Here is a 127,069-nt window from a genome sequence, read left to right as displayed (position 1 = left end):
ACTTCTTACATGCCCATCCGACGCGTGGATTACTTGTCAGACAATCAGGTGATCAGCCTGCATTGTCCTAACCAAACTTGGAAATAACATGTTTGAAACGCGGGAATCGAACCCATGACCTCCGAGCCAAGAGCCGCACTCTATACCATTAGACCACGGAGGCGTTAAATCTTTATTTACTACTCATGATACACATTGAATTGACTAGTCGCTTGCGATATCCGGCTATTTATTCTAAATTTAAAATTTTGAAATGGCTCATTTAAAAATGCATCGCAACGCCTCGCGACGTTTGTGGACCGATCCTAAATAATGAAATATTCGGAAGTTTGCAGACAAATTCGCCAGCTTAGTTCATGGAAAGACCGGGAAATATGCCCTTTGTATAGACGAGTCCACTTTGTCAGACGAATCCAATGACATGCGGCTGTAAAGCGTTTGATGTAAACATCCCTTTCAATACGCGTCCAGTTGTTGAAATGTGTAATAGTTCAGTTTGGAATGTCATTGTTACAGTTAAAACTAGTTTATAGATAGAACGCGTTTTTCCTAGTTAGAACTAGTTTTTACTTAATGCCTTTGTTTTTTTTTTTTTTTTTTTTTATGAAATAAGGGGGCAAACGAGCAAACGGGTCACCTGATGGAAAGCAACTTCCGTCGCCCATGGACACTCGCAGCATCAGAAGAGCTGCAGGTGCGTTGCCGACCTTTTAAGAGGGAATAGGGTAATACTGAAGGGTAGGGATGGGAAGGGAAGGGAATAGGGGTGGGTAGTAAAGGGAATAGGGTAGGGGATTGGGCCTCCGGTAAACTCACTCACTCGGCGAAACACAACGCAAGCGCTGTTTCACGTCGGTTTTCTGTGAGAACGTGGTATTTCTCCGGTCGAGCCGGCCCATTCGTGCCGAAGCATGGCTCTCCCACGTATTTGTTAATACTAGAATTGACTAATGTCTGAATTGAATATCAGTTAAAACTAGTTTGTGCTAGACAAAACGCGTTTTCCCGAAGCGATTCAGTTAAAACTGTTCCGACCGAGGTCAGAGTTCGTTATACTTAAGTAAATAAATAGTTTTTTTTTATGAAATAAGGGGGCAAACGAGCAAACGGGTCACCTGACCTGAGCATCAGAAGAGCTGCAGGTGCGTTGCCGGCCTTTTAACAGGGAATAGGGTAATAGGGGAGAATAGGGATGGGAAGGGAATAGGGGAGGGTAGGGAAGGGAATAGGGTAGGAGATTGGACCTCCGGTAAACTCACTCACTCGGCGAAACACAGCGCTAGCGCTGTTTCACGCCGGTTTTCTGTGAGAACGTGGTATTTCTCCGGTGGAGCCGGCCCATTCGTGCCGAAGCATGGCTCTCCCACGTATGATATCCCAATAGTAAATTTACTACAAAATATTTAAACACTAAAAAATATTTTTTAGTGTTTAAATATTTTGTAGTAAATTTTTGTGCAGGAACCTAGGTAATTACTATTTTAAGCTGAAAAATAACTCAAACATGTTAAATATTTTCGTATTAGAAAATGATTTTGGTATTACGTAAGTATGTATGAGAATTTCGATGGCACCCGGCCCCTTAAAAAGTTAATTTTTCACAGCGGATTTAACAATGTTTTGCATTTTTACTGTTTTTTAGTAAAATTATTATATTTGAAAAGTGAGTACGGTATAATGTTATTGTAATCTTACAACAAAGTGCTGGAAACATAATATTGTGCCGTTTGTCTGTAAGAAGCCTTAGATTAAGTATTATTATTATTTGGTTCCCAGTATTAAGAAGACCTAAGACTGAAAATACCTATCAATACATATTTTTAAAACTTATATCTTTTTTTTAATCCCATATTAGTTTTTCTAGTGCTAGTTTTAACTATAGCTCGATGTGACAACTAGTTTTATCTGAAAATCAAATATGTCAGTGGTAAATTCTAGTTTTAACTGATTATTTCTAGTTTTGACAAAGGCATTAAGTTATAACTAGTTTTAACTAGGGAAAACGAGTTCTAACGAAAAATGGGTTTTAACTGTAACATCATCATGTTTCAATCGTCATCATCCCTACTATTTTTTTTTATATCTATTGACGCTTCACACCACACAAATCTATTTATTAATTTATCACATGCTAACTTAAACTCAAATTAAGAAAGTTAACTTAACTAGGAGACCTAGATCCTAATTCGGAGTATAGACGACTGCGTCCTTTTTGGGTGCTTGGGAACTATTTATTAACTCCCGACAAAAAAGAGGGGTGTTATAAGTTTGACGTGTCTGTCTGTCTGTCTGTCTGTGGCATCGTAGCATCCAAACGGGTGAACCGATTTTGATCTAGTTTTTTTTGTTTGAAAGCTGATTTAATTGAGAGTGTTTTTAGCTATAGTTCATCATCATCAGCCTGCTCCGTATTAAAAAATTGCGGTTAATCTGGTTCGTGAAGGGCCGATTAGCAACTTGTCGTCGTTTGGTGGGCTTTATTGCATTATAGTTCGTGACATTTATGAATATTTACACATTAATGGAAGGTTGACCTGGTTCTGCAGCATCACCTGGTAATTTAAATGTACAGAACTTTGTGTACTGTCCAGATTACTGAATAAACGTTTATTTATTTATTTAATCAATAGGATACCCAACTCCTCACCAACTTAGAGCAATGGTTTCGTGTTTGGGCTCATTTTAATTGCGACAGCTAGTAAGGCGTAGTAACCAATAAGTTTTTGCATGCTGCTGCTGCTGCATCACCTGGATTCTATAGGAGCCGAGCTCCATAATATGAACCCAAAGTGGAGGTTTTATGTTTGGACTCTTTTTTTTTAATGAAATATAGGGGCCAACGAGCAAACGGGTCACCGGATGGAAAGCAACTTCCGTCGCCCATTGACACTCGCAGCAACAGAGGAGCTGCAAGTGCGTTGCCGGCCTTTTATGGCCCTGTATTCCCAAAAAACGGTCGATTTTCAAGATTTAAAAGTGACAGTAGACACAAAAATATAGTAATTTAAATTCTGAAAAAAATATATGTGTTAGTTAAGGATCTAACACAGTGGAATTTATATTCCATTACACAATATCATGAACTTCACTCGATCTCGGTCTCGGTCCCAGAGACAAAAATTGAAAAAAATTATGATGAAGTCAATATTTTTTACAAAATATAGGTAGTAGTCCTAATGTCGTTGCAAGTAAGGTCGAATTTCGACCATTGGGCGATCTCTAGTTTATCTAATGGTGCATTAAAAATATAGAGGGAAGTTTAGATATTTTACACAGGTAGCCACCTGAAATGTTTACAAAATACTCAGTTTTATTTATACTTTAATAATTAATAATAAAATTTAAGTAAAATTAATAATTAACCCATATGAAAAGCACATTTTTCCCTATTTTTGCTCCATAGTGGTATGGAACTCGCACTTGGCCGATTTTTTTGTTTCTGTTGTTGTTAGCCGCAATACTTACTTACTCTTATTAAACTTCTCCATAGGACAGGCCTTGCCTAGTTTGGGGGAACGTTATTTTTTTAAATGTTTGTAAAAATTATTATGGTCAATAAAGATTGTTGTATTTTTTTAAGTAATTAAAACTGTTGCCAATCATGAAATTAATACCTATTAGGGTTAGGGCCTGTTTTACCACTTGGTGATAGGTGCCGAATAGACTATCCACAACTTATTTGCCAGAATATGCTCCATACTCTGTCTGTCAAGTTAAGTTGTGGATAGCCTATCCGGCACGTATCAGGAAGCGATGAAATAGGCCTTTAGAGTAATAATTTTGTCTAAATGGCACAAGTAAGGTCAATGCAATAAGAAAGTGGAAAAAAATCTGTTACATCATTTAAAACTGTGTATGTACCGAATAAACGCTTCTTAATATAAAACTCAGCTATGGCCCGCACTGATATATTTAAGGAAATAACTATTTAAAAAATCAGTAATGTACTTCCATACTAATATTATTAATGCAAACGTATATCTGTCTGTCTGCTTGTCTATCTTTTTTATGACTGATGTACGGTTCCCGCACGACATTTTGGCGCATCGGAGTTGCGGGCGTCATCTAGTGTGAACTAATTTAAGTGTCTAAACACACACTAGACCGAAGTTACGCGGCGTAAATTCCGCATGATTACGCCCGCAATGTATTTTAAATTACCGATGACACACTATTCCGTCGTGTTCCGTCCGTATTTTGTATACTTTTGACATTGCGGGCGTAATCATGCGGAATTTACGCTGCGTAACTTCGGTCTAGTGTGTTTAGACACTTAAGCGTACGTTAAATCGATTTAACGTCGTTTTCCGTTAGTGTAGTCCCCATACTGCAAATCCGGTGACACACAAGATTCTGGCACCGCACCAAATGTTGATGGGATTGTCGTTAACGGTCAACAGTCAGTGATCACTTTAAATGGCAGTTGATACAGTTAACTAATCTAGATTAAACCTATATAGTTAAGAAAATGGATAATAATTACATTACTATAATAGCAAAATTGGTATAGTGCTTGGTAAGATTGACACTTTAACGATGTGCGTGGTGGCCGCAAAGGAAATCTTTGGACCGGGCGAGATAGCACACTCGGGCATGCCGAAGCTCACTGACGTCATTTCAGACGCTGTTCTCAGAAACTTCGATGGCGCGATGCAGGATTGTGAGGTTAACTATGGCTACCGCAATAATATAAGACTACGAGACTAAATAATATGGTTTTTATAATAACAATTCCTTATCATAATAATTACATGAATCACAAACGAAGTCAAATAACATGCTAAATAGTTAGCATGAATATTTGTTAAAACACATAGTGTACTAGGTTTCTGTATAGCTTATGTTGACAAGCAGAAAATAGAAATGGCCTAACGATTGGCCCAAAATATATATTTTTTGAGTTAAACAATGGAAATAAAACGTGTAAACAATTTTAAATGTAAGCAGGAGATTTTAGAATCGACCCAAACATTCAAATGAAGAGAAAGAAAATGAGAAACAAAGCCAAATTATGAATATTGATGATCCAAATTCACCGTGGTTAGGGAGATTGCTCACTGGATTAGAGCGACACAAAAATGTTTTGTATAGGGTGATGCCAAATTTCCATTCACAGAATTCGGTTGTCAGATCGGGAGATCTATTGACAAATTATTATTAAGGTGTTCCCTCACTGGGAGTTTCGTTTGTAATATAACGTTACAGAGTCGAGCATTACAATGCGCACCTTGTAATGATACAAAACCGAGCATTACAATGCTCACCTTGTAATGATACAGTGTGTTATATCTTGATACAACTTGTAACATCAATCAAGCTATGGAATGCTCAAATTAGAATGTAGAATGTTTCATTACATGCGAATGCTCGTCAGTCAGATAGGAGTATTGTAATGTAATGCTTAAAGACAAATCTTTAGTGTTACATTACACGTGTAATGTAAGGCTCAAAAACGAATCTTTAATAAGGGAGCACCAAATTACTGTCCAAATTACACGTGCAAAAAAATAAAATACCAATAAGTATTTTCGTATGAATTATTGTTTTTGAATGACCGATTATCTCATATCCATCGAAAAAATGTACAAAAAGATCATATTCTACTTCTTCCTTTGTCGTATGTCTCCTTTTTTAGAAAAACAAAGTAAAATATATGCGGGATTTCACGTAACTCAATTCATATAATACCATTACGGGGTTAGTTAGAATTAAAACACCTATTCTAGCAGCTTCCATATCATTAGTTCACCGATTTCAAATTAATAACGGCATCATGCTGCATGCATGCACCATGCGTCTGTAAAGCGACTTCTATAGTGGCAACCAAATAGTCACCTCGTGTGAGCAAAAGCCTTTAGGGATATGCAGACTTGCTAATACAGACAATGAAATCTCAATAAAACCCGAGCAAAGTTCGCGTTTAAAATAGAAATCGTTTTGATTTATGCGAATGTGATCCTGGCGTTTCGTATTTGGTTCAAATCGTTTTGTTAAAAATAATGGGGTTATACAGTGTACACTGTATACCTCAAAATATTTTCATCTTTCTGGATAGTGTAGTAATACTATAAATATTTTTATTTATTACAAACGTCTAGTGCAGCGGATAATGCCACTTAAAATCCAGTATTAATAAAATGACTAGTTTATTTTGACTTTTCGACAAGCCCAACCAACGATGGGTCATCTTTCTTGTCAGATAACAAACAGATGTGACAACCCTGCAGTGCTCTAACAAAACTTGAAAACAACATTTTGTAGTGAGGGAATCAAACCCATGACTTCCGAGTTAAGAGCGCCGCTCAAAGCCACGAGGCCACAAAGGCGTTAATTTTTACTATAATATTAGACAATCTATATAAATAAAAATGAATTTGAAGTTCTGTTAATTTTACTAAAACTCAAGAATCGTTGGACCGATTTGGTTAATTTTACTCTTGAAATGTGGAAGTCCAAGGAAGGTTTATATTAGGAGGAAAAATTGTAAATATCAGCAATAGTTTGAAGCTTCAGTGTCGAAATCAGCGGGCAGCGAGGCGGGAGCGGCGGCGGCGCGTTCCAATGTATAGATTTATATGGACAGGCCTCGAAAACCGAGTGATGCGCGACTATACGGCTTATCCATATAAATCTATACATTAGAATGCACCGCTGTTTTCGGAACTGAACTCTAAGGACCTGTTTCACCACTTCCTGATAAGGTGCCGGATAAGCTATCCAAGAATTATTTGACAGATGCTCCATAATCTATCTGTCATAGTCATAGTGTCATACCTTCGTGGTACTCACTATCAGATAGGTCTCATTATGTGACGTCACGTATAATTACGGGGTAAGTGGGTCAATGTCGCGATTATCTCGCGCCGTAACTTAGCCGTAATCTGCCGTGAAATATAGTTTACGTTTAACCACGTAACTAGGAAGGCAAAGACAATGGGAAATAGTTTACTACCTCTATATTTATGTGTATACTATTGTGGCGGTACCCACAATTCGCCTAACATTCCTGCATCGCGCTATCGAAGTTTCGGAGAACGGCAAGATATATACAGCGTCTGAAATGACGTCAGTGGGCTTCGGCCTGACCGAGCATGCTATCTCGCTCGGTCGGAAGATCTTCCTTTTCGGCCGCCACTAACAACGTTAAATTGGTGACCACCGACAAGAACACGCATCCTTCTGGATATCAATCATCATCAACACTCCCCGCCCCTCCGCACCACGTCAGCAGACATCAAGCATAACCGGGTCGCCTCGACCATAAGCCGCGTTGGAGGTCCGCGCCGGTCGAACCCGCGTCTGGCTTGAACGGGGCAGCCATAGGCTACAACGACCGATCAGCAAGCAGAGCACGGGTCCCTCTCCTGGTCATTGCACGCGTAGCTTCGGCCCACACCTGACAACACAAGCGCATCGAAGAATACCACAGGTCTTCGGGGGGGAGTGATGTGGCGGTACCCACAATTCGCCTAACATTCCTGCATCGCGCTATCGAAGTTTCGGAGAACGGCAAGATATATACAGCGTCTGAAATGACGTCAATGGGCTTCGGCCTGACCGAGCATGCTATCTCGCTCGGTCGGAAGATCTTCCTTTTCGGCCGCCACTAACAACGTTAAACTATGTACAGGACAATCTATGTAAGGAAAATTGTAGTTTCATGTCCGCCACTGTTATTACCAAGTTCACATTACAAAATATTTACTTTCGCCAAATATTGAACAAAAAAGAATAGTTTTATTTCTAAACAAATTTGAAACAAATATTCTTAGATTATTCCGTCCACGCGCTTACCGAGAAAAACAAAAAGAAGAAAAAATTACCTTGAATATCAATTTTCAACGAAGAAAATTGATATTTAAAAAATTGAATTGGAGGCGTTAGGCTAAGTAAGGCTAAGTAAGAAACACTGACATTTCCGGTCAAGTATCTTTCAGTCATCATACATACATAAATGAGCTAACAGACGTATATAAATATATAGATAGTTTCATAAATCGTACGAAATCAAAATCAGTCGACCTTGAAAATGTCGCAGAGGCTGATAGGAACTGAAACTTCACCAAATTAAGTTTGACGCGGACTTGCGCGTGGAGCCCCTAGCACTCCGTAGCAGTGTTACGAGATCCGTAGAGCGCTACGCACGCTTCACTTGAGTGCGGGAACTTCGAGTGAGTGAAGTGAAGTGTAAGTGTGATGCAGTGACAGTGATAATATAATAAAGTATAAACTAGTACACGCTATGTACGAGAAAAGTTTTAATTTACGCAGGTCAGTTTAATATTAAGTTTGTACGGATGAATTAAAAGTGCTTTAACTTTTAGAGGTTTTTAAAAGTTTGTCCGTTCGAAGTAAAAAGGTTGAATAAGTGAATTACTGGCCTTATAAATATTTTAGGGCCATTTCATATAACCATTTAAGCTCCTACACTTTTTAATAAAAAATGTACTGAAATGTGCTCGTAATTTTATATTAAGTAGGTTCCCACTCGTATATCTATGAATAATAAATTAAGTTACCTTACACCGTTCGCATCGTCTAGGAATATTATTTTAAGCAGACTCATTTTTAGAGCATGCTGTCCCTCACATGAAATAGGAAGACCAAAAAAGTCATTGATAAAATCAAAACTATAATGAACTAGATGATGTCCGGAACTCCGTTGCGCCAAGAAACGTTTATCTCGCGGGGACCGTACATTTTTCCGGAATAAAAAGTATCCTATGTCCTTTCTCGGGATTCAAAGTATCTCCATGCCAAATTTCAGCGAAATAGGTTCAGTGGTTTAGGCGTGAAGAGGTAACAGATAGACAAACAGACACACTTATAATATTAGTATAGATTAGATGGGTAATTGAGATCGTGAAACTGCTTTTCTCGGGTGGGTTTCGTCAATATTAATCATGATCTGGCTTGGCTTGACAGCCAAATTATGTAAGTCAATCTATGAAGACTATTTTGATCCACGTTTTGGTTGGGTTATATCAATTCAATATTAATCCTGATCAGTCGGCTTCGCTTGACATTATCCAGCAAAATATGTGAGTCTACCATATGTCTATGAAGACTATTTTGATCTACGTTTTGGTTGGGTTATATCAAGTCAATATTAGTCGTGATCTGTCGGCTTCGCTTGATATTATCCAGCCAAATTATGTAGGTCCAACTCTCTAGGAATCAATTTCTCTGATAGAATAAAGGGTGATGAGGGTTAATTTGTGGAACATTATTAATTGCCACTAAACGAAATCCGTCTTCAATGGATGTCCGTAGTGCTGGGGTTCCTAATTAGTGCTTGTATTAGTAACAGTTTTTTTTACCTAATAAAAAAAAATATTAAGCAAAGGAACGGAAATTACAAAGGTATTTTTTAGATATCAATGAAAAAAGTAACCATTTTTTGTAGCTAATTATCTCTCTGAAGTTTGGAGTGAAATATTGTTGCAAGCTATAGATATTGACATTAAATCCTTGAAATGTTGAAGTCCTTAGACGAACGAAGATCATCTTCGATCATGCTCGGTCCGCACACAATGGGTCGGCGGTCCGGATGCGGACCGCCGTCCGCCATTTGGTGACCCCTGATCTAGACCATTTATATTTCATGAAGTTACGTAAGCAATTTTGTGGAGTCCAATTAACAGAGTGATAATAGTTTTTCGATACATCTACAAAAATAAGACCTTTGCATCCGTTGTGCATTTAAGTTCATTAAATCTTCGAACGAAGTATCCACTATTTAATACATGGTATTAATTAAAAATATACAAGCACATACGGTATTTAAACAATAATTATAGTCAACCTATCCCAGTGAAATGAACAACACAACTGGGACCATTTTTTTCATTAAATTTTAACACGAATTGGTTTATGAATAAAGATTGAAGAGGCAAACAGACAAATGAAACAAACACACTTTAGTATTTATAACATTAGTTTATAACTTATGTTTCGGCACTATAGGTAGGTTACTATAGGTAGTTTATTCCACAACCTGAGCACTTTTGTGGTACACTTTACGGAAAAACTATCATGCCTATTGATTTGTGCTTTAACATAGTAATTTTTATTTATATGTAGATGTGTTATCATTGGACGGTCAAGATAGGTACTTGGTTACTTTTAAAATATTAAAAAAAACTGCCTTAATGATTATTACCACGCAGAAAAACGACGCGAGTATATTGTTTTATATTTATACGACTCGATGCCAAAATAACGAAAAAAATAGTATGGAAGTGTTTAAACTGATGACGATGCTATATATGATAGCTGTGATGAAATTGGGTGCGTTATAGTTTTTATATTTGGCGAACGTTTACAGACATTGAAGGTAGCCCGGACGAAATGATATTATAAGTGAAATAAATTGTATTGACCCCGCCTAAAGGGTAAGGAAATTCAATAACAAACTTATTTCTATGATATTTCGTAATAGACAAATACGCATCTTGTTTCTGGGGATCCGTGAACTACCTGTAGTTTTGTTCCATATATACAGGATGTAACAAAAATAGGTGATAATACTTTAGGATGTGTACGTGTTCCTTGTAGAGAGTTCACTGTGAAAGTAGCAGCACTGAAAGACCAAACTTTTTTTTGAATTTTGTACGGGGAAACTCGTGACGCTCGGGCCCTTGCCCATTCAAAAGTGAAAAATTTTTTTCGTCTTTCAGCGCTGCTACTTTCACAGTGGACCCTCTACAAGGAACACGTACACACCCTAAAGTATTATCACTTATGTTTGTTACTCACTGTATATATGAATAGGTACATATAATAATATTATCTCTGAAATATCATCATACTAGTAATATTAATATTAAAAAACTAACGTGTGTCCACCTATTTGTCAGTCTCCTCTTCACGAACAAACCGCTGAATCGAGTTTGTTGAAATTCGGTATGGAGATAATTTGAACCAAGGGAAATAACACAATATGATACTTTTTATCCCGGAAAAATGCGTGGTTTTTGCGCAATAAAATAATTTTGCTGCAACGGAGCAAATTAAGAGGATACACCAGGGGCGAGAGAATTTGAAAATAGGTATTTAAAAATGTATTGCTGTCTCACCAATCTATAAAAATAAAGGCCGGCAACGCACCTGCAGCTCTTCTGATGTTGCGAGTGTCCATGGGCGACGGTAGTTGCTTACCATCAGGTGACCCGTTTGCTCGTTTGCCCCCTTATTTAATAAAAAAAAAAATCTCAAGTCTCCCACCGCAGAGCGCGATAGAGATAACACGACAAAAGTTCTAATAAAAGAATAGAAAATCTTCGATTCGTTGTCCGCTGATTCCTTCTCCAAAACTTAACCGATTTCAGTACTATTTTCATTAAGAATTAAAGCAAGGATTGTGCTGTGTTCCTATGTTTTAGTTTTTTTTATATTCTAGCCAGTATGGTTTTCTGGGTGTTTGAACACAGAGAAAAATCTGGCCATTTTTTTGGGTTTTTGAACGTTCATATCTTTTTTATTAACTAAATTATGAAAAAAAAGAAAACATAGGGACATTGAATTAGTGACCATAGATATTCAGGAAAAAAATTATAACTCTACCGGCATTATCCAGGGAGGAAACAGGGGACAACGTTTGTATGGAAAAACGGCGGCGTGGACTCCTCTTAAACAACTTATTATATTATTACTAGCTATTTGACCGAGCTTTGCTCGGTATTCGATAAAACACGAATAAAATGACATTTTCTAAAAATGATTCCTAGCTAGATCGATTTATCATCCCCGAAAACCCCTATTATACTAAATTTCATGAAAATCGTTGAAGCCGATTCCGAGATTCCAATCTATATATTATTATATAAAACTCAAAGGTAACTGACTGACTGATGGACATAGTGATCTATCATCGCACAGCCAAAACCACAGGACGGATCGGGCTGAAATTTGGCATGCAGATGTTATAACGTAGGCATCCGCTAAGAAAGGATTTTGATTAAATTCCAACCCCAAAGGATTCAAATAGGGGATGAAATTTTGTATATAATAATACTTGTTAACGCGAGCGAAGCCGCGGGCAAAAGCTCGTTCGCTCGAATCGCTCGTTTAAAAGTATAAGATTATTATTAGATAGAATAATAAATATTACAAACAATAAGGTACTCACACTTTAATTGAACGAATCTAAGGCGAGGTAATTGTGAGACAGAGATTGTATAAAATGTTCAAATTGATTCAAAAAGTAACTTTTTATTGCTTAAATAAAACTCATCAATATTCAATTTTTTATTGAAATGAAATGTTTTCTTAAAATATCTCTGCTTTATTACTTTCGTATCTCCGTAATAATCATAAACGTAAAATAATTTTACGATTCATAAAATTTTTCGAAATTTTTATATTGATAAAGTTTAATGTGTTTTTAATGTTCTTAATCGTTACTTTTTATTAAATGAAGATTTACCTAAATAACAAAAATACTTACCTAAAATTTAACGGTTTTAGTACAGAAGTTTTTTATTAATTATTTCAAGAAAAAGCTGAAGCTTTTCTAACACTTTCACTATCTATCCGCTAAGATATATTTTTAAGATAAGCATAAAGATAGAAAAATAGAGATATAGAGTTATAAGTGATAGACAAGATAAGTACAGCTTCATATTTTATACGTTCTCTGAGAATAACGATTTCGAATTCATTTATTTATAGGAAATATTCTTTTGTTATATTTCTTGTATAAAAGAATATTTTTAGAAACTAAATCCCCGAAAGGGTAAAAAGGTGTTTAAGCTAACAAAGAGATTTGAATCAGAAATCTAAAAATAAGACGTTCCTTTTTTGGAGGTCAAAACTTAGACGTAACCTTATTAACTTTAAACAACTGCCTGCTTAGTCAAAATCCATTCGAATATGTTTCAATAGCAAAGTTAGATGTCAAGATTGTATGAGAATTGGCATAGCTCATCTATTCATTATAGCACGATAAACCTCATCATTACTAGATGAGGTTTATCGTGCGGGAACCGTACATTTTCCAGGATAAAATATAGTTTTCAAGGATTCATAGAATATTCATACCAAATATCAGCAAAATCGGTTTCGGTTTAGCGCTTTAGGAGTGAAGAGGTAACAGGCAGACAGACACACTTTTGCATGGCTTTATATCAATTCCCTAATGGACTCTGCATGTATTTTTCCCCGCTAAAGTAGCCAAAGCCTTATCAATAATGGTGAGAGCACAAGTTCGTTAATTAAGGTCGATAGCTCAGCCTTATTTGTGTTGCCCGTTCGTGTATTGTACAGATATCTTGACCTTATTTCTTAGTAAAGTTCCTTTAAAGATATTATTAATAACTAGATGACCTACTACTAGACTTTCTTCCTAATATAAACCTTCCTTGGAGTCTGGACTTCAACGAATATTATCAAGACTAAATTCAGCCGAATCGGTTCAGCCTTTCGAAATTTAGCGGGACTGACCAAAGACAAAAATTATTTTATTGATACAGATTTTTTACGATCCGATTGAATAAATAATCGAATATTAACGTCTAGTTCGTAAATTATTCTGGATCTACAATAATAATTGTTCTTATAAGAACAATTATTATTGTAGATCTAGAATATATAGATCTATTAGGCTGGTAAATTATAGCCTTTAAATAGAACCATTTATATTCTTATCTTGTAGCCAAATTGACATAATTTATTAGTACATTTTTATTCTAAGGTACCTTTTTAGTAACGAAATACTTTTTATTATTTATTCTTATTATTATGTATTATACTAAATTTAAAAAAAGTCACGAAATATTGTCATCAGATAGTTTTTAAATATATTAATACTTTATTAACTGCATACACAATTATTCTGTATTAATTTTCCGGAGGCACAATAATTACAATATAAAGACTGAGGTTTATTAAAATCAAGTGTTTTCTCTCTTAATGAAGGTTCATTACAATTTTATTTATTCAGAATCTCCAACAGGCATGTAATTAAGAGAAAATCATACTTATTCAGTCTTTTCAGGACATCTACTTATTTTTAACTTAAAGTTAACAACAACACGGCTAAATATTAATACAGACTCGTTATAAATAAAATTTTATTTGGAAAGTTAAAGTGAATGTTAAATAATAATTTCAAACTTTCTATAAGAGGATTGAAATGATTATTTCTAAACATAATTACTAAGTGTGTGAGTTTGGAATTCAGTTTAATAAAGTTCGTAATAAATAAGACTACAAGCATTCAGTCATTTTAATTATGGTGACATTATTTTTTAACCATTACTTGTTTGTTTGTATGTTGATTTATAAAAGCTTTATAAATTGTTCTTCTAGCTGTATCAATATTATGGGTAGATGGTAGACTCCGTGGTCTAGTGGTATAGAGCGCGGCTCTTGACTCGGGGGTCGTGGGTTCGATTCCCGCGTTGGAAACATGTTATTTCCAAGTTTGGTTAGGACAATGTAGGCTGATCACCTGATTGTCTGACAAGTAAGATGAGCCATTTGTCGGATGGGCATGTAAAAAGTCGGTCCTGCGCCTGATCTCTCGCCAGTCGTGTCGGTCGTCCGTCCCACTGGGTTATGAGAGTAAAGGAATAGAGAGTGCTCTTGTGTACTGCGCACATACTTGGGCACTATAAAATTACTCCTGCATAGCTGGCTCGATTTCAATGAAACCGGCCACCGTCACACATTATTATGGGTAGATCAGAAAATTATATGAATGGCGTTACTTATGTTAAATATCAATGACAACATACAGTAGAAACCAACTTATTAGCCCTTTAACTTCAATAAAAATATAAAAGTAAAACGTTTTTCACAGGGTAATAAAACACAAATAAATGTTAAATACGTGGGAGAGCCATGCTTCGGCACGAATGGGCCGGCTCGACCGGATAAATACCACGTTCTCACAGAAAACCGGCGTGAAACAGCGCTTGCGCTGTGTTTCGCTGAGTGAGTGAGTTTACCGGAGGCCCAATCCCCTAACCCCTACCCTATTCCCTTCCCTACCCTCCCCTATTACCCTATTCCCTCTTAAAAGGCCGGCAACGCACTTGCAGCTCTTCTGATGCTGCGAGGTCCATGGGCGACGGAAGTTGCTTTCCATCAGGTGACCCGTTTGCTCGTATGCCCCCTTATTTCATAAAAAAAAAACAACAACAATGACACTTTATTTTAAGAATCACACAAAATGTTTACGGTACGTATAATATTTAAACACAACATCCTAAGGATTCCACAGCGCTCACATATATCAGAGGTAAGCCGGATCGGGGAGTGCAGTAAAGTGCATTTTGAGGCTCTATATTTTTTATTTTTCACTCAGAAAGAATGGCTGTGAACGTTATTTTATGCGGTAGTCAAATAAGTTTCAAGTATATTTAAATTGTTGTTTAGGTAGTAACTGTTTAGCCATCTGTGGCCCTGACTCGTCATGATGCTTCTGTAAATTAAAAATAATTAAAATATTTATACAATAAAAACATAATAATATAAGAGATTAGAACTGATAACGTCCGCAACTGCGTTGCGTCAAAAATCATTTATCGCGCGGGAACCGTACTTTTTTCCGGGATAAAAGGTATCCTATGTCCTTTTCAGGAACTCAAAGTATCTCCATACCAAATTTAAGCAAAATAAATTCAGCGGTTTAGGCGTGAAGAGGTAACAGACAGACAGACACACTTTAATCTTGAAAGTAGAGTAACTAGGTCTTAACTATATTTTTCTACAGTAATTTATTTTTAGGGGAAATGCTTTACGCTTCTCTGATGGATTGGCAAAATTGTCTGGGGTATATGGGTCTCTCCTGGAATGGGAACTCACTAAAACCTTATGACGCACCACCAAAACCCGCTTAAAGTAAAGTAAACGGAAAATTTTGTACCTACGGATTTCTCGATCTTTCCCTATAATATTATAGGAACATAAAATTAGCCTGCAAGACGTAAGTCTTATAATTTCTTTAGTATAAAAGAACTGTTTATACTAAGGAGTTAAAGCTTCCTTATTCTAAGAATAGTCTCCAGACATCGCTAGAAGCGCTCTCGCCCCGCTCTTTGTGATTATGACATTTATGGCTGAAGTTTCGAGTGTGTTCAATTAATTTTGTTGTTGTTTTTATGATACTATAATACTTTTAACGTACTTTTTAAAAGTTAAGAGTTTCGGATGAGTTTTTTGGTATTAAGAGCTAGGAAATCTTTTAATTTTTGTTGGGTATTTTGTTTTTAGACCATTACTTACCTGGTTTGACGGGTTAGGACTTTCTAAGGGTCTGTTTCATCACTTTCTGATAAAGTGCCTAATAGGCTATTCACAACTTTTTTGACAGATTCTCCATACTTGATTCAAGTTAATTGGTGGATAGTCTTGTCAGGAAGTGGTGAAACAGGCCCTAAGTCTTTTTAAGTTAAGCTGATTTTCTAATTTATCAATTAATATCGCTTAGGTACAAAAATTGGAATTTTGTTGCCTTTTCTTGCTTTTTTAAGCTTATCACTTTCCTATGGTTTGATGATAGGATAGAATAGAATAGGAATAACATTATTTAACTTTTCGTACAATAATACAGTTTATTGCATACTTTTTTATACAATAAATATAGACGGCCCGTCAACTTGGTATCACTTTTCTCCTAATATAAAACTTCCTTGAACTTCCACAAATATTTGAAGACTAAGGGCCTATTTCACCACTTCCTGATAAGGATATCCATCAATTAACTTGACAGATCAAGTATGGAGAATCTGTCAAAAAAGTTGTGAATAGCCTATTAGACACTTTATCAGAAAGTGGTGAAGCAGGCCCTTAATTAGCTAAATCGGTTCAGCCGTTCTCGAGGCACAGCGAGACTAAACAAAATTGAAAAGTCAATTTTATTCATAAAGTTTTTTTAACTCATTTACTTTAACGTTTTCATTCATTGTACGAGCAAGTTATTGTTGTTGATGAATCTTACAAAATGTAGCGAAAATTTCGGTTAACGTAAATGAGGAACGTTGAACATGATTATAATTACAATAGCGGTTACAGATTTACGTAACGACAGCTTGTGTCATTACTGCAATGCCACGAATACAAATATTCAAGTATGCCTCAGCAGAAATGGGCCAGCTGTATAGGACAAAATATATTATCTCGTAATATATGACGACCTCCGTGGCTCAGTGGTTGGGCGTGTTGGCACTTGGCAACGCTCATGCCGGGGGTCACGGGTTCGAATCCCGCCGACGGAACAAAAAGTTTTTAATGTTCCTGGGTCATGAATGTGTTATAAATATGTATATCATAATATAATAAAAATCTTAAAAATATACAATGTAGTATAAAGTATTAAATATATTTCCGTTTGCTGGTACCTGTAACACAAGTCCTTCAGGTACTTAGCACGTGGCCAGACTGACGTGGTGTGAAGCGCCCATAGATAATATTATATTATTATTGTTATATTATATATAATAAAATAGAGTGAAAATATTATTATTTCTTGTGTCATAATATTTTTCTTTTTTATTTGTGCTATTATAGTTCTAAACTGGTTTTTAACTGGTTGTGTTTGCAGATCTCAGGATATCTCAGGAAAATAATATAGAAAATAATCATTAAATAATTATAATTAAACATCCCTTAGCAATATTCTCTCTTTAAAACTCTACACTCAATCTGTGCGATAACTTAAAAGAATAAAACAGGGTCGTCAGTATGAATAAAAATTCCAGTAATAAAAATTTAAATTTAAAAACTTGTAACTTCTTTTTAATACCTATTTTTACGTCTCCTACAGAACTAGAATTAATTCATTCTGATAAAGTGCCTCGCCCGCCGCAACTTTTTTAATTTCGCTGACTTTACACAGTCGATTCTAGCGACATCTGCAGTGGGCTTCATTTGAATAATATGAATGTAAATAGATGTGGTTGGTGAAAATTTGTGTTGAGTTGTATTGTTCTAAATAATTTAAAGAATATCCTTTCATAATTTAATACGTAATTTCATAAGTTGAGTGCATTCAAATAAAATACGTTATTTTTTGTGGGTTGATACACTAAAGTATATTATGCTAAACAGCGTCCATCTGTTCCTTATTGCGTTTGTTATCGTGAATTTTTTTTTAAATGAAATAAGGGGGCAAACGAGCAAACGGGTCACCTGATGGAAAGCAACTTCCATCGCCCATGGACACTCGCAGCACCAGAAGAGCTGCAAGTGCGTTGCCGACCTTTTAAGAGGGAATAGGGTAATAGGGAAGGGTAGGGAAGGGAAGGGAAGGGAATAGTTGAGGGTAGGGAAGGGAATAGGGTAGGGGTTAGGGGATTGGGCCTCCGGTAAACTCACTCACTCGGCGAAACACAGCGCAAGCGCTGTTTCACGCCGGTTTTCTGTGAGAACGTGGTATTTATCCGGTCGAGCCGGCCCATTCGTGCCGAAGCATGGCTCTCCCACGAAAATCATTAAACAATCGGCAACGCTATTGAAAAAGATAAGCTTCTGTCAATAATTAGGGTTTGCTGTAATATTGGATATCTTTTGGATTTGTTAATGGAATCAGGCGTCACTTGACGGACGTTGTTCGTAGAGTCCACATCCTGAGTATGCTCCGGTGTTGGGGCGAACCCGCGTCGAGGTTTTCAACCTGCATGGTGGTGAGGGGCCTTGCACGGACTTGCCAACATTATTGCTTGTGTGGTGGTGATGTTTGCAGGTTCTTGCATGCGAGTGTACGCATAGGCAGTGTGGGAGGAGGGAGGTGCTGTACGCATGCCATTTACTTAAAGGTGGAAGTTTATTTCGCGGAATGTTGCTAAAAAAAAAACTAAGTATTATTTTTTGTTTTTATGATTAGAAGTAAATTGATAACATACATAATATTTGGGTTTGAAGATTTAGACAATGTTCCTTCGCTAACGTAATATTCTCCGCCTTGTTTTGTAAAGTAAACGTGTCGAAAGCGAAAAGTTTTGATTAATTTATTCAAACTTTACGCACGATCAAATTTTACCACGATTTTGAGTGTGTTTTAAATATTTTATAACCCGAAAAGCGCAGTTTCATATTAGTTGGCGAACTTTGAGCACTAAAGTTCTGTCGAAAGCTCCTGAGGGCTTTTAAATTTGAATACCTTAATCGACGTAATTTCAACAGCTTTGCTGATGTTTCGGTGGGTGCAAGAAACCAGAATATGATTGTCAGCTTTTGTACTTTGTTATTAAGTTTTTTTCTTTATTACGTATGTTTACCCAACTGCACTAGGCGGGTGGTGTTTTGTAAGTTAATGCAAAAATGTCGTTATTAAATATGTAGTAAATATAATTATTATTGTGTGTTATATTAGCTGTATAAGCGGTAGTGGGAACAAAATGAATTAAAGAATATTTTTAGAGATGAACAGTATGTAGAATTTTCCTGAACCTATAATTATATGAACCTATAATATTAAATCTTTCAATCACTACAAAAATTCCTTGCCGAAGAATGTTGATTTATTATTTCAGATCAATTTCATATTAGCTCAAAATAACTTATTAAATAATCTTCTTACTCATGATTGTAATATAATGGTATGTTATTAAAACATAACAGAGATAAGCCGTAGCTACTAGGAGCCGGCTATTTGGTAAAACAATGTGACGGCTGGAATACTAATATCTTCACGTCATTATCTATTATTAAATTCTGGCCTCGTACTGTGGACAAATATGGAGAGAATTAACTTGCGATATACAAAATCCAGTGTACAGTAAACATGCTATAATATAATAATAATATTAATAATATCTATGGACCCTTCACACCACGTCAGTCTGGCCCCGTGCTGAGTACCTGAAGGACTTGTGTTACGGGTACCAGACAACGGAAATATATTTAATACTTTTATACTATACATATATTTAAGATTTTTATTATATTATACACATATTTAATACACATCCACGACCCAGGAACTTTGAAAAATTTTTGTCCCGTCGGCGGGATTCGAACCCGCGACCCCCGGCTTGAGCTACCGATAGCCCACTAACTGAGCCACAGAGGTCGTCAAAATATGAAGAAGACATATCAATTTTGGCAACGTAATAACATAAGAGGGTTGCACCAGAGGCGTAGTTATAGTTAAGGTTATAGTCAAATATGGCATCCATTATTGACTTTTTACTAGGGATTTGACAGTTCATTTGACATTTTGTTATGGTTAAAGTTAAAGTTATAGTTAAAGTAAGTTGGTGCAACCCACCCTAAATAACCTCAAAGTAGAAAAATATCGTCATATTTAACTGCAATGACTTCACGCTAGATGGCAGCATGAGCACAGACAGTAAACAAAAGGTTTTGTTCGAATTTGATTGTATTGTGCTAGTAGTGCACCCTGCGGGGCTAAAATGGTCACATTTAGCAATTCCACTCAATCAATTCAGCAAATGAATTGTCAAAACTGTCAAACTGACAAATGTCAAATCACTAATCAGTACAAAAATACAGAAATGAATTGCAAGCAGAGTTGCATTTTGCGATTTTAGAAAAGTGAATCATATTATGATTCATATCATGATTCTTCAAAGCGATCATTTTAGCCCCGCTGCTCCGCCCTTTGCGTAATATGTACTTTTTTTTATTTATGAAATAAGGGGGCAAACGAGCAAACGGGTCACGTGATGGAAAGCAACTTCCGTCGCCCATGGACACTCGCAGCATCAAAAGAGCTGCAAGTGCGTCGCCGGCCTTTTAAGGGGGAATAGGGGAGGGTAGGGAAGGGAATAGGGTAGGGGATTGGGCCTCCGGTAAACTCACTCACTCGGCGAAATACAGCGCAAGCGCTGTTTCACGCCGGTTTTCTGTGAGAGCGTGGTATTTCTCCGGTCGAGCCGGCCCATTCGTGCCGAAGCATGGCTCTCTCACGTATACTATACACGTATATAATATTATAACAAAATAAACTTTCTTTACATTTAAAGCTATTGCTTTCTATCATTCATCTATTGATGATGTGCATAAAATTGTCGATCTTGATTTTACTAAACCTATTTTATGACATGGGTGGAAATTCATTAAGGTGCTGTGGTTGTTGCAACAACGTAAAATGGGTTTTTTAAAACACATTTTTAGTAAAGGAAATATCACTATTTTAGTATAAAATAAGTATTTTTATTTTTATGAATATAGGCCACTTTAATTTTGCCGCCTCTATGTACGAACGCTGCCGCCATTACATCCCAGGACGCTGCCGCAACTAGACGCCATTGGACGCTGCCACCTGCCACCCATAGGCCATGGCCTATACTCAATACTGCCTATACAAAAATCCAGAGCTGCGTGGCTAAAATAGTCGCTTTGGAGAATCATATTATAAATCATAATATGATTATTTTTTAAAAAATCGCAAAATGGTCACTCTGCTTGCAATTCATGTCTAGTAATTCGTACTAATTTGACATTTGTCAGTTTTGACAACTCATTTGCTGAATTGATTGATAGGAATTGCTAAATGTGACCATAGCCCCGCCGCGCTGGTGTCAAGACACCGTCACGATTTTGGACAGAAGTTTTACGTCTGACTGCTTCTGACACGAGTCCATACAAACTTTTTTTAAATTGACAACTCCAATAAATGCAACAACTCAGGCGATTTTTACAGATAAAAGATTTTGTAATATTACGAATGATCAAACACTTTTTGCTTGACCTGAAATACAAAAAGGACGGGTTCGCTCCACCGCTCCCGTATAAACGTTAAATCTTTCAGGAAGTGGACGAAAATACATCTGAATATTAAGGGGCAGTTCACATTGTGAGAAGACATGACGAGGCATTTGACATTTACTATTTAATTGCCGTTTGAAATGTGTTTATGAAATTTTGAGCATATTATGTGTATCTTGCAAGTCTCAATATAATATAAGCCAATTTGACACGTTATGTTGAATAGTTTTTGAATTATGAGGTGGTCAAAAGTGGCTCCAAATGGTTCGTGTTCGTTCCAAATAATACACGGTGCTGCTCGCCAGTTCTGTTATACTTTAACTTGACTGGACACTACCCCGTGTCTTTACATGTATTTACGTTAAATCTTTCACGAAGTGGACGAAAATACTTTTGAATATTCAGGGTCAGTTCACATTGAGACATGGTGCGACGAGGCATTTGACATTAACTATTTATTTCGCTAAAATTTTAACATGTAATAACGTGTTAAAACCATAAACTTTAAAGTTCACACAGCCTCAATAGTGCGATTTAGGATTGTGCGATGTTAAGTTTTGGATAAATCCCAGACTCGATAAACATACAAAACTTCATCAAAATAGGTACAGCCGTTTCGGCCGAGATCTATACTAATATTATAAATGCGAATTTCTGTCTGTGAGATACTTTAATACGGGATACGGAGATACTTTAAGGCGGGGACTTGTCTCAATCCAAAACGATAACCTTGCACACAACCAAAGACCAAGCGTATACGCATCGCGATAAGATTCATTTTAGCTTAGCAAAAAATTGTAGTTACTAAGGGCGGATCTTCTCTATTTTTCAGGTTTTTTCAAAATATCTTTGGAAATAAATATTAAGAAACAAAATTGTTCGTTTCAGACGTTTTTAATATAGATTCACTTACAATTTATTCAAATAAAATGTATAATATTATCCTAGTTAATACTTATATTTCGATGATAAAGATTTTTGTCGGAGGTGAGTTTGTAAATTAATTACAGCCAAAGTTTTACGTTTTAATAAAATGTTTATGGTTTAAGCCCTTTTAAATATTGTGCAATTTATCTCATATTTTTTACATTTCGTTATTAAATTGGAACTAAAAAAAACAAAATGGGGATATTTTTTATCCCAGAAAAATGTACGGTTTCCGCGCGATAAATGAATTGCGGCGCAACGGAGTTGCCGGCGTCAACTGGTTTACTATAAACACGAGAATTTTATATTTGTTCTCAGGCCATCGAACCTTTAGTTGTGAACAAAAATATTCGATACTTGTCAAAGGAAGTTTGGTATCCGACGTCATATCAAAGTATTTTTCATGTATCCCGGGAATAGTTTTAGTTGGGGATAAAAGGTATTGAATATTCTCATAACAATAGAGGTAGGTTTCAATTTTATCAGTAAAGGTCAATGGAATGTTATACACGAGCGACTGAAAGGATGTTGAAAATTAATTCATACGTGGGAGAGCTATGCTTCGGCACGAATGGGCCGGCTCGGCCGGATAAATACCACGTTCTCACAGAAAACCGGCGTGAAACAGCGCTTGCGCTGTGTTTCGCCGAGTGAGTGAGTTTACCGGAGGCCCAATCCCCTAACCCCTACCCTATTCCCTTCCCTACCCTCAACTATTCCCTTCCCTTCCCTACCCTTCCCTATTACCCTATTCCCTCTTAAAAGGCCGGCAACGCACTTGCAGCTCTTCTGATGCTGCGAGTGTCCATGGGCGACGGAAGTTGCTTTCCATCAGGTGACCCGTTTGCTCGTTTGCCCCCTTATTTCATTAAAAAAAAAATGTAGTAATTTGAATGTAGCATAACAATTTTATCGGAAATAGTAGATTAATATCCACAAATAAAGATTTTAAAACTTAAGATGTTCTACAACCTATTATCAAATTGGATTTTATTAAAAAAAAACGCTTTTCATCAACATCAATGTCATAACTACAATAAGTAAAAACGTAGAAGTGGTCCCATTTTTCCATAATATGTAATTATAATAAACTATTATTACTTAACTATTTCAATAAGTTTATTACTCGTGCGCAGTCGCTGTCAAACGTTACTATTATTTCTTTATAATATAATACTAGATATTTACTATTATATAGATTTAATTGGTTGCTATTTAGCATTGTGTATTAACCCAAAAACGCCTCCGTGGTCTAGTGGTATAGAGTGGGTTCGATTCCCGCGTTGGAAACATAATATTGTTATTTCCAAGTTTGGTTAGGACAATGCATCTGATTGTCTGATGGCTGATCACCAGATTGTCTGACAAGTAAGATTATCCATGCGTCTTATGGGCATGTAAAAAGTCGGTCCTGTGCCTGATCTCTCGCCAGTCGTGTCGGTCTTCCGTCCCACTGGGTTATGAGAGTAAAGGAATAGAGAGTGCTCTTGTGTACAGCGCACACACTTGGGCACTATAAAATTACTCATGCGTAGCTGGCCTGGTTTCAATTAAATCGGCCACCGTCACCGAAACCGGTGCGGGAGCTATTATTATATATTATTAATAATAATAATATTATTATTATTACTAATCCAAACTTTTTTTTAAGTTATGAATGCAGTCTTGTTCTAAATGAGGTAAAGAGCATGACTGCATTCAAACTCAATAGGTATTTTTTATGGGATAATACGCAAATGCTTTACAGCGTCTAATTATATTCGAATTAAATATTTATGTCTATAGATATACATACAATTTAAAGAGGAATAATTAAATAAATAAATGAAATTGATGTATGCATTGAATATTAATGATTTAGATTATGATTATTATTAATAACTGTAAATTTGTAAAAAAACACAAATTGACATATTGTATAAAATTTTATTAAAAAAGGGATCATGATAAGAAAATTCAAAAATAAGTTTGACAGATTATACCTATAAAATTTGCACGCCAAAGGTAAAATAAGAGAACTTGAACAATGAACACCTCTATAACACCTATTAATATTGTACCTTATTTCAGCAAATAAATGTTTTTGAATTTGAATTTGGAATAATACTCGTATCGTGTACAAAATATCTATATATATAAAACTGACTGACATAGTGATCTATCAACGCGCAGCGCCAAACCACTGGACGGAACGGCCTGAAATTTTGCATGAAGGTAGATGTTATGACGAAGGCATCCGCTAAGAAAGGATTTTGATAAATTCCAACCCCAAGGGGTTAAAATAGGAGATGAAAGTTTGTATATAATTATACTTCTTAACGCGAGCGAAACCACGGGCAAAATCTCGTTCATAATATGACTTTTGCTATATTATAATTTAATTTTTATCCTAAACAATTTTTTTATAAGGATACCCCTTTTATTAGTGTTATTCCAAAATTTTGTTAATATTTTATCTAAATGGAGTCAGAAATATATTTGTCGCGTGGGACTCGATAAAATTACTTTTTACATACTAAAAGAGTTGTGTTGTGAATGTTCATAAATAATGTAAATGATCATATCCAAACATAATTCAAGTTTCCAAACCAACCAATCCAAACAAAATTCTTCACAACAAAACAGACATATTTTATTTAACCCATTTGTAGCCAAACCACAACGGCAAGAAAAAATGTATAAACTTCTTAATTTTATAATAGTAAGGAATATAAATAATTAAAAAATGATTTAAAAAAATTAAAAATATTTATTTTATTTAAATTGTAGGGGTGTACCCAAATTGGCACAATGGCCACTTATGGGGTCGGCGTAGATGGGTTTATGTGAAGCATTCCTACTCAATGCAAATTATTTTTTCGTTTTTTTTATAAGCTCTTGGACTTTTATTATGACGGACAACCTAATATTCACGATTTGAAAGTACTTTTGACACAAAGTTTTTCTATTTTGGATGCTAGTGGGCGAGTAGGGCGTTGACGAGATCATTATAGGAGGTAAAATCTAGCTCTGCCTTGATGAAATAATAACTTCTCAATTGCACCTTCTTAATGCTGAACATGTAAAAGACACGCATTAGATAAGCTCATGTTAATCATGTGTGGGATTATATATTATGTGCTAACACTTCAACAATGAATGCCAATTCTATACAACAATATTGATTGGTCCATTTTGACCACATCATCCCTGTGGTTTCTTGTAGTAGTTGTTACAAAAGTTTGCTATTTTTTAGTTTAGTGATAGGCTATGCGATGCTGAATAAGTCTGAGTATAAGGAGTACACTTCGTCAAGAAGTAACACTTAGCACTAATCAATTAGGCCAATCGTATGTACTGCTATTATATTAGCGGTAGTTTGAATCTTATTAGATCTAAGACAAGCTCCACTCGGTCCCTGCTGCAGGTTCATCATGCATGACCGCTATCCTCAGAATCCGAAAAAGTACCAACGTTATGAACTTCAGTTTCTCCTGAAAATTTAGCAAGGTTGATGAAATTTATCTATCATCAAAACCACTTTGTCAATAAATACACAGGATTCCAGTGAAATGATAGTAAATTTCTACTCCAAGGCATCACCACTACCTTAGATTATATGTATTCAACGCTTCTTCAATCCCACGGTAGCTGTTAGTGACACTATAAAGTCGTTAGCGATTTATCATAATAATGTAAAAAAATATTTTTTCTTAGTATACGTCATGTAGCCAGTGTACCAAAATTGGTACAGCAATGTTTCATTTGCTATAAAATGGTAAAAAACGATTTGAAAAAAACTTGTTATGTACTTATAGGATACATTATTTATTGTATTTGAAGAATAATGTCTATTTACGATGATATACTTAACGTGTAAAATAAAATAATTACAAACAGGTAACTACCTCGACGTGTCATTCGAAAGCATATTTTAGCCAAATATTGCTTTAAATGTATAATATTTAACGAAACTATTTAATTTTATACGTAAGGGAGCATACCCATACTACGTGACCTATTTAGGGGGGGGGGGTCTTCAAAATACTACGCTCGGTCACGAGAGGGGGGGAGGGGTTCTAGAGTTTTGTCACGTAGTCAATTTCGCCGAGAGAAACGTCATACGAATTTTTTTTTCTCGTCATTTAATACTTAACACTGGCAATTATTATGGTTATTTATAGCCAACAGCCATTAAAAAAACAGGCACTGTTGTCACTTATCAGGCATTTTGAAGTTTGGTGAAGCTGTCAAGCTTGGTGATCATATTTACTATATATTTTAGTATTCGATTACAATTTGAACTACAGTCGTGACTAAAATAGTAGGTACCATCGAGGAAATTGATTCCTAAGTAGTTGACAGACCAACGTCATGTAGTCGGATCATGTCAATTCAATGTTAATTGTGATCTGTCGGTTGGGTTTAACTTTAAACGCGACCAAATTACTTAGGTCCGCCATCTGCCTAGAAATTAATTTCTCTGATTGTTCTATTGTAATTTTAGACTATCACTAAGTAAATAAATAAAAAACTCTTTATTCAAACAAACAAAACAGATCAATTTACACAAGTTACAAAAACAGAAATAGTTTGAATTGGCGGCCTTACTGCTGGAAGCAGTCTCTACCAGGCAACCATAAAATATAACTAAAAATATTTAAAATAAAAATAAGATAAGATACTATTAGTATATAAATAAATAAATATAATACACAAATAAATATAATAGATACTTTATACCGAATAAAATAAATACATATGGCTAGCCTGGAACTAAAGTGGTCTATGATACAAATAATTATTTTCTGTAATCAAACGAAACGCGTTTGAAGGCACAATGTGCTTATGAATGTATGTTCTGTTGATGTTAAACATTTATACTGTAGTTAAATACATAACTTAGCTATCCATATGTAATTTTCGTGATAATTAGGATATTAAACGAAAAAAAATAAATTAAAATAAGGAAAGTTGTCTTTTAGACCACTTTAGAACTATGGCAAATATAGAAAACCCCAAATTGCATAAGGGGAAATAACGATTAAAATAAAAAAAATGGTCATATTAATCAAAAAACCTTTATTAATAAAATCGTAGAGGTGAAACTGAAAATGAATCATGCACTTCGTGATGACAGGCAGGATATTGTTAATTATTATCATTCTGCCTGTCATCACGAAGTGCTGGCAAAGCATCTTGTGATTCATTTTCATTTTCACCTCTACGATTTTTATAGGGAAGGTTGAGGTAAAAAGGGTGATGAACCGGTGGTACAAATTTTAACATTTTCTTAATATCCTGCATTTTTTTAAACGACAAGGCACGAATATCACTGTCATTAGTTATAAGTAATATAATAATATGAATCGAAGAAGAGGAGAAAACTACGCAACGGATTTTGATGCGATTTTCTTTAATAGATAGAGTGATTCAAGAGGAAGGTTCATAAGTATACATTCCTTAAATAGTGGAGAAATTCTGTTATTGTTGGGGTTTCTAATGTGATGTCGTAAATAATTGCATTTTTTTCCGCTTACATTACAAACGCAGGCTGAACCCTATGAGATTTATCATAACTAGAGATCGCCCAATGGTCGAAATTCGACCTTAGTTTCAACGACATTAGGACTACTACCTATATTTTGTAAAAAAATATTGACTTTATCATATTTTTTTCAACTCTTGTCTCTGGGACTCAGCTGATCTCAGACGGGCCGTGTAAGCATTGTCTAATAGTAGCTAAGATTCAATAAAAAAAAACTATAATCCATTTTCAATTTGTCACCTTGTTGTCAACAGACTTCAACCATAAATAAAAGAGAATAATTCGTATGTATAGGCTTGTCACTTAAAAATTTCTGTCATTTTTCCTAGTGTGTGTGTTGTAGTGTGTGTAATGTTTTATTTGTTAAAAAAAATGTATGATAAAAGCATAATTTCAAAATATTAGCTCGATGCACTCCTTCACCATGTAAACTATAAATGTGCAAAATTTTATTCACCTACGTTTCCCCGTTTTTCGTCAAAAGGGTTACAAAGTTTTTGGCTCACGTATTAATATATAGATAATGTACCAAGTCTGAAGTACTGTACACATTGAAAAGGTGTACAGAAAACTCCGCAATGGTATATGTCTACCTCCTATGGATAGCCCACAATAAAAGTTTTTTATCTTTTTCTTTTACCGACAAAATATTATAATGGCTAATTTTCGAAGCGATTTTAACCGATACTGCATTAATCCTTATTCAATAAAACCTTTGAATACATTGTAAATTGAATATCTATACTAATATTATAAATGCGAAAGTACCTCTATCTGTCTGTCTGTCTGTCTCGCTTTCACGCCAAAACTACTGAACCGATTGTAGTGAAACTTTGTACATAGATAGTCTAAAGCCTGAGAAAGGACATAGGCTACTTTTTAACTGGAAAAAGGAGTAAAGGAGTGTTTATACGTAAATTTGTTCAAATTAAGCTAGTTCCAAAAATTCATAATAGATGATGCTGTGCGTTGTCCTACATCGCACACGCGCTTACTCAAACGTGTTTCTATAAGAGGTGGTAAGGATAACGAAAGTTTTTCGCGAGTTTATTTGAAGTTGTAAGAAGATTTTTGAAGTTTGAAATAATCGTACCGCGGAACCATTTCTGTAGCCTACATGGAAACGGGAACTACCGCACGCTACAAGCTGAAGTCCACGCGGACGGAGTCGCGGGCAACAGCTAGTAGATCTATATGGCCCTTTACAGCATATTATGATTTTAATAAATATATTTTTTAAGATATTACAAATTAAAAAATTGCGCTTTTGCGGCGGTACCGACCAATACGGGCCACCGGCCACGGGCATTTATAGATAGAGTATAAGTAAAGAATACAAATCAAAACTGCTGAATCGATTTTAATCATTTTTTCAGTGGCTATATATTTTATTATACCCGGGCCGTGCGAAGCCGGGGCGGGTCGCTAGTTATTATACAATATTATACATAAATCTAAGTGATAATACTTAAGGATGTGTATGTGTTCCTAACATAGAGTTCACTGTGAAAGTAGCAGCGCTGAAAGACCATTTTTTTCACTTCTGTATGGAGAAAAAAAATTTGCTCATTCAACGCTGCTACTTTCACAGTAAAGTTTTTTTTTATTGGTGTCAAGTATTTCTTTTTGGCAATCTATTGGGTATCAATGTATTTTTTGGAGATCGTTATTTTTATTCCCTTATATAATTAAGTAGTAATAAATATTATAAACATGCAAAGAGTCTTTTGCAATAAACAACTTAATAAGCACAAAATATATGAGTCAAATTATTTTCATTTGCTATCTAGTATCTACTCTTTCAACTTGCAAAATGATTAACAATTATTCTTGTCAATACCACGTGAACAATTGAGGGGGGGGGGGGTTTGGGCATATACCACGCGTGGTCACCAGGGGGAGGGGGGGGTCAAAAATCTTAAAAAGTAGGTCACGTAGTATGGGTATCCTAACGACAACACTTTCAAGTTTATTTTTTATGTAAGATTTTTTTCACCTAATGTCAATATTTTTTTCATAAACAATTAAAAACAAAGAGTTCCCAAATTGGCACGGTGGCCATGAATGGTTTAATTTTGTTTTTATTATAACTTATAAGCCTACTTTACTGTGCCATGATATTGTGGCTATCTATAATAGCGTAGTTACTTTTGAGATATCGCACGATAATAAATCGGCAGATTAAAGTAAGCTTATAATAATTATAATCAAATCAAATAAATATCTGTATTGTTATGATAAAACATAATACTTTGTATAAAGTCAATGTGACTCTTTCGTTTCCTTTGATTTACGATTCCGTCCGTCCGTCCGTCCGTCCGATTACGTAATGTAGTTCCGCTTATCAATTTTTTTGCACATTAAAGAAAGATGTTCGGTCCGTCGAACCTCCAAAGATATTACAATGATCGGAAAATAACACCCCACGTACCTGTCATGGCTGGCCCTCATTTAAATTCCAGCGGATAAGAGGAAAGTTCGAAATGAATTTATATTCAAGACGCGGACTCGTTTTAAAAAATCCGCTCTATTAAAGTGGCCAAGTTTCAGAGGACGTTCTGATTATCGTAGGTCAGATTTGCTTCCGGATGGAGCTGGAAGTTGAAGTTAATCGATAGCTTAACTTACTGTCATGTTTTTACTGTTGATCTATTGATCAGAGGCGCGGCGCGAGCGGCTTGTGATATTATATGAGTAGGAACAAGTCCCACTTCGTCTTGAGGGTCGAGCGCTTGGAGTGTCGCCAAAAAGTGAATTTAAGCTCCTTTGTGGTAAAAGTCCCGATGCACCATCTACCGACCTTCAAGAAGGAGGAGTTCTGGCCGATTGGAGTCGTCTACAGGAGGTTCCGAGGACGACTTCCGAACACGTCGCGCCCCACGTCGCAGACAATACGTGTTTAGTGTTTTAGTGTTAGTGTTGGTTTTTAGTATAATTGTATGTATGTTAGTCTATAAGGTATTTATAATATGTGCCAAGATGCCTGAGTTAAATAATAAAATAAATAAAATAATTTACGCACCGTGAGAATGGGTAGGTAGCGCGGACTCGCCCGTTGCGCGTTGGCAAAATTAGCAGGTTGATGTCTGTCAGTAGGAATATCGACGTTAAAGACATTAAAATAACATTCATATCAGCGCGCCTTGTACAGCGGCTGATACGCGCTCGCCGCGTGCCTTGATAATAGAAAATAGGAGTAAAAACCTTTTGTTTTTAGTATTACACAAATCAAATATATCAAATCGCTTACGTTAGGTTACGACACATATACTACATTTTTTGTTTTTTCTATAAAGTGTGTAATTTAGCCATAAAATGATTTAATTATGAAAAACAGCGTTATAACAGTCATCTTTGAGATTTTTTTCTATCGAGCAGAATTTTTCAAATTGTGTACTGATATACTTTTGCGTATAGAAAATTTTCTCAATTTTAAAATGGTACTTATTTTATACTTAAAAAATGACATTTTCTTTACTAAAAACGTGTTTTAAAAAACCCATTTTACGTAGTTGCAACAACCACAGCGCCTTAAATCGGCTCGGCGCGACGTGGCTCATGATATTACGCGCCGTGAGAAGCCAGCATAATGTGTCCATCATACCGATCTTAAAAAATCAATCGGTGCAATTCTGGGGTATTCGCTTTTGGTATACTGTACAACGTTATTTTTCACCCATAGAACAATCACACAACATTTTAACACAATCGGTCCGTTTTAAACTCTTTTTAAGTTTTCCTCTTCTTCTACAGACTGTTCATCTCCGTTTTAAGCCAAAAATCGTCCAAAGGACAAATCGTCCGACGGAGTTTTGCAAATAACACAAGATTTTTTAAGCTTAAGTAAAAGCCACAAATCTTTATCCCCCTGGTCTCTGGACGGAGGATGAATATTTGTGGCTTGTAAGTAAGTCTTTCTTATATATAAAAATGGATTTTCAAATGTGTTAGTCGCGCCAAAACTCGAAAACGGCTGAACGGATTGGGCTGATTTTAGTCTTAAAATATTCGTAGAAGTCCAGGGAAGGTTTTAAAGTGACACGAAGTTCACCGAGACAGTTAGTAGTGTATAAATGTGGTTTATCATCAAGGGTGTTGGAAACATACCTTACATGATAAACTCACTAGACAGAACTTAGTTAAGTACGTGTCAAGAAACTGCGACGCCACTCAATGTAACGCATACGTAATTACTCGCTTTGAGTTGTACTCAGCTAATGTGAGTGGTGGTATAGCAGTTGTGCATACTGGTATCAAGAACGTGATATTTTTGAAGTAAAAAAATATTTTCTTGGGTGCTTTTATGAGATGGGAAAAATTGTTTGAATCACACACGTGATCTGATCGAAATTTTATAAGACGGTAGTAGCACGAGAGGAATATATTATCTATCTCTTTCTATTGCCGGGCAAAAATATATCCATGCCTTGCTGTTTCGTTTTTACTTCTCCTGGAATGTAAAGATAAAAGTTTTAATAAAATAAATGCATTAAACTGTTTTTATATACCTTGAGACTGAACTTTAAAAATATTTTACCCCAAGTTTTTAAATTAAAATTTTAAAACTACGGATATATTATTGAATGTAAAATATGTATGTTATTCCATCTTTATGTAATTAAATGTAGAAACAATTTAGTTACGAACTTGTGTCCATTCTACGCTTGGTATCTATGACAAAGTAAATTAATTTAACAGCTGAGAACTACTAGTGTTATTGAGGATGGCATAATATATAAAGTAAATATGACAAAGGCTGAAAATATCCTATGTCTTTACCGGGACTCGTAACGAACCAAATTTCAGCAAAATCGGTTCAGCGTTTTGGGCGTGAAGAGGTAACAGATAGACAGAAAGTCAAACAAACATACTTTCTTTTTTTTAACATTACTAAGGATGAGTATAAGGGGTTAGCCGATTCATATTTAAATATTAAACAACAAGCCAAACTTGTAGAAGGCTATTTGTAGTGGGCTTCTGCCTAAAGCTTTTAAGATTGTGGAGACAGGCGTGCTTAAGTGGCTACGGCAGTGCTTGTTGCAGGATACGACTAACTTTTAAAATTTCGTAAGTGTATGAGATTTATAAACATAAAAATATCAAAACGAAATTAAATACATTTTCGTTGTCTGGTACCCTTCAACACAAGCCCTTCAGGTCCCTAGCATGGGGCCAGACTGACGTGGTGTGAAGCGTCCATAGATGTATTACATTACATTATTATAAGCAACGAAAAATATGTTTTATCACTTTACTTTAACAACATTTTTTACAATTTTTGTCCTGTATGTCTGTCTGTCTGTCTGTTTGTTCCGGCTAATCTCTAAAATGGCTGGAGCGATTTTGACGGGACTTTTTTAGGCACATAGCTGATGTAGTAAGGAATAACTTAGGCTACTTTTTAACCGACTTCTGAAAAGGAGGAGGATATAATATTTTACTTTTTTTACAAAGGAACCTTAAAAAGGGGATTTTTTCTCTCTTTTTATTATCTTTGTTATCACATTTTGCTGACGCGGACGAAGTCACGGGCAACAGCTGGTATAAATAATAAATATCAAATACAGAACCATGTGGCTTCGTTCTGAGAAAGCGACCGCGACCGACAAAAATTAAAATAAAATGCCACTTTATGACATAGGCATAGGGTTTTATTTTCACACTAATAACATACACCTTTTCATGCACTTTTTCCACTTTTATTAATTTATTTTATTACAATTATGTTTCACACGACCGGTTTCGACAAAATCATCATCAGGTGGTTTTATTTTGCTTAACGCCACTACAAAGCAGCGGCAACATGGATCGCTAGACCAATGTCAGTAGAAAATGAAAGTATAGCCCGATCGTAAAGTGCCATTTTCTTTGATTTTTTGTCGGTCGTGGTCGCTTGCGCCAAAGATCGGAAAGCCACCGTAGCACCAGAGGCGTGGTTATAGTTACAGTTGTGATCAAAGTTATGGTTATAGTTAAGGCTTAATTTGACAGATGTCTGTTGCTGGTTCGACAAGGCTTTAAATGAACGTGGGCGGGGGCGCTGCTGGTAAAGGAGAACTGTCAAAAATGGCGTTTTTGTATGATGATAGCGTTAGTTCCTTTTTTCGCCACGTTCATTTAAAGCCTTGTCGAGCTCTATGGTTATGGTTAAATATGGCGTCCATAATATACATATTAAATAAAGTGGAATAAGTGCAAGGAAAGTGTATAATTATTTAATTGAAGATGAATTTCCACCAAGAAGTGACAGTACATTCAATATCATTTATTAAATATGGTTAAATTTGACTTTAACCAAGGATTTGACATTTTGCATTGTAGTTATAGTTAAAGTTACAGTTATAGTTAAAGTAAGTTAGTGCAACCTACTCTTAAAGTGCTTTAATAATTTCTTCATTGTAATGAAGAAATTATTAAAGTTTAATAATTTCTTCATTACTTCATTCATTAATTATGTAAAAAAATTATGTATAATGTCAGCAGAATAATATAAACAATTTTTTTATCTATGCAACAAAGATTTACTTTACAGGTTATCAAACAAGCAAAATATTCCTATATTTTGTTTGTCTTTGTACATTATGCTCCTCGTAATCTATGTCTTTGTTTTTGCTCCAGAGTTCCAAGACTGCTCAGTAGTTTGTTAACATAAAGCGTTGTTATCTACTTTAATGAGCAAATATACAGAGAAACGTTTGTATTCTAGGCATATGAATGTAAGTAGTTTAATTTAAAAATCTTTAAAAATGTGTTAGTAACGCTAAAACTCGAAAACGACTGAATGGATTGGGCTAATTTTAGTCTTAAAATATTCGTAGAAGTTCAGGGAAGGTTTTAAAGTGACACGAAGTTCACCGGGACAGCTAGTTTAATATATAACATCAAGGTGATTTGGTTGTTCTTACAACTGAGATTAAACATTGAGAAGATCTTATAATAACATATAAAATGAAAAAAATAATAAAAAAAGGAGTAAAAAATACTATCATTGAGACATATTCTGTGCATAGCAAACTTTAAACAAAATCAAAACTAAATTAAATTTAAATTATCTATGGTATAAGAATAAAATATGATAATATTTTACTAAAAAATAATTATTCCAGACACTGTTAAATGTAAATAGATTATGTTTTTGAAATGAAACTTCTTTAGACGCGTCGAATGTTAAATTTTAATATTGAAACAATAATAATATTGCGCCACGAAGCCGCGGCGTCACAATTAAAGCCCTAGCCACAACAATGTGTTGCGGCGCCGCATCGTAAAAATCTAGGGCGTCGCAGAACGCATCGTGGAAATTTGCGATACATCAGTGACATTTCCGATGACATTTTTGCGTTGTAACAACGCATCCCATTTCTGTGCGACGTTGTTTTTGCGCTTCGCGGATCGCAAAATTTCATTTGAAATAGTCATTGTTGCATCGGAAATTTCCACGATGCGTTCTGAGGCGCCCTAGATTTTTACGATGCGACGCCGCAACGCAGTGTTGTGGCCTGGCCCTAAGGTCACAAGATTCACTTCTGAAGTACACTTCTCAGATAAGTGTGAACGTACCCTAATACGGAACGCTTAACCCTATAGATCAAATTACAAGAACGTGTGTGGCAGGCATAAGAACATGTGTCAGACCGACATAACACAATTACAAGTAACTTCGTTGGAAGTCGAAGGGTTGCCGTGCGGGCTATAATTATCAACTTTTAATTAATTTACCTCGTAATCTCGTGTTGCGATTGGAGTGGCATATATCGCATTATGGAGTGAAAAAGTAAAGAGAGGTATCTGTAGGAATAAATCCGCTAAAATCAGCAAATAAATGTGGCGCCACTGGGGCAGGAGTGAACATTTTTAATCGCCAAAACCATAGTCAGTAAAAACCTTTAATCAACTCAGTTCACTCTGTCTTGTGCTGTTATGTTCATTTTGTCATACTTTCTTTTTTTAATCTATCGCCACTACACTGTCCCTTATCCCCATATACATAAAAAATGATAATTCTTCTTTTATGATGTATAAAATACCCGTCGCTGGAACTCGACCTGCGCACTGTCGTGCGCTTTGATCCATCTTATAACTCGAAACAAATATTAATATTTTAATCATGCAAACATAATTATAATTAAGCTCCAAGTCAAACATAAGTCCACAATTAAGTTCTTAAGTAGAACAATAATTGTTTCGCAAAATACTAATTGTCCTAACATTTCAAACAATCTCTCATAATAAAGCCGTCTAATGAGTTCAGTCATTGACATTAGGGTTACAAGGATGTTTCTTTGCATTTGTTCACATTGTCAGGGAGGCACAGATTGGGAAACAGCTATAGGGAATATGCAGGAACAACAGTAATAACAATTATAGAAAAAAACATGTCAAGTAAATAAAATAGCACTAAATTATGATTTAAGAGTCCGTATACGAAATTTTGCCGAAATTTTGAAGAAAACGACAGAAATAATCTATATACATAAAATTCTATCCAATTCGAGAAAAAAGAAAAGAAAAACAAATTGTGCCAAAAACACGATTCAAAACAACCTAAATCTCACATTATATTACTCGCCGCAAGGCTAATGTGAGATTTAGGTTGTTTTGAATCGTGTTTTTTGGCACAATTTGCTTTTCTTTTTTTTTCTTTTTTCTCCAATTGGATAGAATTTTATCTATAGATTATTTTTGTCGTTTTCTTTTTATGAATTACAGCTCCAAGTTGCCGAAATTAGCAGCAATTCTTTGCCCATTTTCTCTAAAATTTTGCCGAGTTACATATTTTTTTACTCAACTATTTCATATTAAAGTGGTAAAAAGTAATTCCAACATTATATAGATGACTTTCTCAACAGTACGTGGTATTTTTTTGATACCGTTAAGACTTCAATACAATCCATAAACAGGTGATATTCTAAACCTTTTACAGCAAAAATCACAAAACTGTCGCGGGTTTGAGTTGGATTATTTAAAAATACTTAAAAAAAAAACAAAAATCTAGCTCCAACATTAGATTATAATTGAAATGATCTTACATGTTGTGCATTAAAACTTATAGAAATACTGTATTTTAACTATTAAATCACGTCTGTTAATCAGCGAAATCGGCAAAATTTCGTATACGGACTCTTAAGACCACAATTGGTAATTAACTGCACTTTAGATAAGAGAGCAGTGCAGAAACTATAGGCATATATCCTTGTAAGATTTCACCACATAATATTATGACGGCCAGTTTCTGTTTATAGTAGGATCTACTTAACAAAGCTGTTAATTCATTAATATTTTTGGCAGTAATTAAAATCAGGAGTTAATAAATAATCGCCAGTCGAAAAACCCGTAGATACCGGGCATAAGTCTACTTTCATTTATTTAATTACTTGACGCCCTCAAAGTTGCACAAAAACTCATTTATCGCGCGAAAACCGTACATTTTTCCGGGTAAAAAATATCTTAAGTCCTTTCCCGGGACTCGAAATATCTCCATACCAAACAGCAAAATCGGTTCAGCGGTTTGGGCGTGAAGAGGTAACAGACAGACAGACACACTTTCGCATTTATAATAATAGTATGGAAATATAGATAGTGCGATGTCTTTTGATCCTTTTATATAGTAGGTCAATGAGCTCAGCAAATATCGCGATAACGAAAAGCCCTCGTGGGCGAACTTTAGTGCTCAAACTTGTTAATAGAGCTCATATTGTGAGGTTTGTTGAATCTGAAGTATAGTTCGTGAAATAATAATATAAAGAGTGTATGTAATTAAACCTTCCGGTCAATTTGCATATATTGGTCCTTGTTAAAAATAATACACGTATTTTTCTTTTATTATCACTCAGTACTAAAATGTCCAGAAATTTCTTCCGAATGTTTTTCTAAAAACACTACAATTATTGGACACTACGCGTGGCTCTCCTGCACCCCTGGCACCACTACCACCCCCCCACGTGACCCCCGCTCTACCCACCGCCACGAAGTGACCGTTCTGCAACGATTTTAAGTGGGATAAAAAATGTTATTGTAAAATATCAACACTCTATTTTTTTGTTTAAATGGGCTCTCTTAGAAGAGTGACATGATACCTAAGCCCTTTTAGGGCTTAGGTATCATGCCCGTTAAAATTTGACCGGTAGGTTTAATTACACCCTGTATAATATTATGTACAATGAGAGAAATTTAAGGTAGACCTACATAATTTAGTCGAGTTATGTCACGATAACTGCTTGATGACCATGGCCTTAATATTGCCGCCGACGCTGACCACTACGCGTTATTAAAAATGCTTCTGTCATACATTTCGGGGCATCAGCGACCGACGGTGCGCGTGCAAACATCATAGGTCGTAAACTAGCTCAAGACATGAATTAACATATTAAATCTTACGAAATTGAGAATTCATTTATTTGAAAACAACTCTCGAATAAACGAACTTGAAGACAACATATTCAAAACATGCAAATTGCTTCAATTAGAACATTAATTGGATCAACGATTGAAGGATTCAACGTGAGTTTACAGAAGCGTTAATGGCGCTAATTACATAAATTGTCTGACGGTGATTAAGCGTTTAAAATTTAATAAATTAAACATTCCTTTACGGTACACTTGCAAGAAAATAGTTACAATATAATGGGAACTAACCACTTGACCCGTCAGGATCAATTCAAACCGCAACGTGACGCATAGATGCATTTCTAAATTTGTACTGAATTGTGAGACTTAAATCGTGTGAGACGTCTTGGAAATCCGTCAAATCCATACAAATTTAGTAAAATCCAAACAAAGTTGCGGTCTGAATTGACCCTTATGCGGTCCGTCCCACAGTAAATAGTGGTTGCAAAAGTTATTATATGTATTAATACTAAATATCCATATTATGTATTTTGTTACACTGGAAATAAGTAGTACTTAAAAGACAGGCTAGGCCTAGTTTAAGTACTAGAACATCAAATTGTATTTTATTTTTAAGTGTCTTTTTTCTGAATAAATCTAAATCAGAGAATTGGGTGTCAAAGCTTTTGGGTAGCTAAAAAAATGTAGGGTTGGCCCTGAAAATCACCTTAACCGCAGTAAATAAAGTTAACTACCAAAATTTAGACACTTTCTCATTCACAAACTCGTAAAATATTATCTTCCAATATTTTACGAGCATATGCAAAAAGCACACTTACGGTCAACAGCTGGTGAAAAGAATTACACTACAGTAGATTGCTCTTCAGGCAAATAACAAATAGGGATAAACGAGCTGAAGGGTCAAGTAATGGTAAGTGGATTTCCCCGACCATGAATATAATAGGGGAAGCGAATGAGACCCAAAAATATGGGCTTTCGTTAGGGGCGATTTAGTAATACTTCTATGTGGCAGTAAAAGAAAAAGTATTTTACTGTTGACGCATAAAAATCGATTACATTCCGTACCATCTCGCCATAAGTTACCTAATATCAAAAATAAATAATATTTATTTTGCTTTTTTTTATGAAATAAGGGGGCAAACGAGCAAACGGGTCACCTGATGGAAAGCAACTTCCGTCGCCCATGGACACTCGCAGCCTTTTAAGAGGGAATAGGGTAATAGGGGAGGATAGGAATGGGAAGGGAAGGGAATAGGGGAGGGTAGGAATGGGAAGGGAAGGGAATAGGGGAGGGTAAGGAAGGGATTAGGGTAGGGGATTGGGCCTCCGGTAAACACAGCGCAAGCGCTGTTTTCTCGCCGGTTTTCTGTGAGAACGTGGTATTTCATTCGTGCCGAAGCATGGCTCTCCCACGCTTCAAGAATTGCTAGCAAAATAATTACTTATTATTACTCTGTTTCGCTTATTATTAATCTAATGCCTTGAGCTTTGCTCGAATTATCTCGTGCAAAATACAAAGATAAGTAATAAAAATAATATGAATTATATTAGATAGTTACTGAAACAGAGATTATGCTATGATTACTGGTCTATATGCGACTTATTACAAGTATAATTGTTACATTTAGTCACCTAGATGACGCCCGCAACTCCGTTGCGCTAAAATTCGTTTATCGCGCGGGAACCGTACATTTTTCCGGGATAAAAAGTATCCTATGTCCTTGCCCGGGACTCAAGGAATCTCAATACCAAATTTCAGCAAACTCGGTTCAGCGGTTTGGGCGTGAAGAGGTTACAGACAGACATACAGACAGACAAAGAGACAGACAGACAGACACATTTTCGCATTTATAATATTAGTATGGTTGCTTTAGTGTCTTCTGTGATCGGTAGCTGCAAACGTTTTTTAGAAGTCTCTTTACATAAAAATCTCCTAGACGCCAAAATTTTATCTGAGGGTTTCTTGAAACCCCCATTTACCACAATCCTGGCATATTTTCTTTCATCCAAATTCATAACCCTATTCACACACGTCCTTTGACCTTATATAACCTTCAAATAACCGTTTCCTACTATTTTTCCCAGTGCAAAGCATTCCGTGACAAAATCTTATTAGAAGCGGAATGGTCCAGCGATTTAGAGCTAGTAAGTGATACAGAGCGTATCAGCTTGGCACGCCAAACTAACATTACTATTATTCTTTAACTGAATGCGTATTTTTGTCCGACTACAATGAACCTAAAAGGATGGGTTATGATTTTTGCAGCGTATGTTCGGTACTTTAATTGTAAACACAGCGTTCGATTATATTAGCATCATGGCTATTTATTATGGTTCAATGTAATCTACGTACATAACACATAACTTATTTCCCATTTCGTACGATTGAATCTCTTAATTCTGTTAATGGTTAAAGGGTCCCACACATTAACAGTCCGCCTGCAGGCTCTGGTCGGCAGGCTTCCTGACAGTCATTGACTGTCGATACAAAATCTACAAAATCGTCAGGGGAACTGTGAGTCTGTGATCTTTTCCGATTAACTGCCAGGCGGCGGCCTGTCGGCGAAATGTTAATGGCTAGTTTTAGACTTATGGTCAATTAAGACCGCAACGCGACGCGTAGATACATTTCTAAATTTGTATGGATTTGACAGATTTGCAAGACGTCTCACGCAATTTAAATCTGTCAATTCAGTACAAAAGAAATGCATCTTTTTTTTTTTTTTTATGAAATAAGGGGGCAAACGAGCAAACGGGTCACCTGATGGAAAGCAACTTCCGTCGCCCATGGATACTCGCAGCATCAGAAGAGCTGCATGTGCGTTGCCGGCCTTTTAAGAGGGAATAGGGTAATAGGGGAGAGTAGGGAAGGGAAGGGAATAGGGGAGGGTAGGCAAGGGAATAGGGTAGGGGATTGGCCTCCGGTAAACTCACTCACTCGGCGAAACACAGCGCAAGCGCTGTTTCACGCCGGTTTTCTGTGAGAACGTGGTATTTATCCGGTCGAGCCGGCCCATTCGTGCCGAAGCATGGCTCTCCCACGTATAAAACCAACGTAGGGGTCAATTCAGACCGCGTCGCGTCGCGGTCTGAATTGACCCCTACGTTGATAGCACGGCTGATGGCGTAATGGGAAGTGGTCTGCGCTGATATCTCATATTTCTCATACGATTATTCTTCAGTAGAGAAGAACACATGACTGACTGAATTATTGTTTTACATGACTGAGTTTTACATGACTGATTACCAAAACGTTCATTCATCGTATAATAAAATATGATCGATGCATATTTCAAAAGCTTTCACTTTTAACCTTTACGTCAAATATTATCCTTTATGAAACATTTTCTTTGAAGCCTCTGCTATTTCGTAACGGATGAAAATGGTTAAAAAAACCATTAAAAAGCTTATATACCCATCAGCGCCTTACCGTTATTTACTTTATAGCTTATTTATTTTCACAGAATCTTCGTTTTCTTAGAATTTCTTTGATGTATGCTTTTAAAGAGACCAAAACAGATTAAGGTAATGAAAATATTAAAAGATTATTGAGAGCAACCAGTCGAAGCAGAAAATGCAATCGAACTGTCTACATTACTACATCTTTTGTTGAGATCAAAAGATAGAGAATTGGATATAAAAGAAAAAACATGAACAACAGGATATTTACAAGAAACAATTTATGATCTTTTGGAGTGCGACAACAAAGAAGATACCAAAAAATGTGTTCATTTGAAATGATGACGACCTCTGTGGCTCAGTGGTGAGCGGGTTGGTAGCTCAAGCCGGGGGTTGCGGGTTCAAATCCCGCCGACGGAACAAAAAGTTTTCAAAGTTCCTGGGTCATCGATGTGTATGTGTATCATATATTAAAAATCCTAGTATAAAAGTATTAAATATATTTCCGTTGTTTGGTACCTGTAACACCTTCAGGTACTTACCACAGGGCCAGACTAACGTGGTGTGAAGCGTCCATAGATAAAAAAAAATATATTTTTCAATATTACTTTGTTGTTATAAGCTGACTAAAAGGGCCCATTCACGGCAGGACTGCACGGCAGTCCTGCCGTGAATCCTTTTAGTCACATGCCACTACTAACAAATATATTACACACAACTAGATAATGTCAGCAACTGCGTTGCGCCAAAACACGTTGACCGCGCGAGAATCGTACATTTTCCGGGATAAAAAGTATCCTATGTCCTTTCCCGGACTCAAAGTATCTCCATGCCAAATTTCAGCAAAATCGGTTTGGCGGTTTGAGCGTGAAGAGGTAACAGACAGACAGACAGACAGACACACTTTCGCATTTATAATATTAGTATGGATGGATACGCTGTATACCTACTGTATTAACCTGTTACATAAGTAGTTAAGAAATTACAATCCAAAATATTTGTTAAATACTATTTAATAAGCAACTGCCTGTACAAGGGGCTGAGTTTGTATATTGTATACTATATTTGGATTCTATTAGTTATTATTTACTTTTTATTATAATAAGAAATAAAAAAACGACTACGATAGTCGTTCTTTTTTTTTCACGTCAAAAATAAGTAAAAAAGATACATTTTGGATCACAATTTTTTTTATAACTGTTACGAATGATAACATTTCGTGACAAACACTTCTGGAACACTCTAGAAGTGCCTGTCACTTAACAATCAATCGAAGTCGGCCAGTGAAGAAGTTAAATTGTTAAGATAAGTTATCTACGGAAATGGCCGCAACTTTGACACTTGCCGACGTCCGGTGAGATAAGGAAATGGATTGACTAGCTTTGATCGTTGGCGGTGGAAAGGGTAGTCTTGATCGTTAACGGTGAGAAAGGTTAAATAAGTAACTCAAATTCGATATTTTAGTGCCTTGAAAATATTACAAGTAGTACAATGCAACGGTGCGGTTTTTTTTCTGCTTAAGAGGAGTCCACACCGCCATTTTTCCATACAAACGTTGTCCCCTGTTTCCTCCCTGGATAATGCCGGTAGAGTTATGATTTTTGTCCTGAATATCTATGGCCACTATTAGCATGTCCCTATGTTTTCTTTTTTGTCATAATTTTATTATTAAAAAAGATAAGAACGTCCAAAAACCCAAAAAAATGGCCAGATTTTCCTCTGTGTTCAAACACTCAGAAAACAAAACTGGCTAGAATATACAAAAAAAAAAAAAAAAAAACATAGGAACACAGTTCAAACCTTGCTTTAATTCTTAATGAAAAAAGTACTTAAATCGGTTAAGTTTTGGAGAAGGAATCAGCGGACAACGAATCGAAGATTTTCTGTTCTTTTATTAGAACTTTTGTCGTATTGTCTCTATCGCGCTCTGCGGTGGGAGACTTGAGATTGGTGAGACAGCAATACATTTTCAAAGACCTATTTTCAATTTCTCTCGCCCCTGGTGTATCCTCTTAAGGAGCACGTTGGTTTTTTAGTTAAAAAATCTACAACTCAATCTATTAATATAATCTAGGAAGCTTACCTTTTACAATTATTTCGTGATAAGTTTATTACAAAGTTTTTACATAGTTTTTCACGTTTTTATTACGAAGAAACATGAATCCCCTTTGTAATGAATTATGAAACTTCTTGCACAGCAAATAACCACGCAAAGTCTGTTCTGCCTTTAATATAAAGTCAGTCCTTAATATAAAGTCTGTTGGTCTTTAAAAGGCAATTGAACTTAAATTATGCACTACGTAGTAATCTTTACTAGAGATCGCCCAATGGTCGAAATTCGACCTTAGTTTCAACGACATTAGGACTACTACGTTTATTTTGTAAAAAAAATATTGATTAACTGATAGTTTTGTTGATTACAGAATCCTAAAACGGAAACCTATAAAAACAAAATTGTTCTAGGGCTCCCTGACTATAAGTATGTAGCTAGCTAGAAACGTGAATCACATGCCAAGTCGGTGAATATATCTTCTCCCACACAATATGTTATTATATTTTATCAATGTATGAGGGACGTTACACATCATTAATTCAGATCACTAAAATGAACTTTCAACCTTTAAAGATCATGTCAATAAGTTCTTATTTATATTTTGATCCCACGCATATATTTTAAATACGATTTATTCTTATATAACATGGAATCATAAATATTAATATCAAGTATTTGTGATTCTGACTTGTGATTTTGACGTGTACTAAAATAATAAATTATTCAATACCTTCTTGATTAAGAAGTTGGTTACCATAAATTCATGGTTACATATACATTTAAAATAATAGCATGTGTTACTTATACTAAAGTTTATAATAATCTTTATATATTATAAATAACAAATCTTCACTAATATTTACGTGGGTGGTGCTTCGGCACGAATGGGCCGGCTCGACCGGAGAAATACCACGTTCTCACAGAAAACCGGCGTGAAACAGCGCTAGCGCTGTGTTTTGCCGAGTGAGTGAGTTTACCGGAGGCCCAATCACCTACCCTATTCCCTTCCCTACCCTCCCCTATTCCCTACCCATCCCTACCCTCCCCTATTACCCTATTCCCTCTTAAAAGGTCGGCAACGCACCTGCAGCTCTTCTGATGCTGCGAGTGTCCATGGGCGACGGAAGTTGCTTTCCATCAGGTGACCCGTTTGCTCGTTTGCCCCCTTATTTCATAAAAAAAAAAACTTTCGATCATCTATACATTGTTTTTATCTTAAATATAAAATTTTCCTGTCACAATGTTAGTTACCGTACTCCTCCGAAACGGTTTTACTGATTTTTACTAAATTTTATAAGCATATTCAGTAGGTCTGAGAATCGGCTACTGGCTACTTTTTATATTAATAAGTGCATTTGTTGAATAAATAATAGTAAATTATTACAACTCGAGACCATTGTTTGTGTGACCGGATAACGTTGCCATGGTGTCATACTTATTTAGTCACTTCTTTGAAATAAAGTGGCAAAAAATCAGCTACAATTTTTTTTAATAAATTGATGACTTTGAATACCAATACAGACATCAAAGTCAAAGTCAAAAGTTGTGTCATTCGCATTCCCTTTTTTAAATAAAAGTCAACTGAGCAACTATTGGTTTTGGCGCCAATTTTATTTCGAAGTAACATCGAATATTATTGGATACCGAAGTTCACTGAAATATTCGTGGCCTAGTTTTTTTGGGTCGAGTAGGCTAAAGTGTTGCAAGTTAATTGACTTTCATATTGTGCTCTTTTTAAGTCTGGCAACAATTGCTGTAAAAATTGTAGGTATATCTGTGTGTCTTTTAAGGGTGATTCTAGATTTTTAGCTCATGAAAATAATGGACGTTGAAACGGCCATAAAGTACGATTTAATTTAGTTTTAAGAGGCGAGACCGCACTAAGGCAGCACGACACGACGCAACACGTTCAATAGAACTAGTCGCATAGCCTCACCTTGAAGATCGTAGTTGTTGTTGAACTTGTATCTTAGCTATTAAGCTATTTTAATCAAATCAAAAGAATTCATACAAACAAATGCGCTTCTGCCTCTGAAAGGAATCATCCTTTATATCCATAACCACAAAATTCGTGTGTTTTTCAAATTACAAAACTGCCAAACTATTATTATTTATCTTTATCCTGGACTTAAGTAGTCTAACTCCATATAACCGGTTTATCAAACCGTAGTCTAACTCCATATAACCGGTTTATCAAAACCGGTTATATGGAGTTAGACCACTTAAAAACGACTTCCTTGAAAACGAGGAGATATATGACTATTGGTGACTTTTTAGTGGTGAACGCGTAAACTTGTATCTTGGCGGGGTTGAATTGGAATAAGTAACGTCGATCCTATTCAGAGACTTTCTCCTGTGAATTCTCTATTTTAGACACAAGTTCGTTTCGACTCTCAATGACATTTAGAAAAATAAGGGGGGAGCTGGTATATAGGGAATCCATTTGCATAGCAATAAATGGCGTTGGTTTGTAACATGTCATTGATCTGCTAAGAAAATTGTGACCCATTTGCATAAATTCTCGGGAAGCCTATATTATAGAAGCTTTGTTAGCGCGCCTTTGCAAAACCCGATCAAAGGCCTTTGCAATGTCCAAACTAACAGCCAATGTCTCTCCCTTCGACTCAATCACCTGAGCCCAACGATGAGTTAGGTATGCCAAGAGATCAGCAGCCGAGCGACCCTTTCGGAACCCGTACTGTTTGTCGCTTAGTAATCCCAAGAGAGAAGAAAGAGCTGGCTATTGATAATGGATTCCATAATCTGCGAGAAGAAGGAGGTTATAACGATTGATCTGTAGTTGGAAGGATATGAGCGGTCACCTATTTTGGGGATCGGGTACACCAAAGCTGTCTTGCAAGAAGCTGGGACAGTGCCAGAAGTGTAGGAGAAACGAAAAAGACGTGTTAAGACCAGAGCCAACTCTGGAGCACACTTTTTCAACACAATAGAAGCCGGCCCCCTCTGCTTCCTACGAGGACGGGTTGGGGTCCTTAGAGAGGAGGAAGGTCGAGTGCGGTGTCCCACAAGGTTCGTGTCTGGATGTTTCTTGATTTGACTGGGTCCTGCGGTGTGCTCTTCTCTCGGGCATGGTGCTCATCTGTTACTGCGACCACACCTATGTCTTATTCCGAGAGAAGACCATCGAGGAGGCTGCGCGGCTGGCTGAGGTGGGAGCATCCCTCATTGTCAACCGCATAGAGTGGCTTGGACTTCGGGTACGCCTAAGCAAGCCCGAAACCCTACTCTTCCGCGGATCCGGGAGGAGAGCTCCACCCACCCGGAGCACGACTCCTTATCGGAGAGATGGAGGTCAGGATGAGACCGACGCTTAAATGTCTTGGACTCATCCTGGACGGGAGGTGGACCTTCGGCCCACATTTCCAACAGTTGGGACCGAAGGTCGTGAGGGCGGCGTCAGCGTTGGGTCGGCCTCTGCCTAATATAGGAGGGCCCAGCAAAGCCTGCAAGCGGCTATACTCCGGAGTCTGTCGGAGTATAGCCCTGTACGGTGTCCCAATTTGGGCAGATTCCCTCACCGCTCGTAAGAATATATGAGAGGCCCAGCTGCGAAGAGCGCGGCGGGTCTACAGGTGAAGGTCCTGGGCGGAAGCCACTGCCCTGGTGGAAAATCCGGCGTGGGAGCTTGTTGCAACAGTCTCTGCCGAGTTGCACCTCCTCGTTTCAGAGAGTTCGCGGAGCGAAACCTACATTGGGAGGAGCTCCGGCGGGTCCGAAAGCTGGGATAGCAGTGGCTGTTGAGGAGGTGGGGTGAGGGCCTGGCGCAGGCCCAGTACGGTTAACGTACTGCTCAGGCTCTGCATCCAGTTCTTGCGGCGCCGCAAGAGAAACCCCTCACCTTCCACCTTGCACTCACACACACACACTCACTGGACACGGATGTTTCGGTGCGTACTTATGTAACGTTGCCAAGAGGGAGCCAACGCCAGCCTGCCATGAGTGCGGTGCTGCGGAGGATACGGACCAGTACACCCTCGAGGTGTGCGTTTGTTGGGCTGTGTAGGACCATGATTTTTGGCGGTGCTTGGGCGGGACCTCTCGCTCTCGAGCATGGTTCGCTGCATGCTCGAGAGCGATGAGGCCTGGCAGGCGGCGGTCCCTTTTTGCGAAACCGTCCTTGCGTGCGAGAGGATGATCCATACTCCGTTCCGCTCCGCTGGCGTAGGATGGGAGTACGGAGGCGTCTTTACGCGAACCTCCAAACTTTTGTCTAATCCGGGGCTCCGGGTCAGGATGGTCCCGGCACCGAGGGGAATGCTTAAGTTTGCCAAAGCGTTCCCTTATTTTGGAGGAAGTTTGGTCGTGGAGGGAGTCCTGTGTTAGATATATCCAGGACATCCCTCCGTATACGGCTGAAGACAAACCGCAGGTGGTTTTAGTGGGTAATAGTCCCACATACCCCCGGGGGGTGCTTTAGCTTAACTGAGGCACATCCTCAACCCAGGGCACCCATGATGGGTTACCCTGCCCATCAAAAAAAGGCCCACTCTGCTTTCACTACACTTGATTAAGCTTCATTTATGACACGAATAAACGTGTATTGATACAATACTCGTAGTGACAAGAATTTTGCAACAAACTCGTTTTCTCAAATCGACGCTCGCGCATCAACTAAAAGGCGTTAAGAACGGCGTATAGGGAGCGCCGGCGAAGGTATCATAGAGGGGTGGGAGGGAGATGAAATGGCCTTACTTATCTCTATACACATAACTCAACTATATTCGTTGGTTGTAAGTATAGGTTTAAGATTAAAGTTATGTGTTTAAAATGTAATAACTTTTTCATACCTATGAAATAAGTATGAAATAAATTGTCGTATCTATAAAAGTACACAACATTTCCCGCAGCGAAATTGTCGTATCCTTGGGAATGTTGTATTTTAATCGGCAGAAATGTCGTAACTCATTCAAATGAAACTCGAGCGTTAAAAAACCTGTGTCGTATCTTTTTCTAATTTCTCACGCATTGCCGTATCTATCTTTTATCCAAAAATTGCAGTCCAAAAATCCATGGTCGTATCTTTACTAGAATTTATCATAGAAAGACGAGATATAGACCATTCGACGCAGATTTTTTTTTATACAACAATCAATTAAAAAGTGATTTTGGCCAAAATTCAAGTTACGCCACTTCCGCTTTCACCCGTCGATATATACAGTGGGAAGGAGCTATGATGAAAAAGAAGAATTACAAGATATACGCCATTTTTTACCTCACAAAAGCCTCTGAAACCGCGACGATGCGAAACGCGAAACAGCGGTGAACCGATTTGCTGTCTCACTTGCCACACGGTAATGCGTTATATGACATCTCGCTCTATTCCTGTTTCGCGTTTTGCAGCGTTGGCGTACTAGAGGCATAAAATAGTGACATATTCGCCTACGCTTTGGCTCATACAGGTTATATTTACAAACTTTCCCGTGCAAACTATAGCCTTTTACGTAACGTACAGTTAATCACCTGACTGTAAGCCTGAACTACAAACACAGGCGCTAGTGAAATCGAATAAGCTATTGTTTCTGCACAATACGAGTCAGTAGACTAACTATTTGTTACGGAACATTTAATCAACTTTGTTCGGAGTTTTTTTTTAAGATTGAAATATTTAAAAAGAAAACTGTGCACGATTTAATTCTTAGTATCAAATAAAATGTGTACGTTCTAGGCTTAATTTATCTGAATCTCGAAACTGGCTGATTAAATTTGGATTAATTTAGTCTTGGAATATATTTAGAAATCCAGAAAATGTTCATATTAGGAGGGAATTATCACAAAGTTCGCCGGGTCATCTTGTATTTCATAAAAATACTAGAATAGTATTGCGACTTCACTTCCGATTCAATCAAGAATTGAATCAACTGGATGTGGTGTGGTGTATTGACATTGATGATTAACGCCTCCGTGGTCTAGTGGTATAGAGCGCGGCTCTTGACTCGGCGGTCGTGGGTTCGATTCCCGCGTTGACATGTTATTTCTAAGTTTGGTTGGAACAATGCAGGCTGATCACCTGATTGTCTGACAAGTACGATGATCCATGCGTCGGATGGGCATGTAAAAAGTCGGTCCTGCACCTGACCTCTCGCCAGTCGTGTCGGTCTTCCGTCCCACTGGGTTATGACAGTAAAGGAATAGAGAGTGCTTTTGTGTACAGCGCACACACCTGGGCACTATAAAATTACTCCTGCGTAGCTGATCTGGTTTCAATGAAACCGGCCACCGTCACCGAAATCGGTGTGGGAGCTATTATTGACCTTGATTCAAATATCATGCTTGAAGCCAAATCAAAATCAATATCGGATCAGAGACATCTTCAGATCATGATGTGTTGACAGGGCCTATACAAACTTGCAAATCTCTCAAATAGGATGAATCAGGAAAAGGACACTTAATGTTACAAAGTTATAATTTATATCAGCGTATCCGCTTCCCTAATGGAAGTATCGGGTGTCAAAACAAACTCGCCATTAGGGGGGGCCGTTAAGAAAAACACAGAATATTAAGAGGATACCACAGCGGCTAGAGAAATGAAAAAAAAGTACGTGTAATATCTATAGCTGTCTCGCTTACCTCAAGCCTATACCGCAGAACGCGATAGAGACAACTGCAGAAAATCCAGAAAATCAACGATTCGTTGTCCCCTGATTCCTTCTCCAAAACTTAACCGATTTAAGTACTTTTTTCATTAAAGATTAAAAAAAGGCTTGAGCTGTGTTCCTATGTTTTGCTTTTTTTGTATAATCTATCCAAATCTGTTTTCTGGACGTTTGAACACAGTGGAAAATCTGGCCATTTTTTTGGGTTTTTGAACGTTCATATCTTATTTAATAATTAAATTATGAAAAAAAAGAAAACATAGGGACATTGTATTAGTGGCCGTAGATATTCAGGAAAAAAATTATAACTCTACTAGCATTATCCAGGGAGGAAACAGGGGACAACGTTTGTATGGAAAAAATGGCGGTGTGGAATCCTCTTAAGACTAACCAATAGGCTAGGTGGCGCCAGGCTAAGATTAAGGGTGCTTACGTATTTGCGATAAAAAGTGGGACCGATTTGATAAGAATTTATACATTCGTTGTGCAAAAGTAAAAACTCTTATAATTCCCCTCAAAAGTGCACACTCGTAGTATTCTGTTACGAACACGGAGCGTTTACAAACTCGTACCACTCGTCTACGAACTCGTAGCAAAATGCTGCATACTCGTAGCACATTGCTACGAACTCGTAGCACATCTACAAATACGTAGCATAAATCTACGAACTCGCAGCATACGGCTACGAACTCGTAGCACATCTACAAACTCGTAGCACACTGCTACGAACTCGTAGCACTTCGCTACGTACTTGTAGCACAATGCTACGTACTCGCGTCTCGCAGCATTCTCCAGTAGGACAATGCTGCGAGACGCGAGCGTTTATGTCGTGTACATAGACGCTAGACAGTACACGACATAAACGCTAGTTTTTTGTAGATTTTTGGGCACAGATAATGGAATATTCTGTCGCGATAAAAGAGCATAACTTTCTTATTGCTTTGCTTTTTACCCGACTATTTTCAAACTTAATCAATGTAAGGTTGCATTAATTAAGTTTGAAAATAGTCGGGTACAAAGCAAAGCATAATATTATATAATATAAAATAATAGCACTATATTATGACGTATATTATACGATACGATTTTTAAAAATCCTTAGTAATAAATGCCATATTTTTCAGGATTAATTTCTCCATATCGAGTGCGTCTACACCTTTCAGATTTAAAGTCCAGAGGCGTAACGGCGCCAGGGCAGATAACTCAAGAGAGCTTATATAATTGTGCCCTGTATCTTTGTTTTGTTTTCGCTTGGCAAAAGAAAGAGTATTTGGCATGCCACAGTGGAGCCCGTGCCAAGGTTTTGAAATAGTGGGTCAGGTTTTACGGCGGTTAAAAATGATATTAAAAAAGTTTGATAGTTTTTTTAAATATCTAGTGATGGGCTTAAAGTTTTTCGATTAAGCTAACTTATGATGAAAAGAATCACATTTGTTGTTGATAATTGTCTTGTTATACGATATTTACTACATTTTAACTACGACGAACAAGAGAAATGAAGCGATCTTTAATCCTCGATTAATTTAACCCAAACTGACACAAGGCTGGCTGCAAGCACACGTTTTCCGTATTCGATTTCCGAATTCGTTTTCCGTATTCGGAATTCCGTAAATCTAGCGCACACGTTCATTTTTCTGCACTTGAAACGTACGTAAGTAATTCGTTCCATACGGAGTTATTTTATTTTCTACTGATTATAATATTATGCATTCGGATTTCCGACTACGATTCTATTAGTATAATTTATATGTAAATGATTTTTTTAGTTAGTTAGTTCTTTTTTCTTGTTTTTGTAACCTGACTGGCACCTATACAATTTTGTTCGTGTATCGCCCAAAGGTTGACTGGTATCAATGTCATAAGGCATTAAGTCCACCTTTGTACTTGTATGTGAATAAAGTTTTTAATAAATAAAAATAAAATAAATAAACGAAATCGGAAATCACATAAGGAAAACGTACGCATGCAGCTGGCCTTAGACAACGTTCTTATTTCTGTTGTTAATCAGGTTTACTTTTCAACGTGTCAGTGCGATGTGATGCCAACGGATTATTAATTAAAAATACGTCGCGACTCGCGACGTTGCAATCTGTTAAATCAGTGTAATATTTTCAATTTTAAATATATAATTTTTACACTTCAAAATATATCAGCTGCCAATAAATCATATTGTAAAGTTGTTTTCTGTTTCAGGTAACGAACACAAGTGTTAAGAGCTCGCGGCGAACTTTTAGTAGATTTCCCAAAAGATTCGCGAACAGAGCACGTTTCCGCAGGTAACGTATTAAAATTCATAGCCTCTTTACCCAACTACCGCATTTTGGGTAAAACCCTTATAAAATTAAAAAATTAGATAGATTTTCGTAATTAAATTGTGAAGGCTTGTTTACTTATGGATAATACGAAACGTCTTATTGGTGCTTAACTAAAGTAGAGATTAAGTGGTAGAGCCATGCTTCAGCACGTATGGGCCGGCTCGACCGGAGAAATACCACGGGCTCACAGAAAACCGGCGTGAAACAGCGCTTGCGCTTATTTCGCCGAGTGAGTGAGTTTACTGGAGGCCCAATCCCCTTCCCTACCCTTCCCTGTTCCCTTCCTTACCCTCCCCTTTTCCCTTTTGAAAGGCCGGCAACGCACCTACAGCTCTTTTGATGTTGCGAGTGTTGATGGGCGACTGAAGTTGCTTTCCATCAGATGACCCGTTTGCTCGTTTGCCCAATTATTTCATTAAAAAAAAAAAGAAATGATAATATAACGTTAACAAAGCACGAAGCGTTAGTAAACACTAATTTTATTTTTTAATTAAACACTCACACACACTGAATCACGTGACATAATTATGTCTTGTGTGCCTTTCTCGTACGTCTACGTTCGTCTTTATAGATAACTAGATGATGCCCGCACCTCTGTTGCGCAAAAAAGCAATTATCGCGCGTGAACCGTGCATTTTCCGGGATAAAAACTATCCTATGTCCTTTCCCGGGACTCAAAGTATCTCCATGCTAAATTAGCTAAATCGGTTCAGCGGTTTGAGCGTGAAGAGGTAATAGATAGACAGACAGACAGACGGACAGACACACTTTCGCATTTATAATATTATTAGTATTGAAGTATGGATGCATGTCTTTCATTAGTGGGGAATTCATACGTTTTTTATTATACTTTAAGATACGGAAATTATTATTTTGTAACAATAACTGATTTTTTTCGTTGTTTAATAATATACAGGGTGTAACAAAAATAAGTGATAATACTTTAGGGTGTGTACGTGTTCCTTGTAGAGAGTTCACTGTGAAAGTTGCAGCGCTCAAAGACCAAAAATTTTTTTCACTTTTGTATGGGGAAACTCGTGACGCTCGGGCCCTTGCTCATACAAAAGTGAAGAAAAAAAATTCGTCTTTCAAAGCTGCTACTTTCACAGTGAACTCTCTACAAGGAACACGTACACACCCTAAAGTATTATCACTTATTTTTGTTATACACTGTATAATATCATATTTACTTTCATTTAAACTACATCTCATTTATACACCCATATTTAACTTATGACATAGATCCGATGTCCCTAAATCGGGCATTATAAAATAGGGTCCCGCTATTACTTTGAAATCGCCAATTTGACGAGGATTTGCTAAGGTCGTACCCGTATCAGGATTTTGTGGGTCAGATGATCGGTAACTGACATTTAAAAAGTGTAATTTTCCGAGATAAATGTTTACATAAATTTAAAAGTACAAGAAGGTACAAAAAATATGCACCACAATTATCGCGATACTATACAGTTTTTCTATGTGTCAGTATGAAATATCTTTAGATTGAAAGCAATAAAATATAAAGGACCTTTTCGTCCTGTGCCTTCTACTCTTACGAGTATGGTAGCAACTTGCATAAAACCAATGTCATTAGCGAATTAACATGTAAAAAAATAAGATTGTATTGATTTCTGATGACAGATGTACGTACAATCTATATAAAAAATCGGCCAAGTGCGAGTTGGACTCACGCACGAAGGGTTCTGTACCGATACAGAGCAAAAATAGGCTAAAAATTGTGTTTTTTGTATGGGAGCCTAAAATTTTTATTTTATTTTAATATTATTATTATTAAATATTTAACAAATAAAGTACACATTTAACAAAAGAATGAGTGAAAAATTCAAGTCACCTACCTCTTGCCATTATTGATATAGAGTGAAAAAGGCCAAAAAAATCATGTTTATTGTATGGGAGCTCCCCTTAAATATTAATTTCATTTTGTTTTCGGTATTTCTGATATACACAATCTGTGAAAATTTCAGAAGTTTAGCTATATCGGTTCTTGCGAAACAGCCTGGAGACAGACAGACGGACAGACAACGAAGTCTTAGTAATAGGGTTCCGTTTTTACCCTTTGGATACGGAACCCTTAAAAAACAAAGTTTGTTTGAAAAGAAGAGGCTCCAAATTGACTGGGCCGATTTTGATGAATTTAGTCATAGACATAGAGTAAAACACGAGGAAGGAGTTAAAATAATATGTACGATTAACACGGGATAACTTTTTTACCACGCATAACGGTTAATCAAAATATAAATAAAAAATTAAACGAACACCGTGTCTTTATGCCTTTAAAGTTTTGTCACCCGTGTGCCTAATCCGTCGGATTTGAAGGTACACATAATACATGACTAAATGTGACCCACGTGCCAGTACCCTACTCATAGTGACAGGCTTGTCGGAAACTTACTTACACACGGCTAAACGTGTTAAAATATGTTAATAATCATACATTAAAGATAATCTGAATTAGGGACGGTACACACTAGCTAGCCCTGATGAAATTTGTAGGCCACCCACGCCAAAAGGTCTTATATTCCTATATTATGCTACATCGATCGAGTATACAATATCTGTGGCTCAGTGGTTTTGTGCATTACACCTAATGGTCCAGAAGGGATCGCGGTATCGTATCCAATTGGAACGAAAATCGTCGCTGTTCCTTCAGGAATAAACACAGCTGATATATGTGCATTGTAATTTGTGCATTATATGAAAGAGGTACCGGCATTACAAATCCTACAAGAGAAGTTATACGTGGGAGAGCCATGCTTTGGCACGAATGGGCCGGCTCGAAGAAAACCGGTGTGAAACAGCGCTTGCGCTGTGTTTCGCCGAGTGAGTGAGTTTACCGGCGGCCCAATCTCCTACTTTATTTCATTCCCTACCCTCCCCTATTCCCTTCCCATCCCTACCCTCTCCTATTATCCTATGCCCTCTTAAAACGCCGGCAACGCACCTGCAGCTCTTCTGATGCTGCGAGTGTCCATGGGTGACGGAAGTTGCTTTCCATCAGGTGACCCGTTTGCTCGTTTGCCCCCTTATTTCATAAAAAAAAACTAAGCGAAAGACCAGATGGACTAGTAAAGTAAGATACTCGTAGATAAAAACCTTTTTATCTACGAGTATCTTACTTTACTAGTCCATCTGTCGGTCAGTACCTACTGACCGACATATTTTGTTTTATTTCCTCTTGGTGCATGTTTTTCCTAAATCATTATAAAAACAAACATACAATAAAATGCGCAATATTAGTTATGAGGTACAAGCGATGTCACATTCATACTCAAACCGCTCATTGTTCAGGGTACGTTCACAATGCACGCAATTACATCTCGCAGTGTTGTGCCGCTATTACTCCGTAATGCGTGCCCGGTGCAAGTGATAAGCGGAAGAGGGTTTTTTCCACATACGGGAGAGTTCTGTGTTTTGAAAGTGAAAATCTCGGTTTTCTATTACCTCAAAGATTAGTTAAAATATCATCTTAGTTTGGTTCCTTTTGAACGATGAAAAGTTTTGGAAAAAATATAAGGAAATAATTGGACTGGAATCGGAATATTGAACAATAGTGTATTTACACTAATGTGTCAATATCCTATTGTCGGTGCAACAAAAAACGTATATCTCACATACAGTGCGTTGATTGTAGTTGTAACATAATTTTGATAAAGGTTCATTGAGGTACATTTTTTAAAATGAAATAAGGGGCAAACGAGCAAACGGGTCACCTGATGGAAAGCAACTTCCGTCGCCCATGGACACTCGCAGCATCAAAAGAGCTACAGGTGCGTGTCCGGCCTTTTAAGAGGGAATAGGGTAATAGGGGAGGGTAGGGAAGGGAAGGGAAGGGAATAGGGCAGGGTTGGGAAGGGGTAGGGGATTGGGCCTCCGGTATGCATAAATAAGCAAGTTTTTTTGGTACTTGAACACACATTGACAAAGAAGATAATGCATAATATCGTCCCTACTACTGATAGTTCTACTATGGGTCGTATACCAAAGGAAAGGATTTGAAAAGTTAAACATTTTATTGTAGGACAAAGAATCACTAAACCAAAAAAGAAGGGTAGAAATAAAATACGCTCTAAGCTCATGCCTTATACCAGCCGCGCTCGCCCCCGTTTGCCTATCTACTACATGTCTAAACTCGATGGCTGACTGTCATACTTCATAACGCGTGGGGAACTGGGTTGTGCCTCTCAACTTTTTTTCATCGTTGATTTCTGCGGTACAGGTGTTTCCTGATTACGGGTTTGATATTAACATGTTGATTCAACTAAGATAAAACGCCGAATTATTGTCACTTTAAGAGCATGTACACATTGGACGTTTTGAAGCGCACGTTAGGCGTGCGCTTTGCTAACGCGCGTTTTGAGAACCCCTAATTCTATTGAAGCGTACACAATATGCAAGCGTGCGGTAGACGCGCGTTAAACGGGCGCCTGCTGCATGTGTACGCTTCAGTAGAATCTAGGATTCTCAAAACGCGCGTTAACAAAGGGCGCGCCTGACGCGCGCTTCGAAACGCCCAATGTTTACCAGCTCTAAGAGTCTGTGCTAAAGATAGTTATTGGCATTCGTAGTATCTGTCTTCTAGGAATAAAAACGGATTTTAGATTTTGTTAGTCTTGCTTAAAAACTCGTGATCTGCAAAACCGATTGGCTAATTTTAGTCTTGAAATGTTCGTGGAAGTCCAAGAAAGGATCATATTATGAGGAAAGCAATAAGAAGTTCACAGGGTCATCTAGTTTTAAAATATAAATCGAAGTTGCCAATCAGGATGTGCTAGCGATGGGGTAGTTGATAGTTCGTCCTACATTGCGATCATGTTTCTTATTTCTTTGAACAGTTATAACATCTACTTACATACAGTGTTATAAATATATTATACAAGAAGATAAAATAAAACTGCCTTCAAGATATCCTAAGTATCCTGATAATATTAAACATTATTTGATATTTAGCCACTTACAAACAAAACAGACATTTAGTTAGTATGGTTAATCGAAATTCACGTGGCATCAGTATTATATCAGTGTGTATTGTGTAAACGTCTATCATGTAAATTAGTATTTGAGTATTTACTATAATACTATGGATATGCCACAGCAACACGATTGCATATTAAACAGCACAACAGTTGTTACGGCCGGTTTACAATATTCCAATCCAGCTATTTTCGTTGCAAAATTTCCTATTCCATTCATTCCTATTCCAGTAACAATCCAGCGATGGATTGGATCACTAGATTGGAATAATGTAAACCAGCCATTATTTAATTTTATTATGCCTAAAACGAAGTAAAGATTACTAAGTTATAAGCCAAATATTAAAATGGCTAATATGAATTCGCCAAAAAATAGCTAAAGGTACTCCCTCACCGGGAGCATTCGAGTGTAATGTGACATTATACATTACACTTTGAGCATTACATAAAAATATAATATTATACTACCTTTCTGACTGACGAGCATTCGCGTGTAACGTTACAATATAGATTCGACTTTGAGCATTACATAGCAAGTTGACTTCACTGTCACGTAGCATTGATGTTACAAGTTATATCAAGATATAACTCATTGTATCATTACAAGGTGCGCATTGTAATGCTCGGTTCTCCTCCCTCACTGATGTAATGCTCGACTCTGTAACGTTACATTAGAAGAATAGAAACTAAAGACAGAGATAAGTGCTAACAAATTCATTTTACTGACTTTGTCTAATATTTTAGGCATTTAACTGCTAATGATAGACAAATTGACTATGTGATTTTATCTAAGTAAATATTTTTTTTTTTATGAAATAAGGGGGCAAACGAGCAAACGGGTCACCTGATGGAAAGCAACTTCCGTCGCCCATGGACACTCGCAGCATCAGAAGAGCTGCAAGTGCGTTGCCGGCCTTTTAAGAGGGAATAGGGTAATAGGGGAGGGTAGGGAAGGGAAGGGAAGGGAATAGTTGAGAGTAGGGAAGGGAATAGGGTAGGAGTTAGGGGATTGGGCCTCCGGTAAACTCACTCACTCGGCGAAACACAGCGCAAGCGCTGTTTCACGCCGGTTTTCTGCGAGAACGTTGTATTTATCCGGTCGAGCCGGCCCATTCATGCCGAAGCATGGCTCTCCCACGTATAAGTAAAATACATTTCACTAGACCTTATCACTAGGAAACTGTGCTTTATTTGTGATTTTTTAAACTCCAAACAGGCCGTTTCTCAGATAATATTATAATCTGTTAACTAAAATATGTTGAGTAATCAAAAGATAACGATACAAAATTTTTCTACATTAATAAATCTTCATATTATTTACATTATCCTGCAGCCAGATTTTAATGAAGCCGTCAGAAATAACAAAATAAATAAAATCAGACGTTAATTTTTTTAATAATAAAATATTTCGTTCACTGGATGTATCATTGGATTGATAAGTAATAATAATAAAAGAGTCTTTGATATTCGGACAAAACATTCACAAAATAATTTTCGTCTTGCCCATTAAAAAATCATTCATTTTTTGAAGAGTATAATGTATCTTCGTTATCTTCTCATTATTTCTAAGCTCTTGTTAAGATCTCTAATAAGGACACAATTCTTTTGATGTTTCACAAACTTTTATCCCTGTGTGTTGAGAAGACTTTTTAATTATTATACTTTAATATTTTCTCTGTTGTGTTTTTTTAAACATCTTTTGTTTTTATAACATCAGTCTGTTGTTTTGTTGGTTTTCATCATGTTAATCTTCAACATCTTTTGTTTTAAATGTTTCTGTTTTCTGTTTCTGTTTAAAAAGAGGTTCAATAAAAAAATCATGTTTATCATGTTTAAAAAAAAACATTATGATTATTATTATTAAGTCGTTTTAAGTGCAGGAACCGTACCTTTTTCCGAACTAAATGCTTTGTCCCTGCGAGAAACAAATTACAAACAACCGATTTTGATGAAATTTGGTATGCAGATAGCATACCAAATTTCATCAAAATCGGTTAAGTGGCTTAAGTTTGAAGAGGTTACAGATAGACACGCTTTCGCATTTATAATATTAGCATAGATAGCCAAGTCCTAATAATCTTATTACATAAAATTGAATTACTAGTTTAATTACAAGATAAACGCAAAACGCTACATTTTAGCATAGCTGTAATTGAGTAAAATAGCTACCCGCATAACGCATTAAAACATCAAGAATTTTTCCCTGATTGAAAGCAAGTCGACGACTTCCATCGATCGACTATTATTAGAATAGTGAATAACGGACAGTCCAGTCATATTCAAATCAGATTATGTTCAATCTGCGAATTCATTTGAATAGAATTACTCAATGTATTATTTGCATCTCTCTATTTCCTTTTGATGGATTCTGCCTATTCAATATTCATATTGTAAATACGTATTCTACCCGGTAAACGCCTATTTGGATGATATTCTGATAAGGTTCCTTGTTCGTTTATTAGCCATATACACAGAGTATTATAACGTTTCCTAGAAATAATTTACGAAATGTTATCCTTAATAACTTCATTATAAATACGAAAGTGTGTTTGTTTGTCTGTCTCCTACCTCCTCGCTCTTCTAGCTAACCTATTAAGATGAAACAAGGTGGAGTCTGCAACTCTGTTGCGCCAGAATTCGTTAATCGCGCGGAAACCTTCAATTTTTCAAAAAAAAAACTATTCTTTTCATTTCCCGGGACTTAAAGTATCCTCATACTGAATTATATTGGTATCTCACCAACAAGAAAATCAATAGTTTATTAAATAAATAAATAAGATCAGTTTTTGTTTTATCTGGCATATTGAAAATCTTAGATCATAACATTTAAATACTTTTATTATAAATTAGTTTTATTGTTGAGTTGAGTTCATGTCATTTAGTTGTTTCTTTGTAGTATTTATCGTAACACAGAAAAACTTCGAACAAGTCTCCACCATGTCTAGCTCATAGCTATTGAAAGAATGGCTCAGTTTCCTTAGCCAAGCTCGCAAATAATTCATTGTGAATCTAGCAGTATTGACAAGAACTTTACAGGACCAATATGGAAACTTGATCCACATATCAAGCACACTTAAAACTATTTCGTTGAAATCTAGATTTATTTATATTTTATACTAGCTGTTGCCCGCAACTTCATCCGCATGAATGTATGATAAATAAATCGAGATTTAAAAAATTGAACACCCATCTACGACTATTATGGATGTATATTACACACGAAATTTTTAATTTACATCAAAGACCCAGGAAATTTGAACCTCAGATACTTATCGTTTTGAAAAATCATTTCTTCGAAGGGAAACAAATTGGAATTTGTTGTGTTAGACTGTTGCCAATAAAAATTGTGACAAAAACGCTTGAAGGCACGGATTAAGTTCCTATAGCGCTGTCCACGATATCACCGTTGTATGCGACATCAAATTTACACTGTAGATTGTCTACCATTGCAGTTCTTTCGTTTTGAAAAACTCTCCCAGGGAACATGATGAGAGGTTTATTCAAAAAAATTGCCATTCAAACAATGCCTTCGGCTGTACATATTCTACCATTTCTACCTATGTGCTCGACCGATGCTAGTAACTTAGATCCGTAAAGTTTGACTTTAAAATTTCCATGGCCGGTAACGAATTGAGATATACAGTGGTCAATATCCATCCAGGGTTTGGATAATCGTTTACGAATATTAGGAAAAGTTTTAAAGATCGACCTTTGCTAGAATAAATTTGGTAATCACTTTGGCTGTCGTTGTAAATTTCGAGGAGTTCCTTCAATTCCATTACTTATCAAGTCACCGTTTTTAGGGTTCCGTACCCAAAGGGTAAAAATGGGACCCTATTACTAAGACTTCATTGTCTGTCCGTCTGTCTTCTCCAGGCTGTATCTCAAGAATGTTTATAACTAGAGTTATGAAATTTTTACAGAATGTGTATATTTATTGCCGCTATAAAAACAAATACTGAAAACAAAATAATATCAATATTTAAGGAGGATTCCCATACAACAAACACTATTTTTTTGGCCTTTTTTGCTTGATATCAATAATGACAACAGGCAGGCAGTTGAAATTTTCACAAAATCCTTAATTATATGTGTTCTTTAATAATTAATAATACAATTAGAATATAATTAAAATTTAAGGGCTCCCATACAAAAACACAAGTTTTGGCCTATTCTTTTCTCTATAGGTACGGAACCCTTCGTGCGCGAGTCCGACTCGCACTTGGCCGATTTTATTGTCAGCATGGTATCAAATTCAGGCAATCTATACAACAAGAAAATAATTTTGAAAATCTGCAACCACAAACAGCGAAGTAAACATTAACTCCTCCTTTTTTCAAAGTCGGTTAAAAAAAAGTAAGATGTTCACAAGGGATGTAAGGTATCATCATGCCTAATTTCATTGAAATCGGTCCAGCGGATTCAGAGATTAGCCTGTACAAACAGACAAACAGACAGAGAAACAAAAATTTCAAAAACAGATAAAATGTGATCCATTACTCTTCTAGCATGCCCCTGACTCGTTTTTTCAAGTTTATTTTCAATGTACAAAAATTTTACCTCTACGATTTTATTATAAGTATAGATATAGATTTTAGAACCTAATCTTTTAAATCTTTGGTCACCTTGGATCGTTATTCTGTGATACAATGTTCGTGTCTTATCTTAAATCTATTCAGAATATACTATTTTATAGTATTTTAACTATAACAGTAAATACAATCGCAAGATTTCTTTTGCAAATTACAACTTTTAACAAAAAATTGTACTGTTAAATTTTGTATGTGGAGTGATAAAAGACAACCTAAATAACAATCATAATAAAAGCAAAAACCTTGAAGACTATTATTTTATTTAATACATCAATAGGATCAAAAGAATCAATAGGATCAAAAGAAGTAAAATCAAAGATATAAATTTGCGGATAAACACCAAAAAAACTTTTTAATACAAATAAATAAATAAATCTGGTATTTCAATTCGAGACATGTTAAATGATTGTGAAAGCCCCGCAGACTTCGAACAACAGCAAAAGTCTCGATTGAGGTAAAACGCTGTGGCGTGAGTTGGCGTTACATCGAGGATATGCAAAATATACATAGGTCCAGTACACACTGAGTTACAAGGCAGAAATGCAACAGAGCTAATAATGGTAAGGCACAAAATTTGACATATTTGATCAATGATATTCTATGTTACTAACGTAACTAGATTGGAAGTTTACGGTAGCAACGCGTTGCCACTTCGAAGATGCCTGCAGGCATATCTCACATACATAATGACATAACGAATATATGACTTGACATTGTCTTTTGAACAAAAAAGTGGTTACGCATTTATGAGAATCTTTTGTAAGACATTGCTACTCTAGTATTTTAGAAACTTATTGTATTTGATAATGAAAATCGATTAATGAGATAAGAGTTCATTTGAGTTTTTGCTTATTACAAAATATAATGTTATACTTATATTTTAACTTTTAACTGAGTCGGAAGAGACTCAGCTTTAGAAAAAGGCGATGAAGCAAACTTTTTTTTTTATTTTACAGTCATAAGGTTTTGTCTTTGATGTTTGTGAAACAACTAGATATAATAATTATTTGCAGTTTAGCTTTTTTCAGGAGTTCCATATTTCTCCTTTCCATGGTAAACTATCTAGTATTATTATTTTGTAGCGTTTTTAAACACAGTACGTATACAGCTTAACCGTTATTTCCCGGAGCAAAATACAGCAAAGTACAATACTTTGTATCGGAGTTCTTAACGTTTAATAAGATTCTTTTGACTTTTAAAGGGAAAGATTGCAAGTTTTGTAATTGTACCCTCCAAGCTCTTTGATTGCGCAATACGCACGAACAGTTTCAAACTCTTTTTTTATAAAATAAGGAGGCAAACGAGCAAACGTGTCACCTGGTGAATTTGATAAACGCTTCATGAAAAATTAAAATAAATAATTAGTAACTGTATTTGGCTAATAATCAACTTTAACAAGCTTGCGAGATTTTTAAAATATGAGCCATTCAAGGAACAGGTACCACCAGCAGGCAAAATTCAGCTAAAATGCACCTTAGCGCTTTGATGTTGGTTGACCTTTGCCCTAAACTATTCTTCGTGATATTTTCCCTTCTTTTTTATGAAATAAGGGGGCAAACAAGCAAACGGGTCACCTGATGAAAAGCAACTTCCGTCGCCCATGAACACTCGCAGCATCAGAAGAGCTACAAGTGTGTTGCCGGCCTTTTAAGAGGGAATAGGGTAATAGGGGAGGGTAGGGAAGGGAATAGGGTAGGGGATTGGGCCTCCGGTAAACTCACTCACTCGGCCAAATACAGCGCAAGCGCTGTTTCACGCCGGTTTTCGGTGAGAACGTGGTATTTCTCCGGTTGAGCCGGCCCATTCGTGCCGAAGCATGGCTCTCCCACGTAATATTTCTGGCAGATTTTTCATAACTAAAAATAGTTGTATCGAGCTCTTACTTGAGATGAGTAAAATGTACTTTAGTAGGTCACATCATAGATCGTTATCCCCAAAATTCAGAGATTATAATTAAGATAAATTATACAGTAAGCCGTTACCAAGTTCGCCACAATGTAAAAGCTGTAAGGCTTTATAGCGACGTAAACATTATCTCCATACATAAAAAGGCGGTTCCAAATTACGACAATACTATGTAACATCGTAAAGTGTTTGTATATTTAATCTGCAGGAGTTGAGGATGGTAAGAGGGAGATAAATAACATGATGTAACAGAGAAAACAGGAACCTCTCGATGTATGTTGTAGGCTCTTGAAAAAATGCACAGCCATACAACCTGAGCCCCTAAGAGCCAGTCCACATGGCGCGTTGCGTCGTCGCAACGCAAATATTTTGACGCATAGCCGGCCACACGGGCGCTGCGCCATCGTAGCGGTATTACGAAGCAGTCTTAACGTCAACACCCCCTCCCGCTTCGCCTCGGGGGCTGCTGTCCGTCATGTGTGCGTTGCGACGACGCGCGACGCAACGCGCCGTGTGAACACCTTGGTTATTTGTATGTAAAACAACGCAGCGCGCCGTGTGAACGTCGCTGTTAAGCATTAGTGTCCTAACCCACAATTTTTTTTGTTGCTAAATTTTGAATGCAGTCTTGTTCTAAATCATCTACAGAATATAACTGCATTCATAACTCAATACGTAATTTTTGTGTGGGTTAGGTTAGGTTAGGTTACACGAATGTTTAACAGCGTCCAAGTCACGTTTTCTTTGTCGCTTCCTTTTCTAAAGAATCGCCCATCAAAATTCACATGACATGAGTCGAACTCCAACTTCATTTTATCGAACGCTTATGTCAATTTCATACATTTTTGATTGCCGATTCTATAAAAAACCAATAAGAAAACCTCTTGGCTAGAGGCCCTGCTTCATTTTGGAAATTGGTTAATGAGTAATTCAACTAAGTTCCTGCACTGTATATTGATAATTATTACAGTTTTTGTATTCGTATCATATTTTATGGTTTACCTAAATATCTAATTTTCATAAGAATCTATCATAAGAATTTGAAAATTATTATTCAGTCGGGTTCAAGCCTATATCATAACTATCAGATGCGATAATTCACATAAATCATAACCGTTTTCATTAGACGCCACGGTAACCCTCAGACACTTTGTCCACCGCCGCCACCGGGACGTCACCGACAAAAATTCAAATAAAATGACACTTTATGACCTAGGTTTCATTTTCTACCGACATGGGTCAAGCGACCCATGTCACAATAGACATAACTACCAGTACTTCGACTGCTAAGAGACGGACGAGTATTAATACCTGTAATTTCTTTCGGGTTTCGCCAGGATAAGTTAAGGGCTGGCGCGCTGGCTGATATAATTTATTTTCAAAATGAAGATTTTGAAATGGAATTCTGACAGTTTTCTTTGCATGTAGACGTAGAGAAAAATTAGACATACGGCCCATTGGTACTCAAAATTCTTTTTACGGACCACAAAAACGCTTTGGTGTTGGCATCGCGGGCCTCAACCAAATTTTTTATGGTTTAAAATAAGAACGTTCTTTAAAACTAGCGACTAAAGTGACAAAAGTCTTTTACGATCATTTTCCACTATTTTGCTGGTGGGGGTGATATTCAAAATAGTTTGACCCATTACTCTTGGGCTGCAGGTAACCCAACGTTTTAATTTTTTTTATCTTACGTCAAAACTTTTTAGTTGGATAGTTGATTTGTCGACGTCGCGGTGACGGTGGCAGTGGAGAAACTTCTTCTAGGTAGGTAGTGTCGTAAACTAATGCTTCGGTTATCAGGACATATTAATTTGATTCCTACGTAACGGTCTCATGTTAGGAGATACTAGCGACAGCTAGTCTCATAAAATTAGACTGTAATAAATGGTTGCTTTCACTCACGTATGTGACACGGTTTTATCATAAAACATTTAATGTTATACCTGACAAATATCTGATATTTAAAAAAACATGCGGTTTTTCAGGCTTGGTCGATTTTTGCCCCCAAAATTCCACAAAATAATAAAAATATTCACAATTATTATAATTGTCAAATAAACAATGATTAATAAATGTACAAGATTTTCTCGTTCAAATGATACGAAAATACTCATAAAATTGAACTTTACGCACAAAAACACCAAACAGCAACTATTGTATTCCCTTTTGGTCTACAATATATCAATTTTCTCCGCAAATTTGGAATCGTCAGTTTGTCTAGTGCAGAGCCAGTGGCTGTATTTTCAATCTATGTCTAGATCGGCACTGAGTCTGAGTCAGTCTGGATTTCAGACGAACAGCCATTTGAAATAATTTTATCAAACATTTTCTTATCTTTCAAGTTTTCTAAAATTGAAAATCAGTGAAAATATTTTCTGGAGAAATTTATGAGTAAAAAGGAATATTCAAAATGGTGTCTGTCTGTCTGTTACCTCTATACGCTCAAACCACTGAACCGATTTTTTGGTATGGAGCTACGCTGAGTCGCGAGAAAGGCCATAGGATACTTTTTATGTTATAATGTACGGTCCCCGCGCAATTTTTTTTATGTAATAAGGGGGCAAACGAGCAAACGGGTCACCTGATGGAAAGCAACTTCCGTCGCCCATGGACACTCGCAGCATCAGAAGAGCTGCAGGTGCGTTGCCGGCCTTTTAAGAGGGAATAGGGTAATCTGTAGGGTAGGGATAGGAAGGGAAGGGAATAGGGGTGAGTAGGAAAGGGAATAGGGTAGGGGATTGGGCCTCCGGTAAACTCACTCACTCGGCGAAACACAACGCAAGCGCTGTTTCACGCCGGTTTTCTGTGAGAACGTGGTATTTCTCCGGTCGAGCCGGCCCATTCGTGCCGAAGCATGGCTCTCCCACGTATCAAATAAACAAATTTTGGCGCTACGGAGTTGCAGGCGTCATCAGCTAGACGTGTATTATATTTTCTACTATACTAGGCTGCTTCTCAGTCTAAGCATATATTAAGCTCACTTATTCTTAGTCTGTAGCAACTTGTTGAAGTGTCTATATTTTGCCACGAATCGATACTGTCTGTGGTGGCACTTGTGCCATTTGTTCACAATTAGCGGCGTGCCATCTTGACAGAATCGTAATTTGTCAGTTAGTATAATGTCAGTTAGTATTATAAACACACAAACAGATTACATGTGTCAGACTGTCAAATGTTAAAATAGATAAGGAAATGGGAAAGCAATTAGCAAAGTGTAGAGGGGCTTCATCCATATTTCGGTACCAATATTATTATAAGTGCGAAAGTGCGTCTGTCTGTCTGTTACCTCTTCACGCCCAAAGCTGAACGGATTTTGCTGAAATTCGTTATGGAGAAACTTTGAGTCCCGGGAAAGGACCATAGTATACCCGACATTATGTACGGTTCCCGCGCGATTAACGATTTTTGGCGCAATGTAATTGCGGGCGTCATTTAGTGTACTATAATAATATAATTGCCTATGATAAACGTTACAGCCTCGCAATCATAGTTAACTATTATCATCCAAGGGCGAGCTTCTATGCAAATACAATTCTGTAATTTTTGCATGCTGAGACTACATGAAAACTTTATTGAAGCTGTCTACTTTGGAAATAGCAGAACAGGATCGGACTCAGGCTGCGTTTACTCCAAACTGTATGTCAACCGCCGAAAGCAGTAGCAAACTAAAGTTTGTCAAAAAAACAAGAGGGCAAACGAGCAAACGGGTCACCTGACGGAAAGTAACTTCCGTCGCCCATGGACACTCGCAGCATCAGAAGAGCTGCAGGTGCGTTGCCGGCATTTTAAGAGGGAATAGGGTAATAGGGAAGGGTACGGAAGGAAATAGGGGAGGGTAGGGAAGGAAATAGGGGAGGGTAGGAAAGGAAATAGGGAAGGGAATAGGGGACGGTAGGGAAGGGAAAAGGGTAGGGGATTGGGCCTCCGGTAATAACTCACTCACTCGGCGAAACACAGCGCAAGCGCTGTTTCACGCCGGTTGTCTGTGAGCCCATGGTATTTCTCCGGTCGAACCGGCCCATTCATGCCGCAGCATGACTCTCCCACGTCAAAAAGTTTGTTTGGAGTATTTTCTTAGAATATATTATTTACTTTTCCGTTCACACCTTACCGATAATTCGTTACTACACTTTTCTATTGTACACTACGCTCACATTAGGTGGCTAACAATCACTTCGATGTGAAAGCCTCAAGAAGCTCAGCAAACAAATTAAATCTTCACTGATAACCTCCCCACGGACTATTACAATAAAAATTCGGGACGACCTCTGTTAATAGGATATGACATTAAATCAATTTTATTAAACAAAACGAAATAAAATTTCCCAGGGGACGATAGATAGAATTAATCACTCGTCGGGGGAAATCAGCGATCAATCGTGAATAAATAAAAAGTACGAAATTTCGGCCCTCTTAGCGGCTTATTAATGATCCTTCCAATATAAATTGCTTATTAAAGATAGAGTTGTAAGCCTCAAAAAGGTTCGAATACATCAATAAAATATTGAAATTTGACTACAAATAATAAGCAAAATGAAAACCTAATACGATACGATTATAAAATACGTTTTTGTTTTGTGTTATATTTGTGGTAAAATTTCAATAAAATAAAAAATAGGGTCGACCTCCAACTAGGTGGGACGACGATCTCCGCTTAGTTGCAGGCCCATGTTGGATGCGAGTAGCAGGAGATCGGCCATCTTGGCGTTCATTGAGAGAGGCCTATGTCCAGCATTTGATTGATTAACTAATTGATTTTTTTTTAAATTAAGAAGATAATAAAGCCATCGTGCATCTTTTATCATACTCATTCGTCACTAGTAAACCAGTAGAAACAGAAAGAATATTTTCCGCCGATTTTTTTCTAAGCTTCTATTTTTATTCTTAAAATTTTCTAATTACCAAAAATATTTTGTAGAAGATCCTTTAATATAGCAACATTAAACACGTTTGTAAGTGTTACATTTCTTAGGCGATAGTGCTATAATATTAGGTCAGGTTACCGAGGAGTTAAAAATTAAGCAGCTAGCTTAGATATAAAATTGAAATATCTCCTAGCTGGGATCCCGTCCCGTCCCGTACATCAAAAGCGCAAGACAGTAATAGATCTTTCAGTCTTAGGCAGTGGTTCCTAAGCAGTCAGAAGGAGCCATAATTTGGTAGATTTTTAAAATAATAAAATGGCAGCCATTTTAGTTTTATTCGGGCTTTTACACTAATCTGACCTACTTCTCATGTAAATATCCTATAAAGATAAAAAAGGTCTCATTTGATAGCTAAACTTGTGGACTATGCTTAAACAGGCAACATGTTAGAAATATCGTGGAATTAAACATAGAAAAACAAAGTTTAAGGGCAAAAATTGTGTAGTTTTTAATTAATGGTTTTTTATGAAAAGTCAAGCGCATTAAAGTGTTTTTTTTTTTTAAGATAGAGGAGGTTTTCATCTTAAATAAATTCCTTTACTTCTATGCACTAAGTTAGATAGCTTAGAAGTTATAACGATTTACTAATGAAGTAAGTATTGGTTCAGATTAGTACTAAGCCCGTGATTTTGTAATCCAATTTGTCACTAAAATATGCCATACATTATGAAATTAATGGATCGGACACTAGTGTCGGGACACATTGTGTATATATCAGCTGTCTATTACTTTGCTGAAAATTGGTATAATAGCTCCCACACCGGTTTCGGTGACGGTGGCCGGTTTCATTGAAACCAGGCCAGCTACGCAGGAGTAATTTTATAGTGCCCAAGTGTGTGCGCAGTACACAAGAGCACTCTCTATTCCTTTACTCTCATAACCCAGTGGGACGGAAGACCGACACGACCGGCGAGAGATCAGGCGCAGGACCGACTTTTTACATGCCCATCCGACGCATGGATCATCTTACTTGTCAGACAATGAGGTGATCAGCCTGCATTGTCCTATCCAAACTTGGTAATAACATGTTTCGAAACCACGACCCCCGAGTCAAGAGCCGCGCTCTATACCACTAGACCACGGAGGCGTTGAAAATTGGTACGGAGATGCTTTGAGTCCCGGAAACGGACAAAGACTATTTATCCTGTAAAATGTTCCGTTTGTTTCTTAGTCATGAATGGTTTATTTTTTTAATGGTTTATAATTAGAACTAGGTATTTGCTCGATATTCGGTAAAACACTAATAAAATGACATTTTCTAAAATTGTTTCCTCGCTAGATCGATTTATCGCCCCCGAAACCCCCTATATACTAAATTTCATGAAAATCGTTGGAGCCGATTCCGAGATTCCAATTATATATATATATATATATATATATATATATATATATATATATATATACCACCCCGGAGTTGATATTACGTCCTACATGGCGGTTTTTACCGATGATATTGCGTCCGACTGGCTTGTTGCATCCTGTATACGGACGCAAGATTGACCATCTCTCAAATTCAGCCAGAAGTAGTGTTAAGGTTAGTACAATGGCTGGGTGAAATATTGGCATGGACGTTGTTTTGTCACCGGAGTGCTTTTCGGCGTATTTCTTAGTTCCGCTATTTGGCGCGCGAATTTTGGAGGTCGCTACTGTGCGCCGTATATCAGTGGCGTATATTCGATACTTTGTTTACGTATAACACGCCGATAGTGTGGATTCCTGTATATAAAAGTTTTTATCAATTCTAATGTGTGATTTAATTACGTCCCACAAAACTACATCGTCCCAGAGGAGACGCGGGGGTGACAGAGGCGAGAGGGCGGAGTTCGCTCGCGACATGCAAGGGCAATGTTTTTGTTTATATTTTTTGCCGGCCAGCGCGGACGTAATGACGCTTGTGGTATAAATATTGTGTAGTGGGGCGAATATTTGAGAGAGACTAAATTCATGTCTTCGTAGTTGGGTTCAAAACGCCTTCGTAAATTTGATGTAACATTACACATTTCAATGTCTAATTAACTTACGAAAATGCTGCTAAGACTATTTGAAAGTAGAGTTAATATTTCAAAAGTTATTATAAAAAAAAGTACCAAATTATGAAATTTTTGCGTGTCGTTTTGTTACTGCCGCTTACAATTTATTATTTATAAAAAAAATGAGCTAGAAAGGATTAAAAATTTAATGTTAATTTGAAGATAAAGAACTAATAAACTATCCGATACCAACAAATAACACATCAACTTACATTAAATAACTAAAAATTATATTTTTAAAATGTTCATAAAATTCGCGTCATTGTCCTGCGCATTGTTTGTTTTGAATGCCTTGCCGATATACTCAACGTGACGGGTTGAAACCTATTTTGCGATAAAATCTGCTGGCTCACTTTATTTGATCGCAGTGCTTTGGTGTCGATAGAGGTCTTCGTTTTATGCAGATGAGTCTTTGAAATACGTTCTAAAAAAATTCCAAATAAGACGTCATTTACATTTCTCGATGTGTGCCAACATTTGTCTGTTTTTCACTACTTTTTTTTATACCAAGTTATAAAGGCCCGCAACATTTCTAAGTTCTTAATAATTTTCTTAGTTTTCTTTATATCACTACTTAATTATAAACGAATTTAGTGAATTCCTCATTTTCCTGAACGTCTTTTTCCTGAATAGCCCTAAAAACATAATGACGATCATTCAGAATAATGATCAAATCTGTAACTGTATTTCAGGAAAACAGGGACAAATATATCGAATCGATGCAATGTCGATATTACAATTAGGTAGTTATTTGACACATTTTCGAAAAATAGTAGTAGAATAGTAAGAAAAGTAGTAAAAATGTTATCTACACTTCAATATTATAAAGCAGGAGAGGTTGTTTGTTTGTTTGAACGCGTTAATCTCAGGAACTACTAGTCCGATTTGAAAAATTATTTCAGTGTTAGATAGCCCATTTATCGAGAAAGGCTATAAGCAATATTTTATCACGCTAAGAATAATAGGAGCGAAGAAATAGAGGAAAATGTGGAAAAAAACGGAGGGAAATTATTTGAAAGGGCTTATTTGAACGCGCTTATCTCAGGAACTACTGGTCCGATTTGAAAAATTCTTTCAGTGTTAGATAGCCCATTTATCGAGAAAGGCTATAAGGTATATTTTATCACGCCAAGAATAATAGGAGCGAAGAAATAGAGGAAAATGTGGAAAAAACCGGGGGAAATTATTTGAAAGAGGGCTTATTTGAACACACTAATCTCAGGAACTACTGGTCCGATTTGAAAGATTCTTTCAGTGTTAGATAGCCCATTTATCGAGGAAGTTTATATGCTATATTTTTTTACGCTAAGACTAATAGAAGCTAAGAAATAGAGGAAAAAACGGGGGAAATTATTTGAAGGGGCTTATCTCACGAGCTACTGGAGCAATTTTTCTGTTATTTGGTACAGATAACTGATAAGAATTAAGAAATTGACCACGTGAAGGATCATAGGCTATTTTTTGTGCCCTAATTTATCTGTGAAATATCTAATTTACGCGAGCGAAGCCGCGCGGAACGTTTGATAATAAAATATTATTTGAGAAATAATAAATAGGTATCAGAATTATTATTATTTAACAGGTGCACATTTTTTATTGCAGGTGACTCGAAAAGGTAGAATATATTTTTTTAAAGGCAGATTTTGGTATTAGCTATATTTTAGGAAATACATTTTTATAATAAATCAACACTTTTACTAACATACAAGTTTTATTGAAAATCCTATTTTTTACTTATAATAATAATAACCCCCACACCGGTTTCGGTGACGGTGGCTGGTTTCATTGAAACCAGGCCAGTTACGCAGGAGTAATTTTATAGTGCCCAAGTGTGTGCGCAGTACACATGAGCACTCTCTATTCCTTTTAACTCTCATAACCCAGTGGGACGGACGACTGACACGACTGGCGAGAGATGCGCAGGACCGACTTTTACATGCCCATCCGTGATCCGACGCATGGATCATCTTACTTGTCAGACCTTATTTTCCTGTTCTGAGTGTCAGACAATCAGGTGATCAGCTTGCAATATCCTAAGTCCTTACTAAACTTGGAAATAACAATTAAAAATATGTTTCCAACGCGGGAATCAAACCTCTGAGTCAAGAGTCACGCTCTGGACCACTGGACAACGGAGGCGTTTATAATAATAATATAATCAGCACGAATATGGATAAGATTTTTTAAATAATCATTATTCTCAACAAATTGTCATTATTCTAAGTAAACACGTCATTTTCCACAAATTTTGTCATTGTCATGAACAACAGTTTTTACTTAATATTAAATATCTCTTAAATTATTTAAATATTTTTCGTGACTCTCACAGAAAGGGAATTCTATTTCGGTGTCTTTTAACACCAGAAACATTCAGAGCAATATTTAAGGGTTTTTTTAAAAAACACAATTTTTGGCCTAAAATAACATTTTGAGTAGATTCACCCAGTGGAAGTAAAATAACAGGCACAATAAAAAGAAGTGCTAGGATACTCTCATTAGTAAGTAAGTATCCCATTAAGTATATTAAAAATAATGAGTAGGTAAGTACCTAGTAGGTTTTAATTTATACTTGGTTTGTAAATTTAAATTTTGGTTATTATCTATAATAGTACCTATTATTTCTGTTTATTTGTTTTGTACAAAAAGAGCCGTCCTCTTTTTATCTATATAAACAGTTCAACAACAAACAGGACACTCGACGTCAGGATAATGATCGTAAATTGCATATTTACAAATGCTGCACCAGAAAAATGAAGATTTGTAAAACGATTTTATGTTCTTTCGTTTCATAGGTAGAACAAAATGATTTATAATAATATTGATATTATTCTTGGTCGTTGCACCACAATTAAAACATTTTTTTTGTATTACAAAATGGGTCGACGGCCATTTTATTTTGTCTTTAAAATAGTTTTTAAAATCACTTCTTTTAAAAAAACGATCTACATCAATCACGACAACCATGATTGACTATGACTATCACAGCACAGAACGCAACGTCGCGTCGTGTTTGTTTACGCGCGCGCGTTAACCTACTACTTACGAAAAAAATTATTATTATTGTGAACTTGTATTATAATCAAATACCGTCCTCTTTTTGTACAAAACAAATAAACAGAAATAATAGGTACTATTATAGATAATAACCATAATTTAAATTTACAAACAAAGTATTGTTGTGTAATTTTTGTGTAGTTGTGTAATTTTTTGAGATTTTGGACTGATTTATCTTATTTTTGATAGGTACGTTAATAATTTTTTAAGCGTTTTTATTTTTCTTTTCGACGCCTAAAGGGCCTTTTTTGAGACTTTGTACTGATAGGTATGTCTGATATGTGATTCTTCAGGTTAATATTTTTCTAAGCATTTTTGTTTTATTTTTTTAACGCCTAAACGGCTAATAACGAATTTCAATTTGTTAAATTTTATCAACTTGTCACGTGGGCAGAGCCAAAATTGAAAACTAGTATTGCTTACATACACAAGTTAATTATAGTCAATGTCACAGTAAATTAGCCTAGCTCAACTGGTCGTTCTTAAAATTGTTAATTTCTTAAATTACTTTTATGTTCCTATTTCGGTGTATTTGATTTGTCCGACACTTTGATTATTATGACCATGGGTTTATTGTTGTACCTACTTGATTTTAAACAATAAAACTTAAAAATACCCACTACCGAAACAATTGTTTTATTTTGTGTTCATACTTAAGTTCAGAAGAAACACGCTCACATAAATAAAATGCTCCCACATCATATCTATCATAATTATCCTTAATATTTTTTAGTTAGCCTAGCGGACTTACCTAATTATAATTTAAAATTTAATTAATCTATGTAATATAGAGATAACTTGTTTTTAATGTCTGTTATGTACTCCAAGTTATAGAAATAAGTAATTCATTTTAATCGACTTCATAAAGAGGGATGATTCTCTATTCATACATACATATCGTCACTCCTCATTGGGGTAGACAGAGACCACATCACGCAATGAATTTATTGGGATCTATTATATAGGTACCTATGTATGTATCGATATAACATATAAGGTTAGGAGGAAGCAACAAACTCAACAGTTTATGGCGTACATACAAAAATAATATACGGTACCGATATAATCTCAAATATAGTAAGGAGTCATTTAATTAGTAGAATGCATGGAATTAATATAGTACAATATACGGTATCAATATATCCATACATTTAAATGGATGTAGGAAAAACGATTAAATGCATGGAACGAATACAAAAATATACAATGTGTCACATGATTTCCATCGCGAACGGACGCAAAAAACCAGCGAGAATTATTTCAAATTGAATATCTAATTTTCGTACGTAAACAAAATTTCTCGTCGACAATAGAATTCACATGACAGCAATGTAACTATATTCGCACGAATAACAATTAAAAAGTCATTGGAAATGGTAGACGCCATAGGGTTCGACTTTGAAAAGACGCAACAAGTCTTCGGCGATTTAAATATATATATATATATATATATATATATATATATATATATATATATATATATATATATATATATATATATATATATATATATATATATATATATATATATATATATATATATATATATACAAGAATTGCTCGTTTAAAGATATAAGATTAAGAACAGTTCAGTATTTGTAACATCATGAGCAAAAATCAAAGCTTTACGTTGAGAACCACTGCGTTAAGCCAGCAGTAAAGCTGTAGCCGGTAAATAATCCAGCTTGCTAGTTGAGAATCACCCAAAATGGTTGTATGAAATGCGATTTAACAACATTTTCAAAACGAAGATTTAAATTATTTGCTTTCATTTACAATGGAAAGTGAATTTTGAATATTAAATGCTGATAAACGTAATATGAAAATTGAAATATGGATAAAAAAAAATAAAGGTTTGTTTGTTTGTATGTAAACTTGCGTTAAAAAGGCTTTATCTAGATTACGCCACGGGAAAGGACTATTTTTTGTCGCGGTTAAAAAGTGTACGGTACGTTTGGGACTGCGAGCAACTTGATCATCTTATATTATAAAATTCTCGTGTCACAATGTTAGACCGCGTACTCTTCTGAAACGGCTTTACTGATTTTAACCAAATTTTATATGCATATTCAGTGGGTCTGAGAATCGGCTACTGGGTACTTATTATATTGATAAGTGCATTTGTTGAATAAATAATAATTATTACAACTCGAAACTGGCGGCGTTTGTGCGACGGGATAGCGATGAACGTTGCCATGGTGACATACTTATTTAGTCACTTCAATAAAATAATAGGGGCGAAATACTTTATATGGCAAAGAAACGTTTGCCGGGACAGCTAGTTGTAATATAAATTCTTCCTTATTTCACTCATAATTAATTTTATATCAATTATTATTATTATTATCCAAAGAATGTAGTTAACCTGGAGAACGTTTACTTGGATTTTTTTTTCACCATCACAGGAATCGAACATACGACAGCCCTGTCAATACAAGGCACAAACTACTAGATACGAGTAGCAACTATCCATATAAACACTCCGTAACGCCTCCGTGGTCTAGTGGTTAGAGCGTCGCTCTCGACTCCGGAGGTCGTGGGTTCGAATCCCGCGTTGGAAACATGTTATTTCCAAGTTTGGTTAGGACAATGCAGGCTGATCACCTGATTGTCTGACAAGTAAGATGATCCATGCGTCGGATGGGCATGTAAAAAGTCGGTCCTGCGCCTGATCTCTCGCCAGTCGTGTCGGTCTTCCGTCCCACTGGTTTATGAGAGTAAAAGGAATAGAGAGTGCTCTTGTGTACTGCGCACACACTTGGGCACTATAAAATTACTCCTGCGTACCTGGTCTGGTTTCAATGAAACCGGCCACCGTCACCGAAACCGGTGTGGGAGAGTATTATTATATAAACACTTCGGAAAATTGTACACTTCTGAAAATAAGAGCAAAGTTCCGAAAAAACAGTTGACCGACTTCCGGCAACTTATAAATTATCCATGAAATATGAGAAATCGATCTTATACCGAGCTATTAAGATGGCGAAATCCAAAAATAATAACTCCCAACTTGTGAGTTATTGTTCGTTTATGCCCAAAACTTTGTGTCTCACATTGATAAATTCCACAAGACGTAATGAATAAATGACTATAAGGGCCAGGCCACAACACTGCATTGCGGCGTCGTATCGCAAAAACATCATCGCACAGAAGTGCGATGCGATGTCGCAACGCGAAAATGTCATATCGGAAATTGTTACGATGCGTTCTGCGGCGTCGTAGATTTACACGATGCGACGCCGCAACTCAGTGTTGTGGTCTAGCCCTAACATCGTAAAAATATTAATATAATATTAAAGGTTACAATTATTATTATTCACATAAGAAAGACATGTGAAAGATATGTCACCTAAATATTTAAATGTTCTACTCAAACCCAAACTCAAACTTTTTTATTCAGAATAAATTTTTGCAAATGTTCTCTGAACGTCTACATGTTGCCTACCACCGGTTCGGGAACTAACCCGGCGAGAAGAACCGGCGTAAGAAACTCGCACGGGGCCCACTTTTTTACCAAAAAAAGTGAGAAAAAAAAATCTTTTAAAATAAGGTTTACAATGTTGTAACTTAAAATTATACAATGTCAATATACAAACATAATTGTAAGTCATAAAATAATGTTGAAAAAGCCTTGCAAGCAGCCATCCTACTCCCACTAGTACTACTACTACTACAATTCATAATTCAAAAATCGAATGTGACATTTTCTCTTTTTTATTTGGACTGCATGGATTGGAGCACTGAAATTCGAAACGTTCAGCCTGTAACGAAATAATATTTACCTTTTCATTTTTATAATTAAAAAATATAAAGGTTATTATTTGCATAGAGGCTGTTTTGTGACAAAATACGGGCATGTTTTGCCTTTTGCGTTTTCGGAATATGAAATGTGTGGTTTTTAGATGATTTATAAGGTCGCAAGACTTGTGCCAGGACGGGATGTTACGGGTTTTGAATTACGAATATTGTGTATCTTTGCGTACATTGGCCACGAAAGGATACTTTATTGAAATTTTCATAAGAATAATAATATTATTTTAATATAAACTTACCTATTTCACGTTGTTATAAGTAGTATATTACACGTTACATTATTATACGTAGTATATAACAGGTTATCCTAGTGTGAGAGCTACAGTTAATCATTTGGTAATTTAAACAGCAAAAAATGACACTGTAATGTTTTTTAGGAATTTTTTAAGTATGTTTTTGCTGAAATAAAGATTTTTTTTTATTTTTTATTTATTACACGTAACAAACAATGTTCGCCGTCAGTCTCGAGTTGTAATAATTTACTATTATTTATTCAACAAATGCACGTTTTATCAATTTAAAAAGTAGATGTCCGATTCTCAACCCTAGCCGGTATTATGCTCGCTAAGATTCACGAAAATCGGTAGAGCCGTTTCAGAGGTATCACGCGCCCCGTGTCACGAAAATTTTATATAATATTAGACTAGCTCTCCCGGCAAATGTTGTTTTGCCGTATAAAGTATTTCAATTTTCGCCCATTATTAGATTGACAGAAATAGTATAATAGGACATTTGACATTCAATATTGCAATTTTAGCACTATTGCTTTCCCTGTAGTCTTCCTTTACCACAATAACAAACTAGGAAAACTTATTACAAAATACTAGGATTACATACTCGCAGCGAGACTACCTTAGTGCATGTAATAAAATCCCTGTTTGTGCGGTAGATTATGAGCTGTGTCCGGGAAATCCCGCATCCCGGGGATCCCGTATCCCGGGCAATCCCGTACCCCATAATCCCGGATGATTATTACCCGTGTCAGTATGGTAATGTATCGTCTGTAAATAAATCTTTGTGCGGTATAAGGAATATCGAATATAGAGAGGAATTCCTTTGTGAAACTTGAAACCAGACATATAATACAAATACATTATCTATCCATACGAATATAACTATGATTTTTTTAATCAAATAAGGGGGCAAACGAGCAAACGGGTCACCTGATGGAAAACAACTTCCGTCGCCCATGGACACTCGCAGCATCAGAAGAGCTGTAGGTGCGTTGCCGGCCTTTTAGAGGGAATAGGGTAATAGGGGAGGGAGTATCTCCATTCCAAATTACATCAAAATCAGTTCAGTGGTTTGGGTGTGAATCCCATCCCTACCCTCCCCTATGACCCTATTCCCTCTTAAAAGGCCGGCAACGCACCTGCAGCTCTTCTTTTTTTTTTTTTTTTTTTTTTTTCATTTATTTCACAAAATACAATTTTTTATGTGTTGTTACAAACTATAAACTCGCCAAACTTTTACGTTTGAAGGCGAGAAGCGCTCATTTTACACTTACCAATCTTTTTTAGAGTAACATACAAGATTTTATACCAACAATATTATACCTTTTCACTTACACTTTACTTACAATATTACACTAACAACGCCAACATTAACAAAGACTAAACATAATAAAAAATAACATAAATATATATATATATATATATATATATATATATATATATATATATATATATATATATATATATATATATATATATATATATATATATATATATATATATATATATATATATATATATATATATATATATATATATATATATATATATATATATATATATATACACACATACATATATATATATATATATATATATACACATACATATATATATATATATATATATATATATATATATATATACATACAATTTATTACTCCATGATTATACACAATATTATTTTGCAACTACAACTACCTATACTACCTATTATATTATATTCTGTAAGTATATAAGAGTATCATGTATAAGTAATATAATATTTTTATCTGTTTTATGTAACTTTCAATTAGCTTATATTTTAACCGTCTATGTTTTAGCTAGTAACTATCGATGAGACTAAACCAATATTATATGCATATGCATATTTGATTGCGCAAATATGCAATGCATAAAACTTGGTGTCTATTTATTATCTACACTCCATAAGATGCTTACGTAATTTTGTTTTAAGCGCACCTATGTTTAATTTTATATCATGTCTCAGTATATCTATTTTATTAAATAATTTAGGTACTATAAATTTTAATGTCCTTTTACCGTAGTAGTTGTTAACTTTTGGCTGGTACAGTTTATTTTCGATAACCTTACGTGTATTGCACTTATTAATAATTTTTGTTTTATACTTATCTACGTAATAATGCTCTAATCCTACCATAAATTGATTTTTTTTATCAATAGGCAAAATCTCACAGATTGGAAATAACTTGTCATAATCTTTTTTACATTTTTTCTTAACATTATTGCTAACCAAATATGTTAATAGCCTTTTTTGTATGGTTTTTATATCTTCTAAATATGTTTTAAAGGTTGTCCCGTATATAGAAAGTCCATAGCTTATTTGTGAGTCAGCTAGTGCAAAGTACACCACTCTTAAGGTTTTCTTATCCAATATATTCTTGAGTTGATAAAATTTCCCTAGCAACGACCTCAACCTATTACAGATGTTATTTACATGTGACCTCCAGCTAAAGTGCTTATCAACAGTTAGTCCTAAATATTTTATTGTATCAACATACTGATGCTACGAGTATCCATGGGCGACGGAAGTTGCTTTCCATCATGTGACCCGTTTGGTCGTTTGCCCCCTTATTTCATAAAAAAATAATTAAGGATAACAGTATCATTATTAGGAGAGAATATTGTTACTAGAAAATATTGTCTATGATTTTAACCCTAAAACGCCACTCAAATCTCGAAACTCCGATCTCACCGCGATTCGAATCAGCGGCCACTCGTTATCGCTGAAATATTTTCATTATAAACACCAGAATTCCGCAAATTTCCGCGATGGATTTCGTAATATCGGCTTTTCGTAATATTCGGTATTCACAGCGATACTGAATATTTTAGTTGCGATATAATTAGCAAGTCTGCCTCGCTGGCTTTTTAGAATCGATATGCCGGAATATAGGCACCTTTTGTCGTTTTAGTTTTAGCTATAGACCTTCAAGGATGTTTTGGCGTGATGACATTAAAAGAAAGAAAAAAGCCTCATATATCAAGCAATGATGTCGGAAAATAATTCGAAGAAATTGATTTATAGGCAGTTGACGGACCCAAGTCATTTGGTCCGGTTCTGTCAATTTAATATGAATCATGAGCTTTCGGCTGAGTTTGTCGTTGAGCGTTTAAGCCTATCCGATATCGGGGTACCGTAAGTAAAATGTATGAAATATGTACGTGTATTTCATATTGTCCGGCCTGATATCGGATATCGGTTCATGCATTTTACTTACCCCGATATCAGATCGGATAATGTGAAAACACTCTTACGCTACCTATGAATCAACTTCTCTGATAGTGAATAAAAAGAAGAAATTAGCCAATTTTTCAGCAAAACACAAATGTTGGGGTGCAACGTCATCAATGTTGGACAAGAGTAGGTATTTTTTTTACGTCCGTGAGTAGGTACTTATTATTTATCTTGGTATATTTTTATAAGTTTTAATTAAAGTAACAGTTTTTGTGTTGCTATCTGTCTAATTATGCATGAAATAATTGGAACATAAGGTACGGAAAATATCCTACAAAAATGCAATTACGCAATTCGCTTATGCCTAAAAGTACTAAAATATAAACAATACTTGACAAACTTGGTCCATACAAGATAACTTTGTGTTTATAGAAAGTAAGTTATTTCGGGGAGGCATCTTCGTTATGGCTTCCATTAGCTGATGACATCGACGCCATATTATCATAATTATTTGTACAGGGAAATGTAAGCAAATATTTTGGATCAATTTATGTACTTTTAGGATAAATTCATAGTTAGGCAGAAGAAGCGCAGTAAAGCAAAATAATTATCCAATTTGACGCACGCTTTTACTTGTCAGCAGTAACTAAATATGCCTGTATAAATAAATATTTATTCATTTCTCTATTGCCTTTCTGCCTTGCCAAGTTAAATCAGAATCAGTTTAGTTATTTTGGTATGAAGAATATAATAATTAAAATGAACTTACATTTTATATTTCACTAGCTATTTGACCGAGCTTTGCTTGGTATTCGATAAAACACGAATAAAATAACATTTTCTAAAAATGATTCCTAGCTAGATCGATTTATCGCCCCCGAAACCTTCTATATACTAAATTCCATGAAAATCGTTGGAGCCGATTCCGAGATTCCAATTATATGTATCTTATATCTTTAAACGAGCAATTCTTGTATAAAATAGGTCAAATAGCTAGTATATATTATATAAGAATTGCTCGTTTAAAGATATTTCATTTAAACTACTTATATTTCATGTAAAGTGTGCTTTCTACGTATATAAGCTTTGCAAATTAGCCACATCTTATTTGTATTTTGTTTTAGAAAATATGGTCGTTGTCAACCCTAATAAGTTATCTTCGCATGTAATTGAATAAAAAAGTTAAATATCCCTTTCTAAATTATAACGAACCATTAATCATGTCCCAACAGTCGCAGAGGTGCTTGCTGATCATTTATCTTGGTGTGATTTAAAAATGTTTCAACTCCATTTTAATGATTAGGGTTACCAAAAAGTCAACATTATTTTTATTTGTATTTCAAGCCGGCCGCAAACTGACTTTTAAACGATGCGCCAATTAAAAACCAGAAACTTAGAAGCCAAGTTTATGTCATTGATGAACAGATAATGTCAAGCAGAAAACAATACATTAATAGTAGTTTAGGTCTTGAACAAGATATAAAATCGTTTAAAATAGCCTTTATCACTCACGGGTCTATAGTGCCATATATTTAAGTCTTTTTATCTTCACTCAGACCACGTACGGAACATTTATTAGGCCAATAAGAATTGCGGGAAACAAACTATCCTTCCCATCACGTAGGGACTATTTATATAGGTGGGCACTTCATTATTGATCTATCTAGATCATTTGTTATAATAGTTTAGATATTCTTATCGCCTTGAAAGATGTTAACGCTAGCGAACGAATTTTCGCGCAATGGAGTTCCATTGCGCGAAAATTCGTTCGCGTAAACAGTACATTTTTTGGGGATGTTGTCCCCTGTCTCCTGTCTTTTCAAAGAACACAAAGTAACTCCATAATAATGCAAATAGCAAAATCGGTTCAGTGGTTTGGGCGTTTTACCGGACAGACAGACACACTTTCGCATCCATACTAATATTTTGAGTTTTGATAATATTATAAAATATCACTACTAGAAAAACTTAGAACAAATCCATGTGGATCAATGATCCTAAAACTCCTGATATGACATGCCAATAAATAATGTAAAAAATCTTGATTCCAGAAATACTTACACCCTCTTCTCCAGATCATCAGTGTCAAAATATTATGTCAATAGGACCCCAAAACACCAAATTAATAACTCCCACACCAGTTTATGTGGATCAATGATCCTAAAACTCCTGATATGACATGCCAATAAATAATGTAAAAAATCTTGATTCCAGAAATACTTACACCCTCTTCTCCAGATCATCAGTGTCAAAATATTATGTCAATAGGACCCCAAAACACCAAATTAATAACTCCCACACCAGTTTAGGTGACGGTGGCCGGTTTCATTGAAACCAGGCCAGCTACGCAGGAGTAATTTTATAGTGTCCAAGTGTGTGCGCAGTACACAAGAGCACTCTCTATTCCTTTACTCTCATAACCCAGTGGGACGGAAGACCGACACGACTGGCAAGAGATCAGGCGCAGGACCGACTTTTTATATGCCCATGCGACACATGGATCATCTTACTTGTCAGACAATCAGGTGATCAGCCTGCATTGTCCTAAATAAGATTGGAAATAACATTTTTCCGGAGCACGGACCACGGAGGCACAAAATATGCACACCAAAGTACATATTTTGGTTATATCAAACTTGTGCTGCAAATGCCAAGTGCCAACATAATATAAGTGATTATAATATCTACTAGCTGTCCCGGAAAACGTTGCTTTGCCATAAAATAAATCAAGTATTTCACCCATATTATTTTACTGAAGTGACTAAATAAGTATGTCACCATGGCAACGTCCATTGTTATCCCGTCGCACAAACAATGGTCGCCGTCAGTCTCGAGTTGTAATAATTTACTATTATTTATTCAACAAATGCACTTATTAATATAAAAAGTACCCAGGAGCCGATTCTCAGACACACTGAATATTTTTATGCATATAGGTTAAAATCAGTAAAGCCGGAGGAGTTCGCGGCCTAACATTGTGATACGAGAATTTTATATAAATGTATAAGATAATGTGATCACTAATAGAATAAACTATATCTAGATTTCTCCACGCACTATCCTCGGTCAGTATTCTGTGGGGACGTCACAATCGAGACCTTGATCCTAATTTCCATTAGCATAAAGACAATAAACAAGGAAATAAATTATTTATGTCTCGAGGAGATGACATACGAACGAGGAAGAGTCTTTATTTATGTATGAGACATTATTTTTTATTTGTCTTTGGATTGGGCTTGTTCGGTCAAGGGAATCGCAAATGTTTTGACGTCTTTTTTATTTAGGGCAATTGCTCGCATGTGGCACAAATTTGAGGCACGGAAACCGTACGTTTTGCAAGTATAAAAACCTGATTACTTGATCAAAATAATACTTAACCATTCCAAAGGACTAAACCATTAATCTAAATCTGTTCAGCAATTTCATCGTGAAAATGTAACAGACATAATTATTATTATAAATAATAAGGGCCTGTTTCACCACTTCCTGATAAAGTGCCGGATAGGCTATCCACAACATATTTGACAGATTCTCCATTCTGTATCTGTCAAGTTAAGTGGTAGATAGCCTATTCGACACTTATCAGGAATCAGTCAATCAGGATATCAGGTGAAACAGGCCCTAGGTGTAGATAAGTATTAATTAATTATTACAACAACTTCATGATAATCTTCAATTACCTGATAGAATATAATATAAGTGATTTAATGATCCACTCACTGTTATGTATTTCCAATATGTAAAATTCTCGTGTCACAGTGTTTGTGCGCGAACTCCTCCAAAACGGCTCAACCGATTTTAATGATATTTTGTATGTACATTAGTTAGGCCTGAGAATATGTTTTTATCTACTTTTAATATTGATACTAGAAATAATTTATATGGCAAAACAACGTTGCCGGGTCAGCTAGTTTTAAAATAAAGATAAATTTTCAGCTAAATTGTATAACAAATTTATACGTGGGAGAGCCATGCTTCGGCACGAATGGGCCGGCTCGACCGGAGAAATACCACGTTCTCACAGAAAACCGGCGTGAAACAGCGCTTGCGCTGTCTTTCGCTGAGTGAGTGAGTTTACCGGAGGCCCAATTCCCTTTCCTATCCTCCCCTATTCCTTTCCCTTCCCATCCCTACCCTCCCCTATTACCCTATTACCTATTAAAAGGCCGGCAACGCACCTGCAGCTCTTGTGATGCTGCGAGTGTCCATGGGCGACGGAAGTTGCTTTCGATCAGGTGACCCGTTTGCTCGTTTGCCCCCTTCTTTCATAAAAAAAAATAAAAATAAAAAAAACAAAGACAACTTCAATAATTTGAATAACAAACGCAATCAATGCAGAAAACAATGTCAACACTCAATACACAAAACTTAGAATGTCGACAAAACAAATAAACTTATTTATATCTATCGGCTTTATCTCTTCCACGTCCAGGGGAGTGTATCTATGAATAACAAATGGCAAACAACCTGACAGGAGTTTCCTACGAAGTTAGGGTTCAAACGCTCAATCATACATGGCATTATTTCGATTTCCTTTGTTGTATGTGTGTTGTGATATGTGACTAGAGATTGCCCGTAACTCCGTTCGGAACCGTTCATTTTTCCGCAAAAAAAACTATTCTATGTCCTAGACTTTCATTCCAAATTTCATTTGAATCGGTTTAACAGCTTAAGCGTGAATGTAACAAATAAACAAACAGACATACACACTCCCACGTTTATAAAATCAAAATTAAAATATTTCTTTCTGAATAGGTTAACAAAGTTAACACTTTTAGAACGTCTACATGTGGCCTACCACCGGTTCGGGAACTAACCCGGCGAGAAGAACCGGCGTAAGAAACTCGCACGGGGCCATATTTAACTAAAAAGATGGAAAATTATTCTTTTGAAAATAAAAAATTACAATCTTACTAATCATTACTTTTGAATATTCCTACTCCTCCTATTTCTTCTGATTAATTTCGTTGCGGTTCCCAATATAGTTCTAGCATGTCCCTCGGGCTCCCTGAGATCATATCAAAGGGTTTTCGTGGTTGGATACCGCTGTCGATCCTGGCGACACTGGAGATACAGTGGTGGGAATGTGTGGTGGGCCAACGCTCGATTGAAAAATACTTTTGAATAGAAAAAGAAAAAATACGAATATAATATTTGTAACTATTGTAACTAAAAGGGACTAAGGATGTTGGATGGATGCCTCCCCATGCTGCATACAGCCTTTCAGGGAAGTAAGCAATAACTTTTTTGAAAAACTATATCATATTGTGGTACTTTTCTGTGGGAGCAGAGTAAGTATAAGTTTACAAAAAGTAATAACATCTTAGCTCGCCTTTAACATTTAAACTGTTTGAAAAGCCGAAAGAATACTTAGTCGGCTGTTTTGGAGTTGGTGCCAACAGCCAACTGCCAACTGAGATAAGAGAAAAAGTCTGTAAGCTGACGTATTTGCCGAGTTAGTATAATATATGCTTATGTCTAGAGGCGAAAACAGCTGATTATTTTGTATAAGACTAATATTGTCCGCTATTTTGATGCACAAAAATTTGTTTATAATTTTGCAGCGATAAAAATTATATTATGTCCTTTTCGGTGTCTTAAATACACCAAATGTCATCTTAATTATCATATACTTACATAATATTACTCTACTAGTAACCTATTATTTTAAAAGCTATTATTATCCGATTCTCATATATTTAAACTTAGGTAAAGTGTACATTAATGGAAACTGGTATTTTACTGGCCTTTACCTGGTTTCCGAGCCGATGCGTAATTGGTGCACTATATATTACACAACCCGTTGGCTCAAAATAGTCGCTCATTCAACTATATTATAATACCCGTACTATAATTATCCAGACTATTTATAGCACTATAGTTTAAGAGTACAGCCAACCTATAAATATTCATTTCGCTTATTTCGTGTGATTTTAAATATTAGGGTTCCGTACCCAAAGGGTAAAAACGGGACCCTATTACTAAGACTTCGATGTCTGTCCGTCTGTCCGTCCGTCCGTCCGTCTGTGTGTCTCCAGACTGTAACTCAAGAACCGCTATAGCTAGACTTCTGAAATTTTCACACATTGTCACCGCTATAACAATAAACACTAAAAATAAAATAAATTAAATATTTAAGGCGAGCTCCCATTCAACAAACGTGATTTTTTGCTATTTTTTCTCGATATCTATAACGGCAATACATAGGCACTTGAAATATTCACGAAATACTCAGTTTAATTTTTATTTAATAATTTATAATAAAATCAAATAAATTAAATTTTTAACGGGGGCTCCCATACACCATTTTCAGCGTATTCGTACTCTATTGTGGTACAGAATCCTTCGTGCGCGAGTATAACTCGCACTTGACCGATTTTATTTAGATTCAAATTTTAATTTTGTCAAAAATAAATTGCTATTACTAAGCAGACGACGGCAGTTGATGCCGTGATCAAGGTGTATTATAGCTTTTCGAAGCAGTACCAGGTTTTTATACCTTCCAGGGAGGACTGGGAAAGAAAAATCCCAATCGATGTCCGCCCTAGCGACATAGTTTGGTTCGCGGATGGATCAAGGAAAGACAACCGTGCGGGAACCGGATTCTACGGGGGCAGGCCACCAAAAGGCAAATACGCCTGTTTGGGGGAGTTTGCGACCGTGTTTCAGGCTGAAGTCTTCGCTATCCTCGGTTGTTCACTAGAAAGCCTGGAGATGGCCCTAGTTAATAAAAACGTTTTTATCTTCGCCGATAGTCAAGCTGCACTTAAAGCACTGACTGCCGCAGAAATCTCGTCCAACTTAGTTCTGGAATGCGTTGAGACGTTAAACATGCTAGGAAGGAACAACAACATCCGCCTAGTGTGGGTCCCGGGCCACAGCAGCGTCCCCGGCAATGAAACCGCTGACGAACTGGCTAGGCTTGGGGCCAAGAGTCTCATATATGGTCCAGAACCAGTCTGTGGTATAACTCCCAGTACCACAAAGCAAGTGCTCAAGGAATGGGGTCACAGACTATGCAGGAAGCAATGGGCTGAGACCCCTGGCCTTGAACACTCCAAGGCATTAATTCCTGACTTCAACAAGAAACAATCAGAATTAGTGCTCACCTTGGGTAGGAACCAATTAAGAATCCTTACCAGAAGCCTAACTGGGCACTGCAAGCTCAACAAACACCTAAACAGAATGGGTATTTGTAGCATAACGACTTGCAGATTTTGTGAGGAGGAGGATGAAACACCTATTCACCTTCTCCTCGACTGCCCTGCTCTACTACAGAGCAGGAACAGGCACCTCGGTCGCCACGAATACTTGTCCACAGAGGAAATTCGTGGCACCAACCCCAACCATATCGTTCAATTTATGAGCAGCATTGGGTTGGGGATGATACTCTAGTGCGAAGGAGTCACAATAGATCCTCATGGGTCGCAGTGACGTCAGGGCTACAGCGACCTGCCTTCTTTAAAAAAAAAAGCAGACGCTTAAATAATAAAATAATTAACGAATCAGTCGATAACTAATCTAATAAACTCACTTTGACGTGGCAAATTGATAACGAAATGTTTCAATAGAAGTCCAAAGAGAAAATATTAATCTAGTAATTTAATTTAAGTATTACTTAACTGAATAACTTCTGTGCTCGCTAAGCACGCCCCGTCCTAAAAGTTCGAAACAAATTATTTACAAAACTTTATAATATTTACTTTCAACATCTTGATATTTCTCATCTTCGCCTTTTCGTGTTTTATCTCAATATTTTATCCAAATTTTATCTTTATCCGAAGTTTTTGTAAATAATATCTTCTGGGTGTTCCGTGTTCTGAAGTTTTAAGAAAATAATAAATATTATATTAGGCCGAGAGGTCACTTTAAATTATGGTTCTAAAATACATATTTTTGTATATTATATTATGACACCCGCAACTCCGCTGCGGCAAAATTAGTTTATTGTGTGGGAACCGTACATTTTCCAGTATTCCACATCCTTTCCAGGGACTCAAAATATCTCCATATCCTGCAAACAGTTCAGTGGTTTGGACGTGAAGAGGTAACAGAGTACAGACAGACACACTTTCGCATAAATTATAATATTAGTATGGATATTTAATTATGTACTATCAGAGAAGTTGATTCCTAGGCAGATGGGGGACCTACGTAGTTTGGTCGCGTTACGTCAAACCCACCCGACAGATCACAATTAACATTGAATTGACATACCCGACCAAATATTATGGTCTATCAACTGCCTAGGCATCAATTTCCTCGATGGTACTTAAAGGTCAAGTATGTACCGAAGCTCGAAAAATGTATAAGACATTATTCGACCTTCGGAATCTTATTAACGGTAGCAACTTGGCTAAATCACACTGTGATGCTGATGCTAGCTATGGTCTTGTCAGATTAATTACTGAGCACAGGTGAAAGGCCTCACCCAACCACACACGGTACACGCTTTTGGCACATGCCCATAACATTGACGTCTCATTTTGTCAAAATCTCTCCTTGGCAGCCTAAGTTGACGGAGGAAATGATGGAAAATACCAAAAATACTGATTACTGTGTTTATAGTACAAGTATACTGTACGGTTCAGACAGTGTTGGTTATTGTGAGGTATAAAACAATATGTCCTTATATTATTTTTCAGTTAAAATGTTTCGATCATAATTGATGATGATTGCCACCATCGTGGATAATATTTATGAATATTTGATTCTATACTAATGTATAGATGCAGATATTCTTTTTTTTTAATGAAATAAGAGGGCAAACGAGCAAACGGGTCACCTAATGGAAAGCAACTTCCGTGGCCCATGGACACTCGCAACATCAGAAGAGCTGCATGTGCGTTGCCGGCCTTTTAAGAAGGAATAGGGGAGGGTAAGAAAGGGAATAGGGAAGGGTAGGGAAGGGAATAGGGTAAGGGATTGGGCCTCCGGTAAACTCACTCACTCGGCGTGAAACAGCGCAAGCGCTGTTTCACTGGGCTCACAGAAAACCGGCGTGAAACAGCGCTTGCGCTGTGTTTCGCCTAATGAGTGAGTTTACCGGAGGCCCAATCCCCTAACCTTTTCCCTTCCCTACACTCTCCTATTCCTTCCCTACCCTCCCCTACTCCCTTCCCTAACCTCCCCTATTACCCTTTTCCCTCTTATAAGGCCGGAAACACACCTGCAGCTCTTCTGATGCTGCGAGTGTCCACGGGCGACGGAAGTTGCTTTCCATCAGGTAACCCGTTTGCGCTTTCAATTTTATAAAATAAAAAAAAATAAGCTACTTTACTGTAAGTCTGCCGAACGCTCGCTCTCAGTCTACACCTACCCATTTCAACCAAAATAATTCTAGACCAAAGGTAACTAGAGTACTAACCGTAATCGAGTATTAGTATCAATTGTAGGGGTCTGATTAAGACGCAATAAGGCCGGCTGTTAATAGCCGCCGCGACGGGAATGTCTACGTGAGCACAATTCAAAGTGTAGTAACCCATAATTTACACTTTTTCGGTACACGTGCTTGAGACTTGAAGATGAGAAGATTTATACTACGATCTCTGTTTAAATTTTTTTGTAATATATAATAGTAATTAGGGTATATAATAGTAATTAGGGTCCCATTTTTACTTTTTGTGTACGGAACCCTAAAATGATTTTTTAAATATATTATATCTTTTAATTTATATCTATGGACACTTCACACCACGTCAGTCAGCCCGTGCTAAGTACCTGAAGGACTTGTGTTACGGGTACCAGACAACGAAAATATATTTAATACTTTTATACTATACATATTATATTATTTAAGATTTTTATTAAATTATACACATAATATTTAATACACGTCCATGACGCAGGAACTTTGAAAACTTTTTGTTCCGTTGGCGGGATTCGAACCCGCAACCTCCAGCTCGAGCTACAACAGCCCACCAATTGAGCCACAGAGGTCGTCATAAATTGAATTTGTTAGTTTCGCTAAAACTCGGGGACGGCTAAACCGATTTGGCCAATTTTAATCTTAATAATATATCTTAATAATAAACGTAGGAGAGCCATGCTTCGGCACGAATGGGCCGGCTCGACCGGAGAAATACCACGTTCTCACAGAAAACCGGCGTGAAACAGCGCTTGCGCTGTGTTTCGCCGAGTGAGTGAGTTTACCGGAGGCCCAATCCCCTACCCTATTCCCTTCCCTACCCTCCCCTATTCCCTTCCCATCCCTACCCTCCCCTATTACCCTATTCCCTCTTAAAAGGTCGGCAACGCACCTGCAGCTCTTCTGATGCTGCGAGTGTCCATGGGCGACGGAAGTTGCTTTCCATCAGGTGACCCATTTGCTCGTTTGCCCCCTATTTTCATAATAAAAAAAAATCTTGAAATATTCGTGGTAGTCCAGGGAAGGTTTATATAAGGAGGAAAGTGGTACGAAGTTCGCCGGGTCACCGAGTTCGCCAATAAAATCAGTTGAGCATATTGTGAAATAGTTCTGAAGAAACCATAGCCACCAAGAGACAACTTGTTCCTTCGTTTATTAGCTGGTATGCATGATATTTCAATTGGTAGCCTTCTACAGGTAGGCCCACATAACATTATAAACTAGTAGTTGGGATTCCTAGAACAATTTTTTTATAATACTATCAAAATACTTTTTTGTGAGTTTCATTTTCATAAGACGAACAACATTTTTATTTGCGAAATATTATCTTGAAAGTGGTAGCTAACAGAGATAGAAAGGATTTCTTTTTATAGAGATTTTTATAAGGATTTCTTTGATATAATGGTCCTAAAATATGTTCTATTTATAGGACAATGTTACTTTTAAATTATATAAATATTAACCTATCAAAATGTAAAAAAAGCTGGTTAGGGTTCCGTTTTAGGGTTCTGTAATCAACAAAATTTGGTTGACCTATTATTGCCACTTTAAAAGTTTATGCTACAGAAAATCTAAATTTTGGTAATTCTAGTATTTTCAAACAAAAATCTAAGGTATGGAAGGATGCCACCAACGATTGGGTAGTTTGCTCTACAGTCTACATAGTCCATACCTTGTGCCATACCTTGTGCATATACCAGATCAGCCCACAGTAAGCGCCAACTGGGAAATTCATTTCAAGTAGCTTTTTAGCTGTATTTCAATTTCAATAGGGTGGCCATGTGTTACGAGTAGCATAGCGATATATTGAAAACTAGCTAGCTAGGCTGGCTAGGCCAGTTTTGCTATAATATTGTGATCAGGTTGTAGCTTGACAACTCGTGTACTAAATACCATGTACGTGTAAATGATAACTCCTAGCTCGGTGTACCGAGTTAGGAGTTATCATTTCAGACGTTGTACTGACATTAAAGCTTATTCCAAACCTACGCGAACAGGCGTCTGCGAAGCGGAGCGTCAAGTTGTCAAATGTTTGTATACATAAAACACATTTGACAACTTGACGCTCCGCTTCGCAGACGCCTATTTGCGTAGGTTTGGCCTAAGCTTAACTCTTTTCAGTCATCAGTAGCGCAATTCAGGGCTGTGTTCCATTTGGTATAATGTAAACACGGCGTTATTTCGGTAATAAAAATTATATTATTGGCCGATTTTAGACCCGAAGGACACACAAAGAAAACGGTTCAGCCATTTCGGATGGGAATGACAATAAACCCCGTAACATGAAAATTTTATACACATTAGTAATTACTTTTTGGACATGTTTTCTTACCTTTCATCTTATTTAAGATATCTTTGTTTCAATCATAATAGTTAGGGCTAATTAGGTTTTTTTTTTAATTCTTGTTCCCCCGTACTTAATACTGGATAATTCCTACCGCTTTTTATTTGTTACATGTTCGTATTTTTAATAAGTTATACATGGCTTTTTACATTAACTATATTACTATTTTTATATACTAAAATTTACATTATATAGAGCTAATTAGGTTACGAAACGCAGAAAATCTTGACTCAATATATCTAATAGATACAAATTATTTATATCACAATCTTTAGAATTAATGAAAAATAATAACGAAATGGCGTTATTATAAGATTTTGAAAATTACTAAGCGAAGGATTTTAAAAACGATATCATATTTTTATACTAAGACGAGCTTTTGCCCGTGACTTCGCTCGCGTTATGAAGGATTATTATATACAACTTTCATCCCCTATTTTAACCCCTTGGAGTTGGAATTTAAAATCCTTTCTTAGCCTGCGTCATGACATCTACCTGCATGCCAAATTTCAGCCCGATCCATCCAGTGGTTTGGGCTGTGCGTTGATAGATCACTATGTCAATCAGTCAGTCAGTCACCTTTGAGTTTTATATATGTTGGTGTGTCCATTTTAAAATAAATAAGTTGAAATTTTATACAAGAAATGGCAAATAAAATTCAATTTTCACCGCAAAAATGTTGTCCCATTAACTGCAAATTTCAAATATAATATTGAAATTGTCCCTATTTCGGTGGGTAGTGTGGTCACTGCAAGTCAACTAGCGGCAGATTGCTCGCGGGTGCGGTTTCGTAATTTAACAAAACTCACTTGATTATACTCCATTGTTCGAGTATTGAAATACCTCTACTTGGCTCTTATAGCGCGTGATCAAAATTATTATGCGGTATAGTTCTGATGAACCATACCGCCACAAAAAGTTTCACTAAAGTCAAAATGAATTAAGGTGGCACCAGCGGTCGTTGACCTTTGTAGTCTAGTAGAGCAGCTATGTTAAAAATGCTCGCCCTGTATTTAGTTACCAGATATAAGACAGAGACTATTATAGATTAATCGGTAAACCTCTTTGCTCTGAGAATGTTAATCTCCAACTTTTTATGAGTTCGAAGTGATAAACTTCCTACTCAAATCTCATCGAGTATGCAAAATACGATATTGCCCTTAGCCTGGGCGCGCACTAGCGGCCAGGTCGCGGCAGCCATCGAAAGTATGGTGTGGCCGCTGGTCGCGTTGCGGCCAGGTGCGCATGGTCTATGGCGGTTTCATACTAAGGTATCTATCTCGATAGGGGAGGGTAGGGATGGGAAGGGAATAGGGGAGGATAGGGAAGGGAATTGGGCCTCCGGTAAACTCACTCACTAGCGCAAGCGACGTTTCACATTACGATATTAACAGGGGGTCAATAAACGCTACAGACTGTTTACGGCGTGTGTCCTATTTTTTCTTATATCACGTGATTAACATTCTGATGCGGTATATAGTTCTATTGAATATCATAAAATATCACACGAGAGTAAAGACACTAAAAAACGTGTGTTTTCAAATACGACACGACTGTTGATGGTATTTTAGTATCTGTCCAAACTTAAAATTAAATATATATATATTTTAGGCAAATTAGCTCCTACACTTCATAATCTGCTGTTTTTAATATAGCACGACTTACGTGTGAAACAGATTATTTTCTAGTAGGAAAGTTCACAAGAATATACTCTCCAAAGTTTGCCTACTGAGTACTGACTAAAACTTTCAACATCTCAAAAACACATTATAACCTGAATTTTCGTTGGAAACTAGCAAACAAACTGCCGCCAACTTATTTCTGAACCAGTTATATCCTCGTAGGAGTTACAGCGTGCTAGCATTTGATTCTAGACCCCGGAATACAGCTAGACTGTAGCACCTATTATAGAATAGGTACCTACCTACCTAGGGAGGCTATAAAGTCTTCTAAAAGAGTAATAACCATTTCTCATTTGCATGCTTGCCCAGTCTATTTTTATCAAACCTTTTTTTAACGGACTTTGCGCCACCACACATTCCCACCACTGTGCCGCCAGGATCGATCGGTATCCAACCACGAGAACCCTTTGAGTCAGGCCACTACAATGCGTGACAATTTATATGTGGGAGGGCCATGCTTCGGCACGAATGGGCCGGCTCGACCGGAGAAATACCACGGTCTCACAGAAAACCAGCGTGAAACAGCGCTTGCGGTGTGTTTCGCCGAGTAAGTCCGGAGGCCCAATCCCCTACCCTATTCCCTTCCCTACCCTCCCCTATTACCCTATTCCCTCTTAAAGGCCGGCAACGCACCTGCAGCATTTCTGACGCTGCGAGTGTCCATGGTTGACGGAAGTTGCTTTCCATCACTACATGTTGCCAACCGGTGGTAGGCAACATGTAGTTCAACGTTCTGAAAATATTTGATTCAAATTTATTCAGAAATAAAACAATTTTTATTTTATTTTATTTTATCAGGTGACCCGTTTGCTCGTTGGCCCCCTTATTTCATAAAAAAACGTCGCAGAACGCATCGTGGAAATTTGCGATGCGTTAGCGACATTTTCGATGAAATTTTTGCGTTGTAACAACGCTTCGCATTTCTGTGCGACATTGTTTTTGCGATACGACACCGCAACGCAGTTTTGTGGCCTGGCCCTTTAATATGATCATGTGGTGACCGGCTTTTCTCGAGACGTTATCATTGTGTTCTTGTTAAATTTATGCATACAAATCTTCCGAAAGCTAATGATTTTTTCTGACCAATATATTAACCAGCCAATTTGAGTTGATTTTTTTATCTATGACGTGTCTACATTCTATCCTACAAACCTGACTCTACGTTTGACTAGCGACTACATATTCTATTTTACGTTTGACCCAGATGCTTCGAAATCTTAAGACGAACGTCTGAACCAAATCAGGCCAATACGATACCAGGCTGATCCAGTGTTGAGGCAATTTCCATGTGGATATTACCAGATCAGCTCAATATCCTACTTCAAGAAAAACATTACGAGATTTTAAGAAAATGAGTCTTTTTGCCAATACTCTACTCTACAAGTCTACAGCGTCAAAATAATATGTCTTTCCAGAGTTTAACGACTTTGTAAAATTTCATTAATTACAAGTAAATCACGAAGGTTTTCTTACACTCCTTTCCTTGTCATCATTATTACTATTACAAGAAATGTGTATTTTATTTAAAAAACGTATTAAAAATATAATAAATATTTTACCAATCAAATTCAAAAGTCTGTCAAATAATTAATACTTAAACACTTTAGCCACATGTTTAAGTATTATTTGACAGACGAACAGATTTCATTAAATAAAATGAAAAGCTATTTACAGCCGAAATAAAATAAATAAAAAATATATTTGCAATTTTAAGTAACAAAATATGTGTCTTAAAATGGGGACTTCATTTTCATAGACGGAAAGTGTGTCGATCCCTTGGGTACTATAACATTTCTTATGTAAAAAGCCTTATAGTTGTCTCGATCCAGGCTATCTTATGATGAAAATTTCATTTTCACCAGTATAACATTAATACATAGCCCGCGTTGGTATCCACTGAAACTATATATTTTGTCACGGTTTAAATTAGCATATTATAATTTTTTTTTTTTTATTTATTTATTTTAAGTCGCTTTTCAACAGCCAAGGTCATTAGCGACTACAATAATAATTACATTTATATATTATTGTACATATTTAAATACTTAACAAAATTAATGGTCTATTTGTATCCTTTATCACATAAACAATCCTTAATGTTATTTGGTAAATTACAAACTAATTTAAGATCCACGTGAGATTGACATTCTTCTAAAAGATGTAGCACTGTTAGATCCATTCTGCATTCACATTTTGGTTTATCAGCATATTATAATTATAATCTTAATGAAAACTTTAAGGAAGAGTAACTGTGTCAAAAAATTTGTCTACGAGTCTACATATGTGACCCGAATACATGCATTCGTAGAACAATAATAATAATAATAAATACTTATTTTCTCACCACAAAATTGTACCATTATTAAAGATTCTACATAAAACACAGGTTTTGTGGGAGACTGGTGCCTAAACTAGGCGTTGTCTGTATTTTAGGACACCAGAGACTCCGGACCATCTTGCAATACAGTAGAACACTAATTATTGCGACATTTATATTTCCATATAATATTATATATAAGCTACGAATAATAATCATAAGTATATTTTTTTACACGTTAGTCTGGCCCTGTGGTAAGTACCTGAAGGACTTGTGTTACGTGTACCATAGACAACGAAAATATATTTAATACCTTTATACTATACATATATTTAAGATTTTTATTTTAAGATACACATATTTAATACACATCCATGACCCAGGAACTTTGAAAACTATTTGTTCCGTCGGCGGGACTCGATTTTATTTTTTTATTTTCTGGAATAGAAATAAGTATCCTACGTCTTTTTCCGAAACTCAAAATATATTCATACCCAGCCAAATCGGTTCAGCGGTTTGGGCGTGAAGAGGTAACAGAAAGACAGACAGACACACTTTCGCATTTATAATATTAGTTTAACGTTGTTCGTGGCGGCCGAAAAGGAAGATCTTCCGACCGAGAGAGATAGCATGCTCGGTCAGGCCGAAGCCCACTGACGTTATTTCAGACGTTGTATATATCTTGCCGTTCTCCGAAACTTCGATAGCGCGATGCAGGAATGTTAGGCGAATTGTGGGTACCGCCACATTAGTATGGATTTTATTATTTGTGACCAATGATGATACTCTTCCACGCGGGCAAAGCTGTGAGAAAATGCTAGCACCTATTTTATATTCACTATTAATATAGGGGTGCTTTGAGTCTTGAGAGAACCACAACTAATACGAATTCGGGGAACTACTTTTATCGTGGAGGCTTGTTTGCGATTTTTGTAGCAGTTGGCAGGCTGCCCGGTGTGGACAGATATATAAAATACCCCCATTTTGTTCTCGTCGGTAAGTGTATGTCAAGTATTATGTATCTAGATGCTCTAAAGTCTAGATCTTTAGGGTCGTTAGTTGACTGTTGATATTGTAAGTAACATTTTGTCTTGTTATGCGACTGCTCAAGAATCTTTTATATAGTTACACTAAAAATACGAAATTTGCTTAAGACTATGAATAAAAAACAGGAAGGATATAGGATACCTTTTACTGCAGCAAAATGTACTGTACCCGAAGAATTCCCTTTGCGTAGACTAAGAAATATCTATAATTAATAAGCTACTCAAACTAAGCAAATAATAATTAGAACGAATTCCCTAACAGGAATTTAACATAAGCATAATATTATAATTAGTTAAGAATAGCATTAAGCTTGTTACGAAAGATTTATGTAAAGCCTTATAAATAAAGCGGCTTACTTAGCCGACTTGCTAGCGAGGGGTTACATATTTGACTTGTTCCTTTGAAGTTTGATAATATGTAATCGATATTAATATGAAGTAGTGCCGAAGCGATTAGAGCAGGCAAAAGGCGTGGTTCTTGTGAAACACTTAAAGGCCGCACTCCGAGACATATGGTCACGTGGGAGAGCCATGCTTCGGCACGAATGGGCCGGCTCGACCGGAGAAATACCACGTTCTCACAGTTTTCGTTTCGCCGAGTGAGTGAGTTTATCGGAGGCCCAATCCCCTTCTTTACCCTACCCTATTCCCTTCCCTTCCCATCCCTACCCTCCCCTATTATCCTATTCTCTCTTAAAAGGCCGGCAACGCACCTGCAGCTTTGCTGATGCTGCGAGTGTCCATGGGCGACGGTAGTTGCTTTCCATCAGGTGACCCGTTTGCTCGTTTGCCCCCGTATTTCATAAAAAAAATGTGGGTCAAGTGTGCGCAGCGTGTAAGTGTGCGTATTGTAAATATTATCTCGAAAAATATACGACGCTAAGGATCGGCAACCCCCCTCTTCAATAACCCACAGGGCGCCCTACGAAGCGCTCGTGTCCCAACGGCTGCGCGCGCGCCATTTTGGATTAACACATAAATGAAGATTTTTGCTCAAATATTTACGATATTTTGTAATTTTTAATGCGTAATATTTTGAAGTCATGCATTGTTTTTATAAATAAGTTTTTTGCTATCGAGTGCACCATAATATCAAGTTTGTTATTTGCCAGTGTTTAGGATATTATGATGATGCAATAATTAATTATATTCGTTTAACCCTGTTACTATGCTTTGGGTTAAGTGTGAGCAGAACCACGTCGTGTAAGTGTGCGCATGTTTTTATATACATTCCCTTATGTAGTCCATTATGTGGCGAACAGTATTCTGATCCACCGACTGAAATTGGATTGAATGTTGCCTTTGTGGATCCTGGTGGCACGAACAGAGCACCAGCTCCGGACACGGCACTTTTATTTGTGATACATGTCTCACGAAGTAACTAAATATTTCTAAGTGAAAGTTAATCTCATATTTCGATTTAAGACGATTTTGTTGTTTAATTTAACTATGTATAAGTAGCTAAAAATTAAAATAATACAAGAATATCGTTTATGTTCGCATTTAAACTTCGATGCTATATATATATATATATATATATATATATATATATATATATATATATATAGCATCGAAGTTTAAATGGCGCCCGGCCCCGCCCCTTTCTACAAATAATGTGATATTTTTACATCCAACCCACATTTTATGTTTCTGTGAAAAATATTAACCGGTCAACACTTCTAAAATTAACGTAAAAATTTGCGTTAATTTTAGAAGTGTTGTGCTTGGCAAAAAGAGTGGGTTTTAAATGAAGACGCTTTTCTTTAATTAAAGGCAACCCTAGGCTACATTTAAACGTACTATTGATACAACAGTTGACAAGTATTGTAAATAAATACTTTAAGTTTCAGCTGTCACCGCATCAGATTCGAAAAACTTTAAATTTAGAAAACAATGAAATCGTTTTAGATAAGGGAAAATGTCTCCTATTCCTCCAGAAAAAGTATAGAAAACGTTACTGCTTGCGGTGCGGCGTAATGTTGGTGGCTGTTCAACTTTAAATGGAGGTTAATAAAACCATTACAGTTGACAAAAGGGAAATGAACTAAACAAAACCCTGTAATAATTATAAAACAAAACGAGAGGCTATTATAAACATTTAAGTTAGATTGGGGACATTGATATTTAATGAAAAATAGATAAACGGAGATTATAAAAAGAAATATTATTTGATAATATTTATGATTAAATTAGCCAAGTGCGGCAAAATGTGCGCTACCCTACGACCTTAAATATTTAAATTTATTTTAATATTTAGGGTTATGTTTATTTTGTTTTTAGTGTTAGTAGCTAAAGTGACAACAGAAATATATAATTTTTGATAATAGCAGCCCTAGTAGACAAGTGGCTAGCGATTATTGTAAACGCCAAACAAATTTATGTGATTTGACATAAGTCATCGCTTCGCTAGCGAACACTAATGTCGAGTCCCATACATTTTGTTGGCGTTTACGATAATCGCTTGCCGCTTGTCTAGGCTCTGAACTGTCTAGCTCTCATGGTTCTTGAGCCTGGTAACAGACAGACAGACGGCAAAATCTCAGTAACAGAGCCTCGATTTCAGCCTAGGATCAGTAATCAACTCTGAATAACAGGAATCTTCCAGAAGCAAATCTTACCTGGTAAATTAACCATGAAATGTAACATTATCATGGCAATGATTACGCTCAGGCCTCACCCGACACGTAAACTGCGCTCAAAAACATTATTTACATAAATAGATGCAAAATTAATTCAATGCCCGCAGGTAGCTGAAAGTAAAATTGCAAATAGTGTTTCCCTTAATTCAGGTCATGGCGAGCTTTTTCAGGTCCATTTTCGTGTGGGAAAAGGGGTAAAAAGATTTTGATGACAGGGGATGAATATGAAATTTTTTAAAAACTTAATTGGATTTTTATTTGCGTTTTTAATGTGACAAATGTATGTCTACCGTATTGCATTAATACCAGTCCTTATTTAAAATATGTTATACTGTACTCGGCGAAATATGGTGGTAGCGGTCATTGACTCCCTGTCAAAAACTTGTCATTTTCTATAATAAACCGCGATTGACAATGAAGTGTCAGATGTTGTCAATCGCGGCTTTGTATAGAAAATGACAAGTTTTTGACAGGGAGTCAATGACCGCTACCGCCATGTTTCGCCGAGTACAATATTATAGTTAGTTTTGACAGCATAATTAGAAAACACAAAATATGTGTAGGATTTGACATACGCTAAGTATCATTGCGCTTGCGATGACTTATGTCAAATCTCTTTTTTCCAAAATGAAACTTAGCAATAAGAGTTGTCTAAGTACACAGTTTATTTGAATAAGACTGCTAGAAAAACTATGTTCGATATTCGAGTGAGAATAATATTATTAATGATTTATTTAAAGGATATACCTACTAATTTGTCGTGTCATGCATTAAAGCCTAAACGGCTTGTGGTTAATTTTTGGTGGTATCATTCAAGTCAGCAAGTTTTTTAAATAAATATATTTTATGTAAGCTAGCACATAAGTTAAGGATAATATTAAGTCACAGCTAACATAATATAGTGGCGGATCCTATGGCGGCTCATACAAAATATAGTTAGTTTCGTAAATCCTTCTCCAATCACGCAATATTTTTTGCGATCGCAATTTTATGACACGTCGCGACGCCTTGTATTGGCCATAAATCTATACTTATAGCCCTATAAAATAAAATATAGCTTTAGAATACCTCTTTAAAGAGTTTTAGAAGCACATGAAAGTATTTTTGTTCTATACCCACATAAAATCGTCAAAACTTATTATGTTTATTTTTTTCGCAATGGATAATGAATAATGTGTGGGTGTTTTTATAGTAGTAACTAACTACGGTTGATAAAAACAATTTCTCAAACGTATATTGTCAAGTTGGTCTGTGATTGGCCATAGTCAAAGTTGATTTTGCATGATACAGACAGCTTTAACCAGTCATGGCAAGCCAACATGGTCCAAAGCGGAGCCAACCTATACAGGGTGTAACAAAACAAAGTGATAATTCTTCAGGGTGTGTATGAGTCCCGTTTATAGAGTTCACTGTAAAAGTAGCAGCGCTGAAGGAGCAAATATTTTTTTCACTCTTGTGTGGGGAAACTTGAGACGCTGGGGAGCTTGTCCATACAAATCACAAAAAAAATGGTATTTCACCGTTGCTACCTTCACAGTGAACTCTGTACATGGAACACATACACACCCTAAAATATTATCACTTAGTTTTGTTGCACAATGTAGTTAAAACAGAAAACAATCTTCTTAAATAACTGCAGAAAAAATAACTTAATACTTGTAGATTCTAGGTATTTACCATCGCTGTGTATTTATGTAGTTTAACTTTTAGTGGTCCACTGAGGGCACTTCGCCGGGTAAATTACTAAACTAATAAAGCCCTATCTCGCGTCCGGATTGTGTATGAGTATGTCACTTTATTACGTTATCCTTTTTAACAGTTTTATATTGAACGAGCTTTTGCCCGCGGCTTCGCTCGCGTGAAGAAGTATTATTATACAAAATTTCATCCCCTATTTGAACCCCTTGGGGTTGGAATTTCTCAAAATCCTTTCTTAGCGGATGCCTACGTTATAACATCTACCTGCATGCCAAATTTCAGCCCGATCCGTTTAGTGGTTTGGGCTGTGCGTTGATAGATCACTTTGTCAGTCAGTCAGTCACCTTTGAGTTTTATATATATAGAAGTTGTATTTTTTGCTTTTAATGATCAGTTTTATAGTGTTTTGTTAAATTAAGAGCCCTCTAAATTCAGAACTGGATATTTTTGTAATAATCTTTACATTTGCATTATTATATTATTATATTTAAAAAGTGCTTAATGGTCATGTCCTATCTAGTTTATTTTCCCAAGTTATTATCACAAGAATTTCTCTCGGGAACTGCTAAGATAATATCAAAGGGTTTTTACGTTTGGTTATCATGCTCGGGCTATGTAGCCCTAGTTTCTACGAGTCTCAGCGACGGGAACAATAATAAGCCAATATCATTTTAAGGTATAGTAAATTTTTCCAACCATTACATCTACTGATTACTAGTAAAGACAATGAAAATGGTCTAATTTATATATTATTGTTCATAAAAAATCTGCTTTATGATCAACTACATGATGCCCGCAACTCCGTTGCGCCAAAATACATTTATTGCGCAAGAACCGTACATTTTCTGAGATAAAAAGTATCCAATGTCCTTTCCCGGGACCCAAAGTATCTCCATACTAAATTTCAGCAAAAATTGGTTCAGCTATTTGGGCGTGAAGAGATAACAGAGAGACAGACAGACACACGTTCGTATTTATAATATTATGGTATAGATAAGCAAGGAAATGTCCAACCTCGCTAAGAATCCAAATAGCAACGTTTCTAAGTAAACTTCCTATTACTGAATCACTACTGAATAGTATAAAAGTACTAGCTGTCCCGGCAAACGTTTCTTTGCCAAGATTATAAAGTATTTCGCCCATATTATTTTATTGAAGTGACTAAATAAGTATGTTACCATGGCAACGTCCATCGCTATCCCGTCGCACAAACAATTGTCGCGGTCAGTCTCGAGTTGTAATAATTTACTATTATTTATTCAACAAATGCACTTTTCAATATTAAAAGTACCCAGTAGCCGATTTTCAGACCCGTTGAATATGTATATAAAATTTGGTTAAAATCAGTAAAGCCGTTTCGGAGGAATTCGCGGCCTAACATTGTGACACGAGAATTTTGTATATAGGAGAAGATTAAATATATTTCCGTTGTCTGGTACCTGTAACACAGGTACCTTCCTTCAGGTACTTAGCACAGGGCTGACGTGGTGTGAAGCGTCTATAGAATATATTGTTATATTATTATTTTATAACCTATTGAACTATAAATGTTGTTATTGTTTCAGATTATGAAGCCCGGTGCCGGGCGCGGGTTGTGGGCGCTATGTGGAGCATCGCCATGCTCATCCTTTCACAGATAGTGTCATGCCAGGTCACCACAGGTATGAACTACAATCTACATCCTTTAGGACCCTTAGCCACAATTCTTTTGAATACTAATAAAACACTATTTTTCGTGCACTTTTTCCACTATCTTCAGAAATAATTATAAATTATAACAAAATTTATCAATATATGGTTTGGACATCCGGCATCTAATCTGAATGTAGTTTGGAATCAATCTCAGTTTCTTACATTGTGTATTAAACCAAATATGATGTGATTTTTTCTTTAACTTAAATTTTAAACTTTTGTACAGTACCAGTAATTCTTTTGTTATTTTCACTGTCAGAGTTACGAAAAAAATTTATGGGATTCAACAAGTATCGCATTAATTGGCAATCTCGTCTGTCAGAAAGCGTTTTGGCTAAGGATTCAGTTGTTATTTTCGTATAAAACGTTATACTTAGTATTGTTAAAATATTGAAAGATAAAAAACTTGGTCATAATATAGCATTGTAGAAAGACGTGCTTTGATTTGAAAGAAATGAGCTAGCCCAACTGGAAAATTAATAACTACTTGGGCATAAAAAAAACTGAAACAAAATAATATATTTTTGTCACGTAGTGAGTAAAAATCGTATAATTTTTAAGGTTTTACGCACAAAAGAATAAATTGTATTGCGTTTCGTTTTATATCGTCAATCCGAGGTACGAATTCTGTTACGATTGCCGTAGTAAAAGGAGAGTCTCTAGAGGTAAACCTCATTCCGAGATCTGCAATATCGCATAACATTTCAACTTAAAGAAATTAAATGCAAAGTTTGTTTATAGCAGTAAAATTTACGATATCTATATATAATTGGAAAATAAATATATTTTTTAAAGAAATAAGGGGGCAAACGAGCAACCGGGTCACCTGATGAAAAGCAACTTCCGTCGCCCATGGACACTAGCCGCATCAGAAGAGCTGCAGGTGCGTTGCCAGCCTTTTAAGAGGGAATAGGGTAATAGGAGAGGGTAGGGAAGGGAATAGGGGAGGGTGTAGAAGGAAATAGGAGAGGGTAGGGAAGGGAAAAATGTAGGGGATTGGGCTTCCGGTAAACTCACCCACTCGGCGAAACACAGCGCAAACGCTGTTTCACGCCGGTTTCCTGTGAGCCCGTAGTATTTCTCCGGTCGAGCCGGCCCATTCATGCCGAAGCATGGCTCTCCCACGTATTATTTTGACATAGCAACTTTTCTCCATCTTAATTATTAAAAAGCACTAAAGAATTTTAATGTGAATCTAGAGGTATGATATCATCTATACAATTATAATAAAATCGTAGAGGTAAAATTTTTGTACATTGAAAATAAACTTGAAAAAATGAGTCAGGGGCATATTAGAAGAGTAGTAGAATACATTTTAACTGTTTTTGAAATTTTTGTTTCTCTGTCTGTTTGTCTGTTTGTCTGTTTGTACAGGCTAATCTCTGAATCCGATGGACTGATTTCAATGAAATTTGGCATGATGATACCTTACATCCCTGGTCAACATCTTAGATACTTTTTTTTAACCGACTTTAAAAAAAAGGAGGAGTTAATGTTTACTTTGCTGTTTGTGGTCAGATTTTCAAAATTCTTTTTTTGTTATATAGATTGCCCGAATTTGATACCATGTTTACAATAAAATCGGCCAAGTGCGAGTCGGACTCACGCACGAAGGGTTCCGTACCGTTATAGAGAAAAAATAGACCAAAAGTTGTGTTTTTGTATGGGAACCCCCCTTAAATTTTAATTATATTCCAATTTTATTATTAATTATCAAATAACACATATATTTAAGGATTCTGTGAAAATTTCAACTGCCTGCCTGTTGTAATTATTGGTATCGAGCAAAAAAGGCCAAAAAAATCATGTTTGTTGTATCGGAGCCCCCCTTAAATATTGATTTTATTTTGTTTTCAGTATTTGTTATTATAGCGGCAACAGATATACACAATCTGTAAAAATTTCAGAATTCTAGCTACAGCGGTTCTTAAGATACAGCCTGGAGATAGACAGAAGGACAGACAACGAAGTCTTATAGTAATAGGGTCCCGTTTTTAACCTTTGGGTACAGAACCCTAAAAACGGTGACTTGATAAGTAATGGAATTGAAGAAACTCCTCGGAATTTACAACGACAACCAAAGTGATTACCGATTCTAGCAAAGGTCGATCTTTAAAACTTTACCTAATATTCGTAAACGCTTATCCAAACCCTGGATGCATATTGACCACTGCGTATCTCAATTCGTTACCAGCCATGGAAATTTTAAAGTCAAACTTTACGGATCTAAGTTACTAGCATCGGTCGAGCACATAGGTAGAAATGGTAGAATATGTACGACCGGAGGCAGTATGTTTGAATCATGTTCTCTGGGAGAGCTTTTTCTGCCAAGACGAAAGAACTACAATGCTAGACAACCTACAGTGTAAATCTGATGTCGCATACTACGGTGATCGTGGACAGCAGGAAATTAATCCGTGCCTTCAAGCGTTTTTGTCATAATTATTATTGGCAACAGTCTAACACAACAAATTCCAATATTAATTTAGCTATACTTAGTACAGTTACAATTTTTATAATTATATTTTATTTTCGTGGTGCATTAAAAATTTCGTGTGTAATGTAGATCCAAATAAAATAGTCGTAGATGGGTGTTCAATTTTGTAAATCTCGATTTTAATAACATACATTCTCGCGGACGAAGTTGCGGGCAACAGCTAGTACTAAATGAAAAGAGGAAAAGTTAGTTTGAATCCAAATAGGTTCTGAAACTTATTAGTTTTATATCGACTAGGCTGTTTCTTATGAAAGGAACCTAAAGTCACTGAACTCCATTATACAAGTACGCGTACTTGTATAATGGAGTTCAGTGCCTAAAGTAGACGTCGAGTCGTCGGGGATAGACATAAGCCTTTCAAACGAAGAAAAGTGTATAATTACTGTAAAATAATATTTTTATTAGGATGCAACCACGCATCCGAATAAAAATATTATTTAATTTTCTAGTTTAAAAGATTTCTAGCTTAAAAGAAAACCAAACTGGTTTTTACTTCTAGTAAATTATAATTAATCTCATCTCAACCCGGATATAATTCTGAGAAATAAATAATAATTCTTAGTAATTAAATTCTTAGAAATATAATACTGAACTCTTCTTTCAGATAATCCAACATCATCATCAACGGCGGACACAGTGACGCCCTACTACGCACTCAGCACTCCCCTTTCTCCGTCGCCTGTGATGCTCAAACTTGGCAACTCCACCATAGATAGTACCAAATCATTCAAAGTACCACAGCCCACCAGGGACCCAGATGGTACCAATACTTACCCACCCACGGAGGTACTGAATATGGTACCCCATGTCGTCAATGTAAAGAATACGTACTTTGACCACGATAGGCGATATGGACCGACGTTTGAAGATACCCCTGTTGGGAATATCACTAAGATTACTGTACAGTTAGGGGAAGATGCGCATTTGAATTGTCGGATCAGTCTCCTTCAGGATAAGACGGTAAGAATTATAAGTATCACTAAGAAGACGATTTTTCACCTATTTGCTAAAAGGTCAGTTTTTTTTAAGACGGCTCTTCTTATTAGTTCCTGATCAAATGGTAGGTAAATGCAAAATAATTCTGAAAACATATTTCCATTCAAATTAATTCGGAATTAAAAAGAACAATGAATTCTTATAGAGACATTAAACATTTAAGAACACTAATTTGTTATTCAGATAGTTCAATTTAGAGTCTGGACGTAACTAAAATAGAAAAATAAATTTTAAAACTCGAACCACAAAAATCTTTACAAGCGAATATAATTTTTAGTGGCTTAATCGTGATGAGCTCAGCCAGACCTACTTTACATTTAGACGTATAATCAAGCTCCTTGGCTGGAAAATGACTAGGGATCTACATAATTTTAATATTTTCCGAGGCTATAAATTTAGCACTATTCCTCACCTAGGCAGATTATCCAGGGCGACTTCCATTTGACCTCAACTTGGAAGATGAATGAACGGAAAGCAATCTTAACTCCGTACTAAAGAAGATACATTCCCCGCTACGAAGATATTTTAGTGCTCATCTTATATTCTTTAGCATATTAAAAAAGTTTCTTCGCGGACAGAAATATACTTTAAAATGCTTTTAATATTATCAACCGTGCTTTGAGGTGGCTTTTTACTATAAAAGTTTGTTTTATTAGCAAACACTCAAACAGAACTATAAAGTCGTATAGCAACTTCCAGATGGAATTTTAAAATTCAAGACAAGTGTTTGTCTCTAAGATGAAAATAAATAACGATTTTTAACAGGATAATATTATGTTAAAAATAATGTTATTATATATTATAAAATTCATGAATTTTAACGCTCTGATAATAATAAGAATAATATAATTAATGTTGCACTACAAATATTATATTTAGTTATTAAACGAAATTCATAATTTTAGGTATCTTGGGTACGTCGTAGAGGTAGAGATGAGATGCCAGAACTCCTCACTGTTGGAGCTGTGACTTATGCTGCTGACAACAGAGTGTCAGTCGGCAAGAGATACCCTGGGAATTGGAGGCTGCTCATCCGAGAAGTGAAGCCTGATGATGAGGGGGTATACGAATGTCAAATATCAACACATCCGCCTAGAGTTAGCAGAACCTATTTACATATTAATAGTAAGTAATGATGCAGAAGTAATTATGTTAATTAGTATAATGATCGTTGTAATTATTACGGTAAACGTTGAAGGCAATTACTCTTTAATTATTGTAAGCGAATCGTATGAAAAATTAAATTAAAATCAAGAAAGACTTACAAAGCTTCATAATATCAAAGCTAATATTGTGTAAAATGATACAACAAATTGGAAACTCTTTGTAACCCACTGACCTATTTAGAAGCAGAGAATCTAATGTACATTTTAGTATCACCGAGTTTTATCCTCGAAAACTTTGAACTATATAATTTGTAAACAGTTACGTAACAAAAGTCAACTTTGTTAACTATCTTTGGAGATAGTTGGCTGGGAAAAGAACAAAATTCCAAGCTCCAAAACCAGCGAGAATTACTTAAAAACGCTATACATGGCTAACTACGAACTTCTACCAACGGATAGAATACAAATTTGTTCAACATGAAATCTTATTTCAAATTAGTTTATATAATACGGAGGTTTTCAGTTGAACACTTTTCGAATAAAAGGAACACACATTCAATCTTTTTACTAACTCAAAGTGTACTTTGAAATAAACTGTATTTTATAAGGATGTGTGTATAATAAATTTTTCTGATAATACATTTATACCTCTGCTATAAACGTATTTTGCAGTTTTATCTTTTTGGTTATAATAGTAGGACTAGGACATCTGAAATCCTTAAAGTAAATAATACGAGTACTTAATTCGAAAAAAATCTTTCTATCTTACTATAATGTTAAGTATTATTATAAACGCGAAAGTCAGTTTGTTGCTACCTTTTCACGCCCAAACCGTTGAGCCTATTTTGGCTGAGAGGTATGGAAATACTTCAAGTCCCAGGAAAGGACAATGGACATTTTTTATTCCGGAAAAATTTACGGTTCCCGCACTATAAAAGAATTTTGGCGCAACGGACTTGCAGGCGTCATCTAGTATATTTTTTAAATTATATCTAGACAAAGCATAGCGAATTCTCAGCTTGCAATTCTTTTCAGCTCCCCAAGTGTGGGTAGTCGACGAGGCTGGTGGTCCTCTACTAGAAAAGTACTATGAGGCTGAGTCAACCCTGGCGCTGGTGTGCCGAGCGCGGCATGTGGATACACCTGCTGTGCTCACCTGGCTTCACGAGGGACGGGCACTGAATTCTGACACTTCGAGGGGTGGAATCAGGTAGGGTTAATCAAAGCGCACGGAAGTGCGCAGGCCGAATTCCAGCAGGCCGCGCGCATGCCGTGCATTTTTCTTAATCAAATCAAAATTGTTTTATTTCTGAATAAATTTAAAATAAATGTTTTCAGAAAGTCCTACATGATGCCTACCACCGGTTCGGGAACTAACCCGGCGATACTAATAGACCCATAGTTATGTCCCTGTAGGCTGGCAAACACACTTTTTTTGTTTTCGATTTCTGAATACGTTTTCCGTATTCGAAATTCCGGGAGACTAGGGCAAACGTTCGCGTTTTCTTGCATTTGAAATATACGTGCTGAATTTTTTACGTACGGAAAAAAACGAATAATTCCATGCATTCGAATACGGAACGGAAAATGTATGTATGCGGCCGGCTTTTACGGACTAATATTGTATTGGAATATAATAGCAAGTTTTCAGCCATTGAAAGTTCTGTATTTACTGACATTTTCATAGCGCCATCAGAGATTTAAAGTGAAGCCACGATGTTCTTTGCGTTTTGTCAACGCTACGTTCTTTTGAATTTATTTTATGATATGCCATGTTTTGTAGTTTGCGTTATTGGATGCGACGTTTCATTGGCTAAACATGGAAAAACGGATGAGACTACTTGCTCTGATTGGTCAATTTGTTTTTTGTTGTGGCCTTACGACGCAGATAAGGCATATACCGGCAACACAACGAAACAACGTGGCCTTCCAGTTATTTGGAAGATCTATGTCAAATTTGTTAGTGTGTCAAAACATAACGCAACCAAATAACGTAGTACTCTATAAAATAAATTTATCTGATTACATTACGATAAAAAAATACAAAAAGGAAACAAGTCTCATCTGAATTGCAAAATGTATCTGCTCACTACAGCTCTTGCACATTAAGATATTGCGGAACAAGGTGGTCCCTCGACGCCCGATGTAGGTCACGATTGTTCAATGTTCATTACGTGGAACAAATTATTGGATTTGTTCAGATATTTGAAGGTTCATTAGGATTTTCAAGGGTTAGACAAGGGTTGAACATCTAGGAAATTAGAATGTGTTATATTCTGATTATATTTATTAGATAGAAATCTCGTTTACGATTGGTCTTTAAACTAATTTCCAAATTACTTAAAATGGATAGTCTTGATAAGTTTTCGGATAATTTTTGCAGCTTGGAATCAATATCAGTACACTGTTATAAGAATTGTGCGTTGGTTGTGCTGTTTGACTATCGTAACCCTGTTTTTTATAGTAGTGTCAGTTACTGATCGTAATATACTATGTATCGTTATAATTCTCGTAAGAATCTGATGGCAATTTTTAACAGCAAATTTTGAAAAAGTATCCTTGATCATTGGATAAATATTTATATTAGCATATTTAACACGCAGAATCAACCGCTATAAGAAAAATACGGACAGACAGACAGACATGACGAATCTATATTAAGGGGTCCGTTTAATGCCATTTGGCTACGGAACCCTAAAAAGGATCAAAATGATGTATTCCAATTACCCCGGTATTGCCAGAATCAACTTATTTTCTCACTTTTTGCCATCAGATTCTGGTAGACCCATATTAATTTTCTGTAATCGGTTTAGTGTCCGTAACCGTGACTGTGACAGAGACCGTGACACTGACTGATAATAGGGAATAGGGTAATAGGGGAGGGTAGGGATGGGAAGGGAAAGGAATAGGGGAGGATAGGAAAGGGAGTTGGGCCTCCGGTAAACTCACTCACTCAGCGAAACACAGCGCAAGCGCTGTTTCACGCCGGTTTTCTGTGAGAACGTGATATTTCTCCGGTCGAGCCGGCCCATTCGTGCCGAAGCATGGCTCTCCCACGTAAAAAAATTCATGCTGAAGCATGGCTCTCCCACGTATGACATTATCTACTGTAATAATTATTATTGTATATGACATTGACACTAACATGACTTCTGCAAAAGTAACGTGTAGGTCTACGAATAATAAAAACTAGTGTAGGTACACGTACGTTTACGGTACTGATAAACATTTTCGAAATGCCCGGTCATGATACTCTGGACGAACTTTGGGTATAATATGTGTGGCTTCCCCAGAGGAAGATCTTCCGACTGAGCGAGGTGGTATGCTCGATCAGACCGAAGCCCACGTGATTGATTACAGCTGTCGTAAATATACCATAAAGTTAATATACCTAGCGGAATAGAGAAAAAAAGGCCTGAGCAAGAGAGATGTCACTACTCGTATCAGTAACACTGTGTGGTAAAAAGAGCCGTGTGATACATGACAGCAGCGCTCTTTTTTTGACGTCCAGTCGGCACGTGCCGCACGTTGACAATTTAATCTCATAGAATTCATGTTCAATCATGCTTGTGTAAGTGTTTACGTACACATATTTTTCACACAGATGAAAACCAATTTTGGTGTCGTTTGACAGCTCGAGATTGTTGCTCTATTCTGCTAGGTATATTAACTTTATGATATATACCGACCCACTTAGAAAACTTCGATAGCGCGATGCGGGAAGGTAGCGCCAATTGTGGGCACCGCCACAGAATAAGGCCCAATTTCACCAAGTTAGTGCTAATAACTTAATAAAATGTTATGTCTTTTCTTTCATTCATATGAAAAACGAAAGAGGAAGCGTGATTCGAACATTAACTTTTACAGTCGTTGGTGAGATTGGGTCTAAGCCTATTAGCATAAAACCTGCTCATTAACGCGCTAACAACATCCTAAGCGCCACTTAGGTTATTCAAATGAAGCCACAAAATCTATGTCACTTTGAAATTTGATAAGTCACGTAAAGATTGCGGTGCGTGACCGGAATAAATGAGGGATCTTTTTATTGGTCTTTCACGTGCTTGATCCGACCTCCGATGTATGACGCGCTGGCACGCATGCCGAATTGAATACTTCCGAAAGATATATTTAGGTCTATTATCCCATATGCCGTTTAGTAAATCTTATGGTAGAATTTTGTCCTTGAGTATGGTTGAAGCCGAATTGAATACTTCCGAAAGATATACTGATTTAGGTCGATTATCGCTTATGTCGTGTTGAAAATATATTGCTATAAAATTTCGTCCTTGAATATGGTAGAATTTCCATTGTCTTATTACAAATTGTATTGATTTACATGACCTGATTTTTTGCTGCCAATGCGTCCTTACATGATGACTGTATTTTTGTCTGTCGACTGTATAATGTCTACCAATTCTTTATGTCTCATAAGCCGAGATTTTATGTGGCGATTTGAGTGCCTTATCACACTGGTGATTAGCGAGCGATTTGAAAGCGACGCGACTGCGCAGCGCACATGCCGCGATTGCGCGGCGTGCACGTCGCGGCAGCGCAGCGTCGCCATTTTGTACACTCGTCTACACAGATTATTATTATATATAGTATACTCGTCTAGGGAGTGACGTCAGAATCTATTTTGCTGCTGAGTGTCCAAAACGCCGAAGGCAAGCTGCGTGCACGCCGCGCAATCGCGGCGTCATCGCGGCGTGTGCGCTGCGCAGTCGCGTCGCTTTCAAATCGCTCGCTAATCGCCAGTGTGATAGTGCCCTTAGACTCAAAAAGACAAGAAGATATCATTTTTTTCTTAAAAAAAGTACAGCTGGTGTGCGATAAATGAATTTCCGTGTGACGAAATTACAAATATCATCAAGTTGCTAGTTGAATAATAATTGCTTTTATATCTGCAGTGCGAGCGTAAAAACCGAGCAAGTTCCTTTCGATGCAACATTGTGGGCAACGTCTACTTAATAATATATTTCTTGTCCGCAGCGTGAAGACCGAGCAAGTCCCAGGGGGTGCGGACAGCGTGCTACGTCTCGCTCGCGTCAACGGCAGCGACGCCGGCAACTATACCTGTGCAGTGCGGGGCGCAAGACCGCACACTGTATCCGTGCATGTACTCAATGGTAATTACCGTAGAACCACTACCCAATTACTACCCATTTAGTGGGGCAGTAGAGACGTTTCATTAGTGTTACTAGAGATCGCCCAATGGTCGAAATTCGACCTTAGTTTCAACGTCATTAGGACTACTGCCTATATTTTGTAAAAAAATATTGAATTTATCATATTTTTTAATTTTTTTCAACTCTTGTCTCAGGGACTCAGCTGATCTCAGACTGGCCGTGTAAGCATTGTCTAATAGTGTTTAAGATTCAATAAAAAAAACTATAATCCATTTTCAATTTTTCACCTTGTTGTCATCAGACTTTAACCATAAGTACAAGAGTATAATTCGCAAATTTTTCGTAGTGTGTGTAATGTTTTATTTGTTAAAAAAATGTATGATAAAAGCATAATTTCAAAATAATATTAGCTCGATGCACTCCTTCGCCATATAAACTATAACTGTGCAAAATTTCATTCACCTACGTTTCCCCATTTTTCGTCAAAAGGGATACAAAGTTTTTGGCTCACGTATTAATATATAGAATTTGTTTGACATTCAACTACAGTGCCGGACTTATATAATATTTCTTATTTTGCTTCACTGTATTTCCGCCGCTCCGTGTACGAAATCTGCTGCCCTCCTAGGACGTTGCCGCCCCACTAGGCCGCGGCCTATACCTACGGCCTTTTTATAAATCCAGAGCTGCTCAACTGCTATTTAATATTTGCGTTAATGGCGTCAATCTTAGCTAAAACTGTGTCATACAACACACTTTCTTCCGGTTGCAACTTCTGAGGAATCACTAAGAAAGTTTCAGCAAAAGGGTACTTTTACGGCCTATTCCTCAACTCTCTCATGACTCGCGCACTAATCATATATTAGAAGTTATGATGCATTTGGCTTTTATTACGTCAACTGCATCACAATGTGACCTAAAGTCTAATTGGAGGCTAATGCCGACAAAGATCTGTCTCGTTAGTGTTGCACCACTTAAAAAGGCTTTGTTGATGAAAATTCGCCTGGCACAAGGCCGTCTTACATAATAGCTTCGAAAGCTTAAAGGTATGCGGCAAAGCATACCAGGGAATTTCTCAAAGGAAGTTACCTAATGTTTAACACAAAGATTTTGCGAAATATTTTCCTTACTATTAAGTGATATTATAAAAAATGTATCTGCCTATCTATCTGTCTGGCAGTTACCTCTTTACGCTTAAACGGCTGAGCCGATTTAGATGAAATTTGGTAAGGATATATTTGAAAGGTAAGAAAGAACAAAGGATAGTTTTCATGGCGGAAAAATGTTTCCTCGCAATAAGGAGATTTCAGTATAAAATTAAAATATGAGGAAAATGAGAATGTAAATTCCCCATTTACAAAACTCACAGCGACATCAGACGCGACATACCGCAATGTACGACATTTCACACCTCTCCGCAGATTAAAAAAAGTTTTTTGTATGAATTGTGGTTGTATTTTATATTCCAGCCATGGAAATGGGACTAAGCGGTTACGTTTTAAAACATTTTAACGTTTTTTGCTGCTTTGTTTGTGACAAGGCACTCACTGTGTTATGAAATCCTTTTTATTAAAATATCTGTTGAGGAAAATTGCCAATAGAGTAAGATCCCGCGAGGGCCAGACCTTCCTTCATTTCGTAAAGCTAGCTTCGCTTCGTTAACCTGTTTGTGACCTTTACAGAGGTAAGAAAGACCAGAAACTATGGAGTTTCGGTCGCGGTTTTTAGAAGGCATCCAGTTCTGAAGGTCTACCTGACCTTCGAGAAAAAAGCTCAATTTTGTAGCTTATATTCTTCGCGGTAAGTTGAGGAATTTCGTCTTCTAGTACCGGACATTTTTGACAGTTGCTTCCAACTGATAGACACTCTCAAAGTCTAATACTTTAAGAAAGTTAAAGTTTAGTTTCCGCTAGGTATATTAACTTTATGTGGACGAATGACTTTATATGGCAAATTTGCCGGGACAGCAACTAGTCTAAGTATAAATCCTAATTAGTATGAGCACTGAATACAAAACTAAGCTGAGAAAAGGGAAATAATTTCAAAGGATTTTCGCTTAAGCTCAGCCTAATGAGTTTTTATGAGCTGGTCTATTTTCTGCTACTTTATTATCGTAAGCCTTTTTCGAGTTGAAATCCTCGCTAACATTTTAAATGTTGAAGTTATCCTAAGCCACTTCATACCTAAAGAACTAGACGTATTTTAGAAAACTATTCTAAATATGACTAAAAACTGATCGGTTGAAGACATATTGTGTATATGTCTCATCTACTAATAATTCCACAGAAAATTCATTTGGCCTGTCTGTTACGCAATCATTAATATAAAATTTGGTCGGTATTTCCGTACATTGTATTCGAATTCGACGAAGTGTATGACCCATTTAAGTATATTAATTGTGCGTATCGCGCATAATACCTATTCGCATGGCGAGGTCTTTATACCTTACATGCGTATTGTTTTCTCTCTTCTGTATTTCTGTATTGTCTCTTCACGTTTACCACTACGATTGTGACACTGTCCATAGCACGCTATAATATGCTATATACGATGAGACGTATTAAATACGCTTCAAATGTATGTAATTCGGCATTGGTATATGGCCTCTTCATATTATATTGTCATTTGGCCTGTTATATAAGACCAATACTAACGATGGGATATTCGTCTAGATTGCCCATATATTATAAATTATAATAATTGGAATCTCGGAATCGGCTCCAACGATTTTCATGAAATTTAGTATATAGGGTGTTTCGGGGGCGATAAATCGATCTAGCTAGGAATCATTTTTAGAAAATGTAATTTAATTCGTGTTTTATCAAATAGCTAGTTTATTATGAGTACTTAACTGTAATTAAATAAACATTTTGACTAAAGTTACATTACTGTCTGTATGTGAAAATGTCAAACTCTTCATTAAATTAATAATAATAATAAAGTTATAAATAAATTGAAGTTTAATCATCATTCAATGTATCTGAGCGTGGCAGTAAGTATTTTAAGGCCATCCCCTGAGCAAACGACCTTGACCATAATATATTTGCCGCGTTGCCGAAATCGCTACAAAATCCTATTTTTTTTACTTATCTTGATTCAATATTCACCTAAAAAAATTCAAATGGTAAATATGTAGTTAATGATACTGAATGTATGCTTGAATTTAAATAAATTGGTATTACTTTGGTGCTGATATCATATTTTGGTACAGAGTATAATAAACAAAAAATAGGAAATTAATAAAAGAGAAAGGAATGTTCATATGCTGAATATTATTGCTGTATTTTTATAATAATTTTGTAGCTTTCAAATTGTGAGTTAGTAAGACTCTAAAAACGGTAAATTACGGCATCTCCGTAGAGGGAGCGTCTTAACTCAAAGCTGCCAACATTGATACGGATGTTGGAGCTCTGAATAATTAAACCCTCAATCGTAAATAAAAGTCAATATTTGCTCACCGTATGCCCTTTTGATGCCCCAGGCGAAACATAAAACATTTCCTAAAAGGTAAAGCAAATATATAACCTTATCATTAATAATTCTGATTTAAATTACTTAATGTAATAAAATATTTACGTAGAGTAAACAGTTGTAGCTCTTCATCAGAATAAAATGGCACGTTTAAAAGTATCATGTTTGTTTTAATTTCTCACAGAATAAATATGGGGTAATGTTATTTAGAAAATATAAATGGTGACCGCAGTTTTTTCGAAGATAAGTAAAATATTCTTATGTCTTTTTCCACACGTTAAGGTATCTCCATAATAATTATCGGTTTATTTTTAACCAAATAGGTTCAGCAGTTTAAGTGTTAAACGGTAACAGATAGGCAGACTTTCGAGTTATGTATTCACGCCCAAACCATTTAACTGATTTTGCTGAAATTTTGTATAGAGATTGGGGATACTTTGAATTCTAGGAAGGGACATAGGATACTTTTCATTCCGAAAAAAATGATGTTACCCGCGCAATTTTGATGCAACGGAGTTGCGAGTGTTATCTAGTTAATAAATGAATTATTAAATAAGTACTTTTATGATCGATGTTGCCAGATAGCAAAACGATATTGCTCTGATTTAAATAAAAAAACATACACAGGTGTTTTCGTAATAAGCGTTGAAATCACTTAAACGAAAACTATTGCAATTAGTGAGGCGAGGTGTTTTGTAGTTCAAACATGGCCGCTGCGCCAACACTAGAAAGTTCCTTCGTTAATGTTTGCTATGTCGTGTTCCGAGACAGGTGGCTGCCAGACGTATGGTCAGCAGAAACTGAGAAAACGCTGAATAGGACTTAATAGTTTTATGGCTATAGTTTTCGGTTTTGTTACATTACGTGTATATTTATTATCACTTTAGGAGTTCTACAATAATTGACATTAGTTTCTTAAAACAAAAATATAAGTTCCTAATTATAGAATGTTTGCCAACGATGGGACAGTTTCTTCTACGTACGTTAACAAATACGTTTTAGGGTTCCGTACCCAAAGGGTAAAAACGGGACCCTATTACTGAGACTTCGATGTCTGTCTGTCTGTCTGTCTCCAGGCTGTAACTTAAGAACCGCTATAGCTAAACGTCTGAATTTTTCACAGATTGTGTATATTTGTTGCCACTATAAGAACCAATAATAAAATAAAGTTAATATTTAAGGGGGGCTCCCATACAAGAAACGTGATTTTTTTGGCCTTTTTTGATCGTAATTAATAATGGTAACAGGCACTTGAAATTTTCACAAAATCCTTAGTTATATTTGTACTTTAATAATTGTCGTGTGTTGATGTGTTTAAATTAAAATAAAGTAAATATTTAAGGGGGGTTCCCAAACAAAAAACACATTTTTTTTGTCTCCTTTCACTCTATACCAGTACGGAACCCTCGGTGCGCGAGCCCGACTCGCACTTGGCCGATTTTTTTTTTACATAACAAAAATATGCTCTTTGTCTTAATCTTCGAAATACCAATTTTATTGTTTTATTGTATTGTACAAAAAAAACCGGCCAAGTGCGAGTTGGACTCGCCCATGAAGGGTTCCGCAGCAGCAATAAGGTTTATTTTTATGAAATTTAAAGGTTTTTGATTTATTTTTATATTTCAGTTGATTTAATGGAAGTTAATTTAAGGTTTACCATTTATGGCGTTTAAAAAAAAGTAATAGCTAGATCTCGTTCAAACCAATTGTCGTTGGTAGTTTTTATAGTAATGTATATCATATATATTTTTTTTTTGACTTATCATGTCTACTTTAGAAATTAGAGAGGGGGGGACACACATTTTACCACTTTGGAAGAGTCTCTCTCGCAAACTATTCAGGTTAGAAAAAAAATGATGTTAGAAACCTCAATATGATTTTTAAGACCTATCCATAGATACCCCACACGCATAGCTTAGATGAAAAAACATTTTTTTTTTGTTTCAGTTGTACCTATGGGGACCCCTAAAATTTTTAATAATTTTTCCATTTTTGTATCAAAATCTTAATGCGGTTCACAGACTACATCTACCTACCAAGTTTCAATAGTATAGCTCTTATAGTTTCGGAGAAAAGTGGCTGTGACATACGGACGGACAGACAGACAGACAGACAGACATGACGAATCTATAAGGGTTCCGTTTTTTGCCATTTGGCTACGAAACCCTAAAAACATAGCCCTTCTTCATACACATTGAATTGACATTCTTTCCACTTGCGGTGTCGGGATGCCAATTCCAATTTTAAATCGCCTCGTCACATTTTAATGCGAACTAGCCCTAAGCAGTACCGATTTCAGCACTATCAGCCTGGGCGAGATTTCTTCGGCGCCCAGGCTTCTGTAGCTCTAGCATGGCCACCAGTAGAAATGCGAAAGTATAGACAAACTGTGGAGAAGGACTTAAGGTGCCGTTCCGATCTTTTTTCGTTCCGAAAAATTCAATTAAAATGCCACTTTATGACAGACTATAGTCCTAAAACTTCAAATAATATCCTACTTTATGACTACATATACTATATATAGTCTGTCATAAAGTGGCATTTTAATTGAATTTTTGTCGGTCGCTATTAGTCGCAGTAAAGATCGGAACATCACCTTAATTTGATGTCCTCAGCTTGTCTATACTTTCGCATTTCTGCTGGTTGCCATGCTAGGGCTACAATAGCCCTAGCATGGCAACCATAGAGCTAAACATAAGGGGTGCATACCGCGCCCCTTTTTATCCAGTACCCTTGGCGGTCGCCTCCCCCCTAACGCCGCTACTGGCCCTAAGAATCCCTACAGCTCGTTGCACTAAAAACTAATACTTACCCATTTGTTCCAGAAGAAAGCCTCGCGGAGTTGCACGCGGGCGGCACCCCCCTCTCGCCCCGCGCTGACACCATCCTCATCATGATCGCGCCGCTCTCCACTGTGATCATCGCCCTGGCGCGCATGCTGGCGTACATTTTGCCGACGTGATGTAAATACTGTTTTAAATTATAGTTACACGAAATAAAGTTTTATTAAATACTGATGGGTTTTATTTGAGATGCCTTATACTCTTTAATTAGCTGAGTTATTGTTGATGGTAAAACAATCTGCAGCATGGTAGCTGATAATGATGACAAGATTTATACGTGGGAGAGCCATGCTTCGGCACGAATGGGCCGGCTCGACCGGTTAAATACCACGTTCTCACAGAAAACCGGCGTGAAACAGCGCTTGCGCTGTGTTTCGCCGAGTGAGTGAGTTTACCGGAGGCCCAATCCCCTAACCCCTACCCTATTCCCTTCCCTACCTCAACTATTCCCTTCCCTTCCCTTCCCTACCCTCCGCTATTACCCTATTCCCTCTTAAAAGGCCGGCAACGCACTTGCAGCTCTTCTGATGCTGCGAGTGTTCATGGGCGACGGAAGTTGCTTTCCATCAGGTGACCCGTTTGCTCGTTTGCCCCCTTATTTCATTAAAAAAAAAAGCCAAATTTCGAGCAAGCCTTTAAAGAACATAGTCCTAAGTATGTTCGATATATCTCTTCACTACGAGTAATATATTTTGATTGGCCAACGTAAAATACCATTGATGATTGACAAAAATATTAGCCAATCAACAAAAACTCTGAAAGTCTGGATTAACACAAAAAACCATGCTATTTCTTATTTCATAAAGTACCTACAGTATAATTATAATAGTCCTGCCTTAATTTACACAAAACAAAAATACAAACAAGTTTTCAGAAATATATAAAGAAATACAATTTGAGAGAGACAAAAGGTTTATTCGAATTTATCATTTCGTGGGAGCTATGCATGAAAATATTACAAACTAGATTACCGGCGCGGCTTCGCCCGCGTAAATTAGGAATTTTACGGAAACCGTGCATTTTCCCATAAAAAATAGCTCTTATGTCCCTACTCCCTTCACTTGGTCTACTCTATATCTGTGCCAAATATTGCCATAAAAATTGCTCCAGTGGTTCGTAATTTCTTATTTTTTTCCCACATTTTCCTGAGTTCCTTCGGTCGTATTAGTCTTAGCGTATAGTCTTACTCGATAAATGAGCTATCTAATACTGAAATATGTTTTTAAATCGGACCTGTAGTTCCTGAGATGAATGCGTTCAAGCAAACATACTCTTCAGGTTTATAATATTAGGTAAGTAGGTATAGCTTTTTTTTTTATTATCGCTTGACAAACTCGAGTCTCGATCTAAAAGACTATTAAAAGTACCAATAACATGGTATAATATGGTGGTGATGATGATGATGATGATGATGATGTTGATGGCGAATGTAATTTGCATAGTAGTATAATATGCTTTCCGTTCTTAAAACAACGCCGAAACTCCCAAACTTGTATCTATAAGGAATCAGGAGTTCTCTCAGCACCTTCCGAACCACGGTATACCAGGTATACCTCGGTGCAAAATCTTACTTGTTGGTAGCATATGCTTAGAATACTTCTCACGAAACCGAAGTCACCACATGTTTCCCTATAAATTTTGAGGAGTTCCCTCGATTACTTATGGATCCTTCATCAGATCACCACTTTTGTGAATACAATACCAAATTGGGATGATACCCTATATACCAAAAGAAAAATTTTGAAAATCGGTTAACAAACGGCGGAGTAATCGTGGAATGTAAGAAAACGAACATAACACCTCCCCCATTTTGAAAGTCGGTTAAAATTGTAGCCTATGTGTTATTCTGATGTACTTATAAGTATTGTAAAGTTTCATTAAAATCCGTTCAGTACTTTTTGCGTGAAAGAGTAACAAACATCCATACATCCATACATCTATACATCCATACATCCAAACAAACTTTCGCCTTTATAATATTAGTAGGATTTTGTGCTAACTGACTAATGACAAACGAAGGAGTTGAAGTTAGGAATGTTTTTAGCTCTCAGCGAAATCTGTATGTATGTATTTGATAAGGCAGAGCTTCTGTTTCACTACTAACTTAGGTTGCAAAGTATGATTTGTATCATAATATAGAAACTTTCGTAAAATTAGTTCACTCAACACGACAACCTAAATTGTCGTTATCATGCCCCTCCGGCCGTCGCGCGAAAAAGCGGTTTGGAATATAAATCAAACCTACGTCATAGTTGCAGGTTAGGGAACTAGACAAAGTGTCATGAAATAAAAAAAAATAACATTGCACAATTGCACAGTAACATTATATAAAATGCAAGTATGATAAACATCGGGAAGCTATATTTGAAACAATGTCCCTACTCCCTACAGCGTGCAGCGTTACCGGCGAGCTATTTGTTACCCAGACCATTCCAGAATGAGGTACAAGGGAAATGCTGAAGCGAGATTTCTGTTATATAAGGAACTATACAGTTCAAGCAATGTTAAAAATATTATAGTCGTTTGAATAAATGTTATTATCGATAAGTGGATTCTCACTAGTGAGTCTTATTTATTTAGAGTTTGGCCATCCTACTTAGAAATCGAGAGATTCATTTCCGTGCTTTGTTCACGAATTATATTATCTTATGTTTTTTTTTAGTGACCAGCCTGATATCTTCACCTGATTATCTGATAAAATGGTATGATAATATGCCAGGGCCGGATTTATATTTTTTATGAGTTTAGGCCACTTTAATTTTGCTGCCCCTATCTACAAACTCTGCTATCATCGGACGCTGCCGCCCCCTAGGACGTTACAGGACGCTGCCGCCCATAAGCCATGACCTAAATAAATAAAGTCTGTCAAAAAAGTAAAGAAATTAAAAAGTGGCAACATCGTAGTGTCAGCCCTTTTTTCTTGATTGATTTGAAAGGGATGACACTACGATGTTGCCACTTTTTAATTTCTCCACTTTTTTGACAGACTATACAGGGCTAATGTATGCATCTGATGGACATAACGTCCATCCTACTCCTGATCTCTTGATCATCATGACAGCCATCCGTTTCACTAGGCTACTAGAGCATGAAGAAAGAGTGCTCTTGTAATGAACACACAGAAGCCCTTTATGTTCGCGCCTTATACCGCATTTATATATTCGCACGAATAGCGAGGCGAATCACGAGGCGAATGACGAACACGAATGTGTAAACAGTGCGCTCGCTATTCGCCTCGCACTTCGCCTCGCTATTCGTGGCATTCGCGTTAAGAGCGGTTTTTCGGGCGCGAATCAAAGGGCACGAATAGCGAATACGAACTTACTGTTTACACATTCGCCTGCATTCAGTTGACAGCTAACGTCCGACCCTACAGGACGTGCAGTACAAAGCTGAACATACATATTTGACTTAAGTACACTGTACTGAAAATAAGCCTATTTTTAGTACAGTGTATAATATTATAATGTAATCATGTTATCATTATAATAATGTTTGTACAATGTTATTAGTTATTACAGTCGTTTATTTTCTTACTAATGCCACATACGTGGCATTAGTAAGTTACCATTGTGTAAACTTATAAGATATAAGTCATAATTTAAGATATAACACATACAAAAAGATTATATTTTGTTGTTAAAGTATAATAAGTATTATATTTATTAGTTTCTTAGTATTTATGACCGCGTAGCCCGCCGACAAACTACAGCTATGCAGTTTGGCTGATATAATAAGGAAATATATTTTGGTTGTTAATAAATATTATTATTAGTATATTTTAGTATTATTATTATTATTATGTAATAAAAATGGAGTGGAGTGAAAAGCGAATTTTAGAATTCCTAGAATTTTACAAAAAGGAAGAGCTAATTTTTTTAGAACCCAAAATATCGCAATAATAAATTTCATATTTTTCATTCAACATTGCTATCATAATATGAACACGTCCTCCATGTTCGTGTGCAAATGTCAAAATGAACCACCCCACGAATGTGTGAACGGTAGTTCGCGACAAAGTTCGCGACAGCATTCGTATACGAATGTTTCGTCGAATCAACGTCGAATGACGAGGCGAATGGCGAACGCGAATGTATAAATGCAGTATTAGCTGCGAACACCTACACATTTACACAATCGTCGAGCGCGGCCGTCGGCGCTCTTCCATCCCACTCACACGCACGAGAACATTCGCGGCGCGGTACGAGGTACACCGCGAGCCCCACTTCTATACATACAACCGCCGTGGACGCTCATAGTTTCAAATTGTATAATATTAACCCTAAATATTGTTAAAACTGGAATACAGCTATCAAAAAAGTTCCGTTTTTAATTCATCTCTTATGTTCGACCGAACACTTTATAAGTATCCTGTTACTTATTATATTAATAAAAATAAATTAAAAACATACCTAATTATATGAAAAAGTATCGAGCTATTAATGCTCTTTTAAACTGCTCTACAAGAAAAATGTTAGCTTGCGTGTTCTCATTAAGTGCCGGCATTCTTCGGCAAACTTTGAACAGCCTTTACAGTTTTATTGGACGATTAAAAGTTCCACCGCATAGCGATAATATCTATTAATATAGCTTGTTAAGGAATCCTCCAATGCTATAAATCACAGAGAATTATGTTTGCAAAGTGAGTTCTTATTATAAAATTAGAGAATTTGTTGTTTAATACCTACAGACCCCCAGGGCCATAAGAATCTTGTGGCTCTTAAAAATATATTTTCATGGTTGCGTGGATGTAGGAAATCCACAACTGTCACTCAATAGACACCCGTGAGAATTCGGTCTAATGCAAAATGGCACTTGTATGACATTTACAGGAGAGTGTAAAGCAGAGAGTATATCTCAAGTGACACTACAAGATGACGGTCTCACTGCCAATATTATGTATTATGAAGATTTTGACATAAGCCCCATACATTATCTGTCAAAAATCATCATTAAATTGAAGTTTAATCATAATTTAATCTTCTAATTTCGACCTAGCTAAAACATCCTTGTATCACTGTACTGTTTACTATTGAAAGCCGTGTACCGGTGTGCGTAGAGCCAACACATACGATTTTTTAAAAGATAACCACACAATAAATCGAAGAAATTAAATTCGTTATTACTTCACTGAGTTCACACACATTTAAACCATTCACTTTTATTAATACGACGTACATTCATATTTCAACTTTAAACCTTTTTAACTTTTAAAATGACAATAAAACACGATTAAAAACTTAGCAAGAATAACGCCAGTATTAAAGTCTTAAGCGGATTTCAGTTTAAAAATCCTTCAGAAAGATTTCATGTTCAATTCTAAAAGAGAAATCAAATGGCATTATTGTATTAAGACAAAGCACCGATTGCAACGAGTGTTTTCTAAAGAAAGTGTTTCAAATAAAAGCTAAAATACTTGCAGAAGCATTTCAGAATATCACGTTTTAAACAAGACATTTTATAATATCAGTATTTCTTTTCTTTCTTTTGGCATCGGCTGTATTTCAATGAAATTCAGTTTTTTTGTTGTTTTTTTTTTTAATGAAATAAGGGGGCAAACGAGCAAACGGGTCACCTGATGGTAAGCAACTTCCGTCGCCCATGGACACTCGCAGCATCAGAAGAGCTGCAGGTGCGTTGCCGGCCTTTTAAGAATGAATAGGGTAATAGGGGAGGAGTGTGAGAACTATTATACTTTTCTGTGAAAAACGCTGTCGTATGTATCCTTATTGCTTTCTTTGTTATCTTTCATGAAAACCGGTTCAAAAATTCAAGTGTAATAAGAACAAAAGAAAACAAACATACAGATACACGCGTATAAAATTGCGCATTTAGAATGTAAGTATAGATTCACAGTTTAGTATTTTAATCATTTACGCCCGATCCAACAAAGCCCGTTGGTTGTGTAATAAAAAGTGTTAAAGGGGTGGAAATAAAAATAATTTGCAACGTTCAAAGCCTTACATAACTGAAAGAACCTTACAATATGAATGAATTTTCCCTTTGCGTGAGCGAATGAAAATGAATTTCGGATTCCGTAAGTAACAAACGTCAATTAAGGTTCACAGATTTTTTTTTTACCTACTGAGGTCGGTACACGAGAAGAGGAGTTTTAAATTGTATTTAAACATTGGCCGTTTAACTAAAACTCGCCAGCGCAAATAATTCCTACGGGAACGCTGTACACTTTCGGGATAAATTAAAGTGCTTATCCGGAGCTTAAACAACTACCATGTAAAAATTCATGAAAAGTTGGGTAAAATGAAAGTATTCATTGTTCGTTACAAACTTTTATATACGAGGTGTAACAAAACTATGTAATAATACTTTAGGGTGTGTATATGTTCCTTGTAGAGAGTTCACTGTGAAGGTAGCAGCGCTGAAAGACCAATATTTTTTTTCACTTTTGGGTGCTCGCCCATACAAAAGTGGAAAAAAAATTTGGTCTTTCAGCGCCGCTACTTTCACAGTGAACTCTTTACAAGGAGCACGTACACACCCTAAAGTATTATCACTTAGGTTTGTTACATCCTGTAGATAGAAATGCAAAAGTTTAAATTTATATATTTTTTACCTCTTTAAGCTAAAACTGTTTAATCGAAATTGATGATATTCTTAATCGAAATACTTTGTAATAGAA

At 36.4% G+C, this 127,069-nt stretch overlaps 1 protein-coding gene across 1 annotated transcript; it reads left to right on the top strand.

The window, feature by feature from the left end:
* Positions 1-8,129: 8,129 nt before the first annotated feature.
* On the top strand, positions 8,130-120,593 carry LOC121734321. Its single transcript, XM_042124852.1, has 7 exons — positions 8,130-8,271; positions 104,264-104,359; positions 107,492-107,847; positions 108,789-109,008; positions 110,025-110,199; positions 113,979-114,115; positions 120,415-120,593. Exons 2-7 carry the CDS (start codon positions 104,302-104,304, stop codon positions 120,546-120,548), a joined length of 1,080 nt encoding a protein of 359 aa, XP_041980786.1. The 5' UTR covers positions 8,130-8,271; positions 104,264-104,301; the 3' UTR covers positions 120,549-120,593.
* Positions 120,594-127,069: the final 6,476 nt, after the last annotated feature.

The sequence above is a fragment of the Aricia agestis genome, chromosome 15 (assembly GCF_905147365.1).
Source record: "Aricia agestis chromosome 15, ilAriAges1.1, whole genome shotgun sequence".
NCBI classification, from domain to species: Eukaryota; Metazoa; Arthropoda; class Insecta; order Lepidoptera; family Lycaenidae; genus Aricia; species Aricia agestis.
This window is presented reverse-complemented; position numbering and strand designations above follow the sequence as displayed.

Excerpts from the sequence above, each read along its gene's own strand:
- LOC121734321 (XM_042124852.1), top strand. The coding sequence starts at position 104,302 with ATGTGGAGCATCGCCATGCTCATCCTTTCACAGATAGTGTCATGCCAG. Across the intron at positions 104,360-107,491 it reads GTCATGCCAGGTCACCACAG|ATAATCCAACATCATCATCA; the intron begins GTATGAACTACA and ends CTCTTCTTTCAG. Across the intron at positions 107,848-108,788 it reads GTCTCCTTCAGGATAAGACG|GTATCTTGGGTACGTCGTAG; the intron begins GTAAGAATTATA and ends TCATAATTTTAG.